Here is a 144,179-nt window from a genome sequence, read left to right on the forward strand (position 1 = left end):
TTATTATTGAAATGGCCTAAAGTGATATTTTGCTTTTTAAAATATGTGGCAATTTCCCTTCGTGGCTAACAGTTAACGAACCAGACTAGGATCCATGAGGATGTGGGTTTGATCCCTGGCTTTGCTCAGTGGGTTAAGGATCTGGCATTGCCATGAGCTGTGGTGTAGGTCGCAGATGTGGCTCAGATCCCATGTTGCTGTGGCTGTGGTGTAGGCCAGCAGCTATAGCTCCAATCTGACCCCTAGCCTGGGAACTTCCATGTGCCACGAGTGTGGCCCTAGAAAAATAAGCAAAAAAATAATAAAAATAAATTCTAAAAATATATGTGGTAGGAGTTCCTGTCGTGGCTCAGTGGTTAACGAATCTGACTAGGAACCATGAGGTTGTGGGTTCGATCCCTGGCCTTGCTCACTGGGTTAAGGATCCAGCATTGCTGTGAGCTGTGGTGTAGGTCGCAGATGTGGCTCAGATCCCATGTTGCTGCAGCTCTGGCGTAGGCCGGTGGCTACAGCTCTGATTAGACCCCTAGCCTGGGAACCTCCATACGCCGCAGGAGTGGCCCTGCAAAAGGCAAAAAGACAAAAAGAAAAAAAGAAAAAAAATATATATATATATGTGGTATACTTTAGGACTTCCCTGATGGTGCCACAGGTTAAGGATCTGGCATTGTCACAACAGCAGCTTGGGTTCTTCTGAGGTGTCTGAGCACTCCTGGCTCCCCTCCCTACCTTTCCTGAGGTGACCCTGAGATCAGAAGTCTGGGGAAAGGGGTGCAGTGGACGGCTGTGTGCAGCCTTGACTTATTTTGCCCATTGCGCCCAGGCCCTGACCGGCTCATTCTGTCTGGTCTGCATTTAACACAGGACTTCTATGCAACTTAACACAGGACTTCAGCACAGGTCAGGGGGAGAGCAATGGGCCTGGGTAGCACTGGGCACCCCCTTTTCTTGCAGCAGCTGTGTCCTTCCCCAGGGTAAGGGGAGGAGATGCTGAGGAGGTGCTTGGGTCCTGAACACCAGAAACCACCAGCTCACAGGGTGGACTTCTCCTGGGGCCCTGGGTGCATTTTCCAAGAATTCTGGGGTCCTCTAGAAGGCCTTTTCTTACACCTTCTGTCTAAATCCCACCTCACAACTAGAGAAAGCTAAATCACCTGCTTCTCTCTTTTCCTTTTTTTTTTCCCCCCCAATTTCAGCACAGTTGCTAATATATCCTAATTCAGTGGCCTTTTTTTTCTGGCACTGATTATTCCAGAAAGGGCTTCCACTCTCAAGGAAATTTCTTAATCTCTTACCTGCACTGCTTCAGTCTTTCTCCTTATACCCCTCCCCTTTTTGGTGCATAAAAGTGAGATTTTTAGGATTAGAAGATAGAAATTCTCCTCACCCTCTCCCCCACACCACCCTCACTAGAATGTGTGCGGGCAAAGCTTAGCAGATGTTGGGCCCCCTGTCTGAGTATGGATACAGTGTAAGTGTCAGGTCCCACCAAGCCCCACCAGCCACATGGGTCATCTTCATGGGACAACAGCCCTTCTCACCCAGCAGCGCTGAATGAGCTCTGAGCACAGCCAGCCGTGGGCATAGTTCTGTCTTCCATCTGAGAAAGAGTGTAGGGAGAAAGGGAGGCCCGGAGGGGTGAGAACTCTGATGGCTCCAGGACATCCAGAATGTGCGGGACATTAGGTTCACAGCAAGATTTCAGAACAGCAAACACAGCATAAGCTGATACCTTCTGTGTGCAATTCCACCTTCTCCATGACCTTCATCAGCCAGGCGAATTGCGAGCGGACATGGCTAAGTCTCTCTCTCTCTCTCTGTTTCCACATCTACCAGCTAGGATAATGGGGCCAGTACCTCAAAGCATTTAAGAGGATTACACATGAAAAATGTGTATCACCCTGGGCGGAGTCTGGTGAGTAAGCATCCACATTCTACCCATCACTCCCTTTTCCCTCCTTCTGCATGTGGCTTCCTTTTCTCCTCATCAGGCTTGATGACATCCAGGTCTAAAAAGCAAAACTGGGGCATTTATTATAAGTATGTTCTCAGAGTTCCCTTTGTGGCTCAGCGGTTAATGAAACTGACTAGGACACAGGAGGATGCAGGTTTGTTCCCTGGCCTTGCTCAGTGGGTTAAGGATCCAGCATTGCCATGAGCTGTGGTGTAGGTTGCAGATGCGCCTTGGATCCCATGTTGCTCTGGCTGTGGTGTAGGCCAGCAGCTCTAGTTCCGATTTGACCTCTAGCCTGGGAACCTCTGCATATAGTGGGTGCGGCCCTAAGATAGCAGGAAAAAAAAAAAAGTATGTTTTCAACCCTTATTAGAAGAGATCTTTTCCCCTAATATTTATGTAAAGCAGTGGGATCAAAGCTGACAGTGACTCTGAGCCATATCCCAGAGCAAGGCAGCAGCAGGCCTGCCTGCATCCCCACTTGTCTGTGTGTATTTCCTGGAGCAGGGCTCCTTTTAGCTAATCAGAGATAACAGGTGCATCCTCACACCACAGTTTTCTTTCTGCTAGTCAACCTTTTAAAAAATCCATTGTGTTGAATCATTTGCCCAAAACTTAAGGCATTAGCTCATAATCTTTTACTGGGCTTACCCTGAAACCCATTCCCAGGCCTGACACTTCAAAAGACAAATGATTTCATTTGGGTCTGTCTTCAGAGAGAGAATTATATCACCCTGTGACAGGGGTTGAAGCCCAAGAAGTATTACTGTTTAAAAATAAAAGGTTTGGAAGTCATATAAGTACCTGACAATAGCATCAGTGTGAATGACCTATATAAGCAGAAAAACAAGTTTGTCTAGGAAAGAGTTTTCTGGATAATTCCCACAAAGAACTAGATCTTCTGCCCTTCTTCATTTTTGAAGTTAGTGTTCCTAATGATTAATAGTCAACATGAGACAAGAGAGAATCTGATTTAAAAAAAAAATGTATGCCTGGGAAGTATAGAACTTTCTGCGGTGATAGAAAAATACTCTATCCTTAATGTCCAACAAGGCAGCCTCCAGCCGTGTGTGTGGTCAGGGAGCACCTGACATGGGCCCCTTGTGACTGAAGAACTGAACATTTAATTTCATCCAGCTGTGACCAGTGGCTACAGAACTGGATGTTTTCTGAGTGAAGAATATTTTGTTTTGTTTTGTTTGTTTGTTTTTTCCTTTTGTCTTTGTTTTTAAGGAAGACAGTAGCAACAAAATTTGGGGATAGAAAAAAAAACAGTTTTCTGGGAGTTCTATTGGTGGCTTAGCAGTTAATGATCCTGACTAGGATCCATGAGGATGCGGGTTCATTCCCTGGCCTTACTCGGTGGGTTAGGGATCTGGTGTTGCTGTGAGCTGTGGTGTAGGTCGCAGATGTGGCTCGGATCCCAAGTTCTGTGGCTGGTGCTTGGCTGGAAGCTATAGCTCTGATTTGACCCCTAGCCTGGGGAACTCCTATATGCGGTGGATGTGCAACCTGCTCCCTCAAAAAACAGCAAAAAAGAAAAAAACCAATTTTCCCACAGAGAAAATCCCAGCAGTGCTGTCAATTTTTTCAAAACTTAGTTTTTCCTGTTTGACTTAGGGAGGTCAGTTTTAAACGAATATCTTATTCATTTACAATTAAGAAACCATTAACTAATATACGAGATTCTAATTAATATATTTAAATTTAAAGGTAACACTGTTTTTCACTGACTCAGCACTTGCTGAATTCCACAAGACTAAGTTTCTTGCTTTTATTTCACATCTCCTCCGCATTTTCACTACAAGCATGGATTTTCATTGATTTTTGCTTAAGTACATTTTCTTTTAAACTGTGAATTCAGTAGAATGCTTATGAAATTCTCAAGTGAACTCCACAATTTCTATTCCTTCCAGAATATTTTTCCTTGCAATTGGTATCATTCTCACTAATATCAGTCAATTAACAGTGAGCCTCAAACCTTGTGATCTATGATGTTTTGAACCACCATATAGGATAAAGTACTCATGAAAAAATACGTATTTGTATATATATATGAAGTATGCATATACATGGACTGCCTAGGTCTAATCCACAACCTCAGTCTCCTTGAACAATCTCCAGAACAGAAAACATTTTCTGGTTTTCTGAGATGCATGAATAGCAAAGAGGTGTCTCATGAAGCATTACGGGTCTTTGGCCAATTCTCCTTAACAGGGTTGCTCCACCTGCATCTGTACCTGCCCACCTCATCAGTCCTCAGGCTTCATCCTCCATCCTCATGACTACAAGATGCTACCTGGCCTGACCACTCCCTTGAAAATTCTGCTCCCATGACCTCCCTTATTTACTCATCTCCTCCTGGGATGACCATTCTTCTCCTTGATGACGTTGTGCATATTCATTTCCTTTTTTTTTTTAATGGCCAACCTGTGACCTGTGGAAATTCCTAGGCTAGGGGTCGAATAGGAGCTGCACCTTCAGGCCTACACCACAGCCACAACAACAGCTGGTCCCAAGCTGGGTCTGCAACCTATGCTGCAGCTCACGGCAACACAGGATCCTTAACCCACTGAGCAAGGCCAGGGATCAAACCCACATCCTCATGGACCCTATGTTGGCTTCTTAACCTGCTGAGCCCCAGTGAGAACTCTGTGCTTATTCTTACCTCTTGGCATTTTAGACTTTCTCTTCATTCTAGCTTATGAAGTTCCTCCCCAGGTGTACCCTGCTGGCACATTAACTATTCAGATTTTAAACCAAAGAGCACCCCTCTGTGAAGTGTCCTTGATCCCCTGCCTGACACTTTCTCTCCATCCCAAGTCATGCTGCATCATTACTCCCTGTCATTGTGGTTGTTGTACTGTTCACTCTCAGAAATGATCATAACGGTAAATTTGCCTCCTCTTTGCTGACTACGTCTCCCCAGTGCTGTTTGCCATGTTGACCACAGAAACACCACACTTAGCACTAAAGTGACCAGTAATGGGTGCCCAGAAATTATCTGATTAAATTAAGATGCATTAAAGTGTAACTGATATTTAAGGCTCATCCACTATAATTGATATTTTCCATATTAATTTCTCAGCTATGTGCTGCTTATCACATGAACTGAACCTCTCGCTGACATTCTAGGTGGTATGTGTGGGGAGAGGGATGGAAGGAATCGTGGCACACAGACCCTTCCTGGAATGTGCCATCAGGACCTCCAGCCTCCTCACTGTTGAATAAGCAAGCACCACATCTAGGCACTTATGATTTACAGGTTTAAACGTTTTTCAGGTTCAACAGCACTTATTATTAAAAATGCAGAACCCCTTCCAAGGAGATTTTTCTCAAGTATGTGTTAAGCTCTGGAAAGCAGATGATGAAGAAGGTGAGACCTGCTTCCTGTTCTCATCAAGCCTACATTTTAGCCTCATTTGCTCCTCATTGAGAATAACAGATATAAATTGAGTTTTTAAAAATTGTGGGGAAAGGGGGCAAGGTAAGAGAGCACTTGCAAAAGACTAATTTTGCCCATTTCACTATTTTGTCTAAAATTGGCCTTGTAGAACATAAAATATGCGTAAAGACTGTGCCAAAGTAAATGGCTTATATAGCGAGCTTTTCTAAGAGAGTATTATGGCTCACTCTGTCAATTTTATTGTAAAAATGTCTGCTTCCAGTACATTTCAGAGACAAATCTTGAGCAAGCAGTGTAATGAGAAGGGCATTTTGATCTATAATATCTTATCATTCTATAGATCTGTAAGATCTATAATTACACTCCCGAGGTTTCAGCCATTTCACACTTCTCATGTTGAGCCTGTTAGGAGTCAGATTGATTCAAGGGGGTGTGTAATCTCTCTTCTCAGGGTTTCTACATGAGACTATTTTTCTTAAAAACTGTAGAGCTGTGCAAACTGTAACTCTAAATGAAACACTGAAATAGCTTTCCCTACTTTTTAACATTAAATACTCGAGGTAGAGCTGAAGTACTGAAAGATAATTCCTCGATTATTCCCTTGCCACACAACAAACTTTTTTCTTTTGCAGATTTTGAGTTTTGAATTTATTTTAAAAGGTTTAACTGTGTTTAAGATAGATGTCTCTTAGTCACAACCTGAATTGATCTAGAAAGTCTGAAAGCTAGGATGACATTTTCAGCTTAACACTGTTCTGCAAATATTCAATTAAATACAGAATGATACGTACGACCCTCAGTTGCTTGGGTGCAGTGTTTGGCCTCACACAGAATCCCCCATCTCAGCCTTGGTGCACCGTTTACAGGATGTTGGCGAACCTTTTTTCTGCGATACCTGGCTTCTAATTTGGACCCATTAGGGGAGTCCTAGTAGCCACTGAGCTGCTCCCCAGGAGATGTACCTCTCCTTGCACAAAGGAAAGGTGAAGGATGATGAAAATTCCCAGACCCTTTTACTTCCCATACAGCTCAATACCCTGTGTTCCTTCCCAAGGAAGCACCCTGGGCTCTTTCTGTAAACCCAGGGCTAATTCTCAGGAGTGATGTGATCTTCAGAGATGGTGAGTTTTTGTTTTTGTTTTTTTTTTCTTTTTGCCTTTCTTGAGCCACTCCCGTGACATATGGAGGTTCCCAGGCTAGGGGTCCCCTTGGAGCTGTAGTCACTGGCCTACGCCAGAGCCACAGCAATACAGGATCCAAGCCGTGTCTGCGATCCACACCACAGCTCATGGCAACACCAGATCCTTAACCCACTGAGCAAGGCCAGGGATGGAACTCGCAACCTCATGGTTCCTAGTCAGATTTGTTAACCACTGTGCCACGAAGGGAACTCCTGGAGATGGTGAGTTTTTAGGACACTTCTGCTCCCTATTTTGATCTGCTCATAATTGTAGGAAGCAGCACAAGATGGTGGGGGTGTGGAATTAACAGTATTTAAGATTAGAAGTTTTGAGGGTTTTCTTTTTGTCTTTTTAGGGCCGCACCCGCCGCATATAGAGGTTCCCAGTCTAGGGGTCAAATCGGAGCTGCAGCTGCCGGCCTAAGCCACAGCAACAGCAACACGGGATCCAAGCCGCATCTGTGACCTACACCACAGCTCACAGCAATGCCAGATCTTTAACCCACTGAGTGAGGCCAGGGATCAAACCCACATCTTCATGGATCCCAGTCAGGCTCATTAACCACTGAGCCACAAAAGGAACTCCAAGATTGAATGGTTTAGTTCAGAATTCCTGTCCTATCCCTTTCAACTCCAGCTTTAATTCATTTAATCTTTTTGAGCTTCTATTTCATTGATAATGGAGATACCGAGGATTGTTCTAAGTCCTTTATCTAAGAGAATACACCCAAATATTCTGTAAACACAACACACTGTAGGACCATAAATGATTTCATCCTCAAATCTGTTTAGAATGAGGCAAGGTAGAAAGAAAGAAAAAAGACATGCACCCCAATATTCATAGTAGCACTGTTTATAATAGCCAAGACATGGAAACAACCTAAAGGTCCATCACCAGAGGAATGAATAAAGAAGATAAAAATATATACACAATGGAATTTTACTCAGCCATAAAAAAGAATGAAAACAATGCCATTTGCAGCAACATGGATGGACCTAGAGATTATTATACTAAATGACGTAAGTCAGAAAGGGAAAGACAAATATCATATCATATCACTTATGTGTGGAATCTAAAAAAATGATACAAATGAACTTATTTACAAATCAGAAACAGACCCACAGACATAGAAAACAAACATATGATTACCAAAGGGGAAAGGGAGATGGGATAGGGGTAAATTGGAAGTATGAGATTAACAGACACACACTGCTATGTATAAAATAGATAAACAACAAGGATTTACTGTGTAGCACAGGAAACTATACTCAATATCATGTAATAAGCTCTAATGGAAAAGAATAAATAGACAGATACACACATACATAGGTATAACCGAATCACTTTGTTGTACACCTGAAACTAACACCATGTTGTAAATCAACTATACTTCAATTTAAAAAAAAAGAAAGGGAAAAGAAAAATAAGGAAGGGAAAAATATCTTGCACTACTTATTGTTTCCACTCTGATTAGTATACCTAGGAGTTTGAAAGGTGAAAACTACTGGATGGTTTGTGGACAAATTTCCCAAGTGTCCACAGACAAATTTTAAAAACATTCTATAACCATTAACATGAAGAACAGAACACATTATTTTTCTCTCTTTAGCTCTCCACGAACTAAAAGTCTACGTACAGTATTTCACAATTATATTGGGTATGACCAAAATGAATTCTTATTTTTCTCCCTCTGAAGAAGGAAAATGATTAGAATGAGATGATACTGACAGAAAATGGATTTATTTTAGTTTTAAATACAACCGATTTAGGAAACCACAATGTTTCCTAGTGTCTCTTTCTAGAAGATTTCTCTTGATCCCCAAAAGTCACTTCAGAATATGTTTCCTGGTTATTTTCTCACCATAGCTTGCAGGTCCCTCAGTGCCCATCCTTAATTTTATCTCCCATATTCACCGTAACATGGTATTTTGTTCACTGGTGTGTTATTTTCTGTCAGCCATGGCTGATTACTGCTAAAACTCTATCATGTGAACTGCATTAGAATGAGTACCTTGAACAACAACAAATTTTAAGAAAAATGCATGTGTTTTTTCTTCCATACTCTTTTAAAGAGCCTTTTAGGCGTTCCCGTTGTGGGGCAGCAGAAACGAATCCTACTAGTATCCATGAGGATGCGGGTTCGATCCCTGGCCTTGCTCAGTGGGTTCAGGATTGCTGTGAGCTGTGGTGTAGGTAGCAAATTGGCTCAGATCCCACATTGCTGTGGCTCTGGTGTAGGCCAGTGGCTAGGCTCTGATTCGACCCCTAGCCTGAACTTCCATATGCTCCTGGTGTGGCCCTAAAAAGCAACTGTTTCAGAGAAGACCAACTTGAATTGGGCACAGAGACTAACTAGGAGGAGCTGTGCTCTGCCGGGTGCTCAGGCTGACACAGGAGCATAGAACCAAGATCATGAAACTCCAGGACCTGACGCAGTTCTGCAGGAAACTGCAGCAGACTGCAGGTCTGCTAAGTCATGCTATGCTCAGTGGGCAAGGCTATAGATTTGAAACATTAACAATAAGGAGTTTAAAGCATTGCTAGGAAAGAAGGAGCATTTCCAGCTGAGCCTACCTCCATATCCAGGCCCCCTTAGGGGAGAGGAGGCAGCAGACTCCTAGGACAAGCAGGATGCTGGGTGGAAGTTGACTGAAGTTTAGGAAACTGGATGATGAGAAGAGAGGAGTCTGGGAGTTGGGTGAGGGCCACACTGTGAGAGGTCTAGAGAGTCAAAGTAAGAGAGATCACGGAGTTCTCATTGTGGCTCAGCAGAAACGAACCCGAATAGCATTCATGAGGACACAGGTTTGATCCCTGGCCTTGCTCAGTGACTTAATAATCCAGCATTGCCGTGAGCTGCAGTGTAGGTCAAAGGTGTGGCTTGGATCCCACGTTGCTGTGGCTGTGGTGTAGGCTGGTAGCCATAGCTTGATTTGACCCCTGGCCTGGGAACTTCCATGTGCCATGGGTGCAGCCCTTAAAATAAAAGTAAGGGACATCCCAGGCCCCAGGCAAGGGGTTATCCAAGGAGGCTTGGGGTGGGGGGCTGAAGACATATGCCCATCTACTCATGGTGAAGATGAGCCCTCACAAGATCAGGAGCCAAGGCAGAGAAATTTGCTTCTGAACACAGGACAGAAATCTGTTTTTACAGACTTAGTCTGGAATGAAGATCCTTAATAATCAAAAATGAGTTAAAATTGAGATCATTTCATTTGGAGCTAGAACAATCTTTGGAAGATGCTACCTACAGTTGCAAGTTTCTTTATCTCCTGGAGCATAATCTGATTCGTTTTAGTTTCTGTTTGTTCTTCTTTCTCATCAGCTACAATGAAATCAGGGTAGGGGTAGAGTTCCCAGGAGCAGTAACTGTTCCCTGAGGGCAGGACAGTGAGCAGGGTCTCACTCTTTGGAAGAACACAGCTCATCGAGGCCCTCAAGGAGAAGAGCAGTGCTTTGCAGAGCCTCTCTGGGTCCTGAGTCTTCGTCCTTCTCCAGCCTGAGGTCAGAGAGGTGAATTGTCCCTCCTTTGGGGACAGCCCTGCCTTCCCCACTTCAGGAGTCTCTCCTGGGATGATCCCTGGGCTTGGGTCCCTGAGAGGCTGCTCTGGGCTGATCCCTGAGGGTACCAAGTGTTCTTCCTAGCATTTGCCAGTGGCCTCTGTGCAGGTACTTGTTAGGGCAGCTGGGCTGGGAGGATGTGACCCACAGGAATAAGTCATTTAGTGGAGCCCATGAGGTGGCATCATTCAGTCGAGTTTGTTAGGATCACATCTAGATGGCCCTCAGGAAAACTGCTAGAAAATGGTAAGTGTAGGTCTCCAGAAATGGGCCTGGAGGGAGCAGATACTAGAGGAAGGAAAGGCTTAGGAATTTATAGAGACAATGACAGAGGGACACAGGATAAGACAAGGCCTGGGTGGATCAACAGGGAGACAATAGATGAAGTCATTTAAGGGAGCTCTGGGCCAGTGCTGGTTCCTAACATATCCAGGCCACATGCTTCTTGTACAGAATGAAGATGCTCTAGAAACCAGCATGTTTTGGGATTTTTTGTTTGTTTGTTTTCAAGGAAATGCCTCTTTATTGGTGCTGGAGCTGTTCTTGAGGGAGTCAGACCAAGGGACCCTCACTGGGACCCTTGCCCTCAGTTTTTTTTTCTAATATTTTTTCTAGGTTTTTTCAGTTTTAAAGTTTTATTAAAGCATCGTTGATTTACAATGTTGTGATAATTTCTTCTGTGCAACTATGTGATTCAGTTATACATGCAAAAAACCAGGATGGGGCATTTCTGTCATGGGCACAGCAGGTTAAGAACCCAACTAGATCCATGAGGATGTGAGTTTGATCCCTGGTCTCACTCAGTGGGTTAAGGATCCAGCTTTGCTGTGAGCTGTGGTTAGGCTGCAAACACTGCTCAGATCTGGTGTTGCTGTGGCTGTAGTGTAGGCCGGCAGCTGTAGCTCCAATTTGACCCCTCACCTTGGAACTTCCCTATGCTGCAGAGGTGGCCCTAAAAGGCAAAAACAAATAAACAAACAAAAACCAAACACCCCAAACCTGCATGTTTTTATATTTACAGTATTTCTATCACTTTCTGAACAAGTATTGGCCTAGAAGCATTCTCAGTACCCTTTATTTCTGTGGAGTTTCCATGCATGCAGTGTTCCTTTTCCAGCAGCATCTGGAGAGAGTATACCCCTACCCCTAGCAGAGAAAGCAGAGCTGGGATTGAAAGGAAGCATCTCCAGTTATACAAAGTCAACTGGCCCTTTTATCCATCAAACAGGATAGGCTGGAGAATAAAGAGCCACTTCTTCCAGTGGTGACTCTGATCCATTCACATTTTTGTTTTAATTTTTTTAAATATTTTTAAAAGGTAGAACTATTGCAAAATACTAAAACACACCCATCAGCACATTTTGAAATAAGTTTATTTTATAAAACTGACTTTTAAAATGATTTTGAGGAAGTTCCCATTGTGGCTCAGTGGGTTATGAACCCAATCAGTAACCATGAGGACATGGGTTCAATCCCTGGCCTTGCTCAGTGGGTTAAGGATTTGGTGTTGCCATGAGCTGCAGTCTAGGTCACAGACACAACTTGGATCCTGCACTGCTGTGGCGTGGCTTAGGCCAGCAGCTGCAGCTCCAATTTGACCCCAAGCCTGGGAACTGCTATATACTGCAGGTGCAGCCCTAAAAAGACAAAAAAAAAAAAAAGATTCTTAAAATGAAGGAAATTTTCGTTAATGTGATGGCTGCCAATACGGCCCAGACTAATCTGCGATACAGGGGGAAACAGTTTCTAGCACATGTAACTCCCCGTGGTGCTAGGGAATTCCACCCCTCCCAGACACAGGCACAGATTTTCCAAATATCACAGCAAGGAATGGTGGACCCTGTGTTGGAATTCACTCAGTCTGACCCCAGAGTCTGCATTTTCACCTGCCTATTTGCTCTGCCTTCTAGCTCTTCCCCATTTGCTAGCTACTAAGAAAACATCTCGTCCAGATTTGACATTTTAGCATTCAAGTTACTCTTGGGTTACACAGGAGAGTTAGGGCCATATTCTCACACAACTGCTGCTAATACACCACAGGTTAAGAGTTAATGCCCTGGTGATCCTCACTAACCTTGTCCACCTGCAGCTCAGATTTACAGTCACATTTCCTGGCCCTCCATCCAAGAAGCCTGGATATTGAGGAGAGGGACAGCCCAGCGCTGACTTTCCGCGGAGCTCTGGCAGAGAGAGCCTTGTTCTAAAATGGGATCCAGCAGGACTTCTGACAACTGGAAACCCCAGGCAATCGCCAAGGAGATATCACAGAGGTATTTAGAAAGAGAAGCAATAAATAATCTTTCCTAAATATTGATGTTACCTGAAGCACATCCTGCTGATCTATATCCCACCAATGGAATTCCTTTGGGGCAAACATTTTCTTAAAATATTTTGAGTCATAGTTTAAATGGAGAATTTAACTCAGAGAATAATCCTTGAAGACCCAAGTCAAACAACAACAAAAAGAATACATGCTAACATAGCCAGAGAGAAATTTAGTGTGTGTGTATCAAAGATTTAACTGTAAGAAATCAATATTTTTCAGTTCAGAGGTGCTCTGGAATTTTAGATAGGCAGATTTTTTCAAGAGAACCTGGATATCACTGTGAGCTTCCTTCTGTAATGGGTAAGTATATTTATTTATTTCAAGGATTGAACAGCTATTGGCAATGTAATTCACTGACCATTTTTAATTATTATTATGGGATGTAAGGAGTAAAAAGATTGCCATAGTAAGTTTGCTTTGAGTTTGGAGGGGGGCACTTCCCTACAATAAATGTAAGCCTTTCCTGTATCTGAATTTTCCTTCTGTAGGGACTTTAGTAACATAGCAACTGCTGGAGAGCAGCATGAAGGCTCCCTGAGGTTCTCTTCCCATTGCTCAAGCAATTTATTTCTCTCATTATTTAAAAAAAATGATATTGAATTTGAAGTGCTGAAAGGAAGATAAGCTGTGCAGTTCAAACCATTAATACGGATATTAAAGAACAGAAAATAGAAGACAGAAGTGCAAACCCAAGTAAAAATTTTATTTGCACAATGGAGATCAAATCAGCTTCTTTTAAACATTTCTGTTTTATAGACCCAGCACTAAGGCTTTGTTCTGGTGTTTTCACAGCCCATTTTTCTCCTTTCAACCTCACAGCGACCTCCGGGCAAGTGCCCTGACCCTGGAGTTTTTTTCAAAATTTATCTCTTCCATAGCAACCAAAAGATTCCTCCACAAGCATTATATTTGTGTGTTAATGAGTTTAGAGAACCCACTAAAGAGGGTTTACCCACTCTGCAACCTTCTTTTGGATATCACTCCTTTAAGATCTTGTAGCACAACTGTTTTTATAACTTCGTATTCTCATGCAATATTAGCATGAGGAAAAAACTTGAATATGTGATATTAAAAAAGGTAAATATATGTACTGATAATGAACTTTAAGATGTGTTAGGGAATTGGGGATCCTTTATTAAGCTAAACCATTTTTGAATTGTCATTGTGCCAGTCAGGTTGGTTGGATATGGGTAATTTCTCACGGATCAACCTACAGACAATACCTGGTCCCATTTCCACCCTTTCCTTTCATAATCAAAGAATAGGAGGGACTTGCTTGTGATCATATGACTTACTGGGCATCAACCTGGGGACAAAGCCCAGTTGTGCCTTAGCCAGTGATTTGTCCACCACCCCACAAGATGGTGGGACACAGGACAAGTATCAGGAATGACTGAACAAGTCAAAGAAGATGGTCATTCATTCTTAAATTAGCACCACACTGAATACTGAAAATACTCCTTTGGTGTCTCTATGATACTTATTAAACTGGGTTTATACCCTAGTTCATATTACAAACTTACAATAATGTATAACCTGTGAGAGGCCTATATTATCTACCGTACGATAAAAAACTGAATGACTGGATCATGTCCATCTATTCTGCTCTAGCAAACTACCCTATCTTTTTACCCCTTCCGCCTTTACCCACTCTGCTTGAAACTTCACGAAAGTCTCTTCTCCAACTAAAATGAAATTACCACCACCTTTTAGTCTTTCCTTCACTCTTGAAGACCCAATCACTCATTATTTCAAAGAGAGGCCCATATTCATCAGAACCGAGCTATCACCTGGCCTCCATCCCAACAGGAGTGTCTGAAGGATCCAAGATTTTGTCCTATTTACCAGTTAGCAAACTACCCTAACTACTATTTATGGGTGCTGCTAGAAGACATGAGACTGCTGTACAGAAACAAAGAACTTTCTCTTCTCCTGGAAAAACAAACAAATAAACAAACAAACAAACCAGTGGCCAGAGCTTTATGTTGGTGTGAGTAGGTTCCTCATGAGCCCCATCATTCTCTTGGAACCATGCAAAGGATCCAGGGTGGATGCCTGGGCACTCTGTGGACTGCATTGCAGGAAGGAGCAGACACTGAACTTGGCGGAGTCATTGCTCTTACTATGAACATAAACAAGTCCGTTCTTTTTCTTGGGACCTTAGGATTGTCATCTTGCCTTGACTAATTCTGCACATCATATTTCAAGGTAAAAATGGAATAACAAATACATGGGACCTAATCAAACTTACAAGCTTTTGCACAGCATAGGAAACCATCAAATAAATAAACAAATGACAGCCTATGTAATGGGAAAAAAATAGTTGCAAATGATGCAACTGACAAGGGCTTAATCTCCAAAATATACAAACAACTCATATAACTCAAAACAACAACAAAAAACCCCAATCGAAAGATGGGGAGAAGACCTAAATAGACATTTCTTCAAAGAAGACATACAGATGGTCAATATAGGTGCATGAAAAGGTGCTCAACATCACTAATTATTAGAGAAATGAAAATCAAAACTGTACTGAGATACCACTTCACACTGGTCAGAATGACCATCATTAAATAGTCTACAAATAACAAATTCTGGATAGGATGTGGATAAAAGGGAATTCTCCTACACTGTGAGTGGGAATATAAATTGATGAAGCCACTATGAATAACAGTATGGAGGTTCCTCAGAAAACCAGAAATAGAATTATCATATGATCCAGCAATTCTACTCCTAGGCATATATCTGAATAAAACTATAATTCAAAAAGATACATGCAACCTTATGTTTATAGCAACACTTGGTTTACAATAGCCAAGACTTGGAAACAACCTAAATGTCCACCGACAGATGAATGTTAAGAAGATGTGGTACATATATACAAAGAATACCACTCAGCCATAAGAAAGAAAAAAATGATGTTATTCACAGCAACATGGGTGCAATGAGAGATGATCACAGTGTGTAAAGTAAGTCTGGAAGAGAAAGACAAATACTGTATGATATCACTTATATGTGGAATCTAAAACATGGCACAAATGAATCTATCTACAAAACAGAAATGGATTCACAGACCTAGAGAACAGAATTGTGGTTGCCAAGGGGGAGACGAGGGAAGTGGAATGGATGAGGAGTTTGGGGTTAGTAGAGGCAAACTGTTACATTTAGAATGGATAAACAAAACAATCCTACTGTTTAGCACAGGGAACTATATTCAATTTCCTGGGATAGCCCATGATGGAAAATAATACCAAAAAAGAATGTATATACATATATATGACTGAGTTACTTTGCTACACATCAGAAACTGGTAAAACATTATAATCTACTATACTCTAATTAAAAAATGGAATAATCTGGAGTTCCTGTCGTGGCTCAGTGTTTAACAAATCCAACTAGGAACCATGAGGTTGTGGGTTTGATCCCTGGCCTCGCTCAGTGGGTTAAGGATCTGCTGTTGCCGTGAGCTGTGGTGTAGGTCACAGACATGGCTTGGATCTGGCGTTGCTGTGGCTGTGGCATAGGCTGGCAGCTACAGCTCTGATTAGACCCCTAACCTGGGAACCTCTATATGCCTAGAAAAAGACAAAAAAAAAAAGGAATAATTTCATTTGACTTAGGTGTTAACTTCGGGAGAACTAATATCTTTATAGTATCAAGTCTTGATATCCAAGGTCAGGGATTTTTTTAATCTTTTATTTTACCCTTCAATGGCATTTTGAATATTTTTCATAGATATCTTGGAACATTTCCCATTAATTTTTTGTTTCATATATATATGTATATAAAATATTGGGGTTTGTTTTAGATTGCGCTGAGGGAGAGACTTCACTGAATTCCTTTTTTTTATTTTTGTCTTTTTTTTCTTGTCTTTTTAGGGCCACACCCTCAGCATATGGAGGTTCCCAGTCTAGGGGTCCAATTGGAGCTGTAACTGCTGGCCTACACCACAGCTACAGCAATGAGGGATCCGAGCCACATGTGCAACCTACACCACAGCCCATGGCAACACCTGATCCTTAACCCATTGAGTGAGGCCAGGGATTGAACTCGCATCCTCATGGATGCTACTTGGGTTAATTAACCACTGAGCCATACCGTGGACCTGGATTGTCCCCATCCCGCCCCCAGGACTTGTGGTGGCCATGGCCACTTGCTGCCCGGAGCTCAGGTTTCTGTGTGGTTGGCTCTTCCTGGAGCTCGGGCGGGTTGGGGGGTCGAAGATGGGCTGTGACCTCAAGGATTTGCAGTGGCTCTGGCCACACGAATGACGGTTTCTAGGAGGCAAGAATTTAAGCAAAGGCCACTTGGGCCTCGCCAAGGCACATGCCATGTGCGGGAACCCAGGAAGCTGAGCCCTGTGGAGGGCCCTGGACTTGGCTTTGACCCACTGTTAACGGGCCTGGGGCCTTGGAGCCTGAGCAGGAACTGGTCAAGGAAGGGCACTGAGGTGCCAGAGCTCACACGTGGGGCCAAGCCGAGGGCACAGCCCAGCTAGCGGAGAGTCTGCACTACAAAAGCAGGACTCCAAGCCCTTATACACCCCTCTTATGTCATTGGGTGGCCGCATACCTTCAACCCTACTGGACTCCTGACCACAGCTACACATGGATGTACCTGTGAGTTCAGCCACCCAGCCCCAGAGGAGCTGTCGGCTCCAGGGACACATCTGAGGGACAGGGACGGTGGGGCCACCTTCCTTGTCCCCAGCCTTTCAGTGTTTCACCATAAGTATGATGCATACTCTTGGTTATTGTCTGTAGATACACTTTATCAAATTAGGAAGTTTCCTTCTAGTCAGTGTTTCAAGAATGTTCCTTTGTCTGGTTTTGAAATTTTGAAGAGATGATAAATTTATTATTAGCTTCTGATTCTATAGTGATAACCATATGATATTTTTTTTTGATGTTCATGCTGTGACTTAAACTAGTAATTTTCTAATGTTAAAATATCCTTGCATTCCTGGATAGGAAGTCCTACCTTTTTAAATAGGTATTCATGGATTCAGCTTGTTAGTAATTTGTTTAGGATTTTTGTATCTCTGATCATGCATGAGATGAAATTATAATTATCCTTTATCAGAGTGACTTTTTTTAGGCTTTGAAAGGAAAGCCATATTGGTCTTACAATGAGTTGGGGATGTTTCTTTTACACATTTTGGGGGGATATATTTTCCACTGCTGCTGTAACAAGTTATCACAGATGTCGTGGCTTCAGACCATACAAATGTGTCTGTAATTTGTGTTCTCAGAGCTAAGTGCCAGGCACAGCTGTGCTCCTGTTGGAGGCTCCAGGGCCAGTCCATTTCCTGCCCCTGCCAACTTCGGAGGCACCCTCCTTCCAAGGCTTGTGGCCCCTTGCTCACCGCAGCCAGTGGTGCTGCCCCTTGGACCCTGCCTCATCAGAGCCGGGAAGGGTCTTTGTAGCCCTAAGCGATTGGACCTGGCCCCCAAAACGATCCGGGGTGCCTCCTGGTCTCGTGGCCATACCTTCATGGCCTCCATCCACAGCCTCCTGCTGGGCAAGGTGGCCCTCAGGGCTCAGGATGATCCTGGGCGTCTGTGGGGAGAGGCGGCTGGTCAGAAAACACCTTTCTTCTTGGAACCTCTAGGAGGATCCGCAGGTGAAGTTATCCCAATCTAAACTTTATGGGCATTTTAATTACTGGTTGTCTTTTACTATGAAATGTTCTACTCATATATGAGTAATTTTAAAATTATTTTCAACTTCTGTCTTTTCTAGTTTATTGATGACACTTTATTTTTTTATTATTTAGTTATTTTTTTGTCTTTTGTCTTTTTGTTGTTGTTGTTGCTGCTATTTCTTGGGCTGCTCCCGCGGCATATGGAGGTTCCCAGGCTAGAGGTTGAATCAGAGCTGCAGCCACCAGCCTACACCAGAGCCACAGCAACGCGGGATCCGAGCCGTGTCTGCAACCTACACCACAGCTCACGGCAACGCTGGATCCTTAACCCACTGAGCAAGGGCAGGGATCGAACCTGCAACCTCATGGTTCCTAGTCAGATTCGTTAACCACTGCGCCACGATGGGAACTCCTGATGACACTTTAATGTCCCAGCATCTGTAGTGATACTCTTTTTTTATCATCCCTCCTGTTTTTTGCCCTTTAACTTTTCAGGGAAAATACCAGACTTATTGAGGCATAATTTACATATATGCCTAAAAGGTTGTTAAGGCATTTAGTTACACTTTTACAAATCTGTGGCCATGTAACCCCTGCCCACTGCACCTGCACCAGCCGCAGGGGATCCCCTCCTGTCTGTGAGGCCTGTGCCCCCAACTCCACCAGCCTCATCCCTAATGATGCTTTTTCTGCCTTTTGGTTGAGGGTCTGTGTGTGCCCTTCCTGTCGGGACAGAAAGCTTTAGCCTCCTCTCTCTTGTAAAGTGATACAGCTCATTTTTAAAAACTTTTAAAGCATGTAATCCAGGGAACCACTGATTTATTTGGTCTAAATCTAGGGATTACTAAATGCTTTCTAGCTGTCATACCTGTCTTGTTTCCTTGTGGATTATCACTCCTTAGACTACTTTTCCCTCTACTGGTCTGAAAGTCACCTGCTTTCCCACACTTTCGTGGCTCTGCCCAAGTCTCGTGTGACCTGACCAGGACTCGATTCCCTGGCAGTGAACACAGAGCCTCGTCACGCCAGTCCTCTCTCCCAACTCCTGTGCCACTGGAGGCTTGAACTTTAGTTCCCTCTGTATTTCTAGCTCCACACATCATTTTCATGGTTCTACACGGCCGTGTAACCACTACCTCCTTCTGGTTTGCAGCTTGTTTCTTAAGCACGACTTACCCTATTGTGTACTCGGTGTTAGGGCCACGGGCCTGCCTTGGCCAGGCCCTTCCTCCCCCAGAACCTTCCCCTGAAGCTCTGGGAATATCCTGCCTTTCTATGGCCCCTGCACCTGCCCTCCACGTCCTCTGAAGCCTCATCCCCACTCCTGCCCTGCACTTGCCTTTCACACTGAGCCACTTCCCAGAGGTCAGGCTTCATCAGAAGCAGGCTGTGCCCCATGTCTGGTGTCTGGGCTGCCCCTGCCCATTCCTGCACCTGAAGTTACTTCGGTCCTTCAAGGCGTCCCCCTTTCCCCTCCCCGCTGTGCTTGGGGCCGAGTGGCAGCCCTGAGAGCGAGCTCTCCACATAACCTGCTCATCTTGTGTCTGTCCTGGCTGCTCCACCGGGCCTTTATCAGTTTGTGTCCTGGCCAGATGGGAAAGTTGGGCCTGAATGGAGTTCATCTTCAAAGGGGGGCTGTGACCACCTGTGGTGCTTGGACGCTGAAACTTTGTCTGTGAAAGAGCTCAGATTCAGAAGGTTCCATACAAAGGTTAATGGTTGGCAGTGAAAGGCAGTTGTTTCACATAGTTTATGGGTGGGGGGGTACTCTAACTTTATTTTGTTCCCAGGAAATTTATTAATTTAGGCATCAGTGGATAGCAGCTCGCTCTGTGATCTTGAGCCTGAATAGTGGAGAATAAAGTAGCTTCGAAGGAGAAGCTCAACTCTGAGCAGGCGGACCCCCCCACCCCCCCCCCTTTACTGGGCAGACGCTGTGCTGTTCACAGCACCTGGCAGGCCTGTTGGTGCAATTTCCCGACAGCATTTCCTCACTTTATGTCCCTGTGTCACATTTTGGAGACTATCACAATATTTCAAACTTTCTCATTATTTTCATTAGGCTGACTGATTGTGATCTTGGTGATGTTATTAGACGATCCATTATTGAAGGCTTGAGATGGTTAACATTTTATAGCAGATAAATATTTTTTAACTCAAGTATGTGTCTTGGTTTTTTTAGACGCAGTGCTACTGCCCACCCAGTAAAGGCTACACTGTGGTGTAAGGGTTGTCACTCACACCAGGACCCAGGAAATCCGTGTGACTCATTTCATTGTGATCCTCACCTTATCGGGTAGTCTGGACCCGAAACCCAAGCCCACACCATCTCTGAGGTCCACCTGTAGTGCAGCTATTTAAAAGTTTTTTCCTTTTCAGAGCAGCTCTTTTAGAATAAAGCCTTACGCGGAGGCCCCGGTCCACGAGATAACGGGTACATGGCACCCGTGCGCCTGGTGAGTCTCCCCACAGTGCACCAGGGTTCCTGAAGCCCGAGGTTGACACCCTTCAGCTCAGAGTCTCAGGCAGGCTCCACCATCCACTCACAGAGATGGGAATGCTCAAACATGCCAACAACCGGTCTGGCATTTCAAAGTAGCTTTATTGAGGTTCAGGATGGCACTTTATATACAGTTTGACAGGACAGGCCACAGAGAAGGCTACTTGCCACACACGTGAGCTTCGGGGATGTGGCTCCACAACAGATGCTCAGCACTGCAGCACTGGCCGGGCATGGGGGGCCAGGCTGCCCACCCCTGGGGATTGGCTGGCTCTCCTGCCCCCACCTTCTCGAAGCTGGGAGCTTCTCATCCTGAGAAGAAAGCAGAGCTTTTTCTATGATGCTGACAACTTACTTGACTGGAGTTTTAAAGGGCTAAGAGACATTTGTGAATTTCATTTGTAAAACTGGGGTTTAAAGTGTTGGCCCCGATAAACTGAGCTATGAAATGAAGATTTTTTTTTTTTTGTCTTTCTGCTATTTCTTGGGCCGCTCCCGCGGCATATGGAGGTTCCCAGGCTAGGGGTCAAATCGGAGCTGTAGCCACCGGCCTACGCCAGAGCCACAGCAACGCAGGATCTGAGCCGCGCCTGCAACCTACACCACAGCTCACGGCAACGCCGGATCGTTAACCCACTGAGCAAGGGCAGGGACCGAACCCACAACCTCATGGTTCCTAGTCGGATTCGTTAACCACTGCACCACGATGGGAACTCCCCGAAATGAAGATTTTATTTGCAACTTACACAGCTTCATGAGTGTTCACAACCTGACGTGGATTAAGTAAACATTCTGTTGTCTGAAAAATACTGGTAACATCCCTCTGTTTTTAAAATAATTCAAACAGATAATTGAACTAATTTTGATAAAATGTTGACAATTACAAAAGTTAAACATAGTTCAGTAAATATGTAGATACATTCATCAAGAATAACTATGTTTTATTTAGAATATTTAAGTACAAAAACTTACACCCCTAGACCATTAAGAAAGAAATTGTTCTGCAAATACTAAGGCACTGAATTCAAATATCCTTTAAGATATGAATCATCTAAATGTTTATATCTTTAATATTCAGATGTTCAGTTACTTTCATAAAATTGAATAATTAAAAATATTTTTTCTCCTGAAAGTTTTGAACGACGAAATAATGTTAATACATACTAATGCAAACTGTGCAAGAACACCCACTTTCAAAGGTACTTATTGCTAGAAAAAAGGTTTACATACCTGAATTTTTTGCTTTAAACATATTGTGTTTCATCACAACAGCATATCAACCACAATACTGAGCATGTAAGGTCAGCATATTATATCGTTTGATACAAAAGCTTAGGATCATGTTACTAATTGAGTAATTGCATCAAAAATTTTAAAGTTCTATAAAACTATTGAGAGGTTAGTTTCAGGTACATAAGACATTTTAAAACATATTCCCCAAAGTTTACCTTGAATATGTACACAGAAGGCTCATCCTGGAGTATATATGCAATTATACGGCCATAATATAAACGAGTCCTGTATTTTCAAAAGCACCAGCACTCTGCTCGAGGGACAATGCACAGCAAAGGGCCAGTAACTGGACAGCAGGAGAAATTATCTCGATTCATCACAAACCAACAACTTAAAAACTTCTAACAGTGAACACATAAATGATACCTTCCAATCTGGCTTATGTATTGACCTCATACTTAAAAGTATTTTTCCATAAGAGACAGCAACTGTAGCCATTTGCCAGATATAGAATAAACAATACAGCAAATAAACAAACAAAAAAAACCAGTAAGAAAATCAAAGCATTCTTCTAACATAGGTTTGCTTGTGATGACCTTCTGTGATCTGGAACCTTTTGTTTTACATAAAATTGGAGCTGAAAAGAGAAAAAAAACTTTTGATTGGTACAATTAAAAGAAGAGAGGAAATAAAAATCACTAGAATGAGTGGGTTTACAAAGCTTTTACACAAAGCAAATGTACATCTAGTATGCGCTAGGATAGCTAGCCATGGGACTCTGGAAAAGAAGAGCAATCAAACTTCCTTGAGGGTAAGTTTTTTTGAGCTCTCAAAATTCTCTGGGCTTAGCCCTGATTTTATAAGCAGCCCACACCTTGCTTTCTACAAGGTGACCGCCAATGGCCTTTCACATGTGGAGTAATGTTGGGGAGTCCAGGTCTAGCAGCGCTGGACCACGTGGGAGGAGGGAAAGGTCAAGGGCCCTCAGCTTCACCACCCACAGGAAAGAAGTCATAAATGATATGTATACAGTTGGCCCTCTGGATCTGAGGGTTGTTTAAGGATTCAACCCACTGCAGATTGAAAATACCTGGAAGAAAGTTTCAGAATTTCCAAAAGCAACTTGAAATTGCTGCTTGGCAACAATTTACCTGGCATTTGTGTTATATTAGGTATTATAAGTAACCTGGAGATGATTTACAGGAAAATGTGCATAGGGTCTATGCTGTGCTGTTTCATATGTGGGACTTGAGCATCTGTGGATTTTGGTATCTTTGGTGGGTCCTGGAGGATGGTTTTCTTTTGAAATTCGGTGTCTTCGTATTTTCCATAAATAACTGCATTTCCTTTGGGTATCAGGCACTGCTCAGGGCTCTGGGGGTGAATACATCCGCAGACCAAACAGAGACCCACTGGTTGGCGGAGTTTATGTTAAAAGATCGCACATGAGAATTCCTTCTTGCTTCTCCCCAAATCGTAAAGTCCCCCCAGTCCCTGTGGATTTCGTTTTAAGTAGCTGAAAAATGGAAAACTACCATGGGCAATGTATTCCCAGCTCTTTAAAGGTAACTTCCGATATTGTGAAAATACTGGTTTGAAAAAGGAGGTGACAAAGGAAACCTGAGGGCTGCCTGGGAGAGCCAGAGCTGCCCACGTGGCAGGCGGGGTGGACTGCAACTAAGACCCGTGAAGTGGCGATCTCAACAGAGCTTGCAGTCCGACAGGCAAGGTGATAAGGACATTAAGTGGGAGAGATAAAGTAAAAAAATATGAAGGGAAAAAAACTTTATTTTCTAAGACTTTGCTTACACTGCCTTTAACACGTACCCCAGACCTAGAAGCCTCGGGATCACCCTCTGCCTGCTAGCCAGGCCTCCCGCGGTCTACTCTCCCTCCTCTGCGTCTTTATGTCCGCCACTCATCTCACGGCCTCTGACATCAAAGCACAGGAATTCGAATCGATAGCCTCGTTCCCTTATTAAAATAAAAATTCTCACAAAATCATTATCAGTAGGATTTGTTAAAATAAACCTAAGAATCAGTTTCCTTTATCAAGTAAAAGTCTTTGATTCCCCAACAAAGCAAACAGCTTGTTGTGAAATCGACATAACTCGCGGTGCGTCCACAGTTCCTAGAAGCACTGGAGTGGCCTGTGTCCCAGGAAACGGACCCTTTCCCACTGGGAATGTTTTTCTCATTAATTCATTCACCTCCAATGTTAGATGTTCACAGAACCTGGGACGTGCTGGGGCCCTTCTAGCTGCTGGGGAAACAGCACAGAGGGACCAGGTATCAGCTCTTAAGGAGCTGAGTTTTTAGCTGCAGAAGGTTTAGACAGGAAGAAGGAAACAGGGTGAGAAGCACTGGCAAGATCAGCTGGGGGGGGGGGCTTACTTCTTTCGGTCCTTGTCCCTCCTGGGGTTGCCACCTGGGGCCCCGTAGGGCTGGTTCTGGTAAATCTCGGAGGTAGCTTTCTTCTTGGAGAAAGCGATGATTTCCTCCTCCAGGAGTCTTCTCTTTTCCTCAAGCTTCATCTTCTCCTCCTGGTGGACCCTCTTCAAGTGCTCAAATTTGGCCTGCAGCTATGAAGCAAGGTGCAGTCCCCCGTGAGGCCGCTGTGTGGCAGCACACGCCGGGCCTCCCGGCTCCACCACCAGCTGCCTTCAGAAAACCTACAGGATACAATCTACTGACTCTCAGCCATGCTCCAATGCGGAGTTGCTCTGCAAGTTTAATTTTAAGTGAGCTCAAGTGCAAAAAATGCAGGAACAAAACATAATAAAGACAGCCTCACACTAACCTCGGTTTTTAAAACATTGGACCTTTTTAAGAGTTTGTATTTTCTTGCTCTTACATTTTCCCCAAAAGGCCTCTTCAAATAAGGTTTCTAACATCTGCTTCTAATAAAAGTGAGGGAAACCAATTATAGAAGCAAGTTATCAAAAAAGAGAAGAAAGCCCTTATTTTCCAAATAAGTTTATTATCTCAGTGAAATAGCTGTTATTTACTGGTAAAACCTGTTTGAAAAGCAAGTGTCAACTGTCAATTTAAATCAAGAACCTTAAAAATTGTTTTTTTCCACAGTCATCTACCTTCTTGAAATCTAAACTAATTCAAAAAAATCCTAAATTCAGAGAAAGTTTTGTACATAAAAGTATAGCTGACCCTTCAACAGTGGCGGCGGGGGGGCTCGGGGCAGGAGCCCCCACTAGTTGACAATCCAAGTCTGATGGCTGACAGAGCAGCCCTGGGGGAAGCGCACATATAAATGGGCCAGGGCCATTCAAACCCATGTTGTTCACAGCTTGTCTACACTTGAGCTTTGTAGATGCATGAGGTGCCACGAGGGAGTGCGTCAGTCAGGACATCCACCACAGCGCTCTGGCCACCAGAGATGAGTGCACGCTAGAGGTGGCAGAATGTCCGGTCTAACTGCACATCCACAGGTATTCTCTGCTTTCAGTCCCCTGTCGTCTGGACTTTTTCAAAATAAAGATCAAAATTCAAATTACAAGATATATTAGTAGATTATTAATTTTACAGAACCACTTACTATATGGTTCATTTAAATAGCAAGTACTGTAAGGGTACTTAAAATAATAAATTGGTAAAAGTAAATTACAAAGAACTCCTCAGGGGCTCTTATACTGTCAGTTCACTTGTATTAACATTCCTGTCTTAGAAATTCCTTTCTGCAGCTCATCCTTTTTGACCCTCATCTTAACTGTGGCACTTTACTTAACAGCAGCCACTGCAGTTGGGTCTACAGAGAATAGCTTAACTCAAGTAAAACTGAAAGTGATGCTTGAAGATCCAGAAGCAAACAAACATATGGAGACTCACCGCTGATGGTTTTGTGCCAAGGGTGCCCAGAGGTCACCTGAGCCACCCAACTTCTCCAGGAAGCTGGACTTCAAACTCAAAAGGCTACTTAGCAACTTTGAGAGTCACCCGCTTCATGGCAAACAACAATGCCAACGACTCTCAAAATCCCCCAAAAATGCTTTCTCAGGCCACGGCTGAAACATCTCTGACTCCCGGTTAAGATATTAAAATACCTCTTAGTAACCCCTTGATAAACCCCTTCTAGTGGAGACACTTTGCTCAAAAAAGCAAAAATTTTTATAAGATTTCAGACTATGATTTTTTTTTTAAACCCCTTCTAGTGGAGACACTTTGCTCAAAAAAGCAAAAATTTTTATAAGATTTCAGACTATGATTTTTTTTTTTAATTGGGGCCACACCCACAGCATATGGAGGTTCCCAGGCTAGGGGTCAAATCAGAGCTGTTGCTGACGGCCTTCACCAAAGCCACGCGGGATCCATGCCATGTCTGTAACCTACACCACAGCTCACAACAACGCTAGATCCTTAACCCACTGAGTAAGGTCAGGGATCGAACCTGCGTCCTCAAGGATACTCGTCAGATTCGTTTCCGCTGAGCCAGGATGGGAATTCCGTGACTATGATTTATTATGACGTCTGCATCCATAGACCAAGTGTTAAAATAACTACTTTTAAAGAATGACTAGTCTTCGAAAGCATCTAGATTCAGTTGTTGGGATAAATCCCCAGGCTGAAGGATGCCCCCAAGAAATGCAGAGCCTGTCAAACCAGTGCACTTGCCTCTCTTTCAGCTTCTTTCAACACAGCTTCTTTCTCCTTCACACGCTGCACGAACACCTGCTTCATTTCTTCCTCTTTCCTCTGACGTTCACCGTAAAATTCGTGCCTTTTGGCTTCGTAGGTCTCCTGCAGACTGAAAAGCCATTTATTTGTGATACTCCCATTAGGAAGACAACAGACAAATTGTCTGGGCTGGGCTGGGCGTGTGACCATCAGGGCCATGGCTGTGCCCTTGGGAGCACCTGGCATAGGACAGCTCATGGGGACTCAGGTCTGTCAGGCCCCCCTCACCAAGCCCTCATTGCACCCCAGATGGATTCCTCTGTCCAGCTGTTGAGTCTGTGAATTCAGCCTGGGACTCCGACATCATTTCAGACCAGTCCTATTTTCATTTCTCCAGGTACCTGATCTCTGTGCTCTTCTGCCTTCTCGACCACAGTGCTTCCCTAAAGGGCTTCTAAGCTTCGAGTCCTGCTTACAGTTCGTTCTTCTTGCCACCCCTGCGATTTTCCCACCAAACACAGAGATCTCTTCATCCTTTTCCTCTGTTATAGATATTTAAAGGAGGAGGTCCCACCTCCTTTTTTTGTTTTTTGTTTTTTTGTCTTTTTGCCATTTCTTGGGCCACTCCCACGGCATATGGAGGTTCCAAGGTTAGGGGTTGAATTGGAGCTGTAGCTGCTGGCCTACACCACAGCCACAGCAACACGGGATCCGAGCCGTGTCTGCGACCTACACCACAGCTCACGGCAACGCCAGATCCCCAACCCACTGGGCAAGGCCAAGGATCGAACCTGCAATCTCATGGTTCTTAGTCGGATTCGTTAACCACTGAGCCATGGCGGAAACTCCGGTCCCACCTCCTTTAAATAAGCACTTAAACTTCACAATCTGGCCAAACAGACCCAAACACCCTAAGACATGCCACACATTTCCCACTCCAGGGCCACAGCCCACTTCCCGACCCAACTCCACCCACTAATCCTGTCCTTCAAGGCCAAGTTCAAATGCAGCTTCCCCTGGAAAGCCTTCTCCAGGGCTCCCAAGCACTTCTGTTGGCATTGACACCCTACCTGCCTCTGTTGTAACAACTCCCTTTTGTAACCCAGCTGCCTGGCAGAGCTCTCTAGACAGTTCTATTTCCTCATAAATGTTCATTCAGTGGTGCAAAGTGCAGGGAAGTAGAGCCAGCTTTAACCCAGCAGAGCGGGGGCAGTTCTGGAACTCCATGGCCAGCTGCCCCTGTCACCTGTGGCTTTTCAGAGGGATGACGGCCCTTCTCCTCAGAAACGCTGAGCCTCCATCTCCACTCCCTTGGAGAGTATCCCAGAGGTTTACCAGGGAAACACAGATGCCTTTCCTGCTGTCAGAGTTAGAAATTTCTATTGCTCTAAAGCAATACTTTATGGCTAAATACTTAAAATACGATGAAATTATGGAATCTTATTAATCTTAAATATCATAACCAGAGAAATGAATCTTTTATGCGTAGAACTGAAAGAGGAGGGAAGGGGTGGGCAAGGCCCTTAAAGGCACAACAGAGTGGTCAGGCTCAGGACAGCCGAAGGGTAAACCGCCAGGGGGCCCCGAGTCTCGCTCTCCACCAGGCAATCCACCAGCTCAAGACATACCCGAGGTCCAGCATGCAAGACCAAAAAGGGGGTGGGGCCCAAATCCTAGAAACCTATGCCCCTCGTCTACAACAGCCTATGAAATCACCCAGCCCACAAAACCTACCTCCCCATACCTAAGGGCCTCTCTCGCCTCTTGAGATGGCCCACATCCCGTCTACTGAACGTGCACCTCTGGGCTCTCGCCTTCTGAGAGTCCCACACTATGTCTCTCTCAACAAAACCACCTCTTACTTATCACTCTGTCTCATGGAATTCCTTCTGTGCCGAGACACAAAGTACCTGAGCTTCAGTAATTCCTGACGTCAGGTGAGCGGTTTTAATTAGCGGAGAGTAGGTTCAAGTTCCAGTCTGAGTTGTGCAGTTTCAAAATTGTATACATTTAAGGAAAAATATAGTAAGAAATGTTACACGATAGCTTTTATAGCTGACTGTGAGTGTGGGGTGCTCAGAGCATGGATTCTAGGATGGAATATCTTCCACATTGTCTTCGCAAGCAACGTTTACAAATGTAAAAATGCCTCTAATCTCAAGGAGTCATTTTACTTTTTTAAGGTTCTTTGTTTTTCTCTATTTTGGCCCTATTTTAAAGAGGCCTCTAAATCCAAACTACCTTCACTGTTTTCAGAAACCTCCCTACGTCTCACTGGTCCTACACTGGATAGAGAGCCTTTAGCCATAAACTTGGTTTAAATAATGTACTTAGATCAAATCTAAGTTTTAAAAAGATCTTATTAACTTTTTGACACAAGGACTTGAGCTGTTCAGAAGGAAAAATCAACCCACCTGATCAAGAGAAAAGTTACCTAACATTTGCTGCCTTGCTTGTTCAGGCAAGGGCTGGTCTGGGCTCTTGCTAATTTCTGCAGCACCATGAGGGACAAGCACAGACACTATTACAGGTAAGAAGACTAAAGCTCAGAGCCGGCGAGTCATCGTCACAAAGGGACAGAGTGAGAACAAGGCTGGGGTTGGAACCTGATCAGACTTGCTCCCAAGCCTGTACTCCTGACTCCCATGAATCCTGCTTACAGTGAGGTCTCAGCAGTAGGTAAAACCAGACACTCAACTGATCTTACCTTTTGTTCTCCATCCTTCACACACCTGCCTGCTATGCCAGGTAAACTTACAGAGCCAGCTGCGAGGCAGGAAACCTGCACTGTCTTTCAAAAGGTGGTAAAGAAACTCAGATCATCTGGAAGCAATGGCTTATATAGTGTTGACTATCGTGGATTTACTTACTTTGGGGATGAGAATGAAAACGGCTTTCTTGCTATACTACTCCTGTCTCTAGTATAAAAGCAGCTTGCTGCTGTGATATTTAATGCAGCACATTTACTACTCCAGCTGCAAAGATCACTGATTTAAAACAAAACTGAAAACCGGAGAGGAAGAAAACGACCCTCAGGTGCTTGTGTCCATCAGGAAAATGGCCGAGCTCCAGGCAAAGTTCTAAAAAGCCCGGAACAGTCCCCATTCCTACTGCAGACCAAGTGCAAAAGGCTAACTGTTTCCTGAGTTCCAAAAACCAAAGTTTATGACACAAAAATCATGCAAACACTTCAGTGACTGTGAAATACCACAAAAATCTCCCTTCCAAACTACAGGGCCTAGAGCACCTCAGTGATGGTAAATGAGACTGATGAGATTAATCTAAAATAACTTGGGGATTTAAGGTTTATAAAAGCATCTTCCATGTAGTTTAAATAATTGAAGATCAGCTAATTAAGACTACCAGCAAAGAATATATAAGGCCATAACCTGGACCTCAGGACACTAAACAGGACTCAGTAGTCACCCAGTGAAATGGAGATGCAGACACCTCAGGGCTGGCAGGACCACAGATGAGCCACAGGGAGGACCAGGGCACCCTGGCAGGCTCATGGGACCCCTTTTTTATTGGTATAATACTGAGGGGTGGACTTTACATGCCCAGCAAATTAGAGTGACTGTTGTTGCATACACTCCAAATTAAAAGGGATGGTTCCCAAGAACATAAGGTTTTGAAACCACAGTAGGTATAAACCTTCCTAAGACCTCTGGCCATGGAGAATGCTAGAAGCTTTATCAAATCATTTATTTGCAAATGAAAAAGCACCAAGAGAAGAGAAGGTGAGCCATGCCTGACCCAGTAAATCCCGCGAGAGGTGTCCTCCCTTGTCTGGAGAGTAGGCCAGGGAGGGCAGAGGACGTGCTGGTTCTGAGCCCAGCGTGTGGACAGAGGCCCCCAGGCTCAGAGCTGGAGCCCTGCCCCCAGCTCGTCCTCTGCAGGTGACCTGCAGCCTCAGCCCTGGCTACTCTGTACCCTCTCCCAGTTTCCCATTCTTCACCCTTTCAGTGGGCAGCTGCTGCCCAAACTGAAGAAATGCTGAAAAACGCCTGTTCTGACTGACTGCCCACCCCTCACTCTGCATTATTAAGCTGGTTGCCTCTGGAGTGCGACCTCCCCGGGGCAGGTATTCTGGTTAGACAACCGGTGAGGCTCATGCCCACCCCCAGCTGAGATCTGGACACACGTCCTAAGCTGGGCCTCTGGACACTCCTCCCTGGAAGGAGGACCAGAAATGGCTTCAGTTCATTCATTTCACTCCTAGCACAAGCATGAAACTGGTCTTTTCCCTCCGCGTCTGCAAGCCCTGGCCTACACCGTCTGTTTTGACTCGGATGGTGTGTTCACGGCTATTTTCGAAGAACAGGAAGCAGCTGGACTGTAGCAGCGGCTCTACATCCACAGCAAAGGCCTGGTCAGCTGACCTCTCCTTCATGCCACGCGCTCTCCACCTGGCTTCCCTGCTGGTTTCCTCCTTCCTCTACCCAAGTCTTCCTGTTAGGTGGGAGAGAGGATAGGGACTCTGACCCAGTGATTCTGAGCTGGCTCTGAGGCCAATGATGGCTACCAAAACTAGGAGGCCTGCCATCAAACAATGAAGATACATGCAGGTACCAGCTCTTCAAGCATCTCCCTATAAACTCTCTGCCTGCAAATAAGGTGTCCTCGCCCAGAACCCATCAGAGGATCCAAACGCTCCCCCTTCAGTACGCATGGTGCAGGGGGGTTGGGACAGGAAATTAGTAGGTGTGGGGCAAGAGACTAGTGGTCCCCAAACAGGTCCACGATACAGGAATATAAGGAGAGCCCCAACTGCAGCTGGTGCCAGTCCCTACCCAGGGCTGCCTGCAACCTGTGGAGTCAAAGTACAACTTGCTGTGCACTGCTGCCTGAAGCCTGAATGCCACCTCTGAGGCAACAGGCAGCATTTTTGGTTCGGGGTGACGGACCTGAAAGGCTCATTAAAAGAGCCCAGGTCAGAGCTATCACACTACAGTATGAATTCGAGGGGAAATTCCTGTCAACCTGGAAGCCCTCCCTTCCTGCGCTGATTGCTCCTACCAGGAGAGATGGCCTGCCTCCCTCCCTGTGGGGCAAGCCCACTGGCTCCATCCCTGTGCCACTACCGTGCTTCTGGGCTGTGCTTCCAAATCCCTGCAGGGTGCAGGCAAAGACCGAGTGAGACGGAGCCCAGCAGACGAACCTGACATTCTCAACCCCTTCTACCTGCTGCTTCTGCTGACACAATTTGAGCGACCCAAGGCTGTTTCCTTTCTTTACAGACATAGTTCTTTTTTTTTTGTCTTTTGAGGGCCCCACCCACGGCATATGGAGGTTCCCACACTAGGGGTCTAATCGGAGCTGTAGCCACGGGCCACAGCCCACGGCAATGCCGGGTCCTTAACCCACTGAGTGAGGCCAGGGATCGAACCCTCAACCTCATGGTTCCTAGTCAGATTCATTTCTGCTGCACCACGACGGGAACTCCCAGACATACTTCTCACTTCAGGCATTTCATCCATACTCAGTGTTCAATTAACCACCTCGTAGTGCCTGTGACTCTTAAGTTCAATCCTTTGGCCCAGTCCTCTCTTCTCTCCTCTGAGTTACAGACAGACTCGCAAAGACTGTCTGTAGCCTGGCAGCTTGTGATCTGACACTGTCATCTGGATGTTTCAGAGGAGACTCAAAGTGCCTGGGTCCCAAACCAAGCTATGCTCTTTGTCCTGCCCCACAGGACAGCTAGTTCTGCTCCAGAGCCACCCGCCAGGCCAGTGAGACCACTGGCCCAGGACATGAGAGGTCTTCTTCAGGCATCTTCTGTTCTTTACCTCATTATAGCTTAACAGTCCCTAAATTTTCCCAATTTCACCTTCTCAATGTCTCTTAAACATGCCGGGGTCTCTCTCTGTTGCTAGTACTTAGTCCATGCAATGCTCTCCCAACAGGTCTCTCCTAAGCAGTCTCTGCATATGCCTTGCTCTTTTTATTTTTTAATCTCTCAAAACAGTAATTGTGCTGTACACCTGAAATTAACACAACGTTGTAAAGCAACTATACTCAAAAATAAAACAAAACAAACCCACCTAGTTAGGTGCCAGACAGAAGCCTTCCCTCATTTTCCAGATTAAGTCAGGACATCTCCCCATTACATGCCACGTCCATGCACAGTGCACAACCATAACTGGTCATGTAGTTAGCTATTTGAGTTCGGCCTCCCTGACAAGAATGTAAACTACATGACAGCTAGGACTGTCTGACCTTCAGTTTTATTCAGCAGCACCTCACCCAGAGCACTGCAAAGGGCACTGCAAAGGGCAGACACTTTAAAGATACTTACAACTGTACACAGTCCTGTTCAGTGTTGATTCCCAAAGTGTCATCTCGGCCTCACCTTCCCCCCATCCTCACCTGGATATTTCATAATCGACTTAAATGTAACACATCCCAAACATCTCAATTACCAACCAACAACCCCTAAAATCTCCCCTTTCCCCAGCCTTGCTCCTCACATTAAACACACCACCATTTATTTACCCATTGTCTCAGGTCAAAAGCAGTGGCTGGAGCCATCTTGGTTCCTTCCCACCCACATCCAAACCATCCCAGTCCTATCAGGCTCACCTTCAAGCCTCATGTTCTAAATATGCTTCTCACCCCTGCAGCACGGCTGGAATGGACTGTGCCAGCCTCCTGCCTAGGTCTCCCCACCCCACTCCTGACCCCACCCCCACACAGGGCAACAGCGTCTCCTCCGACACCACCCCAAGCCCCACAAGGGCAGGGTCTTAGTACCCAGTGACCAGCAGGAAGTACCTCCTGATGGCTGAGTGGGAATCTTAATTAAAACACAGATTCTGGAGTTCTTGTCGTGGCTCAGCAGAAATGAATCTGACTGGCCTCCACAAGACTGTGGCTTCGATCCCTGGCCTCGCCCCTAGGTTAAGAATCCGGCGTTGCCATGAGGTCTGGTGTAAGTCGAAGACAAGGCTCAGATCTGGCGTTGCTGTGACTATGGTGTAGGCCGGCGGCTGTAGCTGATTGGACTCATAGCCTGGGAACCTCCATATTCAGTGGGTGCGGCCCTAAAAAAAAAAGGACAAAAAAAGAAACAAAATGCAGATTCATAGGCCCCATCTCCAGAAATTCTGAACTAGCATTTCGTAACTTTCCATGGTGACTGCTGACGGCTCTCTTTGAGTCCCTCTTCTCAGAGGCCCTAAGAGGGCCACCTGCTATTACTCAGGGTCTGGGTCTCCTCCATGCACAGAGGTCCCAGAACACCCCAGACGTGGAAGGAGGAGAAGCAACACCTCCTCCGGGAAACACGAAGGATGGGGATGCTGGACAATTCCCTTCATTAAAATCATCACTTCACCAGAATGGCGGCAACCAGATGCACAGCTGGACCTGGGCCTGGTGAAGAGGGGACTCTGAATTTACCAATAAAGTGAGAGCTAATCACCAGTACCAATGTACTCTGTAGAACTGAATAATTAAAAGTCTAGCCTCCATCTGTAATAAATCTTCCCAAAGACCACGAGCAGCAGCAGTGGGCCCAGGGCTCCCGCTCCTGCGGGGTCTGCTCTGGTGCAGACAGGACACCCAGAAAGGGCTCGAATATACAGAAGGAACCCTTGGTCTTGTGACAGATTTAAAGCAGTATTGGTCCTGAGCAAAATCGTTATGAAATGCAGCATCAAAACACATTTGTTACAGTATTTTAAGGATTATGTTTACTTTTTTTTTTTGGTTTTTTTTAAGGCCATACCCTTCGGCATATGGAAGTTCCCAGGTTAGGGGTTGAATTGGAGCTGTAGTCCGGCCTACACCAAGCCACAGCGACTCCGTGTCTGCGACCTACACCACAGCTCACGGCAACGCTGGATCATTAACCCACTGAGAGAGGCCAGGGATCAAACCCATATCCTCATGGATACTAGTTGGGTTTGTTACTGCTGAACCATGATGGTTCACATATATTAACCCAAAAAAAAAAAAAACCAAAAACCCTCAGGTATGTGGCAGCATATAAAATGACCAAGCAAGTTTATAACAACGCTTCACGCTCCAATCACTGAGCAAATTACAATTCTTGTAACTTTATGAATATTTTAAGAAAGTCTAGTCTCTGTCTCCCCACAAGTTCTCTCGTGCCTCCTTTATAAGATGCTTTCCTTAGTCTTTCTCAAACTGTCATTAGGATGAAAAACAACAGTTTTATTTAGTGTGACTTAGATTCCAACTTACTTTTGCAATGGTCAGTACACTTGCAACCAGAGAGCGTTTTTCTTCGGTTACTCACTTCTGCCCTGTCTTCTTCCTGCCACCCGCCCAGCTTCCTGAGTTGGAGGAGGAACTGGAGACCCTCCAAGAGCAGGAAGCTTCCAGGGGTGGAGAAGCAGGGCTCAACACCCTCGCTGGTGGGCTGCTCACCTGCGCGGCTTACTCTCTGGGCCCATGTCGGCGAAGCCCATCTCCTCCAGCCGGCAGCGCCTGTACAGCTCATAGTGCCGCGTGTGGGTCTGGTCTCGCAGGTCCTCCATGTTCGTGCAGATGAGCATCTCCCGGAGCTTGACAAAGTCACAGTGGTTTTCATTTTCCACTAGCCAGAAAGCAGAGAACAGCAGTGCCCATGTTCTGTTGTTTCACATAGGGACCCAAGGAAGCAATGCTTGTATTACACACACTGAATTACAGGCAGTGCTGATGAGCAGACCAGGAGGCTTGCTTACATTTAGCAGCCAAGGATCAACAGGAAGTAGGAAAGAAATGCAGTCTATTCTGCACCATATGCTCCAGTTACTTCACTCATATTTTGTTAGTTTACAGGCCTTCCCCAGGACATGTCACACAGCACTTTAAAAAAGTATGTAACATGATTTCACAAACATGTCCAGGTGTAAAGCCTGCACACTCCAGAACATCATCTAGGCCTGCTCTAACGTCAGTCCTGTCACACAATGCCATATCTGTGACTGTGGGTCAGCATGCTACTGTGAGCAAGAGTCTGAGGTGCAATTATTACCTTTATGTTTTCCAGACATTAAAAATCTTAAGTTTTATCAATATTTTTCATTAACTACAAAATGTGTCTCTGAAAAAAGCAGCACAGTGGGAGCTCCCTGGTGGTCTAGTGGTTGGGACTCATCACTTTCACCACTATGGCCTGGGTTTAACCCCTGGTCTGGGAGCTGAGATCCCATATCAAGCCGATGCACGCTGCAGCCAAAAACATAAATAAATAAAATTTAAAAGCAGCGCTGGGAGGCCAGTGCCTGTGGGGGTACTCTCCATTCCCCACTGGTTGGCATCATGAGCAAATGAGCCAGACAATACTAATTACTTACTCGTTACAAAGCTAGGTAAGTTCTAAAATTTTTTAGTTGGCTGACTGGTTTGTTTGGGAAATAGCTGGCAATACTGTGATGAGTAAAAATATATAAACTTACAAGGTGGTTTACTGTGCCCAGAATTATCTAGTCATAGTTTATGTGCTATGTTTAAATGGTTCTGTTCACACTCAGATTTAATTCAAAGTACCCGATGGGTGCTTCCTGCCTCCTCAATGTCTTGGTCACCTGGGAGGGGGCAGAGAAGCTCTGCCTGGCCTCAACGGAGTGGGTTGAAACAGAATCTGGCCAGCCCTTCTGACAGTGGGTGGGAACCCAAACAAGCAGCACTGAAAGAACGCATGCGAACCAGAGGCGCCTCTCTGGTCTCAGCACACATCCTTCCTGCTCTGTCTCCCTTACCTTGCACGACGCCCCAAGGGTACTGGCGCGCTTTGACCATCTTATTGCCCACTTTCACCTCGTCCATACTTCCAACCACGGCAAATGGCAATTGTCCCTGGAAAAGGGCCAGGATACTGATCACATCTCATACCAATGAAAACAGAGTGAGAAAATGTATTAAGTAACCAATTTACTAAAGTCAAATGATCTGCTATCCTCAGCTTTTAAAACCTGCCCTGTACTTATAGTTTCCAAAGGAGACAGGTTGGGGGATGGGGGGATGGGCTGGGGGTTTGGGATGGAAAGGCTGTAAAATTGGGTTGTGATGATTGTTGTACAACTATAAATATAAAATTCACAAAGTGAAAAAAAAAAACAAAAAAACCCTGCCCAATAGAGAAAGTTATTTACTGAGCATGCCCCACATGTGTGCTTTTTTGGGGGGTAGGGGGGCTGCACCTATGGCATGGGGAAGTTCCTGGGCCAGGGGACTGGACCCAAGCCACTGAAGTGACAGAGCCAGTCCTTAACCTGCTCAGCCACAAGGGAACTCCATCCCCACGTGTTCTCATTTTACTATAAGAACAAAAAAACAGAATTCTAGCACAAGTATTATTTCCCTCAATACTATCTTTATGCTAAAAGTCAAAGATAGTGTTGAGGAAACCACATACACACTATATAACTAAAGTATATATCTATATTTAGTGTATGTGTACACATTTAATACTAATATAAAATAATGAAGTCCCAAACTAAGCTAAATACAACAAATGTCTCTGAAATTTAGAGGACTGATAGAGCACCATGGAAGACAGAAGACACCCAAACTGGGGATGGACAGGACAGAGCAGGAAGAACCAGCACAGTGAGGCGATACTGAACAAGACACAGCAGTTGGACCTCATGGCAATGAGGAGACTGTCCTGCCCAAAGCCAAGGATTACGTAGGGGAAAAGTCTAATGTAAAAAGTATCATATTTAATATTTAATAATTGACAATATTTAGTCTCTTAATTGTACCTCTCTGAAAACGTATTCCAGGTGGGCCCCCAAAATAAATTAGATCTAAATACAATTTAACATGTAGGAATTTATAGCACTTCATTTATATTAGTCAACTTTTTATATACTTAAAGTTTCTTTCTTTCCTTGCTTTTTTTTTTTTTTTTTTTTTTTTGCTTTTTAGGGCCGCATCCGTAGCATATGGAGGTTCCCAGGTTAATCGGAGCTGTAGCCACTGGCCTACGCCACAGCCACAGCAACGCCAGATCTGGGCCATGTCTGCGACCTACATCACAGCTCATGGCAATGCCAGATCCTTAACCTGCTGAGCGAGGCCAGGAATTGAACCTGCGACCTCATGGTTCCTAGTCAGATTTGTTTCCGCTGCACCACGATGGGAACTCCTATATAAAGTATCTTAATATGAACAAAGTAGGAAAGAAATAGAAAAGCAAAAGGGGAGTAAAACAAAAGGGGGGGGGGGGAATGGAACAAACAGGTACTGCTTGTCACCATGCCAGGCAGTGAGCAAAGCTGTATCCTCATGACCACCTGTACAACAGGTATTACTGGCCCAAGTCTGCGGCTAAGGCAACAGTCTCAGGGGAGGTTAATAACTCCCATAAGAACATACGGTTAAGACTGTCTGACTCCAAAACCCATGATCCTTCAAAGTGTGACCAAGTATATAAGAAATTTGGTAGCCTGAATAAAGTAACACAATCATATATAAAATATATATATTAAAATATATTTTATGCTCTAAATTCTTCTCATCTTTTTTTTTTTTTTTTCATTTTTTTAGGGCCGCACCCAAGGCATATGAAAGTTGCCGGTTAAATTGGAGCTGTAGCCGCTAGCCTACACCAATGACACAGCAATGCCAGATCCGGGCCACATCTGTGACCTACACCACAGCTCATGGCAACTCCAGATCCTAAACCCACTGAGTAAGGCCAGGGATTGAACCCACTAGTCATGGATACTAGTCGGGTTCTTAACCTGCTGAGCCACAAAGGGAAGGCCTTCTAATGTTCTTAAAGACAGGACAGAAAGGCATCTTTCTCAGGTTCTACCAAAGGTGACTCCCAGTCTCACAAATATATCACTTTATTTAGGTGAAACTAGAGAGGAAAGGAAAAAATGCTCAAAAATACATCCTCATTATACTTTTCCAGCTCTAAAAAACATTTTCTATATTGATGTTTTCAACATTCACCTTGTTTTCGAAAATACAAGTGAAAATCCATTAGTAGCAATGTTACTTACAAATTCCTGTTTTTCATATGTAAAACAATATTCAACTAGCAGCTTACATTCATGGAAGCATTGATTTTGGCAATAGTTTCATCATCTGTTGGGAACTGGTATATCTGAACACCATTGCTGACCAGTTCACTCATGAGCTTGATCTTAAACTTCTGTAATTCGGTTTTAGAAATGGCATCTGCTTTGGCAATCACTGGTATAATGTTCACCTATAGAAGATAAAGAAAAACAAAATCTCTACTCATGACACATTACATGCTGCCAGGGCCACTTTCGTCCCATAACAACAGCAGAGGCTGGTCACAGCAGAGGCCCACAGCCTGCGAGCCCTGAATTCTCTCCCTCCTAGCCCTTTACGCCCAACCTAGAATCACTGGCTTCATTCTTACCAGATGCACCTATGCAACCACCCCTACAAATGCTGGCCTTACAACAACTGCTTTTGGAATTCTTAAAATTCAAATTTCATTTGAATTTAGGTTTAGAAATCTCATGTTTTTGTCTTTCCTCTCAAAGTCTCTTACAATTCCATCATACACAAAATAAGTAAAATGTAAGTTGTGAGCTGAAATCTTCTGCATAATTCACTAAGGATTTTTTATTTCTTAATAAGCTAAAGCACTAAGTAATCAGGGTGACTGATTCCAGCAGAACTATGAACCAGGCGAAGCTGCTCCTTCTGCCTCTCATTTAAGCAGGCCCCTTTGCCGAGCAAATTCACCTGGTCTGCCCTCCGCTGTCATACTCTTACCCAGACGCCAGAAGAAGAAAAGGTCAGGAATGCCAACAAAAAATGTTCATAACTCCAAGGAATAACTTCCTCAGCATTATTTAAAAGTCCTCTCACTGGCCAGAGAGGAAGAGACCTGGGGTCAAGAGGACAGACTGACCTGCAAAGCTGGTTCTTTTTTTTTTTTTTTTTGTCTTTTTCTAGGGCCACACCAGCGGCATATGGAGGTTCCCAAACTAGGGGTCTAATCATAACTGTAGCCACTGGCCTAGGCCACAGCCACAGCAATGCCAGATCCAAGCCATGTCTGCAACCTACACCACAGCTCACGGCAACGCCCACTGAGCAGAGCCAGGGATCAAACACAAAACCTTATGGTTCCTAGTTGGATTCCTTAACCACTATGCCACGCAGGGAACTCTAGCAAAGCTAGTTCTGTAGATTAATGTCCCCACCAAAGGCTGATGTCTCCACAAATTCAGGGGTTTGCAGGGTTTTAGGGTTTTGGTTATCTCTTTTTGAACAACTTCAGGATAGGCAGTCATGTGTGTCAAGAGGGTGAGACAGCAATATAAATTTCAGAATGAAAGTGGAAAAGTAAAAAATCATAATTCCTATTCCATTCTTTTTTTTTATTTCCCCAATACAATTTTTTTTCTACTGTTACAGCATGGTGACCCAGTTACACATACATGTACACATTCTATTTTCTCACATTATCATGCTCCATCATAAGTGACTAGACATAGTTCCCAGTGTTACATAGCAGGATCTCATTGCTAATCCATTCCAACGGCAATAGTTTGCATCCATTAACCCCAAGCTCCTAATCCACCCCACTCCTTCCCCCTCCCCCTTGACAACCACAGGTCTATTCTCCAAGTCCATGAGTTCTTTTCTATGGAAAGGTTCCTTTGTACCATATCTTAGATTCCAGATATAAGTGATACCATACGGTATTTGTCTTTCTTTCTGAATGACTTCACTCAGTATGACAGTCTCTAGTTTCACCCATGTTGCTGCAAATGGCATTATGTCATTCTTTTTATGGCTGAGTAGTATTCCATTGTGTATATATACCACATCTTCCTAATCCAATCCTCTGTTGATAGACATTTGGGTTGTTTCCATGTCTTGGCTATTGTGAGTAGTGCTGCAATGAACATGCGGGTGCATGTGTCTCTTTTAAGTAGAGTTTTGTCCGGATAGATGCCCAAGAGTGGGATTGCTGGGTCATATGGTAGTTCTATGTACAGATTTCTAAGGTACCTCCATGCTGTTCTCCATAGTGATTGTACCAGTTTACATCCCCACCAACAGTGCAGGAGGGTTCCCTTTTCTCCACACCCCCTCCAGCATTCGTTATTTGTGGACTTATTAATGATGGGCATTCTAACTGGTGTGAGGTGGTATCTCATAGTAGTTTTGATTTGCATTTCTCTAATAATCAGGGATGTTGAGCATTTTTTCATGTGTTTGTTGGCCATCTGTATATCTTCCTTGGAGAAATGTCTATTCAGGTCTTTTGCCCACTTTTCAATTGGATTGTTGGCTTTTTTGCTGTTGAGTTGTATAAGTTGCTTGTATATTCTAGAGATTAAGCCCTTGTCAGTTGCATCGTTTGAAACTATTTTCTCCCATTCTTTTTGTTTTCTTTTTGGTTTCCTTTGGTGTGCAAAAGCTTGTCAGTTTGATTAGGTCCCACTGGTTTATTTTTGCTTTTATTTCTGTTGCTTTGGGAGACTGACCTGAGAAAATATTCATAAGGTTGATATCAAAGAATGTTTTGCCTATGTTCTCTTCTAAGAGTTTCATGGTGTCTTGTCTTATATTTAAGTCTTTAAGCCGTTTTGAGTTTATTATCATGCATGGTGTGAGGGTGTGTTCTAGTTTATTTGATGTGCATGCAGCTGTCCAGGTTCCTCAGCAATACCTGCTGAAAAGACTGTCTTTTTCCCATTTTATGTTCTTGCCTCCTTTGTCAAAGATTAACTGACCATAGGTGTCTGGGTTTATTTCTGGGTTCTCTATTCTGTTCCATTAGTCAGTATGTCTGTTTTGGTACCATTACCACACTGTCTTGATGACTGTGGCCTTGCAATATTGCCTGAAGTCTGGGAGAGTTATGCTTCCCACTTGCTTTTTGTTCCTCAGGATTGTTCTGGCAATTCTGGATCTTTTGTGGTTCCATATAAATTTTTGGATTGTTTGTTCTAGTTCTGTGAAAAATGTCATGGGTAATTTGATAGGGATTGCATTGAATCTGTAGATTGCTTTGGGTAGTATGGCCATTTTTACAATATTAATTTTTCCAACCCAGGAGCATGGAGTATCTTTCCATTTCTTTACATCTTCTTTAATTTCCTTGATTAATGTTTTATAGTCCTTTACCTCCTTGGTCAGGTGTGTTCCCACATATTTGATTCTTTTGGGTGCAATTTTAAAAATTATTGTATTTTTGTATTCCTTTTCTAATATTTCATTGTTGGTATACAGAAATGCGACTAATTTCTGAATGTTAATCTTATGTCCTGCTACTTTGCTGAATTTGTTGATCAGTTCAAGCAGTTTTGGGGTTGAGTCCTTAGGGTTTTCTATATATAGTATCATGTCATCTGCATACAGTAACAGTTTTACCTCTTCTCTTCCTATTTGGATGCCTTTTATTTCTTTTGTTTCTATTCCATTCTTAAATGTCTTCTCTAATTTCACACTGATTTACTGTGTTCATCTGGATTAGTGTTAAATATGTTCCAAAGAAGATAGGGATTTTTCTGACCACCCATGAAATAAACTTTCCAGCAACTGTGGGTAAACATGTTTCAAGTTAAATGAGTGAAAGTACATAAAAATTTGATGCCAAGTTCTTGATTTCAATCTCATTTCCTTAGATATTTCAATAAACATGAAGGTAATAACTTATCATTGATTCCACCATCAACAGCAGAAGCAGGTGATATAAGTGCCTGATGTTAAAAGCTTTTTGATTATAGGGTAAGTGCCTGACACTGATCTCTGATTGCTGAGGCATCTATTTCAGAGACATCCATCTCTAATAACACACTGCAGCTGTAGAACACAGCTACCAGCTGCCATCGGGTACTGAACCAGGCAGCCCCACCCCCAAGGAGCCCCTTCCCACACCTCAGTTCCCACTCTGCTGCTTTAACTTCACCAACAAGGAGGGTGCCTGAGAACCCCAGATGCCCATGCCAGCACCTCGAGACAGGCACCCCTCCCACCCCCCTGCATGTGCCACAGTCCTTGAGGACAATCCCCATTCCTCAAGGTCCCTGATGCTTGTTGCTGAGTTGCATCTGGCAGAGGGCGAGTGAGTGGCTCGCCATGGTAAGTGCAGGCATGGAGCCAAGCACATCACCGTCAATGGTCTGACAGCGCAGCCCAGATCAAATGCAGGGCCCCACCTGCACAGGTGAGGAATTCTCCCACACCCACCCCTTGAGGTAGGTACTCTCCAGGTTTTTAATTTCAGAAATGAGGAAACTGAAGCTCAGAGTTCCTGAATTCATAAATAGCGCCTTCCTTGAGTTTATATATAGCTCATTGGCTCAGAAATTAAAAAAAAACGGTTTCTGGATACAGTTCAAATTAAAACATAATTCACTATAAATATGATGAAGCATTAGAACTTAATCTTCATCAAGGAACTTCTCAACAGCGTCGCAAAGTTAAATTAGTGTCAAATAAATTCTGTATTTAAAAAAACGAAAACGATTATTCATAGCCTGGCATGGAGTTGAATCACCACAAAAGGACTAAAATTTTAGGTTACTGCTTTTTCCTTTGCATCTCATCTCCCAAATCAAATTTCTCTGGAAAATAGCCTAAAGTTAAAACTTGCCAAATTTTTTAAATGCACAGAATAAAAGTTATGATATGTGTACATATCATAAGACATTTTAAGAATGCAAAATGAATACTGAAGCATGACAGTGGGTCCTTTCCAAGCCCACCTTGCTGTCAAGGCTCTTCATGGTCAGGAGGTCAAGGGTCTTCAGGGAGTGGCCCGTGGGTGAGATGAAGTAGAGACACACATGGATGCGGGAGTCATGATAATTAAAGAGAGAGCGCTGGATCTTCAGTTCCTCCTGGAGATAGGCCTCGAACTGAGCGTCTATGTAGTCCACAATTGGCTGGTAACTGGAAACAAAATTATTTGAATATTTAATATGATACCTTCGCAAGGCATTTGTATAAATTTAAAGTTTGAGATCCGTATTTTCAACAGGGAGCGACAGTGGATACCTATGCTAAACAGATAACTTCAGGAATAAAACAAATGATACAGAACATGCGGGTACAAAGGCAATACTTTGAAACTGTCGGGGCATCCTGGGCTTTAAATCATTTTATATGACTAACTATACACAGACTCCCTTTCACACTCATTCATGCACTGGATCCCTGCTGGCACGGTTCCTGTACTTCCCAGACTGCTCAAGGAGGGGACGCGTCTAATTGTAGCCAAACTGGACATGGCATATTATTCTACCAAGAAAAGTCATGAGTATCAACAACTAAGATATTGGAGTCAAATTCCATGACTTCCTGCTTCTTAGATGATTCCTGTGCTTCATAAGGCCTCAGGCGCACTAATAATGCTGTGAGGAGGGCAGGCACACCAGGTGGAAGGGTCTACCTGGGGTGCAGAATAATTTTACTCTAATTTACTTACAAGCAAAGGAAGGCTCACCACACCCACTGTGCTGTGTGCTGGATGCTCCCCCTGCCTGGTGTCACTGCCCCCAAGGGCCACTTCAGGCTACCCATCCCTCAAGATGCAGTCACATCTCAGCGTTCTACAGGGCCCGATGCTAACTCTAGTTTAAGGACGGTTGGTGAGCTGTCCACTTCGTTCAGAATGCTAAATCACTGCCACACGAACGTCAACTTTCTATGCTTACTAATTCTCATCAGGCAAAGCTAGGTTTCCAAGGGAGAAAAGCAACCAACAGATCACATTCCCTAGACACCTTTACAGTTATCTCTGTAGCCCCCAAATGGAACAGTAACCATGCAGCCGAGGTTCTAATAAATGTGCACTTGGTGGAACAGGCGGCCCTGCTGGGACTTAAGGATCATTACCTCCTTCCTGCAAATTCACAGAATCCCTGTCATCCCCACACGAGAGGAGCTCTGCCAAGAGACTGCCTCCCCACACCGGGCTGAGGTCTGTGCCTTCAGTGTGAGAATGAGCAGGAAGTAAACCTGTGGCTCCTCCCCTCTCCCCAGGGATCTGGGGGAAGGTTGCCCTGGTACTAAATGAAGTCAGGAAAATAAATAGAGGGAAAACCAGCCTCAAGAACTTTTAGGTACAGGGCCAGCCCTCACATGCATCCATGGTCCAGGTTCCCATGGCCTCTGACTCTGAGAAGCTTAAGCCATGAAACTGGGATCCTGAGTAGTAACACCCAGAAGGACCTGACGTAAGCAAATCCAAATCTATTTAAAGTTTCTCCGCAATAATTTTTCAAAGACCATGAGAACAAGGACAAAAAAAAAAAAAAAAAACCAAGCACATCAGGGGTTAAAAGCACAATGAATGAGAACTAAAGGAAAATACAAACATCAGTACAACAAATACAAAATTTCAGTGTACTGGAATTATAAGATATAGTTACAAAATAGAGACAAAAGAAATAGAAATAAAAGGCAAACTTGAATACATGTGCTGGGAATAGTAAAGAAACAAAAAGTGAATAATCTTACAGATATGAAGATGAACCACACAGGATGTGAATTTGAAAACTATAATAACCCAAATGAAAAACTCATGGATTAGTTTAAGTGTACTGGATACAGCTAAAGAGAGACTTAGTATAATGGAGGATAAATCAAGACTAATTATGGAGTTCCTGCTGTGGCACACTGGGTTAAGAACCCGACTACAGAGGCTCAGGTCACTGCAGAGGTGTGGGTTCGATCCCCAGCCCAGGGCAATGACATAAAGGTTCTGGCATTACCATAGTTGCAGTGTAGGTCACAGCTGCAGCTCTGATGCAATTCCTGGCCTGAAAACTTCCAAATGCCATGTGTGTGGCCATTTAAAAAAAAAAAAAAACAACAACCAATTACCTAGAAAACTATAGGCAAAAAAAAAAAAAAAAGATAAATCTACACAAGAAAGATTAAGAGACATGGAAGACATAATGAGAAAGGCTACCATACATTTCATCAAAGTTTCAGAGGGAAAGGGGCAAAAACAGATTTGAAGAGATGATGTCTCAGATTTTTTTAAAAAACTGATGATGCTATTCAGACTCAAGAAGTCAAAGAGGAGTTCCTGTCATGGCACAGTGGTTAACGAATCCGATAAGGAACCATGAGGTTGTGGGTTCGATCCCTGGCCTTGTTCAGTGGGCTGATGATCCAGCGTTGCCGTGAGCTGCGGTGTAGGTTGCAGACGCAGCTTGGATCCCACGTTGCTGTGGCTCTGGTATAGGACGGGGGCTATGACTCCAATTGGACCCCTAGCCTGGGAATCTCCATATGCTGCAAAAGCGGCCCTAGAAAAGGCAAAAAGACAAAAAAAAAAAAGTCAAAGAAATCACAAGCAGGATAAATTATAAATAAATGAAAACCCAGATATATCATGGGTAAAATCAGAGAACAAAAGCAAAGATCTTAAAAGCACTTAAGGGGAGACAGACCAACAACTGCCTTCTCAGCAGTAAAAATAGAAGCCAGGAATGGAATGGTATCTTCAGTGAGAAGAGAAAAACGGCTGCCCACCAATAACTGCATACCCAACTAAAATTTAAAGTATGAGAATAAAAGAGAAAACTTTGGCTGAGAGGGGTGGTAAATATTACCCACAAAAAACAATAATAATAATGTCTTGTGTGGTTACAGAAAAAGAAACTAAGGGTAAGTCAGTGGTAGGGACTGTAATGTGATTAAGTTTAACTGTTCAAAATCCCATTTTTTTTGTCTATTTGTATCATCAGGGACAAGTACAAATATTAATTCACCTTAAACTCTGATTAGGTTAGATATTATGTTTTATAATTTCTAGAGCAGTAACAACCTCAGGAATAGAAATGAAGGGAGTTCCCATCGTGGCTCAGTGGTTAACGAATCCAACTGGGAACCATGAGGTTGCAGGTTCGACCTCTGGCCCTGCTCAGTGGGTTAAGGATCTAGTGTTGCTGTGAGCTGTGGTGTAGGTTGCAGACGCGGCTCAGATCCCACATTGCTGTGGTTCTGACGTACGCCAGTGGCTGCAGCTCTGATTAGACCCCAAGCCTGGGAACCTCTGCATGCCGCGGGTACAGCCCTAGAAAAGGTAAAAAGACAAAAAAAAAGAATAGAAATTAAGCAAGAAAGGAAAAAGAAATATGGAACTGGCAGGACAAGCAGAAAACACAAAATAAGATGGTAAATTTGAAACCTAAAATATCAGAACTATATTAGCAGTGAATGGACTAAGTGCACAATTAAAAGATAAGTGTTGTCAGAGTGAATTTTAAAAAAGAAAACCCTAGTCTAATCAGAAGCACAAGAAGGCCCAAAAGGGGACTGAAGGAACAGAACACACCTCCAGAAGAAAGCGAGTCTGCAACACGAGAAGCTTCACGGGAGGAAAAGGTCACTACATTATGGTAAAACTGTCTATTCTTCAGGATGAAATAAAAGTATAAATTAAAAATTAACTGAAATTGGAAATACTCTATATTAAAACTTGTGGGATGCAGCTAAAGCCATACTTAGAGAATAATTTAAAATCAATGCATAAGGCTAAGAATCAACGAGAAATTGGAGCAAATCAGATAAAAACCCAAAGAAGGGTAATTATAGACATAAAAGCAGAAATTAATAAAATAAGAAAAACAAGAAACATAAAATTGAGAGGATCAACAAAGCCAAAATTTGAAAAGGCCAGGTAAACTGACTTTGCTTTGTTGAGACAGACGGAGGGAAAAAGAAACAAGCACAAATAGCCAGCATCAGGAGAGAAACATCGGAGAGAAACAGACAAAAAAAAAAAAACATAAGGAGAGAGGAGGCATCAGTACAGAAGACTAAGACAGTAAAAACACATTAGGAGGACATGATCAACATCCTTAAGCAAACGTATTGGGAATCTGGATGAAACCGATACCTGGAAAAGTGTAACTATCAAAACTGTCTCAAAAACACCTCTAACCTGCCCTATTAACCATTAAAGAAGATTAATCAGTCACTCAAAATCTTCTCAGGAAACTCCAGGCCCAGGGGGTTATATTGGCAAGATTCACAAATCATTCCAGAGAAAAAAATAACTCTAATCTTACATAATTTTCTTCTCCCAGAAAACAGAGTAAAAAACTCCCTGAACTCATTTTAGAAAGCTAACATAACTGTGATTTTTTTTTTAAGATAGTACAAGAGAAAATATAGGTTGAAAACGTCACGTATAGACAAAAGATGCGAAAAATACCAAGAGGAAAAAAAAAAAAATCAGATACCAGCATAACATAAAAACAATCCTAGGCGTTCCCATCGTGGTGCAGTGGTTAACAAATCCGACTAGGAACCATGAGGCTGCGGGTTCAATCCCTGCACTTGCTCAGTGGGTTAAGGATCCGGTGTTGCTGTGAGCTGTGGTGCAGGTTGCAGATGCAGCTCAGATCCCATGTTGCTGTGGCTGTGGTGTAGGCCAGCGTCTACAGCTCCGATTAGACCCCTACCCTGGGAACCTCCATATGCCTTGGGAAGCGGTCCTAGAAAAGGCAAAAAAAAAAAAAATCCTAAATGGTATTCAAGATTCAAAGTTAATTTACAGATAAAAAGTCAGTTATTGTAATTCATCTTATTAAAGAAGAGACATTCAATCATTTTTACATACTTTACAATGCAAAAAAAACCCTGATCATAATATCTATCCCTGATTTTTAAAAAAGCAACTCTTATTAGTAAAATAACTTCCTCATTCTAACTGAAAAAAGGCAAGCACCATAGCATACGGCAAAAAGAAAGCTTTCCCTGTGGAACCAGGATAGGGTAAAGATGCCCCAGCCCCACTGAGCCCAGCAGGGATGCTGTCCATCCCACCAGCACAGTCAAGGAACTGAAATGAAAGAAGGGAAATAAAGGCCACTGTCTGCAGCCGTGACAGAAGAGCAAGGACTGGATCTACTGACAACCCAGACAAATTACATGAAAAGGGGGTTTCAGGCGTTAAAAACTGTGACCACCGGGAGGGAAATGAATGAGGGGAGTCTAGGAAGTCCCCAGCCTACTGTCTACTGCCCTGGATACCAGTTTCTGGGGCAGAGCACAAAGAAGGGCACAAAGCCTGGCAGACACATTGAGTGAGGAGACAGATAGGAGCTCAGGGAGGTCAAGGCGCTTAGACCTGGAGGGAGGGTGCTGGGGAGAGGAAGCTGCGCCTGCCCCATGAGGAAGCACTGAGAGGTGACCAAGGTGCGGGGGCCCATGAAGAAAGGGCCCAAGACCACAGACACTTCCCATACAACAGTCATGTTGCTGGTGGTTAAAACACATTTGTCAAAATTAACTGAATTGCAGATTTTTAAAAAAACCAATGCATTTGATTTATTCTACGTAAAACAGACATCAATAAAATTTATTTTAAAAGAAAGAAACGGAATACCTGTTGTGGCTCAGCAGGTTACAAATTAATACCCATCAGGATGTGGGTTTGATCCCTGGCCTCCCTCAGTGGCTTAAGGATCCAGTGTTGCTGTGAGCTATGGTGTAGGTCACAGATGTGGATCCCATGTGGCTGTGGCTGTGGTGTAGGCTGGCAGCTGCAGCTCTGATTTGACCCCTAGATGGAACTTCTATATGCTGCAGGTGCAGCCCTAAAAAACATGAAAAAGAAAAAAAAAAGAAAGAAACAAAAGTACTAGAAAGGAATAATGTGCTATTATTTGCAGATTATACCATTACATACATAGAAAACCTAAATAAATTTAGTCTTGGCCCCTGACATCTCTCTGGGTGACTTGTGGTTTCCTCTGGCTCTTTCCCTACCATCACTGCCAAAACGCCTGTCTCGGAGACAGGATTAAGACGGTGGAATAGAAGGACTGGAGCTCAACTTCTCTCCTAAAAACAACAAAATTCACAACTAAAGGCTGAGCAATCTCCACCCAAATGGACCGGAAACCTTAAAAAAGATACCCTACTCCAAAAGAAAAAGAGGAGGCCACAGCAAGAGGTAGGAGGGGTGATGTCACGATATAAACAACCCCATACCTCCTGGGTGGGAAGCCTCACAGACTGGAAACTAACTGGTTCACAGAGACTCACCTACAGGAGTGAGAGTTCTGAGCCCCACATCAAACCCTCACCTGCGGGGACCTTTCTCCCGGCACTGGAAGAAAGTGCCTGGAGCATCTGGCATTGAAGGCCAGTGGGGCTTTCTCCCGGCACTGCCTTTCTCCCGGCACTGCCTTTCTCCCGGCACTGGGAGAAAGATCCCCTGGAGCATCTGGCAGTGAAGGCCAGTGGGGCTTGTGCGCAGGAGTGCCACAGGACTGGGGAAAACGGAGACCCCATTCTGAAAAGGCACACACAGACTTTCACGTGCACTGGGTCCCAAGGCAAAGCAAGGTCTCCATAGGAATCTGGGTCAAACCTGATTGCAGTTCTTGGAGGACATCCTGGGAAAACAGGGGTGAATGTGGCTTGTTGTGAGGGAAGGACATTGAAGGCAACGCTCTCTGGAATATTCAGCAGCCAAGGCCTTTCTCTGGAAGTGGCCATTTGGGGAACATCTGGCCCCACCCTTCAGCACTGAGAAGCCCCAGGGCAAACAACAACCCAGGTGGGATCACAGCCCTGCCCCTCAGTCAACAGGCTACCTAAAGACCCCTCAGGCACACAGCTGCCTCTAATCCCATCCAGAGACTAAGCCCCACCCACCAGAGGGATTAGAATCAGCTCCACCTACCAGTGGGCAGGCATCAGCCCCTCCCATCAGGAAGTCTACAGCAAGCCCCCACACTGACTTCAGCCACAAGGGGGGCAGACACCAGAAGTGAGAGAGGCTACAACTCTATTATATGTAAAAAGGTCACCACACCATAAACCTATAAAAATGAAAAGACAGAGAACTATAACTCAGATGAGGGAGAAAGGAAAAACCCCAGAAAATCAGCTAAGCCATGAGGAGATTCTCAGCCTCCAGGAAAAAGACTTTAGACTGTTGATGCTGAAGATGATGCAAGACATTGGAAATAAACTGCAGGCAAAGATGGGTAACTTGCAGGAAACACTGAGCAAAGAGACACAAGATGTAAAACTTAAACAAGAAGAGATGCAAGATACAATCACTGAAATAAAAAGTTCACTAGAGGCAGCTAACAGCAGAATACAGGAGGCAGAAGAACAAAGAAGCGGGGTGGAGGACAGATTAGTGGAAATTACAGATGCAGAACAGAAGAGAGAAAAAAGATTGAAAACAAATGAAGAGAGTCTCAGAGGACTCTGGGACAACGTGAAATGCAACAACATCCATATTATAGGAAGCACAACGAGGACCCTATAAAATAAACCCAAGGAGGAACACCCCGAGACACATATTCATCAAACTGACCAAAATTAAGGACAAAGAGAAAATCTTGAAAGCAGCTAGGGAAAAGAAACAAATAACGTACAAGGGAACCCCAATAAGGTTATCGGCAGATTTTTCAGCTGAAACTCTGCAGGCCAGAAGGGAGTGGCATGATCTGCTTCACATGATGAAAGGGAAAAACCTCCAACCAAGATGACTTTACCCAGCAAGGCTCTCATTTAGATTTGAAGGAGAAATCAAAACCTTCACAGATAAGCAAAAACTGAGAGAATTCAGCAACACTAAACCAGCCTTACAACAAATACTAAAGGAACTTCTCTAGGCAGAAAAGAACAAGAGAAGAAGAAAACAAAAAGAGCAAGAAAAACAAATCCAAAGCAATTCATAAAGTGGCAATAAGAACGTATATATCAATAATTACCTTAAATGTGAATGGACTAAATGCCCCAACCAAAAGACATAGACTGGCTGGATGGATACAAAAACAAGACCCATATATATGCTGTCTCTAAGAGACACACTTCACTTCTAGGGACACATACAAATTGAAAGTGAGAGGATGGAAGAAAAGATTTCATGCAAATGGGGATCAAAAGAAAGCTAGGGCAGCAATACTCAGACAAAATACTTTAAAATGAAGAATGTTTTAAGGGACAAAGAAGGACATTAAATAATGATCAAAGGATCCATCCAAGATGAAGATATAACAATTTTAAATATCTACGCACCCAACATAGGTTCACCACAATATATAAGGCAACTGCTAAAAACCTTAAAATGACCAATCAACAATAACACAATAATAGTGGGGGATTTTAATACCCCACTTACAGCAATGGACAGATCAACCAGACAGAAAATCAATAAGGAAACACAGGCCCTGAAGGATGCATTAAACCAGATGGACTTCATAGATATTTATAGGACATTCCATCCAAAAGCAACAGAAGACACATTCTTCTCAAGTGCACATGGAACATTCTCTAAGATTGATCACATCCTTGGCTACAAATCCAACCTCGGTAACTTTAAGAAAATTGAAATCATATCAAGCATCTTTTCCGACCACAACGCTATACGACTAGAAATCAACAAGAAAAAATCTGCAAAAAACACAAACACGTGGAGACTCAACAACATTCTACTAAACAATCAATGGATCACTGAAGAAATCAAAGAGGAAATTAAAAAATACCTAGAAGCAAATGACAACAAAGATAGGACACTCCAAAATCTATGGGATGAAGCAAAAGCTGTTCTAAGAGGAAAGTTTATAGCAATACAAGCCCACCTCAGGAGACAAGAAAAAGCCCAAATAAACAAGCTAACTTTACACTGAATGCAGCTCGAGAGAGAAGAACAGACAAGACCTAAAGTGAGTAGAAGGAAAGAAATCATAAAGATCAGAGCAGAAATCAATGAAAAGAAACAAAACCATAGAAAAGATCAATAAAACGAAAAGCTGGTTCTTTGAAAAGATCAACAAAATTGATAAACCCTCAGCCAGACTTATCAAGCAAAAAAGAGAGAGGACTCAAATCAATAAAATTAGAAATGAAAAAGGAGAAGTAACAACAGACGTCACAGAAATACAAAGGATCATAAGATACTACTATATGCAACTATACGCCAATAAAATGGAAAGCCTAGAAGAAATGGACAATTTCTTAGAAAAGTATGATCTTCCAAGACTAAACCAAGATGAAATAGAAATGATGAATGGACCAATCACAAGAACTGAAATTGAAACTGTGATTAAAAAACTTCCAACAAACAAAAGTCCAGGACCAGATGGCTTCACAGGTGAATTCTACCAAACATTTAGAGAAGAGCTAACACCAATCCTTCTGAAACTATTTCAAAAAATTGCAGAGGAAGGGATACTCCCAAACTCATTCTATGAGGCCACCATCACCCTGATACCAAAACAGGACAGAGATTCCCCAAAAAAAGAAAACTTCAGGCCTATTTCACTGATGAACATCAATGCTAAAATCCTCAACAAAATACTAGCAAACCACATCCAACAATACATTAAAAGGATTGCACATCATGATCAAGTGGGATTTATCCCAGAGATGCAAGGGTTCTTCAATATCCACAAATCCATCAGTGTGATACACCACATTAACAGACTGAAGAATAAAAACCATATGATCCTCTCAATAGATGTGGAACAAGCCTTTGACAAAATCCAACACCCATTTTTGATAAAAACCTTTCAGAAAGTGGGCACAGAAAGAATCTACCTCAACATAATAAAGGCCATATATAACAAACCCACACCAAACATCATTCTCAGTGGTGAAAAGTTGAAAGAATTCTCGCCGAGATCAGGAACAAGACAAGGATGTCCGCTCTCGCCACTACTCTTCAACATAGTTTTGGAAATCCTAACTACAGCAATCAGAGAAGTAAAAGAAATAAAAGGAATCCAAATTGGAAAGGAAGAAGTAAAACTATCACTATTTGCATCTCTAGGTACTATTATACCTAGAGAATCCTAAAGACTCTACCAGAAAACTGTTAGAGCTCATCCACGAATTTGGCAAAGTCGCAGGATACAAAACTAATACACAGAAATTGATGGCATTTCTATACACTAACAATGAAAGAGCAGAAAAAGAAATTAGGGAAGCAATCCCGTTTACCATTGCATCCAAAAAGAGCCAATTATGCAACATATTTTCCCTCCAAAGCAAACCAAGACTAGGAAACTACCTCTAATAATGAAAATATATAAGCTTCAAAGAGGAAAAAAGAATAAAAGTCATCACTAAAGCAAGTCAATTTACTTTTTTCATAATTTAAATTTCATATTGAATTTATAATCAAACTTTATAAAACCATAGGAGAAATAACGACAAAAATAGTGACATAACATAACATAAAAATAAAAATTTCATTATCAACCTTTCCTGCCATGCTTAATAAGGTACCTAGCTGATTTGGTTATAATCTTACCAAAAAATTCATGCATTGTGGATGATTTGGTCATTATACATTTGCCATGTAGGCCCTGTATTTTTCCCCTCAATAAGACAAGTCCTGCTTGAAAATTAGTAAAAATCACTTAATATACACTGATATGTCATCATCAGGAAATAATTAAAACTATTTTTGCTGAAATATACATTTTAAAAATGTGATTCAAGTAATTTTAAAGAAATCAGACAATTGGATAGAAAAATGTGCATTTATTAACAAGAATAAATATTGCTTAATTATTATAAACATTAAAGTCTAGGAGAAAAGGCCTGGATTTCCACAGTACACAAATCAAATCACAGCACACAGGGCAACAAGGCAATATCTTAAAATGAGAAAAACCTGTTTTATTACAAGAGAAAACATGTACCTCTCTTCTTTGTTTATTTGGTCCCCAAATCCCACCGTATTCACAATTGTCAGTTTCAATCGAACGTTACTTTCCTGGAGATCATATGTCTGAGCTTTAAGTCTAACATGTGGGTAAAAATGGGAGGATTCATGGTCTTCAAAATTCGTATTAAACAATGTGTCAATCAGCGTTGATTTTCCGATTCCAGACTCCCCTGAAAGAAATGCAGGCACATCTTCACAGGTGCACAGAATGGATAAGGAAAAACAGAGGATAAATTCTTACGCTGGTTTCACGGATTCCAAATATTTCAAAGGCCCGCTCATCCCTAAAAGAAATAAAGGCTAGAGCTGGTCCACTGAGTCACTAGCAGAGCAAAAAATGAGTCATGTATGCTAAGTTGCTCAGAACTGTGAAGAAAGCACTGAAATGTTGAGAGAACAAACAAAAAGTTTAAAGCAGTACAGCTAGAAAAACCAAAACAGACAGAATTTAAGTAATGGGAAAAAACTAACTGCGATCATGCTCTCAAGTTGTTAATGTTACACTGCCAATGATAAGAAGGAAGTGAGCACCAGAACATGAAGGGATGATCTGGGGGACTTGGGGGGCTTGGCACTTACCCACACAGAGGATGTTAAAGCAGAAGCCCTGCTGGATTGATCGATTGACCAGCTGATCAGGCAAGCTCTCAAAACCAACATGACCAGACATGGTTAAAGAACGAGTGTTTTCTTTTTTTTGCTAAAGGAAAATAAAAACAATGACAACTTTTTTTAAGTTTCATTAAAACAGGATATGGGCACCTTAGAAAGGATACATATGATTTATCAAAGAATCCACAGATTTTTTTTTGATGATTATACTTCGCACAAGATACAACTGATTAAGTAAGTTTGTAAAAAACTTGTGTCCAGACCCTCAAAAAACAGATTTTTGTATTATTTCCTATGATGAGGGTCTAGCACTATTTATAACATTAAAATATTTGATTTCCCAAAACAAGAAAATAGCCAAGTAAACTATGACATAATCATTCACAAAAGGGAGTGTGTGAAAGTCATTAAAGATGCTTATGATAAATTTTTAATAACTTCAATGCTCACATTAAAATGTCAAGTGAAAGGAGTAACAAATTACAGACATAGATGCAGCTCCCAATAATGACAGAGTCACACTCACCTCCGTGCTAATAGCAATTACAATCACTTCTTTCAAATCATTGCAAGCAAAGGCAGAAAGACACTGGGAGGAACAGGACTTTGGAGGGAAGGAAAGCAGGGGATGAGGGAGACACATATCTCTTAGCTTTTCCTGATAGCAGACCCAATCACTGCTGGACAAAGAAGACAGTGGAGACAAGAGGAGGCCAAACAGCTGAAAAAAATTGAAAGGGGAAATTCCAGAAAGGAATGAGTCCAAAATTTGTACACATAGCCCTCACATTTTTGGCTATGTGCTGAGCTGCACACATAAAAGGGGAAATGGGAGTTGGAAGGAGCCATGTGGGGCCAGCCTAGGAGCTTGAATTTTAAACCTGTAAGTTAAAGGGGCTCAGTAAATACATGAAAACCACTTCCACTGAAAACCTATATGGGCCACACTTTAGGAATAAGGATCATATCCCAGGAAGAGAAAATATTCTGCAGTACCAAGGGCACAACTGAAATAGACCTGCCATAACAAAGAGCATTGTGACCAGCCAGTGACTTAACTGCCTGCTAGAACAAAAGCCAACACTCCTCAGAAGAAGATAGAATCCAGCACCTCTACAATATAGTATTCACAGTATCTACTATACCATCAAAATATTACATAGGAAGAAGAAAAAAAATGTGATTCATAGTCAAGAGAAAAAACAGTCAACAGAATGAGAACAAGATCCACAAATGAACCAGATGTTGAGCTAGCTGATGAGAACTTTAAAATAACTCTAAGGGAGTTACTGCTGTAGCTCAGCGGAAATGAATCTGACTAGTACCCAATGAGGATGCGGGTTCAATCCCTGGCCTCACTCCGTGGGCTGGGGATCCAGTGTTGCCATGAGCTGTGGTGTAGGTAACTGACACGGCTCGAATGCCACATTGCTATGGCTGTGGCACAGGCTGTAGCTTCAATTTGACCCCTAACCTGCAAAACTTTCATATGCTGCATGTGCAGTCCTAAAAAGCAAAAAATAAATAAAATAAAATAACTGATAAATACATTAAAAAAGAAAAATATGTTCTTTTTCTACAAGAAAAAGAGATACATATAATGAGTGATGTGACGGAATTATAAGAGATACATGAAAGTGCTCAACAACAACAAAAGGCCACAAATGGAATTCCTAGAATGGGAAAATGCAACATCAGAAATAAAAAAGCTAGGCACAGGAGTTCCCGTTGTGGCTCAATGGTTAACGAACCCGACTAGTATCCATGGGGTCACAGGTTCCATCCCTGGCCTTGCTCAGTGGGTTAAGGATCCAGCATTGCTGTGAGCTGTGGTGTAGGTCACAGGATGCGGCTTGGATCTGGCATTGCTATGGCTGTGGTGTATGCCAGCAGCTGTAGCTGTGATTTGACCCCTAGCCTGGGAACCTCCATATGCCTCAGGTACGGCCCTAAAAAGAAAAAAAAGGTAGGCACAACATTGTAAATCAACTATAATTTTTTAAAATATAAAAAAAAAATAAAAAAGCTAGTGATAGTATTAATAGCAGATCGAACAATGAAAGGAAGATTTGTTTAATATCATTATCCATGCTAAATATCTTGATTTAACCAAGCTGAAAATCTCTCATAGATGAGATAAAACTATAACAGGGTCTCAAAAAATCGGGCACAAAATTAAACAGTCTAAAACACCTGTAATCAGAATGCCTAATGGGAAAGAGACAGGAGCCGAGGGGGTGGGGAATGAAATGGCTAAATAACAGTGACTCAAAATGTTCCAACCTTCTCAACAACAACTCACAGATCCAAGAATTTCAACCAACTAGAAACAAAAAATCCAAAGGAACCCACAGCCTGGTACATAAGAGCAAACCACTTAAAAGTCACGATAAAGAAAAACTTTATGAGCAAGCAGGTGTGGGGAGACATATTACAGACAAGTGAAACATAAAATGACCACAGGTTTCTCATAAGAAACAATGCAAACCAAAAGACAAAAGAAAAATATCAGTAAAATGTGAAAAGAAAAAAAAAAAAAGACAACCCAGAATTCTATATCCTACGAAAATATCCTTCATAAGTGAAGCAAAATGAAGACCTCTTCAGACAGCAAAATCTGAGAGACCTCATTGCAAGCAGAGCTACACTTCAAGAAATGTTCAAAGTTCTCCAGGAGAAAGGAAAACGACAATGGATGGAAACTCAGACAAAAAGGACGAAGACTGTCAGAAAGGTAAAAATGTGGGCAAACATAAGAGAATTTTTTCTTGTTTTACTTCCTTGAAAATATAAGTGGACTGTTTAAAGCAATAACAACAACGCTTACAAGATGTACTACACAGGCAGAGGCAGAATGTGTGACAGTGACAGCACAAAAGATGGGAGGGGTGGAGTTACACTGCCGTAAGATTGCAACATTATACAGGAAGTACTACAAAACTGTTTGAAGGCAGTGAGTAATAAGTTAAAGCTGACGTCAATCACTATTAAAAAAAAAAAAAGACCAAAGGGGTTTATTGTAAGCCAATAGTGGAGATAAAACACAATCATAAAAATATTAATCCAAAAGGAGTCAGGAAAAGAGAAACGAAAGAGTAAGTGCAACAAATAGAAAACAAGTGTCCAGTTGGTAGACTTATACCAGCTCTATCTGTAATTAAATAGAAGTGGTCTAAGCAAGCAGTGTCCAACAGGACTTTCCATGATGATAGCAACAGGTACCACCAGCCACATGCAAACACTGAGCACCTGGATGTGACACAAGCAACTGAAGAAGGAACTTTCAAATTCTATTTAATTAACCAGTTTAAAAGTTTTAACAGCCACATGTGGCTAGTGGCCAACATAGTGGACAGTGCAGGTCTAAACTTTTCAATTAAAAGGAAACTGTCAGATTGAATAAAAGAGAAAGACCCGACTATATGCTGTCAATATAGTGACTGATAAGCTGATTAGGAAATTCATATGAGAAGGCATATGATTTAGAAGAGCTAAAATAACTGTACAGAAGAGCAAGCTGAAGGATGTACACTCCCTAATCTACAGCCACAACCACCAAGGAGTGTGACATTGTGACAATCTTTATTTGTCTACTTCATCAAAATTAAAAACTGGTAATCATCAGAGTTCCTGCCATGGCTCAGCAGGTTAAAAACCCGACATAGTGTCTGTGAGGACATGGGTTTGATCCCTGGCCTCACTCAGTGGGTTAAGGATCTGGTGTTGCCTTGACCTGTGGTGTAGGTCGCAGACGCAGCTCAGATCCTGCATTGCTGTGGATGTGGTGTAGACCAGCACCTGCAGCTCCAATTTGTCTCCCAGCCTGGGAATTTCCATACGTCGTGTGCGCACCCCTAAACAAAAAAAAAGTCTGCAAGGTGATAAAATAAGGATGGAATAGACTACTATTACCAATGAGAGAAAAAAAAAATGATGGCAATCTGGTGGCCATATTACCATTTATCAAAACTGTAGGACCTTAGCATGGGTGGAAGAAGAGAAAAAACTTGAGACTTACAGAACTAAAGGGAACTATCTGATCTTATGGATGACCCATGCTCATATTTGCAATTTTCATTTTTTTAAAAATCGACAACTCACCTTGTTTCACCAAGTTAAATTTACTCCATCTTTTAAAATACAACCTTTAAATGAAATAAAGCCATTTGCAGCAACACGGATGGACCCAGAGATTATCATACTAAGTAAGTCAGAGAAAGACAAACATCATGTGACATCACTTACATGTGGAATCTTAAAAAAGGATACAGATGAACTCGTTTGCGGAACGGAAACAGAATCACAGATTTTGAAGGCAAACTTACAGTTACCAAAGGGGACAAGTGGGGGTGGGGAGATGGACAGGAGGTTTGGGACTGGCACATGCACAAGGTCTATGGAATGACTGGCCAACAGGTACCTGCTGTGGGGCAGGGGGAACTCTACCCAATATTCTGTGATCATCTATGTGGGAAAAGAAACTGAAAGAGAGGAGTTCCTGTCATGGCTCAACGGAAACAAATCTGACTAGCATCCATGAGGACAAACGTTCGATCCCTGGCCTTGCTCAATGGGTTAAGGATCCAGCGTTGCTGTGGTTGTGGTGTAGGCTGGCAGCTGTGGCTCCAAATTGACCCTTAGCCTGGGAACCTCCATATGCTGCAAGTGCGGCCCTGACAAAAAAAACAAGAATCTGAAAGAGAATGGAGGTGTGGACATGTATAACTGCATCACTTTGTTGTACAACAGAAATTATCACAACCTTGTAAATCAACTACACTTCAGTAAAACTTCAAAAAAAATTCTTAAATAAAATTTAAAAATTAATATAACTTTTAATATGAAAAGACATCTCTCCTGGCTCCTCCCACCGCAGTCCAGGCACACTTAGAAGGCCCTCGCAAGTATTCAGGTCTGACCTGAATACTCAGGATGGCATCTGACAGTACCCCCTTGCCATCACCACAGCTGCAAGTTCTCATGACTAGAGCAGGGCCAGGCTTCTCCTGAGGGCTGTGGCGGCAGCTGGAGCCCGAATCTGCTTAACCCCAGCAAGGGCAGAGACACTGGACACGCAACAATTATCCAATTCATCACCAATGTGTAATCTGAATCAACATCAACGTTAATTCACATTTAAGGTAAGCACCGATAAAAGTCTGTTGGGTCTCTCAGCAGTTATTTTGAAACCACAGAGGCATCCAGAGTACCAGGTGGATCTACTTAAAGGATATACTCACTTTCTGCTCATTGTCAGATACTGATGAGGACATACAAGCTGTGTTTGTCGCCAGGTGAGACTGATAGAGCTGAAAAAGAAAAAAAAGAAAACAGACATTACTCAGAAAAAAAAAAAAAAACCTATATTTAAGTAATATATTTTCACTAAAAAGGAATTCCAATATTGTCATTATCACCAAGTTTTGACTTGCAATGTACACAAATGACTCACATTTAAAACTGTAGTTTTTCTGCTGGAAGGATATCTGCATAGGTAATATGTAACATATGAGCCACATTATTACACTTAACCACACACAGAAAACTGTAAAAAAGAAAAAATAGTACACTCCCATTTACATACAGGAGGACAAAGAACAATACTTTTAAGACTTTATAAAATTAAAAGGAGAGAATAAGCTATTTCACTATAAAAAATACTCCAGAAGCCAAGAAGGAGCTCAAAATTAGGTATATTCCTCTCCAGGAAGCCAGAGGAAATAGCAATGTTAATGCTCCAATTTCAGTAGAGCTGGGAGAGCAGGGATTTTAAAATCTGAACAAGCCTCTTAGTTCCCAATTAACAGAGAATTATTACCTACAGACCCCTATCTGTCACCAGGCGAGCCACAAAGGACATACCCTCCTGGGATCCTCAGAGCAGATCTGAGCTACATGGATTCCACTCCCACAGCCTGCACCAGAAAATCAGGATTTTCTAAGGTGGGAAGTCACCGTAAACCATACAAGCCAGGAAGCTACAGGCACAGGTCCACCCTGACTGCAAAGCTGGTGTTCCCTCTGCTGCACCAAGTGCAGACCACGTACAAGAAGGGGAGAAGGAGGTACCCAAGGTGCCTCAGTGGCACCACTGTTCTGCTCTGGAGTGGGGCACAAGATAGTGTGGAAATGGAAGCAACACTGGGAGTTCCTGTTGTGGCTCAGTGCTAAAGAACCCAACTAGTATCCATGAGGATGCAGGTTCGATCCCTGGCCTCACTCAGTGGGTTAAGATCTGACATTGCCGTGAGCTGTGGTGTAGGTCACACACATGGCTCGGATCCAGCGTTGCTGTGGCTGTGGTGAAGGCCAGCAGCTATAGCTCCAATTCGACCCCTAGCCTGGGAACTTCCATATGCTACATGTGCAGTCCTAAAAAGACTAAATAGATAAAATAAAAAAGCAACGATGGAATTTTCTCGTAGTGCAGCAGGTTAATGATCCAGCTTTGTCGCTGTTGCAGCCTGGGTTGCTGCTGTGGCTCAGGTTTGATCCCTAGTCTGGGAATTTCTACATGCCATGGTGCCACCAAATAAAAATAAAAAATAAAAAAGTAATATTAACATCGATGTAGTAAGAAAAAAATGGAGAGAACACAGCAGGAGGAGTTCCCATTGTGGAGTAGCAGAAACAAATCCAACTAGGACCCATGAGGACACAAGTTTGATCCCTGGCCTTGCTCAGGGGGTTAAGGATCCAGAGTTGCCATGAGCTGTGGTGTAGGTTGCAGACTTGGCTTGGATCTGGAGTTGCTGTGGCTGTGGTGTAGACTTGCAGCTGCAGCTCTGATTCTACCCCTAGCCTGGGAACCTCCACACACTGTGGCTTCGGCCCTAAAAAGCAAAAAAAAAAAAAAAAAGAAAGAAAGAAACGAAGAAGAAAGCAGGATAAGCAAGCTCGCACCCACGGTTCCCAGGAGCTGCACAGTGCTCTGCGCTGGGGGCAGGATGCCCACTGACCCTATGAATGGGCAGCCTCTGCCTCTTGTCCACATCCACCATAAATGATCCATGCTCTGCAGTAGGTGTTTTCTTCCCTCTCTCTACCCAGGAGACTGTTCGACCAGTGGGCACGCTACCTCCCTCCCCAGGCCAGCACTCTGCTCTGTGAACACACAACAGGCTGAGGCTGTCTTGGCCAAAGTGGGCCCTAGTCTCTAATTACAATGATCACATGTGGGATGAAGGAGAAGGGGGGGGCACCTCCAACCACCCCTCTCCCCACATGCTGGGACTGAGAATGTAACTCCCCCCAAACACACACACACACACACACACACACACACACACACGCACACACACACACACACACACACACGGGACAAGTCACAAGTACGCTCTACAGAGGGCTGAGAACCCCCTTCCTCTGGGCCAGCTTTTGAAGGACACACAGTGAGCCCAAAGCCTGCACAGCCAGCTGAGCACACTGCTTGACCTGAAAGCTCTGGCGTCTGGGAAGCAGCCCCCGAAGAGCACACAGCCAAGGCCCAGGGAGGGGCGGCTGGCTCAGCCCTGGCTGCGCTCTGACAGGTGGAAAAGGTACACAGTGCTGCAAAGCCCACCAGAACTGGCCCAGTTTGGTGTGGCTCTAACTGCACAATCAGCTCCCTGCCCACCCGTCACTGGGTCACGTGGGCAACATGGGCCACAGAGTGTGTCCCTCCCCTGAGACGAACTGTGGTGTTGCTGACACGCAAGAGAAGGGGAGGCAGCACTGCCCTGGGCCCGGGAGGAGCAAGCAGCATCAGATGGGGTGGCGAGGTGGTGGTTAATGTAGAAAAAAAATCCCTGAGCACCAGAAGGGAGTCAGCATTCAGGGAGTCAAGAGTCTGTTGGAAACAAAGGGCTTACTGTCTCCTGCTGCAAAGCTAGAAAGAGGCAAAGAGCACTGCAGAGGTGGCAGAGCAGCAGGCAAAGCCTGGAGGGCCCTGGGGTCAGTCTTGCCATAAAGGACACAAGGCACAAGGGAAGCTGCCAGCCCAGAGCCCTGAGCAAGCCGCTGGGAAGGAACCAGAAAGAGCAGACCCTCCCTGCCATGTTGCAATTACAGACTTTCAAGAAAATTAATCTTGAAGTTCTTGCTGCAGTGCCTCAGGTCACTGTAGAGGTGCAGTTTTATCCCCTGCCCAGAGCGGTGGGCTAAGGATCTGGCGTTGTTGTAGCTGTGGTGTAGGTCACAGCTGCAGCTTGGATTCAACCCCTGGTCTGGAAGCTTCATATGCCAGGGGTGTGGCCATAAAAAATTAATCTTTAAAAAAATGACAGTAAGAAAGCAGTTTGGGGGTTAGTTTATATAATGGATTGCTCAGCTAGATTTTTGTGAAATGCTATGTGGGAAGCAGTTTCATTGATAAGTAAAATTCACTTGGAAAAAATTAAAATACATTCCTCATTAAGCTTTGACTAATGAAACTGAGGTTACATTTCTGTCATTTATGTAAGTTCATATCAAATATCCACTTTTGTTAATTCAATTCCTGTGTTTCTTTTTTTTTTTTTCTTTTCAGGGTCGCACCTGAGGCACATGGAGGTCCCCCCAGGCTAAGGGTCCAGTCGGAGCTATAGCTGCTGGCCTACACCACAGCCACAGCATGCAGGATCCAAGCTGTGTCTGTGACCTACGCCACAGCTCACGGCAACGCCAGATCCTTAACCCACTGAGCGAGGCCAGGGATTGAACCCAAGTACTCATGGATACTAGTCAGGCTCATTAACTGCTGAACCACAATGGAAACGCCCCATTTCCTGTGTTTCTGAACACTGCCCAAAAGCCTACTTAAAAATCTCTGTGGATAACTTGATCAGGAAATACAAATGAGTCACATGGAAGTATTATGAATAGCGCTTTTTAATATTTTCCACTGGTGCCACCTGACTAGTCAGACTTCCAAAACAGGTTTTAGAATGAAGTGTTAATAAATTAACAAGACATTATCAAATGTAAATAATAAGGGGAAAGGAGGTGACCCAGTCCCTCTAGTGGCAACCCTAAATTTAAAGAAATCTAAGAGTTCCCGTCGTGGCTCAGTGGTAACAAAACCGACTGGTATCCATGAGGACATGAGTTTGATCCCTGGCCTTGCTCAGTGGTTTAAGGATGCAGAGTTGCCACAAGCTGCGGTGTACATAGGTCATAGATGCGGCTCCGATATGGTGTTGCTGTGGCTGTGGTATAGGCTGGCAGCTACAGCTTCGATTCAACCCCTAGCCTGGGAACTTCCATGTGCTCTGGGTGTGGCCCCCCAAAGGCAAAAAAATAAATAAATCCGGAAAAGGAATTCCAGTATGTGCAAATCCTGTGCTGGGAATGGTTTCAGGAGGAAAAGACACAGCTCTTGAGCTTAAGACCTTATCTTGGAGAAACACAAGCTCCTAAGAGGCAATCAGTTCTCGTTCCAGGGCACAAAGAAGACTGACAAAGTCACCATTTATGCTTGATGACAGTCCGTAGCTTTTACTTTAAATGCCACTGTACATGCACAAACACACATATATTTAAAGCTGTGCACCTACATCCTAGAAAGAAAACACATATTCAGCACCTGTAACTGCCGGCAAAGTCTAACGTTTTTAAAGCTGTGCTTTATACAAAATCACAGAAAACAGTGCCAGAACACTGGGGTAGGCTGTCCACCTTCCTCAACACTGCAGTTTGGGGGGCATGGCAGCACAACAGAGGAGGCACACAACCTGTCCTGGGGGTCCCCTAGAGACAGGCTGGGGATGACCGTTTTCCTAGCAGGGACTCTTTCCTGACAAGACCTGAGATTTCCTGACAGCTCTTCAGAGGCTCCTGGAAACAGTCCTGGAAACAGTCTTGTGATTGCCTCTGAGCCTCTCTCCGGACAGAACAATGAGCCCTGGAGGAAAACGGTCACCACTTGGTTTACAATAGCTTCATTTTAACTTTGCTTTCCCACAGCTTTTATCTTTGTAAAGCTAATCCAAGAAATAGAACCAAAGTTTTCAAATTGTCCTTCAGTGCTTCTTAGAGTTCCTTAGTCCAAAAAAAAAAGTAAGAGAGAAAAGAATAAAAAATTTCATTTTGACTATAGTCAAAACAGTCATCTGGACCTATTTTATGGGTCTTGAGGTCAGGGTACTTTGGCTTAAAACAATACTTTGAAAGAGTCCACAGATTCATTATTTAAAATCATTTTATTAAATCCTCAGCTTAAGTAAGCCTTAAAATAAAGTTAATATGCTGATCTAAAAATTTTCCTAAAAACCAGTAGTAAAATGACCTTATTCAAATTATGCAGAGGATGATTCTAGAAGAAGATACTAATTACAACCAGGGGGAAAAAAAGGACTGAAATCAGCAAGACAAGGAGCTGCCCGGTATCTCCGGGGCCGCTTAGGGCAGGCCAATGCCCACCAAAATCACACTTCAATTTTGCCATCATCTCCAAAATCACAAAAGGTCATCAAGACAGGGAAATTCTTTTTTTTTTTTTTTTTGCCATTTCTTTGGGCCGCTCCCACGGCATATGGAGGTTCCCAGGCTAGGGGTCGAATCAGAGCCATAGCCACCGGCCTATGCCAGAGCCACAGCAACGCAGGATCCGAGCCATGTCTGCAACCTACACCACAGCTCACGGCAACGCCGGATCCTTAACCCACTGAGCAAGGGCAGGGACTGAACCCGCAACCCCATGGTTCCCAGTCAGACCCGCCAACCACTGCGCCACGACGGGAACTCCGAGACAGGGAAATTCTTGATAGTAATTCATATGAGGAGGGATTTTAAGTTCAAAAAAACCCTTATAGTAATATGTATGTAGCTGCTTAAAATAAAGATGCAGTTTTATTTTAAAACTACTCCCTCCCATCAGAAAAGCAGTCTCTTATGTTTATTACAGGAAAAAAATATCACTTTGAATTGTGTACCCTTAATAACACTACGTGAACAATCCCTCTGTGGAGGCCAAAGGAGTGTGCAGAGGTCCCTTCAATAAGAAATCTCCTCGGCTACACAGAAGGCCAACAGACTCCAGGGTCCTCAGGACGGGACCCTAGGTCACTCTCTTCCCAGGCAGCCCGAGCCAGGGACCGAGCACAGTGGGGGTGTCAGGGTCCCAGCCCATGTGCCCCACGGAGGCTGCCCTGACAGATACCAGGCCAGCCCAGACTCAGCCAGACCCGCACAGCCTCTGGGGCTCTCTCTGCAGGAATCCAGAAATCTGAAGCTCATTCCTTCCAAGGCATCACCACCTGCAGCTGGGGCTGCAGCCGCACCTCTCCAGCCCTGCTTCCACCCCCACCCTCCCAGTCAATCTCTAACACTCTTCAGCATCAGCTTCCCAGAGGATCCACACACACCCCCCGCCACCCCCCAAGCAAGGCTCAATGTGTACGTCTGGTAGTTTCCTCATGATAAATCCCTCGAATGTAATTCCCATTCAGAGTAAAAATAAAGTGTCCATTTCATTACACAGTCATCAATACAGAGTGTATTAAAATTTTTTTTTTTTTTGCTTTCTAGGGCCGCACCTGCGCCTGGGAACACATGGAAATTCCCAGGTTAGAGGTTGAATCGGAGCTACAGCTGCTGGTCTACACCACAGCCACAACATCTGCGAGATCCGAGCTATGTCTGTGACCTACACCACAGCTCACAGCAACACTGGATCCCTGACCCACACTGAGAAAGGCCAGGGATCAAACCCACATCCTCGTGGATTCTAGTGGGATTCTTTTCCGCTGTGCCAAGAAGGGAACTCCAGGGTGTTAACAATTTTGAAGTGTCAATTTGCTAGGCAAAAAGTGAAATCTTAAGTTGATTTCTGGTATTTTGAACTTTTTTTCAGGTTACTGGCCTTTTAAGCATATAGTATATTTTCATACATCCCCAAGTGCCTATCAGGGTATATTCTTTTTTTTTTCTCTGATTAACAAGAGCTGTTGCATATAACTCTATGCTTGCTATGTGTATTACAAATGTCTTTTCCTGATTTGTCACTGATATTCTTGATTTTTGTAGAGTTTAATCTAGCAATCTTTTCTGTTAAGGTTTCTTCCTTAAATGCAATGTTCAGAAAAATCTTTCCACCTCAAGTTTTTTTTTTTAATGAATCTAAATTTTTTCCAAGTTCTTTTTATGGTTTCACGCCCTACACAGTTTTCACGCCTTCTAAAATTACTTTCTAGTTCCGTGTGAGTTAAGGAAATCTTACTTTTACCCCACATCAGGCACAGCAAAGTATATTCAAACATCTATAGTCTGTGTCATGGAGACGAATCTCCCAAGGGAAAAGCTAGGATCCATGAATGGACGGACTAGAGAGGCAGATTTGACACAACAAAGAGAAACTCCTGAAGGCCTAACAAGAGTGAGGTAGCTACCAGGGAAGGGCTCGGTGCTGGCTGGGCAAACTGTGGAGCTAATTCCTGCCCTGATCTAAGGTCACTTTCAACTCAGACAGTATGACCAAATCCCTGTGAGCAAGCGATGAGGAAAAAGAATGTGAGGTGATGGAGAATAAAGAATGAGTCATGGAAACTGCAAGTGTAGACAAGGTGGATTAGAGAAGACACTGCAAAACTGTACCGCCTTCAAGTGGGGAGGCTTATTTAAAAGAAAAGTAAGCAGGGTGAATTTCTGAGAGAGGGAGCTTGTCCCAGGCAAGCTTGGTGATAAATAAGTCAATTAAATTTGAGAGGTCAGGAGTTCCCACTGTGGTGCTGTGTCTCTGCAGCGCTGGGATGAAGGTTGGGACCCTGGCAGGTTCGATCCCCAGTCCAACACAGTGGGTTAAGGATCCAGGGTTGTGCTAGGATCTGATCCCAGGCCTGGGAACTCCATATGCCACGGGTGGCCAAAAAAAAAAAAGGCCAATAAAGAATGTCTGTGTGCAACCTCACTAATAAAATAAATTTTTAAAAATTGACAAGTCATTTATTTAGGAAAGGGAAACTCATTAAAAGTAAAAGGTTAAAATCGACGAGGAGCATTTGGGGAAGAAAAGATGACTGTGAAATGAGTGTGAGGTCTGTGGACACATGTTGCTTTTCACTTATTCCACAATTATACACAGTATTTACTGGAAGGCCTACATTTTCCAGGACCCCAGGCACTGAGGCTCAGAGGCAAATAAGTCTTATCTTTGCAATCTAAATTCGAGCAGTCAGAGAGTGCACTGCCAAAAAGAGGCTCAAGCTGAGACTTGAAGGAAATTTCCTAGCAAACAAGAAGAGGAGACAGAGAAGTCCAATGTGTGCAAAACCACACATGCACACTTGGTGGGGCTGGAAGCAGTACAAGCTTGCCTAAGGAGGCCAAAGTTTAAGTACAAGGGAGACAGCAGGAGAGGTGAGGCTGGAAAAGGCCCCTGGGCATTCACTCTGCTGGAGAACAAGGCCAGGAGCACCTCCAAGAGTCTCAGACCAATAGATGTCACTGCTTGGCGGGAAAGAAAATGTGACTTTAAGTTTCCTCTGGGCCCCTGGATTCCTCAAGGAGCGTCCAGCTAATCACTCGCATCTTCAGCGTATAATTAATCTGGGGTAATTTTTACATCATTATTGAAAACAAATACAGTGGTAGTTCCCATATCTCTTAAAGTGTCCACTGCTTCCAGAAGACATGTATCCTTCTACACTGATAAGCACTGAAAACCCAGTCCAACTCACTAAGCCAGTTAGGTTTACTTTTCAGACTGAACAGTTTATACCATGTTACTGGTAAAAGTTTAGAAGTTAACATCCCAATTTTGTAAGTCAGAGAAAGACAAATCTTCAAAAGGAAGGATAAAGTTACATATACTATGAGTCTATATTGAAATACTGGCTATGGGAAATATTTTTACAAAAATTAGAAGCAATAATCACAAAAATTAAGAGAAATTACATGTGACATTAATTGGCAGAAAAGAATGTAAGACTTTATTGGCACCATGGTTACAAGTAAGAATTATTTATACATATAAGTGAGTATATAGACAGTTTGGTTCTTGAGGGAGTAAAGTAAATATTTCCTCTTCTTCTTGATATCCACTGTTACCACTTATGTGAATTTAACAAAGACTAAAGTAGAAAAAGAGAGGATGTCTTCCTAAAATTTCTATAAAAATGCATTTATTCAACAAATATGTATTGAGTGCCTACTATATTCCAAGACCTGCCCTAGGCACTGGTGCTGAATAACTTAACAAAATAGAAAAAAACAAAAAAAACAAAAAACAGCCATTTTGGAGCTTCCATTCTAGTTAGGGGAAGACGGGCAAAAAATCAAAGTAAAGACTGCTCTGATGAGATGGTAAAGAATAATAAATGCAGTCAAGAAAAATAAGGAGTTTCGTTGTGGCTCAATGGGTTAAGGATCTGGCATTGCCATTGCTGTGGCAGGAGTTCGATCCCTGGCCTGGGAACTTTCGCATGCCATGGGGGCAGCCAAAAAAGAAAAAAAAAAAAGAAAGAAAGAAAGTGAAGGCAGGGACGAGGGATGGGACTAGGAAATGAGTAGGAGGCATGGGTGAGGGGCACCACTGCGAACAGGGTGGTTGGGGAAGGTGACAGTTTGGCAAAGACCAGAAGGAGCAGAGGGAACAGAGCAGGAGAAGCAGCTGAAGGAAGAGCATTCCAGGCAGAGGGAATGGAAGCTGCAAAGGTCCTGAGGCAGGCATGTACTTTTGTTCTCAAGGCAGCAAACAGGCTGAGCGGAGGGAGGCAGAGTGGTGTCAGACCGTGCAGAGTTCTTGGGGCTTACTGTGAGCATTTGGCTTGAAAGGGTTTAGCATAAAGGGACATGCACTATCTTTGTATTGAAGGGTTCACTACAGCTCCTGTGCCGAGAGGAGACTGGAGGATGGCAAGGCAGAAGCAAGGAGATGAGTTACGAGGCTACTGCATTAATCCAGGAAGGAGATGGTGGCAGCATGTCAGCGGTGAGGGAGATAAGATGCAGTCATTCTACCTCCGAGGGTGAGCCAAGAGAGACTACTGAGGTTCAGTGTAGAATGTGGGACGATGTGGAGAATGGTTCCCAAGTCTTGGGCTTAAGCAACAGGGAGGGGAGGAGGGAGCCTCCATTTGCTGGAAGTGGAGAGATAGTAGAAGGAGGGGATTAGGGAAGGTCAGTCTTCTTTGGAATATGTTAAATTAGAAATTCTTGTTGGGCACTCAAGGGAAAGTCCTGAGTAGGCAGCTGGATACACAGGTCAAGATGGAGAGATACTCAGGCTGGAAGTAACAAGTGTGAGGTCATCAATTACAGTGAGTGTTCAATGCTGTGGCCGAGTTGACTCACCCAGGGAGTGGAGGTCCTTAGGAAAGAGAAGGGATCCCAGAACTGAGCCCTGGGGGGACTCCAACATTTACAGGTTGGGGACTAAGGAGCAACCAGGCCAAGAGACTGAGACGGAACAGCCAAAGAGGGCACAGAAAGTCCAGTGAAGTGTGGCATCCTGGAAGGCAGGTCTTGAAGAAAGCATTTAGGGGTAGCGAGTACCATTCCCATTCCTGGACCCACAGTGTGTAGCTGCTTTCAGGACACAGTGTAGAGCTGCAGTTGTAAAGGAGACCATACGGCTAACAAAGCTGAAGATGTTTGCTCTTTGCCCCTTTAAACAAAGCATTTGTCAGCCCTCAACCTAGAAGGATGACAGGGTGCGTGAACATGGAATGTGAGCTGCAACCTTGTGGCAGCATCAAGCCCTCTCGAGTCCAGTGGTCACAGCGCGAAGGCAGACCACCCAGCACTGTGTTCCTCTATCACGTCCAGCTGTGAGGACGCGAGTGGAGTCGGTGCAGTTTGGCTGATGTGGGTGTGGGCCTGCCAGGAAAAAGTGATGAAGCAAGCAAGGTGGCCAGGACTTGCACATGACAAGGATGGACAAAGCTAGGTGCCGAGGGACTAGAGGGCATGGAGGGTGTGAGGAAAGGGAAAAGGCACCAAGACCAAGGAACCATAGGCCTGGGGGCACCTGATGGGGTGAAAAGGAGGGAGGGCCTGTGGTCAGGAGGAATTCGGAAACTGAGATGACAGGGGGGCCTTGTTGGGCAAGGCGTCCCTACTAGAAGGAGAGGCTAAAGTCCAGGGAGAACAGGACACTGAAGGAGGGAGGGCAAAAGCTGAAGGCAGGATGCCGAAACCGCCCAGCAATGACACAGACCTAATGTTAGAGACCCAGGAAGCCCCAAAGCAGGAAGCGTTTCAGAGGTGATAGGAGAGAGATGACATGCACATGCTGTCAAAGCTAAGGACATTTCAGGATGAAAGGAGGTGAATGACAGGGTGGCAAAGAGAAGGAATCTGAGCAACTACCACCCTTGCGGCTCCGTGCTGCAAGGGTGCCCATAAAAGACAGGAAGCTTTCAAACAGTCCCCACAGGCCGCCCCCCACCCTCTGTCCCACACAGAGGTTCCTCCCCTCAAGAGTCAGGAGAAAGCAAAGTGTACTAAATGCTGCGAGGGGGAGGGAGGGCCGAAATCCAGAACAGGCTGGGAGGGAAGGGCGGGGGGGGGGGGGGGGGAGTAGATTCAATAAGAGGCAAATCGGCTCAGTGGAGACAGAATAGTCTTTTGCCTGAAGAACTGGACCCCCATATGCAAAAAACCTGAACCTTTCCACACATACAAAAATTAACTCAAAATGTATCGTAGAGCTGAAACTTCTAGAAAAAAAGGTATAAAATCTTTGTGGCCTCAGGTTAAGCAAATATTTCTTAGCTACAACACCAAAAGCATGATCCACAAGAGAAAAATGATAAATTGAACCTAATAAACTAAAAAAGTCTGCTCTTCTGTAGTGTAGATTGCAGATGTGGCTTGGATCTGGCGTTGCTGTGGCTCTGGTGTAGGCCAGTGGCTACAGCTCCGATTAGACCCCTAGCCTGGGAACCTCCATATGCCATGGGTGCAGCCCTAGAAAAGACAAAAAAAAAAAAAGGAAGGGAAAAAAGTCTGCTCTTCAAAACACACTGTCAAGAGAATGAAAAAAAAAGATACATACTTAGATAAAAGATCTGTAAATCATTTATCTCATAAAAGACTTATTAATATCTACACAGTTTTTAAAACTTATACAACTCAAAGGACAATAGCTCAATTTTAAAAATGGGAAAAGATTGGAATAGATTGTTCATCAAAGATACAGGGATGACAAAAACTCACCTGACACGATGCTCAACATCATAAGTCATTAGACAAATGCAAATTAAAACACAAGATATCACTACATACCTACCAGAATGACCTTTTTTTTTTTAATTGACTATACTGGAAAAAATGCAGAGCAAGGGTTGGTGGGAATATAAATTGGTACAAATGTTTTAGAAAACAGTTTGGCAGTTTCTCAAGTTAAAACACACTTACCATACCCACTCACCAATATGACTCCTAGATACCAACCCTAGTAAAATGAAAACTAATATTCAAATAAAAACCTGTATGTAAATGTCTATAGTAACTTTATTTCAAACTGTTAAAAACTGGAAACAGCCCAAATAATCTTCAACTGGAAAATGGATGACAAAACTAAATTGTGGCATATCCATTCAAAGGAATACTACTTGGCAATAAAGAGGAGCATGCAACAACTTGGATGAACTTCCCAGGCAGTGCTCTGAGCTCAAGAAGCAGCTCAAAGGCTATGGCAATCCCATATATGTGATGCTCTGGTAAACACCAAGCAATTGGGGCAGAAAGGTGATCAGTGATGTCAGAGATTAGGAGGAAGACTACCAAAAACCACGGAGGAAGGTGAAGTGGAGGGTGATGGAACTGTTCCACATTTTTCTTTGTGGTTGTGGTTACATAACTGTATTCATTCATCAAAACTCACGGAACTTTATACTAAAAAGAGTAAATTTCATTGTACATAAATTATAGCTTAATAAAAAGGTTAAATATTTTTCGACTACAAGTAAATAGTCAATATATGGGAAAAAGAAGCTAACAAAAACTTGGAAGACAAACTATTAAGACAATACATGTATGATCATTTGTGAGAAGCAATAAAAAAAGAAAATATACAGTGAAGTATGCAAATACAAAATGAGATTAGAACATTTTCTCCAACTGTTTAAATTATAGTTCGGTATTAGTTTCTTTAGGCTCTCAGAGATATACGGAAACTGTAAATTATCATTCTTCCCACACAACAGAATCTCTGTTACTATATGACAAGCAGCCTATCTTTTCCCAAAACAGAGTGTCCCCAGAAACTGTCTCAATGACCCATGTCACGAGAGAGAAGAGTGAACATGACATCAGTGTAAGTGTATGGCTTAAGAAGGCTGCTGACACTATTCACAATAGCCAGGACATGGAAACAACCCAAATGTCTATCAACAGATGATTGGATTTGGAAGATGTGGTATATATACACAATGGAATACTACTCAGCCACAAAAAAGAATGACATAATGCCATCTGCAGCAACATGGATGGAGCTAGAGAATCTCATCCTGAGTGAAATGAGCCAGAAAGACAAAGACAAATACCATATGATATCACTTATAACTGGAATCTAATATCCAGCACAAACGAACATCTCCACAGAAAAGAAAATCATGGACTTGGAGAATAGACTTGTGGCTGCCTGACAGGAGAGGGAGGGAGTAGGAGGGATTGGGAGCTTGGGGTTATCAGATACAACTTAGATTTACACTGAGATCCTGCTGAGTAGCATTGAGAACTATGTCTAGATACTCAAATTGCAACAGAACAAAGGGTGGGGGAAAAAATGTATACATGTAAGAGTAACTTGATCCCCATGCTGTACAGCACGAAAAAAAATAAATAAATAAATAAATAAAATTTACAATGTTCAAAAAAAAGGAAGGCTGCTGAAATTAACTGCTTCTGGTGGCAAGAGATACAAATGTCTGAAGCACTACATACCTGCCAAAGCCATGTGCCAGGGCCTAGAGCAAGGAGGTATCATCACAACATCAGCAAAACAACAGTGTCTATTCAACACATTTTGAGAAGGTTAACCCTCACCCACCCAAATGGAGATAAAAGCCCTGGGCTGGAAGGGTTAGGAGCACAAGTGTGAAAAATGAAAGTCAGGCACCTGCCCCAGTGCACCCATGTTAGCACAGGTGGCACTGAGTCACCCCAGTGGTGTCACCTGCCCCAGTGCACGCACATCAGCACAGGCAGCATTCAGCCACCCCAGTGGTATTCCACACAAAAATACACCTAGAATACTTATTACCAGACCAATAAAAAAGTAAAGATATGTCTAAGGAAGTTAATAATGGTTAAAGTTCCCTTGAGTTTTAAAAAAATATACATTAAATTTTAAAGCTATTTTTTGCCTTTTTTTTCAAGAGCTGTACCTGTGGCATATAGAGGTTCCCAGGCTTAGGAAGGGGTCAAATCTGAGCTACAGCTGCCGGCCCACACCATAGCCACAGCCACAGCAATGTCAGATCCGAGCCGCATCTGCGACCTACGCCACAGCTCACGGCAAACCCGGATCCTTAACCCACTGAGCGAGGCCAGGGATTGAACCCGCAACCTCACAGTTACTAGTCTGATTCGTTTCTGCTGCGCCACAATGGGAACTCCCTAAAGCTATTTTTTTTCATGCTTGGTAAATATAATTGAAAGGCAACTCATATTTAATGTTGAGTATATAGACCAAGCTGCGATGATAAAGTATTTTTTTTCTACTAATCTACGGCCATCTTTACCTTTACTACTCAGCTCAATATTGAGCTACTGCAAAATGGCTTCAGTCTTTATATATTTATTTATTTATTTATTTATTTTTTGATGGCCCCACCTGCAGCACATGGAAATTCCTGGACTAGGGGTCGAATCAGAGCTGCTGACCTATGCCACAGCAACACCAGATCCAAGCAGCATCTGGGACTCATACCACAGCCTGGGGCAACGCTGGATCCCACTGAGCAAGGCCAGGGATCGAACCTGCATCCTCATGGTTCCCCACAATGGGAATTCCAACTCTTTATATAATTTAAAGCTTGTACAAATCACAATCTCACATATAGGTTGTATTTTCCAAGAGTTTATTTTAGTAGGCTTCTTGGATTTAGAATAGTTTCCATGGAAACAGTATTATAGTTAAGGTTCTGAGTAGGTTCACACATGGCTTATTTAACCCATAACATATAGACTATTTACAGTCTTAGACTAAGATTTCACATTCACCATGGCTGACTAAGAAGAAAGCACACTTGTTGCCCTATTCCTGGAAGGAATAACTCTGGATCATGTATTCTCAATGGGGGCACCCCCCTCACCATCACAAAGATGGTAGAAATTGGTTCTTGGGGGACCAAAAAAATTAAGTTTATGGACCTTGAAAGTTCAACCAACCCTATCTGAAAATTCTTAGTATTTTCAGAATTACTATTGTAATTAGTATTAGTATCAGTATTGGAATTGGTACTGAATTTCTCTCATTAGGAAGAACTTAATTGAATCCACTTAAGACTAGTTAAATCTATTAACTGTATTTGATTTAGATTTAATTTCTTCTCCAGAAAGGTCAATCATGAAAAGAGGTAGAGAAATGCTACTCCAGGTAAACCCTGAAACAGATCATGTTCGCATGGAACATTTCCCACCTCCCTCTGTAGCCGCCCCGCCCGTCCTGCACGCCAGTCTCTTCACCCTAAATCAACTGCCCACCTGCACTCACTTCTAATCCAACTCCTTTCTCCAGTCACAAGACCTCACCAGGTGTTGGGCATCTGACTAACTTGCCCAGGGCTAGTTGTACTTTCACAAGAGAAGGCGGTGGGGACAACTCAAAGTCTCTGCTTCTGAAGCCCTGAATCACTACCCTGCACACTGAGCATACTAGCTACCCATTTGCCATGAGGACAATTTCCCACCCACATATTCAGGACAGCCCTAATTAACAACTGTCTCAAAACAAAGCTCCTTTATAATAAACACAGCTTTTTAAATTTTGAAACTCATTTAAGCAATTCTGGCTTAATTAATAGCTCAAAGAAATATTCCAGCTAGGGTACACACTCGAATAAGGGAAAATACCCCTCTCTATGCATGACTTACATGTGTCCATGAAGAAACTAGGGTACAGACCATCACAACACATTCAGGGTATTGAGCCATCTACTCTCCACCTTGTATTTCACTACCTATGACCTCTTTCTGCACACATCACAGGGTCTCAGGAGAACGAGTATACCTCCCTGTCTCCATAAACACGGCCCAAATAAGAGGAGAGGATAGACTTAATCTGGTTCTTCAGAGGAGAGGGAAAAGGAGGCCACAGAAGATGCCCTGCAGTTCTCCCCGCAGTTCTCCCCCCTCATCTTTGGTAGCCCCGTGGCTGTGTGACGTTAGGCTGCCTGAAACTGGCTTGGAGGGGCTGGGGAACCCATCATTCCCGGCAAGGCACTTCAGGGCCAGACCATCTTCCTGGTCCTTCCTCATACCCACACCTCAAACAGAAATGGCCTCTTCTCCTTTCCCCCAACCTTAACTCTTTCTTATTCCTCACTATGTATGTTTTATTTTTTCAACATTCGGCATTATTTTAATTCCTACTTCAACTGTATTACTTAGGTCTGATATCCCAGAAGACAACCCTATTCCTCCTACATAATTTCTACTTTTGGAAATACCGAAACACATCCTTCGCAAACTAAATGATTACCAAGCAACCTCTACTACACTGCCACATGCTGGTGTTTACATCTGATGCAGGTGAAGCTGTGAGAATACTTAAGATTGTTTAACCAGAAGAAGATTCTAGATAGCCGTCAACAGAACAGAATTCAGCTGTGAGGGTGGATCTTTATCCCCTCCTATCAGAGGCTCCGCAGCCTTAGCTGCCCAGGCTCGGGGGCACAGCTGCCACTTTCCTGACTTCAGTCTCCTCCCCTGACTGAGCAAGGCCACGGATCCAGTGTTGCTGCAGCTGTGGCATAGGTCGAAGCTGTGGCTCAGATTTGATCCTGGCTTGGAAACTTCCATATGCTGTGGGTATGACCAAAAAAAAAAAGTGAAGGGCCAATAAATATTCTTGAGGAAATCTTTTCTGTTGTAAAATATAAACATTTAAAACATCTTCTTCCTCTTTCCCCACACACCAAAATAAATAAAGAAAAATCAATACAAACAGTTACAGTCTGGAACCATGTCAGGATCAAAATCAGTCTGGGAAAATCTCAAGGTCATTCGAACATAAACCCAAACTAACAGTTCCTGGCTGCCTTTAAGAACTTATAATTTATGCATGTTAACAAGAATAAAACGAACCAAGGTAAACATATCTTCCACATAAAAAATAATTAACACCTCAAAGATCTATAATCATGGCTATAACGGATACATAGAATGTTACAGGTTGGTTTTTCTGAAGACAGACCATTTAATTGGGGGGGATGCAAGGTTCACTTAAATTTAATTGATGCAAAAAATTAAGTAACAATACAAAATGTAAATCAGGAGGTATTGCAAGGAAACACATGACTAGATGGCAAACCAGCAAGTGGTGTAACAGAGTGTCACAGGTTAAAACCCTCTGGGAAAGCTTCAGAGGAGGTGGGACAGAAACCTGGTCTTTCATTATCTTATGATGATTACAGGACCTGGACCAGTGGGAAGGGGTGTCTCTCCAGATGAGAAAGACAAAGGCACTGAAGTGGTAATTAACTCCAGAATAGGAAAGAGAACAATTAAAAATCACAGGTTCAAGATAGAAAGTATAACAAATGAAGGATGCTTCTAAGATACAAAAATTATCTTCACTTAATAACTAAGAAAGAAACAAGGCACAACACTGTAAATCAACTATACTTAAAAAACAGAAGAGTTCAGACATATTACAGTTGAAAAGGAAATGACAAAAGCAGACAGAAATTGGAAAGACTTGGGCACCATTTAAAAGCTTTGGTAAGGATAGTCTGAAGAAGTGGAAAATTATGAGTGTGCTTCTCAGGAGACAGGAAAAGGTAGTCAACATCATTTCAAGATCCACTATCATAGTCAGCAATAAATAATGATACAGTCAAGATCTCTAAAACATAAACCTTATGCAGTTACTAATAGGGGACATGCTGGAGACAATGGCAGACACAACATGGCCAAAAGCAGATCGCATCATTACTAGCCGTGATTCCTTGAGCATATGCTAAATCCCTATGAGTCTCTCTTTTTTTTTTTTTTGTCTTTTGTCTTTTTAGGGCTGCACCAGAGGCATATGGAGGTTCCCGGGCTAGGGGTCGAACCGGAGCTGTAGCCACCGGCCTACGCCAGAGCCAGAGCAACACAGGATCTGAGCCACATCTTCGACCTACACCACAGCTCATGGTAACACCGGATCCTTAACCCACTGAGCAAGGCCAGGGATTGAAGCTGCAACCTCATGATTCCTAGTCAGATTAATTTCTGCTGCGCCATGACAGGAACTCCCCCTCTGAGTCTTTAAAAAAAACAAACAAAAAATAATTTTTAAAGGTTACTTTCTGTTTACAGTTACTATAAAATATTGGCTATATTCCCTGTGTTGTACAATACCTCCTTGAGTCTTAATGTCCTCTTCTATGAAAAAAAAAAAAAAAGATCTGAAAACCCATTAAGAATTTGAGAGAGACTGAACACAGAGTTCTTTAAAAAATAAAAATAAATGAAAATGAAAATGCACATACCAAAATCTGCAGGACACAGCTAAAGCCATGCTGAGAGGAAAATTCATAACATCAAGTGCATTAATTAGAAAGGAGGAAAAGTCTCAAATCAGTAATCTAAGATCTCCCCTCAAGAACTTAGAAAAAGATGAGCTAAACAAACCAGAAGCAAGCAAAGCAAAGGAAATAAAGATCAGTTATACTGAAAATAGAAAAATAATAGAGAAAACCCAATGAAACACAGAAATAGTTCTTTGAAAAGATCAATGAAATTGACCAACTTCTAGCAAGACTGATGGAGAAAAGGCAGGAAATGCAAATTACCAGACACCAGGAATGAAACAAGGACTATCACTACAGACAGTGAAGACATCAAACAGACAATGAGAATATTATGAATAACTCTATGCACAAAGATTTGACAACTTGGAAGGAAAACATCACAAAACCACATACCACCACAACTCACCCAATGTGAAATAACATGACTAGTCAGACAACCATTAAGGAATTTAAATTTGTAAGTTTAAAACTCTCAAAAAATAAATTTCCAGGCCCAGGTGGTTTCCCCCAGAATCCTACCAAACATTTAAAGAACACCAAATTCTACACAATCTTTTCCAGAAAACAGAAGAGATGGGGGCACTTCCCGATTTGTTATATGAAACTAATGCTACTGTGATATCAAAGCATAAAAAACCTACAGACCAATATCTTTCTTGAACCTGATAAAAAGCATCTACAAAACAACAACAAAAACCTATTGCTGCAATGATAGAAAGACTGGATTCTTTCCCCCAAACAAGGCAAGGATGTCTTCTCTTACCACCTCTTACTCAAATAACGCTAGAAATCCTAATCAGCAAAAAATGGCAGGAAAGAAATAAAGAAAAGACATACAAATTGGAAAGGAAGAAATAAAACTGTACCTATGTCTAGATGACATAACTCTCCATGTAGAAAAACTCAAGAAATATACCAGTAATACCAACTCCTAAAATAAATTAATTCAGCAAGGTTAAAGGACACAAAATAAACACACAAAACTCAACTGCATTTCTTTTTATTTATTTATTTATTTATTTTTGTCTTTTTGTCTTTTCTAGGACCGATCCCGTGGCATATGGAGGTTCCCAGGCTAGGGGTCGAATCGGAGCTGTAGCTGCCGCCTATGCCAGAGCCACAGCAATGGGGGATCCGAGCCATATCTGCAACCTACACCACAGCTCACAGCAACGCTGGATCCTTAACCCACTGAGCAAGGCCAGGGATTGAACCCGAAACCTCAAGGTTCCTAGCCAGATTCGTTAACCACTGAGCCATGATGGGAACTCAACTCCATTTCTATATGTTAATAATGGAAATGTGGACAATGAAATTAAAAACACAATACCATTTACAGTTGCTAAAAAAAGAAATAAGTGTAAATCTAACAAAACAAACACAGGACTTTGCGTGCTGAAAACTATATAATGCTGATAAAAGAAATCAAAGAAAACATAAAGCATGGAGAGAAATACCATGTGCATTAGTTGGAAGACTCAACCTGGTAGAGATATCAATTCTCCCTAAATTGATACACAGAGTTAATGTAATATCTATCAAAATTCCAGGAAAATTCTTTGTAGATAGAGACAAGACTATTTTAAAATTTTCAGAGTTCCTGTCGTGGCACAGTGGTTAACAAATCCAACCAGGAACCATGAGGTTGCGGGTTCGGTCCCTGCCCTTGCTCAGTGGGTTAATGATCTGGCGTTGCCGTGACCTGTGGTGTAGGTTGCAGACGCGGCTCGGATCCTGCGTTGCTGTGGCTCTGGCGTAGGCCGGTGGCTGCAGCTCTGATTCAGCCCCTAGCCTGGGAACCTCCATATGCCGCAGGAGCGGCCCAAGAAATAGCAAAAAGACAAAAAAAAAAATTTTTAAATTTTCAATGAAAAGCAAAGAAAACGGAATAAGCCAAAATTTTTTGAAATATAAGAATAAAGTGCAAGGAATCAGTCTATTTATTTCAAGACATTATATGGCTAAAGAAATCAAGACTGTGCTAATAGAGAACTCAGAGAGAGAGTTGCACAAATACACTCAACTGATTTTTTTTTTTTGCTATTTCTTGGGCCGCTCCTGCGGCATATGGAGGTTCCCAGGCTAGGGGCTGAATCAGAGCTGCAGCCACCAGCCTACGCCAGAGCCACAGCAATGCAGGATCCGAGCCACGTCTGCAACCCACACCACAGCTCACGGCAACGCCGGATCGTTAACCCACTGAGCAAGGGCAGGGACCGAACCCGCAACCTCATGGTTCCTAGTCGGATTCGTTAACCACTGCACCACGACAGGAACTCCCACTCAACTGATTTTTGACAAAAGTAGAAAAGCAACTTACTAGAGGACAGACAGTCTTTTTAACAACTATTAGAGCATCCAGGTACCAAAAATGACCGTTGACCTAAGTCTCTCACCTTACACAAAAGGTAACTCAAAGTGGGTCAAGGGCTTGGATGTAAAAGAAACTATAAAACATTTAGGAAAATATAAGAGAAAACCTTTGGTACTCATAAGTTAGGCAAAGCGTTCATAGATAAAATGGATTTTATCAAAACTAAAAAACATTTGCTTTGCAAAAGATTCTTTAAAAGGATGAAAAAACAAAACAGAGAAAACATTTGAAAACCATGTATCAAAGACCAGTATCTAGAATACATATTTTAAAAGCCTCTAAAAAGAGATAAAAAAATCCAATTAGAAAATGGGCAGGGTGTTCCCTTCGTGGCTCAGTGGTTAACGCACCTGACTAGGAATGATGAGGACAAGGGTTCAATCCCTGGCCTCACTCAGTGGGTTGAGGATCCTGAGTTGCTGTGGCTATGCTACAGGCCAGCAGATGTAGCTTGGATTCAACCCCTAGCTTGGGAACTTCCACATGCCACAGGTTTGAAAAAAAAAAAGAAAGAAAATGGGCAAAAGAAATGAAGCGTTATTTCACTGAAGAGAATATACAGATGGCAAATAAACACATAAAAAATGATGCTGAACATTGTAGCCATTAGAAAAATGCAAGCTAAAACTAATATAAGCATTACATACCTATCAGAATGTCTACATAGAAAAACAGGACCACCAAGTGCGTGAGGATGTGAAGAGAATGATCGCTCACTCACTGCTGGTGGGAATAAGAAATGGTACAGAAATCTGCAAGACAGTTCAGCAGTTTCTTTTTTTTTTCTTTTGTCCTTTTAGGGCCGCACCCGCAGCATATGGAGGTTCCTAGGCTAGGGGTCTAACCCGAGCTGGTGCTGCTGGCCTATGCCACAGCCACAGCAAGGCAGGATCCTAGTCATGTCTGTGACCTACATCACAGCTCATGGCAATGCCAGATCCTTAACCCACTGAGCGAGACCAGGGATTGAACCCACAACCTCGTGGTTCCTAGTCGGATTCGTTTCTGCTGCACCACAATGGGAACTCCCAGCAGTTTCTTATGAAACTAAATATGCAACTGCCATTTGAATTCCAGAGAATGGAAGACTTGGGTTTTCCTTATGCTACATAATTGTTACCATACAGGGCTGTTTATAGCAACTTTACTCATAGTAGCCCAACAATAGAAGCAAAGGAGGTGTCCTTCAAAGTGTAATACTACTCAGCAATTAAAAGGAACAATCTAATGATAACTCCAACAACCTGAATGAATCTCCAGAGAATGCTGCTGAATGAAAAACATCCATTCTCAAAAGGTTACATACAGGGTGATTCCATTACCTAACAGACTTAAAGTGACAAAATTACAGAAATGACAGATTGGTGGTGGTCAGGGGTTAAGGAGGAGGTAGAGGAAAATGAAGTGGCTACAACTGAGCAAGGGAGGGGTCTCCTGGTGGTGGAAAGTTCTCTTCACAGAGTCAGCATCCATGTTCTGGTTGTGGTCTTTACTATGATTTTGCATCATTATGCATCATGGGTAAAGGATAGAGGAGAATTCCATTATTTCTCACAATTGCACGTGACTCTACAATTATTTCAAATTTAAAGGTAGCCTTACTGCAAAATAAACACAGCAACTGACAAGAAATGCAACAGGAATTAGATGATTAAATTCCTGTCAGCCCAAATTTAACTCTGAATAAAGTTCACTCTGAACCAAGATTTATAAAACACATTTTCCTCGCCCACACGTGCACACAGCAACTCTAACAAGGCAGTCCAGACAGAAAAGCTGAGACTTCTCTAAACACAGGACAGACAGGAAAAAGACCTAGGCTGAATCAGGAGGAAAATCCCTCTCTAGGCTCCATGAGAGAAACCGGCTCTGGGATTTTGAACACATCACCCAACCTCTCAGGTTCCTAGAAGCTAAACTTCTGGTCTAGGAGATTGCTTAAACCAGCAGTTTTCCAACTTTTTGGTCTCAGGCCGTAAAGAGCTTTTCTTTACACAGAATACAACCATGAGAGTTACAGCATCATAAGTTAAAATAAAACTTTCAAAATACACAGCCCTCAGAGTGGTGCGGTCCTTCCACAGCGCGTGGCATCTGGAAAACTCCATGCACTGCCATGAACGTAACTGGCTTACTCTGAAGCGGCACTGCCATGCCAGCCCCGGGCTAACTCTGAAACGAGGTCAGCGTACAAAGGAACGTAAAAGGTAGAGGACGCCGAACGAATTACTCACACGTGCTCTCTTAACGCACAAGGGCGCCAGGCGGGAAAAAAACGCTCCAATCCCAAGGAGGTCCACACCCGCTCTAACCGGGGCCAGGGAGGCCCAGCCCAGCGCGCAGGGTCAGGGGTCCACCCTGCTCTCGTGCGGGACCGTTACAGAAACCGTCCTCCTTGCAGACTCAACTTCGGGGACGAAGGGAAGCCCCGCAAAGCCCCGGCCGCCGAAAGCCGGGAGGGGCCGGCGGGAGGGAGCGGTTCTGCCCCGCCGAGGCAGCCAGACCGCGGGCCAAGACAAGAGGGCGGGGGTCCAGGGGTGGGTGGGGTAGGCTTGGCGGACTCACCAGGTGCCGCGCCACCTCGGAGGCCATGGTCCGGGCGGGGCTGGGCGGGCGGAGGGCCAGGGAGACGCGGCGGCAGCTCCCGGCGGAGCTAGGCGGCCGGCGGCAGAGGGGCGCTAGGGGCGGGGCGGGAGGGGCCGGGAGGGGCGGGGTTCAGCGGCCCCAGTGACGCGAGGAGCTGACCAGATGGCGCGGGGGTGGGGCGAGGGGTGGGGCGAGGGGCGGGGCCTTGGGGGCGGGGAGGGGATGGTCGAAACGGGTCTAGTGGCCTCAGGGACTCGAGGGGCAAGGCCGGATGGCGCGGGGGGCGGGGCGAGGAGCGGGGCCAGGGAGGGAGAGGCGGGACGGGGATGGCCGCAGACTGGTCCAGCGGCCTCAGTGATGCGGGGGGGCCGGGCGGGATGGCGCAGGGGACCGGGGAAAGGGGCGGAGCCCGGGATGGAGGGAGGAGAGGGGTCCAGTGGCTTCAGTGACGCGAGGGGCTGGGCGGGGTCCAGGAGGTGAGGGGAGGGGACCCGAGGGGAGAGGTCCAGTGGCCTCAGTGGGCTGGGGGCCGGGGCAGGTCACACGCACGCGAAGTGGGCCTGTTACAGAAGAGCCCGGACATTTTAGAAGTCGACCAGTCAGTGCAGAGGAGGAGATGGAGCACACTCAGGACCTGAGGAAAAAGACCCGCAAAAATGCCGCCACGGTTCCTCATCGCCGAGGCAGGGCTTGAGCACAGATTGCGGCCCGCGCGGGGACCGGAAGTGGGCGGGGTCACGGCGTGTTCCCTGGAAGGAACGGTCACTAAAACCCGCTCGGGAACCGGAAGCGGGTGGGCCGTGGCATGTGGGACTAGAGCACCGATCCCGGCCTCTTGGGGACGGACCGGGGCGGGGCCCGTCGGACTTGAGAGGTGGCCCGCGGGGACGGCCGGAAGTGGGCGGGGCCGGCAGGCGGAGGCGTGCCCGCGGGCGCGGCCTGGGGGCGGTGGCAGCTAGTCTGCCGCTGCGGGGCGCGCGAGGATTCTCAGGAGCAGCGGGCCGAGTTGGTGGTGAGCAGGCCAGGTACTCAGGCGGGGATGGAGAGCCCGGCGGAGTGCGGACCCCCGGCCCCGCAAGCCGAGCTGGAGCAACCCGTCGGAGGCGCCCTGGGCGGGACTCCCGAACTGCGCGCGGGCGCCCGCGGCCGTCTCAGGGAGCCGGGGTACGTGGATACCGACCCTTCGGACCCGGCGGACGGCATCCCGAGCGCGCCCCTCGGGAGGCGGCCCCGCGGGGGCCCCGCGGAGGAAGGCGGGAGGCCCGAGACGCCGAGTGATGCGCCCCTTGGGCCGCGGCCGGGCCGCCCGGCGCCCCGGGACCCGGCGGCGGGCGGCTCCCCGCAGCTGCGGCGCGGCCCGGGGGGCGCGGACGGCGGGACCGAGGAGGAGAGCGCGGGCGCGCTGACGCTGGACCCTCTAGAGCACGCGTGGATGCTGTCGGCCGCCGACGGTCGCTGGGACAGCCTGGAGGGGCTGCTGGCCTGTGAGCCCGGCCTGCTGGCCAAGCGCGACTTCATCACCGGCTTTACCTGCCTGCACTGGGCGGCCAAGCACGGCCGGCAGGAGCTGCTGGCCCTGCTAGTGCGCTTCGCGGGCCAGCACCGGCTGCCGGTGAACATCAACGCGCGCACGAGCTGTGGCTACACCGCACTGCACTTGGCGGCCATGCACGGGCACGTGGAGGTGGTGAAGCTGCTGGTGGGGGCCTACGACGCGGACGTAGACGTGCGCGACTACAGCGGCAGGAAGGCCTCGCAGTACCTGAGCCCGAGTACCGCCGAGGAGATCCGGACCCTGGTGGGCGCCCTGGACGAGGACGATGGCGAGAGCAACGTGGGCAGCGGGGGAGGGCGCTGGAGGCTCTCGAAGGTGCTGCCATCGCACCTCATCTCCGGCAGGCTCTCCCACGCCCTGGAGGACAGCGGGGACCATCACCACCACCACCACCACCACCACCACCACCACCTGGCTGAGGGACCGGCTGTGGGCAAAGCAAAGGAGCCAAGTCGCAAAGCCTCAGGCAGCACTAGTGGGCGGATGAAGCCCAGACTTAACAAAATCCGTTTCCGAACCCAGATCATCCACACCACACCCTCTTTCAGAGACCCGGAGCAGCCCCTGGAGGAAGGGGAGGACATAGAGGAGGACCGGTCTCTCAAAGGCCACTCATCCTCATTCAAATTGAGGCCCAAGTCCAATGTATTTGGGTAAAAAGAATTTCTTTTAGAAAATTTTAAGGCTTGTTTGTCGTCAGGAATACGATACCGGGTATAGACAAGGAATTGAGACCAGAAAAGTCTTAGGCTTAACGCTGCATTCTTACTTGGGTTAGAAAAGATGGGCAGGAATTTTCCTTAGCAGTGGGACTGCGGTGGATTTCCAAGTGATTCCTCAAACCTTGACACCAGCCTCTTCTCCCATACCACCCCTCTCTCCTGGAGTCCCTGTTTCTGAGGACTAGAAATGCATCTAAGTCAAGGGCACAGAATGGATTGAGGGTTCCTTTGATTTAAACATTGCTGGATACCTTGCAAAGTAAGGAGTATTGCGCCTCTCTGTAACTGTTTTTTAAAATGGTTACTTTTCCAAGAGCAACAAGAAATGCAAATTGTAATGAAACTGATAGTATTTGTGTGTACAAAACTACATACTGCCCTGTGTTTTTACTAATTGCGTTTGTCTTTGAGATACTACTGAAGGTCAGGTACGAGTTGAAATGCACAAATACTAATTAGAGAATAATGTGAATACAGTTAGGAATCCTGTTGGTACGCTGCTTGTGTTGTAAATAGCGCTCCATTCTTTTTCAAAAGCAAGTTCAGCTTTAATCACTGAACTAAAGAAACAGTCAACATTTATTTTGAGTTAATCTGTTGTGCGGTTTCCTCTTAACTCTAATACCACTGCACTCAGTATTAAGGTACATTATTAATAACTACACACGTTTTTATTTAAAGAAAACACTTTTAACAACCTATGGTACTTTTAAGTAAATATTGCCTCTGGTTCTAATTCTCACTAACTTGTTTTGCTCTTCTAAAAGTCTAAATTTTTCGTCTGAGTTTTTATTCTGGGGATCATATAACCCCAGTCTCTACTTGACCCTATTTGAAGGTGCTTAGTGTTGAATTGCCTACAGAAACTGTTTCTAGTTTAGATGGCTAGCAAAAATTGGCATAAATGTTAGTCTGTGCTTCTATGAAGTAATTATCCAGTCAACTTAATGATTCTTATGTAAGGTACACCTTTTATTTTACTAATAAAACACGTTCATGGTTTCTATACTTTGTAGAAATGTTTTGCAAATATTTAAAATAATGAATCCTTGGAGTTCCTGCCGTGGCATGGTACAGTGTGTTATGAATCCAACTGCAGTAGCTCTGGTCCCTGCAGAGGTACAGGTTCCATCCCCTGCCTGGCGCAGTGGGTTAAAGGATCCTGAATTGTGGCAGCTGCGGCTCAATTCAATCCCTGGCCCAGGAATTTAACATGTGCTACAGGTCTGGCCATAAAAAAGAAAAAGAAAAGAAAATACTGACTCCTTTCAGTTTTCCAGCATCTCCTTGAATCTATTCAAGACATAGAGTGAAGTCATTGAAAGCTGGATAGTAAATCTACCCAGTTCATAGCACTTTATAAAAGAAAAGAGGTGAGACTATTTCTATATTTAAATGCTACTGGCTATTGAATCCCTTCATATATAAATGAAAAAATATCGGTCATTAAAATTAAAGACTTGTTTAAGTGTGTTTCCTAATTATATTTCACTCAAATATGTTAGGGTAAATATCTTTAGAGTTATTAAAGATATTAATTTTAACTCACAAACACATTAAATTTGCTTGTCAGAAGATTCAAAACAACTTGTGGGACACCGGTTCCAAAAGTCCTTCTCCCTTCATATTTTTGGTCTCATAGTTGCAGAAACAGACATCCTGTAGCCTAAAGAGACGGTGGAGTGATGTAACAGTTGTGAAGAATGAATGAACCAGTACATGAATTGCACAGAGCTGCAGTGTTTAGAGAATTCTTAAATCTTTAATTCTCCAAGTCAGAGAAATTTGTAACACATTTGTCACACCTCTAGAGAACATTTAACTATGTTTAAAGACTGATTAAAGCAGTCATGTAAAACAGATAAAGTATTGCCCATTTTTGTGTCCTTTTGTTTTAGGATTGTGTAAGTGGGCTCTGTACGTTTGAGAAGCACTTTTTTTTAATCCACACATGTGGGTGAAAACAATCTAATTTTGTATAAATTAAAAATCAATTCCTTGGAGGTGAAAAGTAGTAATTTGTTCTAAATCATATACATGTTATCTGCATCTAGTGCAGAATAAGCTATAACTTCTCACTGAGGAGTCTTACATTTCGTGGACTTAATGAAGCTGAAGTGAACCATGAAAACCCTTCAGAACCACCAGCATTATTCTCCTAAATGTGTGTGCTAGTAACTAATTGCACAAAATCTATAATGTGGTCAATCTTTAAAGACTGAGTCAGTATTTCACTTGCTTTTCACACTAAAGATTTTAACTTTTCTGATAAAATATACTTTAAAATGCCAAAAATCACTCCTGATGGAGAACTACTAGCATTTCTTGTCACAATGTGCTTGTGTACATACGATAAGTTTGGCTTTTTCTGCTGCTTAACCCTCCATTCCTCTTATTTTTCAGTTTCCAAATTGAGATTATAAAAAGCAAATATTGTGTGTAATTTGACATTTGTGGAGCTGTGCCTACTATGAATGGAAATAATACACATCAGTTACTCAGATGCCTGTTGATGTGACACCGTGGTTAGAAAACCCAAGTGTTTCTCACAGGTGCCCTGGAAACTAAGGAATTTGTCAGCACTTTCTTAACTTTTATGGTGTATAAAGTGCAGCTAGCTTATAAAACTTGAAACTCTGGTACTATTTTATTCATGCCTGAAATTTTGGAGTCCAGGATGCCTTCTCTCTTATTTTTCAAACAAGTGAAACTTTGGGATTTTAGAATGTAAAATTTGTCAAGTTTGTTTTGTCAAAATAAAAGGTCACACTAGATTTTTCCTGTGAATTGTCTCAATCTCTATAGTCCTTTATATTTTAGCCTGGAAGGGGTTTTACATTTCACACAGTGCTTTTTGAAGTGTCCATCTATTTTGATCCCTTTCTATCCCTTAACACCCCTTGGCTGGATAGCCCTAATTTACAGATAGGAAATGAAGGTTAATGCAGTTCAAGCTCACACAAATGGCAGTAAGATCTCAAGATTCAGTGCTTTTCCACAACATTGTCTTTTCTGCACTTTGAATTGCCAAATTCTGGCAAAGCTACTGTAGTGGGGCATCCGTGGTGGAGGAACTAGCTTTGGGGAGGTTCCTCTCCCATTACATTAAAAAAAAACAAAAAACAAAAAAAAACAGCTCTGTTTGCATGCATAAACCCTCCCTTCCCCGGCTGCATCTTAAGAAAGACGGGAATGCCTTTTTCCGTTTTCTTCAGTAGCTGTCAAGTGTTGGACATCAATGAATTCCTTTCCTCCTCAAGCCTGCTTTTGATACTTGTCTTAAATTCAGATAGCAAAGCGACACGGGAACCCCTGAGGTGACTGTCCTCCACTGCTTCCTCAAGGAAGACCCTCCAGGACTGCTGCCCAGCCTTTTGTTGTTGCTGTTGATTTACAACTTCTAGCAATAACTAAATCGAGGTTCTGTTTCCGGAATGACTTGTTAGAAGGATGTATCTCAAGAGGATTCATCAAGGAATCCACTTGAAGGTATCTTAGTAATTTTTCCTAGTGAAAGAACATTTTTTGTTTTGCGAAACAGATGGTGTTTTTAGACTTTCTTATAAGTTAATCCTAAAAGCAGGTTCTCTGGGAATTTGCTGCAAACTATTGTTCTTTCAATGGTGAGTCGGTTTTCATGAGATACGAGTAGAGGGCTTGATGATGAACTTGTTTTTCAAGACATGGCAGTAGTGTTGATTTGGTGATGGCCACTATCCGATTTATTTCCTCTGAAGAACAGTGCTTTCATGTTACCAAAACTTTTTCTCCTTAATCTTCTCTTTAAATGTCCATTTTAAAAAATAAAAATTAATTAAAAATTGATGCCAATTTTGTCTCCCCTGTAAAGTTAATAGAGTGTCTATTTTTCCATAGTTATGGGGGGGATATATGACATGTTGAAGGTATACAGGGTTTTGTTTTCATGGAAAATGCTAAAGAAATATTTTACAGTGTTGCATTAGTGACTACTTTCAACAATATGCGTTCATTCCAACTGTATAAAAGTAAGAATTTCCTACAATGGGCTACACTGCCAGCCAAGCATTTGATCTGTAGCCCAGCCCAAAGAACAATCCATTCCAATCCTGGAGGTAAAATCGGCTTTATTTGGATTTTACTTTGTAAGCAATTTAAGAGATTTTCAACAGCAAATTTGATTATAAGAAAGTTTTACGTTATAGCTTATTCAAGAACATAATCCCCAGGAGGATCTACTTTAACTAGCTTTAAATAGTCTGAGGGGAGTTCCTGTCGTGGCCACAGTGGAAATGAATCCAACTAGGAACAATGAGGTTGTAGGTTCAATCCCTGGCCTCACTCAGTGGGTTAAGGATCCAGGATTGCTATGAGCTGTGGTATCAGTCGAAGATGCAGCTCAGCTCAGATCTGGTGTTGCTGTGACTGTGGCCTAAGCTGGCAGTTGCAGCTCTGATTTGACCCCTAGCCTGGGAACTTCCATATGCTGCAGGTGCAGCCCTAAAAAAGACAAAAGATGAAAAAAAAAAATCTGAGGATTATCATGCATACAAATGACTAGTCTGTGAAACCCCAAAGGACAAAAGAATAGGGAGATGAAATTTAAGCTAGAGAACTCTCTAATAATCATTTTAAACATGCCATGGACTGTCACATAAGTAGAACACTCAGCCTTTGGAAATAATTGGTCAGAGATTACATGAGCACCTGAGAAGGTAAAACAGATCATTTTAAAGCACCCTCGTGACTGATCCTTTACTGAGAAACAATGCCCTCAGCTGTCTATGCTGACCAAAGTTTTAGCTCAAATTTGGCTGATTTAGAATGAAGTCAGTTAGGAGTTCCCACTGTGCTGGTTAAGGATCCACCTGGGGAAATTCCACATGTTCTGGGTGCATGGGGGTGGGGCAGAATGAAGTAAGTTAAACAGTGAAGTAGGATCATTTAAGTTGTTTTTTTCTATTTCGGTCACCCCAAGGCATATGGAGTTCCAGGGCCAGGGATCAGATCCATCTAAGCTGAAGCCGTGGCAAAGGCGAGTCCTTAACCCACTGTTCCGGGCTGCGATCGAACCTGCACCCCAGGGCTCCCAAGATACTGAGATCCCATTGCCCCACAGCAGAACTCCTGTTGTTTCTTTATTTTTTATTTTTGTTTTTGCTTTTTAGGGCATATGGAAGTTCCCAGGCTAGGGGGTCAAATAGGAGCTGCAGCTGCAATGCCAGATCTGAGCCTTTTCTGCAACCTACACCACAGCTCATGCCAAAGCTGGATCCTTACCCACTGAGCAAGGCCAGGGATTGAACACAAGTCCTCATGGATCCCAGTCAGGTTCATTACTGCTGAGCCATGACGGAAACTCCTCCTGTTGTTTTTTTAAACCAAACTTTATGCTGCTTTCATCAAAGAACCTGGAAGTGCCTATTAGAATATTCTTCTGGGTCTCTAGAACTTTGAGTTAAATACTCTAGAAATATCGTTGAGCATCCTTGAGATTTGTCCAGAAGTTTCCAACATCAATGAATGTGATCTTGGAGTTTTGTCTTAATCATTCAGGCTCCTAAAACAGACCACCATGGCTAATAAACAACAGAAATTTATTTCCCACAGTTATGAAGGCTGGGAGGGCAAGATCATGGCGCCTGCAGATTTGGGGTCTAGTGAAGGCCTGCTTCCTGGTGCACAGACAGCTGCTCCCTATGTCCTCATGTCAGGGTCTCTGTGGAATCTCTGAGGACGTTAATCCTGGCATGAGGGTGGAGCCCTCCAAAAGGGACCACCTCCTGACACCATCATGTGGGGTCTGGGTTTTAACATGAATTCTGGGAGACATGAACATTTAGATCATAACAAGTTGGCATCCACAAAGCAGCTTCTTGGTTGCAGTCAGCAGCTCAACTGCTACGGCTTCATGCTGAGTCTGCCCTGAGGGGATTAAACCTGGCTGAGGGTGTTCTTTGGCTGTGTAGAACAGTTAATGCGCCCAGGAAGCTTATTGGGTATGCCAGGCAAGGTTTTAAGCACTTTATAAAAAATAAGCAGTTTGATTCTCCCACCTCCCTTCTCCCTCCACTCTAGCATCTCTGTTTCATTGATGAGGAGGCAGCAATGGTAGAAACTGGCTGCTTGTCTGAGTTCACAAAGCCAGTTGGCAGCAGAGCCTGACCTTGAACTCAGGAAACCGCCCAAGCCATGTGGGAACCACTAGCTGTGCCATTTCTCTAGGAACACAAGAGGCAGGGCTACCACCTAGTGACGCAGAGAAGATGCAGAGAATGTAGGGTCCCTGTGTAAGAGACCAGACAAACCGCAAAGAAGCATTAATGAGAAGGAGAGACAGACTTGTACACCCGAATATTGTTTCTGCACAGGAATAAGAGCAGAACTGGGTTTTAGGAATCTGATTTTTCTCATCTCACCTAGGATAAAATTCATTTTGGTTGGGAAAGAACATCTCCTTAGCTCAGAATGCCCACATTACTAAAAGTTGTAAGGTGTGTTTATGTTTCTTGTTTGAGGCTTACCTTCCCTCTCCCCAACCTCCACCCACTTGTGAACACTTGAGCCTTCGTGGAAGGGCTGGTCGAGGGCTGATCCTGGGATTACAGGTGAACCTGGAAGAAAACCAGCAACATAGCATCATTTTCCTTACCTTAACTGTGTGAATTTGTAACCATTCCAATTCAAGCTCTGGGTAAACACAATGATAAATATAAACTAAGATTGTCTGGGATGCTTTAAGAACAGCACATGCAACAAACTAAAATCCTTAAGTTCTTCTAATTCAAATATTAATGAGAGTTTATACTTCTTGGAGATCTTTAGATTTTGTTGAAGATTCCCTGGGTATTGAATTCTGAATTTTGGAAACTCATTTGGGAACAGGCAGAAGCTTACTTTTGGTCTTTGACAAAGGGTGATATTTGAATGTTTTCAAGAATAGGATCTTTAAGAATATTGGCTCATTGTTTGAAAACTGCTCTTAAAATGAGCCACTTTCTAAAACTTTGATACCCATGTAACTATGCATGAACCTCAAATGAATAAAAATGCTTTGCTTTAATGTATTGACTATTTTTTCTTTTGTCTCTTTAGGGCCATACATACCTGCAGCATATGGAGGTTCCCAGGCTAGGGGTTGAATTGAAGCTATAGCCACTGGCCTACACCACAGCCACAGCAATGCAGGATCTGAGCTGCATCTACTAACCTACACCACAGCTCACAGCAATACCACATCTTTAACCCACTGAACAAGGCCAGGGATCGAACCTAAATCCTCATGGATCCTAGTCAGGTTCATTAACTGCTGAGCCACAATGGGAACTCCTATATTAACTTTTTTTTTTTTTTACAGAATAAAATACATATATTCAAACACAATTACATTCACACAGATTATTATATCATGGATCTTAAGAAAGATATTAAGTGACTCCCTCTGGAGAAGTGGAATGGAAAATATGCTGAGACAAATAGGAAATTTATTCTCTACTTTATCCCATTTTGTATGGCTTTCATCTTTACTATTTAGTATTATCTATTACATTTCAATTTTTCTTTAAAAATTAGCATTATATTAAAATTGCTTATATTATGCAACTAAAATTTATAAAGAAAGTCTTATATACCATTAAATATTTTATATAGCATAATAAAAAGAATAACTTAACTGGTAAGAATAACAAAAATTATACACCCTCTGTAAATAAGTAAAATATAAAATGCATAAATTAGTTAAAAAACAGTGTAACTATATAAATATGTCCTCATGACTTGTTACATCTTATTGATGATTCAATATAGGCACTACACCATTCTAGGTGATGTGATAAACAAGACATTATAGACCTTACATTGTACCATGGAGAGAAATGGTTATTAATAATACAATCATAGAATTGTATTATATAATTGTACAGTTGCATTAATTAATTATAATTACCATAAATTCTTTGACAGAGGGGAAATCAGAATCAGTTCTAAGAAGACTTCAGCTTTCCAAGAATGATGTCAAATGACCCCCCTTCATGGTGTATTATGCACTTATTTACTATAAGATATATCTCATTTCTAGAGATTCCTTGTTTGTGTATCAATTGTAGATTTTTGGTTTGCAGATATTCTGAAGTTTTGATATGAGTCTATATGTATATGAGATTAAGTTGTTGTTCTCTTAATTGCAAGTTCATCTCCAGTGTCCTGCATTTGTACCCACCTCTTCTCAGGATTTCTGATTTTGGTGGTATAACTGTGCATGGATGATTTCGTATCTTTACTGTATATATACCTTTACTGGTGACCCTTGTCATTTGTGGAATTTTTGTTCCCTGTTGCTGTCTTTTCTTTTCTGCCTAGAGAAGTTCCTTTAGTATTTGTTGTAAGGCTGGTTTAGTGTTGCTGAATTCTCTCAGTTTTTGCTTCTCTGTGAAGGTTTTGATTTCTCCTTCAAATCTAAATGAGAGCCTTGCTGGGTAAAGTCATCCTGGTTGGAGGTTTTTCCCTTTCATCATGTGAAGCAGATCATGCCACTCCCTTCTGGCCTGCAGAGTTTCAGCTGAAAAATCTGCCGATAACCTTATTGGGGTTCCCTTGTACGTTATTTGTTTCTTTTCCCTAGCTGCTTTCAAGATTTTCTCTTTGTCCTTAATTTTGGTCAGTTTGATGAATATGTGTCTCGGGGTGTTCCTCCTTGGGTTTATTTTATAGGGTCCTCGTTGTGCTTCCTGGATTTGAGTGAGGGGTTCCTCACTCAAATGTTAGCGAAGTGTTCGGCTCTTATCTCTTGGATTATTTTTTCTGTCCCCTTCTCTCTCTCTCCTCCTTCTGGCACCCCTATAATATGGATGTTGTTGCATTTCACGTTGTCCCAGAGTCCTCTGAGACTCTCTTCATTTGTTTTCAATCTTTTTTCTCTCTTCTGTTCTGCATCTGTAATTTCCACTAATCTGTCCTCCACCCCGCTTCTTTGTTCTTCTGCCTCCTGTATTCTGCTGTTAGCTGCCTCTAGTGAACTTTTTATTTCAGTGATTGTATCTTGCATCTCTTCTTGTTTAAGTTTTACATCTTGTGTCTCTTTGCTCAGTGTTTCCTGCAAGTTACCCATCTTTGCCTGCAGTTTATTTCCAATGTCTTGCATCATCTTCAGCATCAACAGTCTAAAGTCTTTTTCCTGGAGGCTGAGAATCTCCTCATGGCTTAGCTGATTTTCTGGGGTTTTTCCTTTCTCCCTCATCTGAGTTATAGTTCTCTGTCTTTTCATTTTTATAGGTTTATGGTGTGGTGACCTTTTTACATATAATAGAGTTGTAGCCTCTCTCACTTCTGGTGTCTGCCCCCCTTGTGGCTGAAGTCAGTGTGGGGGCTTGCTGTAGACTTCCTGATGGGAGGGGCTGATGCCTGCCCACTGGTAGGTGGAGCTGATTCTAATCCCTCTGGTGGGTGGGGCTTAGTCTCTGGATGGGATTAGAGGCAGCTGTGTGCCTGAGGGGTCTTTAGGTAGCCTGTTGACTGAGGGGCGGGGCTGTGATCCCACCTGGGTTGTTGTTTGCCCTGGGGCTTCTCAGTGCTGAAGGGTGGGGCCAGATGTTCCCCAAATGGCCACTTCCAGAGAAAGGCCTTGGCTGCTGAATATTCCCGAGAGCTTTGTTTTTTTTCTTTTATTTATTTATTTATTTATTTATTTTTTAAATTTTCCCACTGTACAGCAAGGGGGTCAGGTTATCCTTACATGTATACATTACAATTACATTTTTCCCCCAGCCTTTCTTCTGTTGCAACATGAGTATCTAGACAAAGTTCTCAATGCTATTCAGCAGGATCTCCTTGTAAATCTATTCTAAATTGTGTCTGATAAGCCCAAGCTCCCGATCCCTCCCATTCCCTCCCCCTCCCATCAGGCAGCCACAAGTCTCTTCTCCAAGTCCATGATTTTCTTTTCTAAGGAGATGTTCATTTGTGCTGGATATTAGATTCCAGTTATAAGTGATATCATATGGTATTTGTCTTTGTCTTTCTGGCTCATTTCACTCAGGATGAGATTCTCTAGCTCCATCCATGTTGCTGCAAATGGTATTATGTCATTCTTTTTTGTGGCTGAGTAGTATTCCATTGTGTATATAGACCACCTCTTCCGAATCCAATCCTCTGTCGATGGACATTTGGGTTGTTTCCATGTCTTGGCTATTGTGAATAGTGCTGCAATGAACATGCGGGTGCACGTGTCTCTTTTAAGTAGAGTTTTGTCCGGATAGATGCCCAAGAGTGGGATTGCGGGGTCATATGGAAGTTCTATGGATAGATTTCTAAGGTATCTCCAAACTGTTCTCCATAGTGGCTGTACCAGTTGACATTCCCACCAACAGTGTAGGAGGGTTCCCTTTTCTCCACAGCCCCTCCAGCACTTGTTATTTGTGGATTTATTAATGATGGCCATTCTGACTGGTGTGAGGTGATATCTCATAGCAGTTTTGATTTGCATTTCTCTTATAACCAGCGATGTTGAGCATTTTTTCATGTGTTTGTTGGCCATCTGGATATCTTCTTTGGAGAAATGTCTATTCAGGTCTTTTGCCCATTTTTCCATTGATTGATTGGCTTTTTTGCTGTTGGGTTGTATAAGTTGTTTATATATTCTAGAGATTAAGCCCTTGTTGGTTGCATCATTTGAAACTATTTTCTCCCATTCTGTAAGTTGTCTTTTTGTTTTCTTTTGGGTTTCCTTTGCTGTGCAAAAGCTTTTCAGTTTGATGAGGTCCCATGGGTTTATTTTTGCTCTAATTTCTATTGCTTTGGGAGACTGACCTGAGAAAATATTCATGATGTTGATGTCAGAGAGTGTTTTGCCTATGTTTTCTTCTAGGAGTTTGATGGTGTCCTGCCGAGAGCTTTGCTTTCAATGTCCTTCCCTCACAACAAGCTACATTCACCCCTGTTTTCCCAGGATGTCCTCCAAGAACTGCAATCAGGTTTGACCCAGATTCCTATGGAGACCTTGCTTTGCCCTGGGACCCAGTGCACGTGAAAGTCCGTGTGTGCCTTTTCAGAATGGGGTCTCCGTTTTCCCCAGTCCTGTGGCACTCCTGCGCACAAGCCCCACTGGCCTTCACTGCCAGATGCTCCAGGGGATCTTTCTCCCAGTGCCGGGAGAAAGGCAGTGCCGGGAGAAAGGCAGTGCCGGGAGAAAGCCCCACTGGCCTTCAATGCCAGATGCTCCAGGCACTTTCTTCCAGTGCCGGGAGAAAGGTCCCCGCAGGTGAGGGTTTGATGTGGGGCTCAGAACTCTCACTCCTGTAGGTGAGTCTCTGTGAACCAGTTAGTTTCCAGTCTGTGAGGCTTCCCACCCAGGAGGTATGGGGTTGTTTATATCGTGACATCACCCCTCCTACCTCTTGCTGTGGCCTCCTCTTTTTCTTTTGGAGTAGGGTATCTTTTTTAAGGTTTCCGGTCCATTTGGGTGGAGATTGCTCAGCCTTTAGTTGTGAATTTTGTTGTTTTTAGGAGAGAAGTTGAGCTCCAGTCCTTCTATTCTGCCATCTTAATCCTCTCTATGTATTAACTATTTTTATATTTAAAAAAAAAAATGCATGCTCCTGGATTGCTAGAAGCAGATAGGGTAAACAGTAAAAACTAATTTCCCACCCTTTTTGCATCCTCAGCATAACTCCAGTTAACAGTTCCTCCTATACTTGTGGATATTTGACTTTTCTTTAGTTCAGGCTGGGCCCTGATTTAAAATAATTTATCCGCCTTTTGTGCTGAGTTACACCTAAGGCAGATTTGGAAGAAGTTTGAAAAGGCTGGTGTTGGGTTTCCAGCTCTTGGGCACCGGTGTGGAGGCATGAACCCCAGGCAGGGCTTCCAGCCTCATCTCCCACACATGCTGCCCCACAGGGCGCCTTCCCGGCTGGGCAGGTAGGGGGCTCACTTTGCTGTCTCTGCCTTGAAGCCCCCCAACTCTGGCCAGTGGACAGTGTTTGCCCTAGCATGTCTCTGTCTCAGGGGCCCATGGTTTTCTGGGCCCTGTGTGTTCTCAAAAGCAGATGCTCGCCCAGCACTCCTTGTTTAAATACCAAGAAAGTATAACCGAGCGGGACCCTGGGAGGCCTTCCTGGAGTAGAACCCACTCATGTCTTTTGCCTGCCTTTTTATCCATAGAAAAACTTTAGACAAATAACCGATTTACTCAGAGAAGTGAAAAAAAATTACAGAGAAGAAAGAAACAGTAATAATTCAGCCATTCAGCAAAGTCAAGGACCTTCAGTTCTTTAAAGATGATAGATAATATTCTGAGCCGTGTCCTTGGAGCTGTTTTGCAGATGTGATGCCCCCACCAGGAGGAAGAAGTCAACTGGATGCTGCCCACAAGTATGTAGAACCCAGACCAGGTAGAACCAGAAGGTTGATGACTCTGACACCCAATGACCTCACCAGGAAAGTCTCCACGAGCTAACCACGCACCCTGCTCCTCAAACACTCTAAGACTCCTCACTACTAGCTCCAAAGGGGCACAGTCCTTGAGGCACTAGACTGCTGTGTCCCCTCTTTGCCTGGCAATTAAAGCTACTTTTTCTGTTTCTTCCAACTCTGTCTCCATGTTTCTATTTGGCACCGGAAGTAGTCGAGATTTTAGCAACAGAAGGAATGGCTCTTCTTGCCACCTGGCCTCCCACAGGGTGTATTTTGCACACAACTTTCGGATCCTCAAAAAGGGGATGCATCTGGAGCTCTCCTTCTCAAACCTAGAGTGGCACTGGGGGATGCTTCCAAAAGGTGAGTCTGGTGTCTCTGTTGGACAGTGTTATTCATTTAAAAGGTATCCCCTCTCTGATATCTTCCTCAGTGTCTTACCCATTGCATGTTCCTGGGAAAGTTCTTTACAGGAGAGGTAACAGCTTAAACATTAATCGCCACTAGGAACACCTGCATTCCTTCATCAAAAACTGGGTACCACCTTCAAAGCCAAAGGAATCTTCTGGAAAAACTCCACAGCAAGTTTGGCAAATTTGGTGGTGAGGGGAGAGAAGGGAGGGAGGACATAGGAGAGCCTGAGGTGAGGTCTGGATAGCAGAGGGATGCTCACAAGGACCCCAAGGAGGGGCTGGATGGGGATCTTCTCCTGTGTCATCTTTGTGCCCATTTAATTCTATAAAAGTATGATGGTCACCCTTCTGCACACTGTAGGGTCAGGCATCCCTGTGAGTCTGGGGCTGCTGGTGACACTCTGCACCCCCTGCCTTGAAAGCTGCTGAAGTCAGAGCATTCAAAGGAGATCTTGGGAGCATGTATGGGGGTCTGGGACTGAGATAAAAATAAGGCCAGGGTTCAGCCCAGCATACAGAATAGTTTTGCTGGAACCTCCCCTCAGAGATGCTGCAGGGAGGGTTAGTGAGAGAGAAACACAGAGAGCAGGCAGAGCATCTCAGAATGCTCTGAATGCCAGGCCCAGAGGTTAACCCAAAGACCAGGGACAGTGGCGTGATTCAGGTTCCATCTCACAGAATCAATTGCTTGTTTTATTCTGACAACATTCTGGGTCATGGTGTAGGCGTTCAGCCCGCGTTGCCCACTGTGCATCAAAGCTGTCTGCAAACCTTCTGGGCTGTTCCTGGAGGTCTGTTCCTCCTTCCTCCCCCATGGGAATAATATACAGTCTGGACTGTGTGACCCTGATGAGGGGAGAGGCGCCACTGTCTCATGCTTGTACACAGGAGTCTGTTTACTCAGACACAAAAAGACCTGCCTGGGAGTTCCCGTCGTGGCTCAGTGGTTAACGAATCCGACTAGGAACCATGAGGTTGCGGGTTTGATCCCAGACCTTGCTCAGTGGGTTAAGGATCCAGCATTGCTGTGAGCTATGGTTATAGGTCGAAGACGCTGTTCGGATCCTGCGTTGCTGTGGCTCTGGCGTAGGCTGGTGGCTACAGCTCCGATTAGACCCCTAGCCTGGGAACCTCCACGTGCGGCTCAAGAAAAGGCAAAAAGACCAAAAATAAATAAATAAATAAATAAATAAATAAATAAATAAATAAATAAATAAAATAAAGTAATAGACATGTAACAAGTGGAGTTAAAGTATGAGGTCCTTTCTCCTCCTTTCTCACCAAATCAGACTGTGTCCTCTTCTAGAATCATAAAAACGCACAGGGGGGATATATACCACATTTTATCTGATTATTATCTCTGGAGAAAATGAGAATGAGATGGAGAAATTTAATTACATCAGTGGTGTTTTTGTTTCTTCAAAACAAAGTCAGAATTAGGAGTTCCTGCTGTGGCACAATGGTTTAGGGATTTGCCGTTGTCACTGCAGTTGCCAGGGTCGCTGCTGTGGCACAGGTTCATTACTTGGCCTGGGAACATGGCATGGGTGTGACCAAGAAGAAGAAAATCAGAATCAAACATAGCAAGATGTTTAAATATGATAAAGGCAGGTAATAGGTAGACACTTGTTTACTGTATGTTTCTGTATGTTTGGAACAGTGCATAAATTTAAAAAGAACAAAAAAAGACAGGCCTTCTGTGGTCCTCTATGTCTCGGCTCTTCTGTTCTCCCTTACTGTACTGCTTATCTGACCTTGTTCATGATAAAATCTCAGAAATAAAGTGTGTCTGTCCCTGACCTGGCAAAATGGCACTGAAGAGGCCAGGCAGGTGTGCACAGCGGCGGGCTGGTCTGCAGGTGGGTCAACCCAACCTCAACTCCCCCCAGGCTCACAGCCACGCCTCTCAGGCCCTCAAATTTGGGAATTTTTACTCAGACTGGCTTCCCAGCTGCTGCTCATACATTGGGGAGATCAAAGCGGGGTGTGGTCTACTCTGTGGTTGGTCCGCAGGCTGGTGGGGCTTCCTCTGGGACCAGGGCCTTGGCGTGTCCTTGGCCTCTGGGGGCTGGAGTGGTGGGCAGTATGGGTCCTGGTGTGGACTTGGGCTGGGGCAGTGACTTATAAAAATCCCCGAATTTTCTTTTTTTCTTTTCTTTTTTTTTTTGTCTTTTTAGGGCCTCACCCACAGTATATGGAGGTTCCCAGGCTAGGGGTCACAGCCACAGCAACGCCAGATCCGAGCCTCGTCTGCGACTACCCCACAGCCTATGGCATCGCCAGATCCTTAACCCACTGAGCAAAGCCATAGATGGGACCTGCATCCTCATGGATGCCAGTCAGATTCCTTTCTGCTGTGCCATGATGGGAACTCCCCCCAAAAACCCAAACTTCCATACGGTGGTTTGTAAAATACATACAGAATGCACACAGATCCCTGTATACAATGATTTCGCATAAACTAATCACAGCTGTGTGCCCAGACAAGCTCCAAAGCCTTCCAAGCTCTACCCAACCCTCTCACACCCCCTTCAAGTCACTGCCTTCTCACAAGGGTGACACTCCTGACTTTGGATGCTAAGGCCACAGATTCCTTTGGATTGTCATATACTTTTTTTAAGTAGAATTATATGGTATGCACTCCTCATGCCTGAATTTTTTGCTCTACAGTTTTTGTAAGATCCATCCCTGTTGTCACTTATGGCTGTGGACTGCTTATTCTCATTGCAGCTTATTCTCATTGCTGTGTGGTTGTGTGACTGCAACACAGTGTGGCTTGTCTGTTGATGCTGGATGAGCAATTGTTTGGGGCATTGAGAGCCATGCTGCGGTGAGGGCTCTAGGCAAAGGCTTGCTGGCTGAGGTCAGCTGTGGGGCCTGATTCCTTGACTCACCATCTTCCAGGTGGTACAGAGGGTGGCCTCATGGTCCTCAGTTTGATGGTTTTCTGGGAGGGTCTTCAAAGCCCAGCCCGCAGCTGGCTCCCCTGACACATGAAGGCGCTGGGGACGGTGGCGGATCCCATTCTCCTGTTTTCTGTCAAATGCAATGATCACTAACCATTAAAAAGGAGTGGTACCCATTTTTCCCAATGTCATCCTCCCTCATTTATATCCTCATTTCTATTCTCATGTGTTCTAGGTGGATGCATTTTTCTGCTAAACTCATCCTTGTCTCTCCAAAGCTGTCTGCTTCTTTTATATCTTTTCCTTTTCAGGTGTTTCACCAACATGATGATGTGCTAATTTTCAAAGCAGCACATCTCAGGTAATATATTTAATTTACTCTTAAACAGTAGATTTTTTTTTTTTAACTTAAAAAAATGTTTTGGAGTTCCCACTGTGGCACAGTGGTTTAAGGATCTGGTGTTCCTGGGGCTGTGGCATAGGTCAGCTATGGTTTGGATTTGACCCCTGGTCTGGGAACTTTCATATGGTGTGGGTGTGGCTGATAAAGAAAAAACAAATTTAAGTGAGATTATTACTTCTTTCCTTCTAGAGTAATCTTGTATTCTTGGCAAGCAAATTGTTAATCACTTAATTATGGTTCCAGCTAAATATAAATACTATAGAATAGCCGCTAGCATATACAAACATTACTTGCCCTAAAGTAGTTTTTTAAATAAATTATATTGATTTTTTTATTTTTCTGAACCTTCTTTCTTTCTTTCTTTTTATATTCTTAGGGCTGTACCCACGGCATAGGGAGGTTCCCAGGCTAGGGGTGGAATTGGAGCTATAGCCACCAGCCTACACCACAGCCACAGCAACACAAGACCTGAGCTCCATCTGCCACCTACAGCACAGCTCACAGCAACACTGGATCCTTTAACCCACTGATCAAGGCCTGGGATCAAACCCGCATCCTCACAGATACCAGTCAGGTTTTTTTCTGCTGTGCCACAACAGAAACTCCAGAGGACTTATTTTTAAATCTCAATCCCATTTAGTACTAATTTGAGTGGTTAGGATGAAAATACTTGTATAGCGTGTATGTGTATATATAGTTTGCTGATATTTATTCATTGAAAGTTCCTCTGAGCAGCCATGTGTTTCCCCCGTAGAGGAAATGACGCTGGAGACATTCCAGGCTCTGCCCTTGAGGAGCCCAGTCAGAAGTGAAACAGAACATGCCTCCAAGTAGCTGCATCCAAGGACAAAACGAGTAAGAAAAACATCCCTGTGGGTGATGCGGACAAGGTGATATCAAGGTTTGGAAGGTGGGATTGTTTCCAGCTGTGGGGTCAGGGAGGACTTGTCGGGATAACAGCTAAGGCTGTATAAGGATGGAACCTTCTGAGAGTCAACACTTGACATATGTGTGCTGGAAATTCCCGAAGAGTGTCGTTACTTGAAGGCTGTGTGAACTGTTGACTTGTGGGTGGTCTGGCTTGCAGAGACTGTGTTGTCCAGTTCCTGCGAAACAGCAGAGGTGAGGGACAGGCATGGGGCTGCTGAGTCACAGCTCAACCCTCTTGCCTCCACTTAGATTATTTTCTATGGTTTGCATGAATTATACTTTCTTTTAATGGAGTCTTTTGAAAAGAGAGGTTATGTGTAGTCCCCACTCTTTTTAGGAAATAAGCTAAGGATATAGGTAAGTTTAATGACAACGTCGTAAGTTTAATGATAACATCTGGCATAGCTTGCCACACCCTAAATTTGGGAAATCCTTGATGCCTTTTGACTTGTGTCCAAAGCCTCACCATTACTCATATGAGGTTTGAAAATCAAGTGCTCAGGGAGCTCCCGTCATGACTCAGCAGAAATGAACGGGACTAGGAACCATGAGGACGCAGGTTCAATTCCTGGCCTTGCTCAGTGGGTTAAGGATCTGGTGTTGCCATGAGCTGTGGTGTAGACCTCAGACGCGGCTCAGATCTGGTATTGCTATAGCTGTGGTGTAGGCCAGCAGCTGTGGCTCCGATTCGACCCCTAGCCTGGGAACTTCCATATGCTACAGGTGCAGCCCTAAAAAAAATATCAAGTGCTCAGGAAAGAAGCTACAGTCCTTTAAGGCATCTCGGATCATTTTTGCATAAAGAATATGTCTGGTCTTTGTCCTGGGTTCCTGGCGTCAACCTCAAAAATCCCAATGGATTTCCTGAGTGATAGAATCTCTGTGATGCTAATGGGGTGACTCCTAGTGGGTCCAGGTAGCTTCAGGATGGGAGCTTGTCACCCTGTGATTAGGGGATTGGGACCTTGAACCCCCTGGTCTTTGGGGAGCGAATTAGGGCTGGAATTTGGATACATTACATGAACAGTGATTTTGTCAACCATGCCCACATAGTGAAATTCCACTAAAAGCTCTAGACGGATAGCCAGGCTTCCTGTTCGGTGTGCAGGGAAGGGGGAGGGCACAGAAACTCTGCATTTGGGACCCACCCAGATTTGCCCTACATGTGCATGTCCTCTAAAATATAACTGCCCTCCTAAGTATTCCACTTTTCCTGTGTTCTGTTAGTTCTAGAGAATCATCAAACTGGATGGGTCATGGGAACCCCAAGTGTGTTTGGCCTGGGTCCCTTCCCCCCAAGGCTTGTCTGAAGTAGGGGAAGCCTGTGGGGGACCCCACCTTCAACCTATAGGGCACGTGTTCACTCCAATTGGCTGGTACAGGCGCTGGGCCTCAGCCAGGCGATTATCTGGTCAGTAGCTGATGATGAGATAAAATACACAATTACCACTTTAGATTTCTTTCCTTTCAGATTCCTCTGGGCTCCAAAACCTTGCTTTTTTTTGTTTTTTAATGCCCTCACATGGAAGTTGCCCAGGCCAACTGCAGCTGTGGCAACACAGGATATTTAACCCACCACACCAGCCTGGGGATCGAACTCACACCTCTGCAGTGACCCGAGCTGCTGCAATTGGAGTCTTAAGCCACTGTGCCATAGTGGGAACTCCCTCCAAAATCTTAATATGTTGGCGTAAACTTATTGTTCCCTTTTACTCTGAGCATGCTCAAGGAAAGGGTCCTGGCAGGAAACAGAAGACACATGGAGCTGAGTTTTTTTGAAAGACTTTTGAATGAAGGAACAATTTTGAAAAGAATGACAGGAATGAGGGAGCCAGCAGGGACAGCTGAGGCCAGAGAAGCTGTACCACCATCGGCCCGTGGGAAGGCACTGCCCCATAAAGACAGGCCTCTGCTGAGCCAGCCCTGTTCTCCCTCCTCCAACGGCCTCAGCAGTGAAGAGCAATGAAGGCAAGACTGAAAGGGAAGCTTGGCTAGAGAATGAGTCTGGGGGGAAGCGGACAACTTGGAGCACAGACAGAGGGCACAGGACTTGACCTAAGGCACAGCTGGGTTCAGGACTGTGGCAAACTGGCTGATTTTTCAGAGTCAGTGGGCATGTATTTCTCATGTAGCAGAGAGTTGATTCTATTTAATTCCCTTAAAAATTTAGTTTGTAAAGTTCCTGCCACAGCCCAGTGGGGTAAGGATCTGGTGTTGTCTCTGTGGTGGTACAGGTTCGATCCCAGGCCTGGCACAGTGGGTTGAAGATCCGATGTTGCTACAGCTGTGGCTCAGATTTGATCCCTGGCCCAGGAAGTTCCCTGGGCCATGAGTGTGGCCAAAAAAAAAAAAAAAAAATTCTAGTTGTGTAGCAGATCTCATATGAATGCCATTATACAAGAGAAACATGGACTGACAGTGGTTTCACTTGCTATTTGTCATTTTTTTCCAGGAAGCCTTTGATGAGTTGTCTGCATTATATGTTGTGTGTTCCCTGCTGTATTTCCCCCATGATATGGTCACTTGGTGTTATCTGCCTGTTTTCCTAGTTATGGTGAGCCTTTTCAGAACATGGATTTTTCTCACATTCCTTTCTGAATAGTCAGCAGAAAAATAAGCCACTCTAAGGCAAAGAAGTTAATTTCAAAATAATTAAACAAAACCTTCATAAATAAAATGTATAATAATTGAAATTAAAACAAAAAATAAACTCAGTGGACAGCCCTATACCACTAGACATCTCAGAAGAGGAGAAATCAACTGGTAGACCCATTTCAAGTAATTATCTAGAATGTAGCTCAGAGTGACAGCCTTTTATTTTGGCGTAAAAAAGATGTTAAGACACATAAAGACAGGATGACATCAAAGATACGTGAATTTAGGATTCCAGTAAGACAGAAAACAGAGAAAGAAGAAGCAAATTTAAAGAAATAATGGAGGGAAATTTTCCCCAACTGATGAAAAATACCCATCCTAGACTGGGAAGTCCAACAAACTACAAACAGAATAAATGAATAGAAACACAGGCCTAAAGACATGAACCAAAGAACACCAAGCTAAGGAAGACATTAAAATAAACCAGAGAGGGAGTTCCCGGCATGTCACAGCAGAAACAAATACGCCTAGAAACCATGAGGTTGCAGGTTCAATCCCTGGCCTTGCTCAGTGGGTTAAGGATCCAGCATGGCCATGAGCTGTGGGGAGGTCACAGATGCGGCTCAGATCCCACATTGCTGTGGCTGTGGCGTAGACCTGCAGCTATAGCTCCAATTAGACCCCTAGCCTGGGAACCTCCATATGCGCAGGTACGGCTCTAAAAAGACAAAAGAAAACAAAACAAAACAAAAAACCACCAGAGAGGAGTTCCCATTGTGGCTCAGCAGAAACAAATCCAACTAATATCCATGAGGATTCAGGTTTGATCCCTGGTCTCTCTCAGTGGGTAGGGGATCCGGCATTGCTGTGGCTGTGGTGTAGGCTGGCATCTACAGCTGCGATTTGACCTCTAGCCTGGGAACCTCCATATGCAGCAGGTGTGGCCCTAAAAAGACAAATAAATAAATAAAACTAGAGAGAAAAGACAAATTATCTCCGGAAAATGGGTGATTAGGCTGAGAGCTAATCCCTTATAGCAGCAATAGAAGGTGGGCGATGGTGGCTAAGGGCACAGACCAGACCTGCAGTAACTGTCAGCTGTAAGATGAGGCTAAGAGGTCTTCCAAGACTGAGTACAAAATAAAGATATTTTGGGACCAAAAAAAGAGAGAGAGAGATAGAAATTACCTCCAACATAATTGCTCATTAAAGCACTATATTCAGGAGTTCCTGATGTGGCTCAGCAGTAACGAATGCCACTACTATCCATGAGGATGCAGATTCCATCCCTGGACTGGCTCAGTGGGGTAAGGATCCAGCGTTTCCATGAGCTCTGGTGTGGGTCGCATACACAGCTCGGATCCTGCGTTGCTATAGCTGTGGTCTAGGCTGGCAGCTACAGCTCCGATTCAACCCCTAGTCTGGGAACTTCCATATGCTGCGAGTGTGGCCCTAAAAAGCAAAAAAAAAAAAAAAAGGAAGGAGAATATTGAGTACATAGTGCAATAATAAGTCACTTGGTGTTAAAAATTAAGAGAGAACTAACGTGCGATGGACTTTGATCAGCACCCTGAGAGGGAAAATGACCAATGTTCACTATAATACTAGTTCTTTGTAAATAACATGAGGTCTAAACTGCAAATGAGTACCCATGAGGAAATAAAAACTAGTGTCCGTCCACCTTAGGAACCTAAGAAATAAATGGAAAATTTTATTCGAGCCAAACTTGAGGATTATAACTGATGAAGAGCATCTCAATGGGCTCTAAGAACTCTTTTACCTCTTAGAAGTCTGGGCACAGTGATAGAAATTTTCTGAGACATGGGGCTGTCTATCAAGTGACATATTATTGACAGTTTACATAATCCAGATCTAAGTGGCATCCTAGTGAGTCATGTGACATCTTGCAAGATCACAAAGGAATGTTATCTTTAAGGAGTTGTTGATGCTGGAAGAATGCTGCTCTTTATGGTTGAGCAGGTATTCCTGCCAATGGGGAGGTTTGGTCAATGCAAAACGCAGATACCCCTGCACAGGAGGAGAGAGGAGGTCAAAGGGTAGAGAAGAATTTTTACGTTTAAATTTGTCTTGTCTTGCCATAAAATATGAATTTTATTTCACACCGGTAAACAGTGAGGATCACCTCTTTCTCATTAAGAATTTCATTGCTAGTTTCCAGCATGGCTCAGTAGTTAACAAACCCGACTAGGATCCATGAGGTAGTGGGTTCGATCCCTGGCCTTGCTCAATGGGTTAGGATCTGGTGTTGCCGTGAGCTGTGGTGTAGGTCATAGACTCAGCTCAGATCCCTGCATTGCTGAGACTGTGGCGTAGGCTGGCACCTGTAGCTCTGATTCGACTCCTAGCGTGGGAACCTCCATGTGCTGAAGGTGAGGCCCTAAAAAGCAAAAAAAAAAAAAAAAATCCATTGCTCATATGCATGTTGAAAAATAATTCTAACTTGTCACAATTGGATGAAACAAATTTCGAAAGTCATGCAGCCTCTTACATCCCTACACTCAAGGCAGTTTGATGCTTTTCCTTTCCAACCCTTTCCTATGTCCACAAATATATTCTGTATAATTATCCTTTTCTTTTTTCCTTTTTAGGGGTGCACTTTCAGCATATGAAAATTCCCAGGCTAGGGGTCGAATAGGAGCTGCAGCTGCCGGCCTACACCACAGCCACAGCAACACGAGATCCAAGCCTCGTCTTCGACCTCCACCACAGCTCATGGCAAAGCTGAGTCCTTAACCCACTAAGCAAGGCCAAGAATAGAACCTGCATCTTCATGGATCCTAGTTGGGTTTATTACCGCTGAGCCAACAGGAACTTCCTATAATTATACTTTTAATGAAAGTCAAATTAGGGAGCTCTCTTGTGGCACAGTGGGTTAAGGATCTGGTGTTGTCACATCAGTGGCTTGGGTTGTTGCTGTGGCTCGGGTTTGATCCTTGGCCTGGGGAATTTCCACATGTCATGGGCGCCGCCAAAAGAAAAAAAAAAAATTATACATGTTGTACAACTTGCATTTTTCAAAGTACAAAATACAGAATTTGTTTCACCTAAGATGTTCTTGGAAAGCTTTTCTTGTTTCATTTTTCCATGTTTTTTCCATTATTCCTTTTCTTAACTAACCTTCATTGATGGATATCACCTGTGTACCTCCCTTTTGACTGTAAATTTTCAACAGCTTAAAATAGGAAAAAAAAAAATCCATTGCTGACATGTCCACTTATTTTGTCATCTTCCAGGACAACACATTGGCTTTGGTGAGAGCCTACACGTTAATGCCAATTTATGGAGAATCCTGAAACTGATGTTTTATCCTGACACTTTCTGCAAATTGCAAAAAGAACAGTTCTTGAATGTTTGTGATCTAGTTCTTTAATCCACTTTATGCACCTTCAGTGTTTAGCAGAAGCAAGATAACTACTTGCCATATGGTATTTTATTTGTTTTGTTGTTGTTTTGGGTTTTTGTTTTTTTTTTTTGCTTTTTTTTTAGGGCCACACCCACGGCATATGAGGTTCCCAGGCTAGGGGTCCAATCAGAGCTACAGTTGCCAGCCTACACCACAGCCATAGCAATGCCAGATCCAAGCCACATCTTCAAACTACACCACAGCTTATGGCAACGCCGGATCCTTAATCCACTGAGCGAGGCCAGGGATCGAACCTGCGATGTCATGGTTCCTAGTTGTATTTATTTCTGCTGCACTACCACAGGAACTCCTGCCGTATGGTATTTTCATCATTTACTTTTCAGCGACCTTGTCAAACGATAGGTAAGGATGTTTTGCCCACAACTCAGCAAGGGGGCCACAGGGTACATCCTGAGAGGGAGCTGGTTCTGGACAGGACTGTTTGATCATGTCTGAGCTCAGGAGGAAGCGAGGATTGAGGAGACCTGGAGGAAAGGCAGCTGGTAAGGAAGCCAGAGTTCACCTTCTGAGGTGGCTGCCCACTGGATGTCATGTCCTTCACTGGCACTAGTTTGCAAACACTGATGAGACCCGCTCTCTGCTTCTCTGCAAAGGGATACAGAGAAACACAGAACCAAACCACAGTTATCGCAAATCTGGTGATAGTTTAGAATTCTTACAGTTTTTTATTTCACTGAGAAGAGTGTGCCAGGGTACAGTTTTTCTGTTAACAATCATCATTCATCAGCATAATACACCTCCTGATAGAATACACTAAAAGAACCCCCACATTTCTATGAAATCTCTGCCAAGAATTCATGACCTGAATGGAGTAATTAGGAAACAGCTGACAACCCAAATGGAGGGACTTTCTGCAATATGCAGACATGTGTTCTTCAAAACTGTGGAGATCAAGGAGCTCCTGCCGTGGTTCAGTGGTTAACAAACCTGACTAGCATCCATGAGGACGTGGGTTCGATCCCTGGCCTCACTCAGTGGGTTAAGGATCTGGTATTGCCGTGAGCTGTGTGTGGTGTAGGTTGCAGGCAAGGCTCGGACCCCATGTTGCTGTGGCTGTGGCTGTGGTATAGCTCCGATTTGACTTCTAGCCTGGGAACCTCCATATGGTGCAAGTGTAGCCCTAAAAAAAAAATATATATATGGAGATGGAAGAAAACAATGACCGAGAGCCAGTCCAGATAAAAGGGACACTGGATAAATATGGTAGCTTTCTTTTTGCCTTAAAGGACGTTATTAAGATAATTGGCCCTTCTGAATAAGGTCTGTAGGTGATGATGGTACTGTGATGCTGATTTCCTGGTTTTGATCATTGTTGTGTGGTATGTAAGAGAAGGTTCTTTGCTTCTGGCAAGTACACACTAACTATCTAGACTAAAGAGCATCATGTCCACAGCTCACTCTTGATGATTCAGGGAAAAAAAGCAAGAGAGAGAAAGAGCAAATGTGACGAAATGTTAATATTTGAAGAATCAGGTCAGACATTACATGGAAATTTTTCATTTTTTTTACATTTTTACATTTTTACATTTTTTTAAAAAAGGTAACAGAACATAACTATCATGTGAGAGTTAAGATAAAGCATTTCAAATATTCGTAGCACTCACTAGCAGCAAGTCAAGTCCATTTAAAGAAAGGGGAAGGCGCTGGGTTTCTCTCTGAAAACATGAGACTTAATCTTCCCTGAAATTTCCATTTCTATGTCCCACAAAAGCAAACTCAAGTTCTAAATTCCCCACTAGGTGTGCATGCCATGTGTTTGGACTGTGCATTTTGTTATTGCTTTTCCTGAACCTGCTTTTGAAGGCAATTCTGGAGCACGGCTGAGCCACCTGCCAAAGGTAAAGGTGTTGGGACTGGGCCTCTGTGCAGCTTCTCCCATGGACTAGCTCAAAATTCTGCCCAGTTAGACTTCACTTTCACTGCTGTGTTAACAAAATCAATTCCTGGAGTTTCTGCTGTGCCAAAGTGGGCTAAGGATGCAGCACTGTCTCTGTGGCGGCTCAGGTCTCTGCTGAGGCACAGGTTGGATTCCTGACCTGGTGCAGTGGGTTAAGGATCCAGCATTGCTGCAGCTGTGGTATAGGGTGGCTGTGGCTTGGATTCAGTACCTGGCCCAGGAGCTGCCATACGCTGCAAGGGGTGGCCAAGAAAGGAAGAAAGAAAAAAGAAAAAAAAATCAATTATCGATTCCCCATGTACTATTTAATAGGTTTGCACAGTAATGAAAAAAATGTTTTAAGGGATCTCAGTAACAGGGCTTCCTTCATTTAAGTCTCTTTTGGATTCTTTAACTTTGTTAACTTCATTTTTGAATTGAAATTAAAAAACGTTATTTGATGTATATATAACATTGTGTAAATTTAAGCTGTGTAAATTGTAGGGATAATTAGCACCTCTGTCATGTTACATAATTTTCTTTTTAGTAGCTGGAATCATTAAGTTTTTAGTAAGATTAATGGTTATAATAAATGACTATTGTCTTTTAGATTCCTTTAATGGCTCATTTATGAGGGCTTGGTCTCAGCTACTGGGATTGGTTCTCCTAAAAACTACTCCCCTGTTACAAAAACAGTTCAAATGCCTAGAAAGTTGCATTGTTGAGATGACTTTCTTGTGAGACTCCCTGTTTCTTCTGCCAGCTCCCTGGAGATGATGTTTCCTGAAATAATTTGAGGTTGGAGATTCTTTCCTACCTCCAAATGTTTCTCCAGAGTCCTGGGCAGGTGTCAGTGAAACTGTGATCTGCTTCAGAAACCACATGAGGGAAGTGGTTGTGATGGAAACATTCTGACCTGCCTTTTACAGCAGCTCATTAATTCAGGTTTTCTCATGGCATTCCATTAAGAGTGAGAGAGAACCAGGGACTTCCTGCTCCTGAATGGACTGGGAATCTTCTTTTTATCTGCCTTCTATTATTTTTTTTTTCTCTCTCTTTTCTGAAAGAACGCATTAAGCATAATGGAGGACTCACAGGAATACTTAGGAATGATATGATTCCTTTTGTTTTCAAAGCCCGAATCTCCTTTGATATTTTGTTTTCAAAGCCCGAATCTTTCCTCACGATAGCTCTGAACAGTAGGCACGTTGCAGGATCGATTTTCCAAAAGCACAGAAACTCCAGCCAGGGCAGAGCCGATTCCTGACTGAGGTCCAGGGGGAACTTGTCTCCACAAGGAGTCCTCACCGCCTCAGCTCCTGGGGCCGGCTTCCCGCTGCTCCTCACATCCAGTCCGGGCAGCCCTTCCTGGGGGGAGGTTCAGATTCCTGGTCTATTTCCCTCCTCTAGGACTGCTGTTTACTGAGCAGTCATTCCAAATCCTCAGGCCTGGACACTGAAGCATGTTTTTCTAAATCAGGCCCAGGTGTAGCAGGAAGGATTGAGTCAGACCGCTGGGCACCCCTCCAGCCCCCAGCTTCTGCTTCCAAAGCAGCCTGACAGTCCTCTGATCTTCTGAGACTCAGAGGCTGTTACTTTTACACGGGGTTTACCTAAGGCTAGCAGTAGCAGATAAATCTCTGAGAATGACCTTAAAAATAAGATGGGGAAGAAAGGAAATACTCGGGATGTCTAAGAAGTATATATCTGGAAATAATGACTTCTAAACATGGGTTCAGCTGGGTATACACCCAACAGAATGGAAAGCAGAGTCTTGAACAGATATTTGCACACCAGTGTTTCTGGTGTTATTCACCAGTCAAAAGGTGGACGCGACCTGAGTGATACACATGGATGAGTTGATAAACAGGATGCAGTGGGATATTATTCAGCCTAAAAGGGAGTGAAGTTCTGACACCCTCTACTATATGGATTAATCTTGAAGACATCACTCCAAGTTAAAAAAGTCTCAAAAGACACAAAAGGGCAATTGTGTGATGCTACTCATGTGAGGTCCCACAAGGAGTCAAGTTCATAGAGACAGAGAGTAGGGTCATGAGAGCCAGGATCTAGGGGAGGGACTCGGGAGTCAGTGTTTAATGGAGACAGTTTCAGTTTTGCAAGATGAAAAGATTCTGGATATGGGTGGTGGTGATAGTCGCCTAACAATGGAATATAATTAATGCCACTGAACTGTTCATCTAAAAATGGCTAAAATGGTGTGTTCTATGCTATGTGTATTTACCACATTAAAAAATATGAATTGGCGAGCAAAGGAATGACGGTCAGGTAAATGATAGAGACAAGCTTGACATTTCTCAAATAATTTTTATTTTCCTTTGGTTATTACCTGAAATACGTTTGCGGGGTGTTTGTTTGTTTTGCTTTTTAGGGCCTTACCTGTGGCATGTGGAGGTTCCCAGGGTAGGGGTCCAATCAGAGCTACAGCTACTGGCCTACACAACAGCCACAGCTGCATCAGATCTGAGCCACATCTGTGACCTACACCACAGCTCATGGCAATGCTGGATCCTTAACCCACTGAGCGAGGCCAGGGATCAAACCTGCCTCCTCATGGATACTGGTCAGATTCCTTGCTTTGAGCCACAACAAGAACTCCCTGGAATACATTTTTAAAAGATATTAGGATTAATACAAGGGACTGAGTCATGGCCACTTAATGAGTGGTTCAGGATATTTCAGCCAAATTTTGCAGCTACATTCCAGCTGTGCTTTGGCAGCTGCATGTTTGCAGCAGGCAGGCGTGCTTCATATAAGTGGGAACTGAAGGCTCTTGTCTGCCCAGTGACACTTCACAGAGCTTCCAGGGGGATCTGCTAATATTGTTGGTGAAGTTCAGAAGGCAAGAGCTTCCCACACTAAGCCCCAAGAATCCCAAAGGCTGTCCTCAGGTATTTTTCTTTCTTCTGGGCAGACTGCCTCACTTCTAGTTTTGCTTTTTCCTAACTCTGCTTTTAGGGATCATCCTCGTTTTTCTTTCAAAGCATCTCGTGGAGTGATGACAGCCACCTAACTAACCCACATTTACTAGTCGCCTGCCATGGACCATAGCGCTGTCTCCCGTGTGTTCTAGTCAGTACAAGACAAGGCTTTTGGTCTCAGGGACTTACAACCCAGAGAGGGAGGAAGGTCACAGGCACACGGAAAGACAGACACAGTATCAGTGCTGAAGGCGAAGGGTGTGTGTATGAACGCATGGCGTGGAGAAGGGACGCGTCAAAGGGGCGGATCCTCATCACCTGCCAGGTGGGAGGAGGAAAGGGCAGGCTGGCAGCAGGACAGTAGAGGGCATATGCTCCAGGGCTGGAACCTGCATCTCATTTGGGGAGACAAGGATGAATACACTTTGGCTAGAGCATACTGTGTGCTGCCCAGAAGCAGATGAGCTCGGAGAGAGGAAATGTTGTCTGGAGATTGTGGGTCCCGAGAACTAAGACACCAGCTTGTAGGGTGGTTTTTTTGTTACGCTCATTAGCTTTTCCTTTTGAAAAAATGTCAAAAATGTGGAGACGTATTTGAACCCAATGTGCCCACAAGCCAAGTGCCACGGCTGTTGGCATTTTGGGCAAATCTTCTTTCACCTGGTTCCCAACCCACTGCCCATCTCATGTTATCGCAAATCAAACCCAGGCCTTAGAAGTGGAGTCCATAACTGTTGCTGAAATGTCTAAAACTGCTCCTGGTGACTTTTTCATATGAATTTTGAAATCTAAATGCCAGTTTTCTACAAATGGCAAAAATAAAGGAACTTTCTGTGCTGCTAGGTTGCTCATCGCCAGGCTGTGTGAAGGCGAGGTTTGTGGACGTGTGTAATTTGAAATTCTTGATCCTCTGTGGAATGTTTAGATTTTAACATTTTTACTAAAAATCAAGATTAATAAGGTATGTTTGTGTTTCCAAAGGGTAAGTGTGCACGTGCATATACACGATCACAATACTGTCGTTATCCCTAAAATACTGGCAATAATTCCTTGAAATCATTGAATGCTCAGAGTGCTCAGATTCCTCCAATTTTCTATTTCTAAATAGTTTTTTTAGATTAGGCTCATGCTTTTGAATTGGTTATTATGTCTCTTCAATTTTTAGGTTTCCTCAGTTACCCATCAACATCTTGTTTTTAAAATACATTTTCTAGGGTGTTCCCTTTGTGGCTCAGTGGTTAATAATCATGACTATGATCCACGAGGATGTGGGTTCTATCCCTGACCTCACTCAGTGGGTTAAGGATCTGACATTGCCCTGAACTGTGGTGTAGGTCACAGATGTGGCTCAGACCCTGTGTTGCTGTGGCTGTGGCATAGGCCGGCCCCTAGCCTAGGAACCTCTACATGCCATGGGTGCGCCCCTAAAAAGACAAAAATTTTTTGAAAAATACATTTTCTATTTATTTGTTGAAGAAACTGGGCCATTTTTTTCTGTGAAGCTCCCACAGTTGAGATTTTTTTGAACGGCTTCCCCACATGATCTTTTGTCTCCGTATTTCCTGAACACATATTCACGTCATATCTAAGACTGGGTCGTGTTCGGGCTCCGTTTTGGCAGGAACATTTTATCAGCAGACCCACAATAGCTGTTGTTTCTTGAGAGTGTGAGTGTTGTTTGTACGTAGTGGGTGTGGAAGATTGGTGCCCAGATCCATTATCTCATTTGTAGCTCAAAACGTTGAACTTCTCATTCTGTACCCCTTCTTCAGTTATTCGCTGGTTTACTTCTCTAAGGGAAACTTCTCGTCAACTCTTTGGTTACCCCAAGGTACCGTTCATATAGGAGAAGGGTACATGCCTGGGTTTGCCCCTTTGTTGCAAGTTTTGCAAGTTTTCCAAATGAAAACATGGTTTCCCAGCTCCTTCCAGAGGCGACCAGGAATCTGCACACAGACATGAGCTCCGAGCTTTCACATGCTTACTGGGCTCTGCAGTTATTGTTAATACTCTAATTTTCATATTATGAGCCAACTTAAGAAGGTCTTCCTGACCTTTGATTGGCTCTCACATTGGCTAATAATTCCATGGCTCTAGCCATCTTCATTATTCTTTTTCTAATATGACAGTGTCTTCCCCATAACTGAAATTGGAGAAGGTGGTCTGGTTTTTTTAGTGGGAAATGCTACAGGGACCTCCAGGGTGCTCCCTGCTATGGGGCTTACTGTTGCCTCTAGGTCTTTCAGAGGAAAGTGCTAGAGAACTCTATTTTTTTTAGAGCCTGCAGCACATGGAGGTTCCCAGGCTAGGGATCAAATCGGAGCTATAGCTGCTGGCCTATGCCACAGCCACAGCAACAGGGATCCAAGCTGTGTCTGTGATCCACACCATAGCTCATAGCAATGCCGGATCCTTAACCCACTGAGCAAGGCCAGGGATGAAACTTGCATCCTCATGGATCCTGTCGGGTTTGTTTACGCTGTGTCACAACGGGATCTCCGATCATTTTTTCTTCAACTCTCAGAACTCAAAAGTTCTTGTTTCCTCATTGTTTTCCAATATTCAAGAGGTGACTGGCCCACTCTGTGAGACTGATTTTTTTCAGACCTTGTCTATGCTGCAAAGCCACTGGCATTTTCTCTTTAAAGTAGAAAGTAAAAGTCAGTTAACACTGGGCCGGGCCCCTTCCCAGCAGAGGCCCTGCTCCAGGAGCACTTTGCTCTGTGCTGGCTGGGGGAAGGTGAGGGCCAGGCTGGTCCCTCTCAGAATAAGGTCCACTCAGTATGCGATCCCAGCAGGACGCAGGTGGCCGCTGAGTCTCAGACACCTCATCTCCAAGTCTCAGCCTCATTCCTTGTCTTCAACCTGTCCCACCTGCTGTGTAGACTCTTGGTTTGGATTACCAAATAGAGCAGCCCAAATCAGAACCCTGTTTCCTTAACTTTGATTTGAAGGACGTCTGAATTTTAGACGATATAATTAAGTAAGACACTTGAGGAGTTCTCCTGTAGTGCAGCAGCTTAAGGAGCCCGTGTTGTCATAGCAGCATCTCGGGTCACTGCTGTGATAGGGGTTCAGTCCCTGACCCGGGAAGTTCCACAAGCTGTGGGCATGGCCAAAAAAAAATTAAGTCAGAAACTTGAACCCACAGATTAGCCATAGCTTCACTAAAACTGAGTCAACAGACATCATACCCCCCGTGCAAAGCACTAGAAAGCTTTTGGCCCCTTTTATACATATCCCTGTTGTAAAAAAATGGAACCTAATCTAAACAAGCCTATAGAACTAACTACTCCTTATAGGAAGTGGCAGGGATGGTGAAACAATTTAAATGATACTGCAGCATGTCACCAGTCAACGCAGGATGTGGAAAACTCCAGAGGACAAAGGACCAGGTACTTCCCAAACTAATGGTGTAAAAAAGGAGGGAAAGAATATTTACAAAAGAGCCTTAAGGGACAAATTCACCAAATACACTATGTGGACTTTGAATCCTGATTCCACTGGAGCAATTGTAAGAATAGGTTTTTAAGACAATAAGTTCAGTATGAAAAAAGTCATTGTTAATTTTGTTACATATAGTAATGGTATAAAGGGTATGTTTCTTTAAAATACCTTATCAGTTACAGATGCATACTGTATTAAAAAATACATAACTGGAGTTCCCGTCGTGGCGCAGTGGTTAACGAATCCGACTAGGAACCATGAGGTTGCGGGTTCGGTCCCTGCCCCTGCTCAGTGGGTTAACGATCCAGCGTTGCCGTGAGCTGTGGTGTAGGTTGCAGACGCGGCTCGGATCCCGTGTTGCTGTGGCTCTGGCGTAGGCCAGTGGCTACAGCTCCGACTGGACCCCTAGCCTGGGAACCTCCATATGCCGCGGGAGCGGCCCAAGAAATAGCAAAAAGACAAAAAAAAAAGAAAAAAGAAAACGTTTTTTAAAGCATTAAAAAACAGTAAAAATGAAAAAGTGAGAGAGGGAGAGGGTTAGGGTTAGATCTTGGTGAGAGACAGGCAGGACTTGTACACTGGTTCTATCGGCGAGGTGGTAAGAATTGATGAATTTGGGGTGTATCTGGGGAGCAGAGACCTATTTTCTAGAGGTATTAGGAAAAGGGTGTGGCTCGAGTGTCACCTGAACAAAGATGTTGGAGCCCCAAGCCCTCAGCCACTGCAGCCATCCCACCTATGCTTCCTGGGGCCTCAGGATGGAGAACAGCAGGATGCTGGGCACACAGCTGAGGTGCCCATCACAGGAATGACTTCAGGGAGCCCAGACTCCTACGTCTTCTCATGCATAGAAATGCGCTAAATTCATGAACTTGAGATGCCTAGTTTTCTTTAATTAACAGTAATCTTTAGATGTTCTGACTACCTGGTTTTGTTGCAGAACCTTGACCTCCCTGACCTCTTGGGGACAGTCCCTCAGAGCTCTCTGAGAAGCTGTCTCCCAGGATTGGGTCCTCAGAGTAAAACACAGTTCTCAACTTTTATTGATTGATTGATTGATTTTTGTCTTTTTAGGGCTGCACCTACAGCATACGGAAGTTCCCAGGCTAGGGTTGAATAGGCGCTACAGCTGCTGGTCTACACCACAGCCACAGCAACCCGGGATCTGGGCTGCATCTGTGACCTACACCACAGCTCACGGCAACGCTGGATCCTTAACCCACTGAGCGAGGCCAGGGACCGAACCTGCGTCCTCCTGGATACTAGTCAGGTTCATTTGCTGAGCCACAACAGGAACTCCCGTTCTCAACTTTTAGATGTTTTTTTCCCCGTTGATGGGGGAATTAATCACGATGCCTTGGGTTTTGGCTGTGGCGGCTAGGATGGCCACAAACTTGTGGAGAAGAAAACTGGGAGATGAAAGAGAGAGGCAGAGCTCAGAAGTTCAGTTGTGGCCACGCAGAGTCTGAGATGGGACTAGGAATCTCAGCTCCGAGGGGACACCCAGCCCTGGACCTCAGGGGAGGTAGATCTTTAATGCCCATCAGCCAATAGATGGCATAAATAGTAGGGGACTGAATAAGGTCACTAGAAGAGCGAACATGGTTAAAGAAAAATAGTTCGTGTTAGAGCTGGAATTTTCCAGAATCTAGGATGAGTACCAGGAAATCTGAGGCAGAAAAAGAAGTCTGGCTTTTACAGTAACCACATTCAAGCCACAGGAACTGTGAATTGGCTGGTGTCTCTTCACCCGGAGGAGCAAAGGGAATTCTGTCGTCAGGAGGTCACAGCCTGGAACTGGAATGGAAGCCTGTGACCAGCCCTCCACTTTCCAGAGAAGTGGTGCTATCAGCCAAACCTGGACCTTGTTTCCTACCTGCTTCCCTGGCTGCTTGTCAGCATTTGATTTCCAGATGACAGGACCCTGTCCCTTGCCAAACCCTTGTCACTTAAAACAAAGAAGAGGAAGTCAGCAGAACTGCTCTGGTCAAACTGTCTTGGGGAACTTTTCCCTGGTTCTTTGCCCCTGCTGGTTCCCACCCCCAGGGAGGGCGATGCAGTGCTCACCAAGCAACTTTTGTTTGCTTCCCGACTGTGTGGCCCCAAAGGACAAAGCCATATTCACAAGCCAATGGGACTCAAAATGTCAGTGCAAATGGCAGCAGTGAGGTTACTGTGGGGTCTGTTGGCAAAGCTCTCCCTGGAGCTATCCCTGCCTGGCTGTGAATTTCCTTCCCTTTCAACTGTCTCAGGCTTGGCTGCCAAAAGCGCAGGATCACCCTTCCCAGGTAAAGGACTTTAGAGAAGGGTTGTAGGAGGGAGGTGGGGCTCACACTGCAAAGCCTCAGCAACTTAATCGGTAATTTCAGTTGCTTTTGGAGCAGCAGCTTGTCTGTGAATTGCCCAGGAGGGAACCTGGCCCCTCCTGGCCAAATCTCTGATGGACGACAGCTGAAAGTCACCCTTTCAGCCAGAGGTTAGGTTCTCTGTGTAAAGCCATTCGTGACACCGTGCCTCATTAAGATAAAGCCAAGTCCTCCCAAGTTTATATCTGAAAGGAGACTTTCTAGGTGAGGGGGATGAGGATGTGTTACCGGAGGCAAGGGGAAAACTGAAGGTGGTCCTGTAATTGTGCAGAGAGAAGATGCCTGATATGCAGATGGAAACAGAGACTAGAGGCCACGTGCCTGGGGGGCTGCACTCGGAACCACTTTCTAGGTCCTAGGAATTTCCCCATGAGGCTGCCTCGGGTTTCCTGGTCTACATGACTCTCATTATGATCAAGTCCTTTTCTCCCCCTTAAGCTGCCGTAGGTAGATTTCTGTTACTTAGAATCAAAAAAGTCCTTGAGCCTGCTAAGACAGTGGGTATTGGCTGGCATTTCTGAGGCTGCAGGTGCCCTAGTGCTGGCAACGATGGGAAGAAGAGGAGACACTGGACTCGGAATAGGCCAGGTGTGCAAGAGGCCCTATGGACCTGCTGGGGACAGTCAGCAGCTTCAAACCTCTAGTCTCTGCTCTTAACACAACCTTTCTGTATCATGGCTGTAGCGGGAACTCCTCCACCACAACACAGTGCTGCTCAATATTGAAGCAAATGAGGAGAGCCAGGGAACCTTGTTGAAATGCCAATTCTGGCTCAGGTGTGATGGTGGGGTTACACCCCTAACTCCTGACTGCACCCAGGTGACCTAAGAGTGGAGTAACCAGGCCAGGTAACTTGGGCCTGGACCCACAACTCCCCGGTGAGAGCTAATCGGCTTCTGCTGCTTCACTTAGAACAGTGCTCATTACCTGCAACCTTCAGCCCATAAATAAGGTAAGACACAGTGCTGTTTATCAAAAATGAAATCCTTACAGGTTTTGTTGAGGACTGGGAAATAAACATCTGACTACCTGAGCATTAAAAAAAAGAAAGAAAAGAAAAGAAAAGGAGGCATTCCCGTAGTGGCTCAGTGGAAATGAATCTGACTAGGAACCATGAGGTTACAGGTTCAATCCCTGGCCTTGCTCAGTAGGCTAAGGATCCGGTGTTGCCATGAGCTGTGGTGTAGGTCACAGATGCAGCTCGGATCTGGCGTTGATGTGACTGTAGTGTAGGCAGGCAGCAACAGCTCCGATTTGATGCCTAGCCTGGGAACCTCCATATGCCATGAGTGCAGCCCTAAAAAAGATGAAAAGACAAAAAAAAAAGAGTTTCTTATAAGCTAGGAACAAAAACCTTGGAAATGGCTTAGAAAGCAGGAATAATTTAATCATCCTCTTGCTTCTGCAGAAGAGTCATAATGGTAAACATTAACTGTAGGATGAGGTTGATATTTTGACCAATGATTTCAACACTGGGACCAGAAATATGATTTGAAAGATAAAGTCATTTCAGGTAAATTAGAAGCACCCTTTGGATATCCTGCTCCAGGCATGGCCCAGACCTAGACCTGGTGATGGCTAATGACCAGCTCTGGGGGCGTCTTGCAGGACCCCCTGCCACTCAAATGCCAAACATGTTTGTTCAGCAGAACAGGGACCCTCCCATGTTCTTTCTCTGTATTTTCACAGACAGAACGTCATACAAGTGTGCAGAGTGATGTCCAACTTGAAATCAACCTTCCTGTCTGTCAACTTGAAATCTTATTTTTTTAATGATTTTTATTTTTTCCATTATAGCTGGTTTACAGTGTTTTTTCAATTTTCTACTGTACAGCAAAGTGACCCAGTCACACAAACATACATACATTCTTTTTTCTCACATTATCCTCCATCCCGCTTCACTATAAATGACTAGATACAGTTCCAAGTGCTATACGGCAGGATCTTATTGCTAATCCATTCCAAAGGCAATATTAACTCCAGATTCCCAGTCCATCCCACTCCCTCCCCCTCTCCCTTGGCAACCACAAGTCTATTCTCCATGTCCATGAGTTTCTTTTCTATGGAAAGGTCATTTGTGCCATATATTAGTTTCCAGATATAAGTGATAGCACATGGTATTTGTCTTTCTCTTGCTGACTTACTTCACTTAGGATAAGAATCTCTAGTTCCATCCATGTTGCTGCAAATGGTTATCATTTGATTCTTTTTATGGCTGAGTAGTATTCCATGTGTATATATACCACATCTTAATCCATTCATCTGTCAATGGACATTGCAGTTGTTTCCATGTCTTGGCTAGTAATGGCATCTTATTAATGGGGAGGAGGAACCCAGTCTCAGAAGGGAATCGAGGTGACTTGGACCTACAAAGTCACGCATACCTGTTTGTCATTAGTCACTGACATGGAAGTCTCACCCAGGTTCACAACTTTGAAATGAGCTTGAATCCGAATTCATATTATATGAGCTTTTTTCCTGAATAAAATGCTTTCAGTTTCTAACAAATCAGTCAGAATCACAACATTCTCCCCTTATTCAAACATATCACTCTGATATAGATATCAGGTTCTTTTAGAACCATGTTGAGACATAGTGAAACCACCTTATTAAAGCTGTTCAAAGACTGCAGGTGACCGCAGTTATGTCCCAAGGAAATTAGATAAAGTCAGATAAGCGTGAATAACAACAACCCAGTGGCCTTGGCTCCATTTCAGAGCCAATGTTGACGAGGATCAGAGCCCTGTCCTCCCATCAGGGACGCTTCGGGTTATCCTTGGATGGCTCTGTGGTCAGACTTTCCACTGGATGGACAGAGGGAGGGGCTTTGAGTGGGAGAGAGGAGGGATATTAGGGGAGGATAGACACTGACCCTGTGGCACGGCTTGAGTGTGAAGAAAGTTTCATTTGGCAGACAAAATGTGCCAGCCCATGGCTCAGGGCTAGAGAAGAGATCAGCAGAGGCTCCAGATGAGGTGAGGGGGCTGTCATGGGGGACAGGGGGCCAGGACATCTGAATGAGGGTACCCAGAAGGACAACAAATACGTCTGAGGGGCACTGATATTCTAGGCAAGGCACTTAAGCATAGTCCCAGCCACAGCCCAGTTAGGAGAACTGGGATCAAGCGGGGGCTGAGTCCCAGGTGCAAGCAGAGGGACAGACCAGGGCACGGACGGGGTGAGCAGTGGGGCTTAGCTCTCATCTCAGGTCAGGACTGGTCCCAGGAAGTGAAAGGCAGGAAGGCCTGAGCCTCCAAGGGGAGAAAGCTGTCCCTAGAGGTGGCTGCAGGACGAGGGGTCAACTGGCCAGAGTGCTGGTTCTGGTTCTGCTGCCAAGCAACGTTCTACCAGGTTCTCTTCTGAAAGGACTGCAGCTCCGGGCTCCTCACTGGCCCCCAGCCCCTGGACACAGAGAACATGGGAGCCAATGTCTGCCTTCCCTCCTTCCAGACGTACCCTGGATTCCTGCATCTACAATTTCAGCCGTGGCTTTGCCCTCTTCTTGGGACTTCAGTACACCAGTCGGTGGTTATTAGGCTGGTTTTTCTGCTGAAATCCATAGGTTTATGAAAAATAGGGAAAGGGAGTTCCTCTCATGGCTCAGTGGTAACAAATCCGATTAGGATCCATGAAGATGTGGTTCAATCCCCAGCCTTGCCCAGTGGGTTCAGGATCTGGTGTTGCCATGATCTGTGGTGTAGGTTGCAGACATAGCTCAGATCCTGCATTGCTGTGGCTGTGGTGTAGGCTGGTGGCTACAGCTCCGATTCAACCCATAGCCTGGAAACTTCCATATGCTGCAGGTGACGCTCTAAAAAGACAAAAAATAAAAATAAAAAATAGAAAAGTAGAGAATGGCCTGGGCACCACAGAAATGTATTTCCTGCTCACATGAGCAGCCCAGGTCATGCCAGGTGGGCTGATGACTGCCTGTTCCATGCAGTACCCCAGGGATCCAGGTTGGCGGACACTCTGCCATCTTCTTGCTCATTCTGTTGATGCCCTGGTGGAGGGGAGGAACTTGAGGGAGCAGGATAAAAAGGCTTTAAGGGCGAGGAGTGGAGTGACATGCTTTTGCTTACACTCCATGATCACGAGGAAGGCTGGGTGCCAGGCACGTGCTGAGCCCGGGTGGTGCCCCTCAGTGCTTTCTCGCTCTCTTCAGGATACATACTTGGATGCTCCAGAATGGGGACTAAGCCTGTCCAAGGTCAAACTCACTAAGTCCCCAGGATAGCTTGTTCTGCCCCTCCATTCCTCCCTCTTCAGTGTCCACTCCAGGGTCAGGTTGGGTGGTGGCTGTGAGCACATGCCACTTGAATCTCCTCTTCGGGAATATGATTGACAGCAGCCCTGCAGCTGAAGACCCTTCCAGGGCATCTGTGTGTTTGTGCTGAGCCCACGGCAGTCCTTCCTTCAGGCCCAGGGCTCCCCATCGCCCTGGTGGAAGCTGCTTGCTGAGTTTGCCTCTCCTCCGTCCTTCCTTTTCCATCAACCCCAGGATCACTCTGCTCTGTGCAAAGCTCTTGCACCCCTTCCTTTTGGGTGTTTCCCCATGAATCTCTAACTTCAGTCTGTTACATGTCTGCATTTTTTAGTGTTGTCCTCTTTTCCACACCCACTGCCACTGCCCCAGTTCAGGCACATCGCCTATCCCCTGAATTGGCAGAAGCTCCTGGTGGCCTCCCAGTCTCTAGGCCCTTCTTTACAAACAGAGCGTCTACTCTGATACATAGCCCGTTTCCACATGCAGATATTAACATGTCTCTTTTCTCAGAGGACTTCAGTTGTTCCCACCTGACATCCATGAAGTCCACCTAAATCTCTTAGAAGCCAGTTCAAAATCCTTCATAGGAGTTCCCGTCATGGCTTAGCGGAAAACGAATCTGACTAGTATCCATGAGGACGCAGGTTCGATCCCTGGCCTTGCTCAGTGGGTTAAGGATCCAGCATTGCTGTGAGCTGTGGTGTAGGTCGCAGATACATCTCAGGTCCCATGTTGCTGTGGCTGTGGGAACTTCCCTTAGCCTGGGAACTTCCACATGCCACAAGTGTAGCCCTAAAAAAGCAAAAAAAAAAAACAAAAAAACAAAAAACCTTCACAATCTCTCCTCAGCCCCTCCTCCCAATGCCCTTCCCACTCCAAGGACACTTCCTCCCCTGAGCCATACTGTTCCCCTTGGTCTGGGCCCCTCTCTCACCTGGAATGGCTTCCTCCCATTTCTCATTCTATTAAAGTCTTACTCATTCATGACAGCCTGGTTCAAAACCCCTTCTGATCCTCAAAGACCTGTTTCCCCTCATCGGGGGCCTCACTGCACTTCACACAGATCTCTCACCTCGTGCCTCTTGAGTGCAAGTCTGTCTCCACTAGAGAAGGAGCCTGAAGACAAGGGTGGTATTTCATTCATTCACTCATTCATTCAGTATCTACTGTGCCCCAGGTCTTGTCCTGAGTGTTGGGGATAAATCATGACGGATAAAAACATCTCTTTTTGGAGTTCTCTCTGTGGCTCAGCAGTTAATGAACCTGACTAGGATCCATGAGGATGGGGGTTCGATACCTGGCCTCACTCAGTGGGTTAAGGATCCCCCACTGCTGGGAGCTGTGGTGTAGGTCACAGACACAGCTCAGATCCTGCGTTGCTGTGGCTGTGGTGTAGGCCAGCAGCCCCAGCTCTGATTTGATCCCTAGCCTGGGAACCTCCATATGCCATGGGTGTGGCCCTAAAAAAGAAAAAAAAAAAAAATCCTTTTTTCCAAGGAGGTCCATCCTAGTTTAGGCCCAGGGTTGAGTGGTACTCTTGCACATATAAAGTGCCTTACTGTTGATTCCTGAAAAGGAATTCGTTATTTAAAACAGCCTATTGACCAAATACATTGCTAACAGCAGTGCTAAAACTCACATCTCTTTTGAGAGGAAAAAAAATGGAATTATGACTTGGAATGTCTGCAGAAATTGCATAACTACACCAATGGAAGTGAAATGAGCCAAGAAACCTTGAGACAAAAGCTACGAAGTTTGATCTAAATGAAAGGAAATGGCCTCTGCATTGATGCTAACAAGAGCCCACGTATTGACAAAGAGACCAAGCTTGTCCAGGAACCATTTCCAGTTGGCTTTGGGGCAAATACTCTTGCGACATTGAGATACTGCCCTAGGGTCACTGGGCAGCAGCCAAACTGAAGCACAGTCATGGACCCAGGCACACTGACCCTGAGATCTGGGAGGAGCACGTGGTGAAAAAGACCCCCCCCCCAAATCCCCTAGACGAGCCTTCATTCTCTTCTGCTTGGATGCTTCCTGTCTTCTTGCTGGGAAGGCCTCATTACGTCTATTCCTGTTCTTCTTTTTCTTTTTTGGCTGTGCCCATGTGGAAGTTCCCGGGCCAGGGATTAAACCGATACTACGGCAGTGACAGCACCGAATCCTTAACCCCTAGGCCACCAGGGAATTCCCATCTATTCCTCTTCTAATACATCCTAGATTTTGCCCATTCTTCCTGCTGGGCAGGATCTCTGCTTCTAGCAAAATGGCTCTATTATGTTTCTGTAGAAATGATGCATGCATTTAGAAATTAAAACAATAGTGCAGAGAACATTTAAAATCACCCCAAACCCCACCACCCAGAAAGGGCCTCTAGGAATATTTAGGGGATATTCTTACAGAAAACTCTCAATAAATACTTAAACATAAGTAAAATAAAATAACGCAATCCTACCTTTAATTTTTAATTTTAACCTTATTTTAAAACTTTATCAAGTTCAGCATACATACAGAAAAGGGAAAATCAAAACTGTAAATGCAGCATGAAATGAATACATCTCTGTAACCCCCATTTAGTCAAGAAATAGAGTTGGCACCCCAAAGCTCCACTCCTGCTTCCCCCTGCATTCTCCTGATCACTAATCCCACCTTCCCCAGAGTATTGCTGTCCTGACATCCAACACCACAACTTAGTTTTGCCTTTTCCTTTTAAGTTTTCATAAAAGGAATCACTCAGTAGGTGTCACTTCACAGTCAGTTTCTTCAGCTCAGAATCATGTTTGTAAGATTCATCCACAGTGTTGCATCTGTAGTTCATTTTAATTGCTGTATAGTATTCTACTACAGTCCACAGTTTACATATTTATTTGATTTTTGGGGGACATTTGGGTATTTCAGTTTGGGGCTGTTATACATAACGCTGCCTTGGATACTCCTGCCCCCATTTAGGCCTGTGTGCACATAATTCTGTTAGATATTCCCAGGGGTGGAACTGTCAGATGGTGGAGACCGTATGTTCCACTTGAATCATCAAAGGCCAGTTTTCCAAGCATCAGTGGCATCAGTTTATCTTTTCAGACAGTGTATGAGAGTCCAGAACCCCCAGGCTTGCCTGCACTTGGCCTGGCCTGGTGATCTTTCCTCTTCATTTTGGCGCCTCTGGGAGTAGCGCAGGAACTCCCATGGTTATAATTTGCATTTTGCTGAAGACTAATGAGGTTGAGAGCCTTTCTGTTCATTCATTGCCTGTTTGGATATCTGTTACTAAGTACATGTACAAGTCTTTTGCCCAATTTTTCAGCTGGTTGTCTGCTTGTTTCTCATTAACGTGCTGGGATCGTGTTGCAAATAACTTTCTCACGCTGTGTGTGAAGTAGGTACCGTTCAGTCTCCTAATGTCATCTGCAGGAACGCTTTTTACTGTGTCAGTCTTTACTACACAGCACGAACATTCTATTTCAAACAATGTTGTACTTGAATTTAACAGGAAAGAAAAACTGAAGTAAAAGTGAAGGAATTGTTGAATTTCAGATAAATGTTTTCCTGACCATAAAAAAATATTTATTTCTAAAATAAACCTGTTAAAATTAAGGAGAAGGTTTATGATAAAGCATTAATAGGCAGCAGTTATTTTAAAATGTGTTTTAACCTCGTACAGTGTCTACTAACTTCTTGGTTTGAATAAGGAAATTAACTTCTCATATTTTCTTTCCTTCTCTCTCCCAACCTCCTGCATTGGCCAGCTTTACGCATTGAGATTTAATCTTATTCTGAAACCACACTTTCCACTGTGCGACCATCTTCATTCCTTGTTTACATGGACTCATCCTCTTTGCCAGTCATTTTACTATGGCTTCGCCCTCCCTTATTTTTTTGTTTTGATTCATCTCTTGGTTGGTAAGACTTCATTTTCAGCGATGTTTTTAAGTGCTATTTCCTCTGATGCTGGAGAATGCCTGCCACCTTCAAACCCGAAGAGACAAGGTGTACCCCTTGCAACTCTGTTTACTGGTGCAGGGAAGTGCCTGGCCTGGTGCCCTGCCAACTGGGTTCCCCAATCAGCAGCAGCAGCAGCCCACCCGAGCAGGTGCCTGCTGGCACTGCCTGCCTCTCTGACTGACCCAATCCAGGATCCACACAGGTTGCTGGTCCTTCCCCCTCTTCCACCGCCCCTCACCCCAGGGCACTTCACTTTCAAACCCCTGGATCTGTAGGACTCCAGAGTTCTAATGTTTGGTTCCTGTGGGAACGCCGAGTCCATGTCCGAGTCCGTCAGAGTGACCTCAGGCAGCTGGGGAAGATTAAATCTGCTTATCTGTCCTCGAGCATTGAGCATTGCCAAACAAACCAGTTTCTCAGTGTAAGTCCCTCACAGTCCTGCATCCATGTGGCCTGTGAAGTCTTCAACAGGCTGCAAAGACCATGGCCAGACTGTCACCCTTCCTGCCCTGGTCCCTGGCCCCCAATCCCCCCAACTCCCAATGCACGCCCCCCCAACCTCCCCACCAAGCGGCCCTGGATGCTGGGGAAAGTGTGGCTGGGCTCTTCCTCCACATCTTCAATGCCCTTTGAAGGGCCTTTCCCAGCATCCCCTCTCTGTGGATGCATTCCCTGCCCTTCCTGCCCACTGACTAAAGAGGTGACATTGCTGAGGGCAGCTGAACTGCGGTCTTAGGGAAGCCAGGGCCCCACCGTTGGGCGTGTGCAGGCATGTTGGACCTGCCACTGTGCAACTCCGTCGGGCACATTTCTACCAGCTCAGCATGGCAGAGAGGAGGCATTGGCTCCTCACTAAGCCCTGAGGTCACCTTTGTCAGAGCAGAAGCCTGGAGCTGATGTGACATGACAGGAAATTCCAGCTGAAGGAGGAGTCATAGGCCTTTCGGTGGAAAGAAAAGGAAGTTGGAGTTCCTGTCCTGGAACCATGGTGAAGAATCAGACCACAACAGGTCACTATGGAGGTGTGGGTTCGATCCCCAGCCCGGTGCTGTGGGTTAAGGGAGCTGGCATTGTCACAGCTGCAGCTCAGATTCAGTCCCTGATCTGGGAACTTCCACATGCTGTGGGTGCTGCCATAAAAATTTTAAAAAGAAAAAAAGAAAGAAAAGGCATTTTTCGTCCCCAAATAAGGAAGCAAACAATCTTGTACCAACAGGAGTGTGTACACTCTGCTTGGGAAAGCAAGGCACCTCAGCCTGCTCATCCGGTCTCTGCAGTGGTTGAATTCTATGAGCACTAGTCTCCCATCCACCAGCAGAGGTGATCTGTGGGGATCCCTGGATGGCCAGGTGCTTAGATAGTGTTGGGCTTTTCTTTGGCATCTATCTTCCTGTCATCTGTCCCTGTGAGATCCAAAGCTGGGAGGGAAAGGGCGATGTCTTTCAGAAGCCAGCATGTCAGCTCTGAGGCTTTCCAGGTCTGCTCTGCTCCTCCCTAAAGGGGCCCGGTCACACCCTCCTCATCAGGAGTCCCCCTGGCAGGCACCCCCTCTGGGCAGCTGCCCTGGCTCATCCCCCACTAGTGTTGCAGGTTGGCCTGGAGTCCCCGGATCTGGATGGGACCACAAATGCTGTCTCCCAGCTTTCAGACTGCACCTGTGCCCTGCCCAAGATCTCTCTGAATCTGGAGAGAAGGTCAGGCTTGTGCAGGTTTCCAGCTTTGGCTCCACAGTCTGCTCTTTCTCTGCATGACATGGCTCATCTTTCATCTCTGCCCTGAGGACAGCGCCCAAGAGTCAAGGCCCGTCCTCTCCCATCACCCTCCTCCTGGTATCACAGCCAACCGAATTCCGCCAGGATCAGCAGAATGTTTACTGAAAGTTTATGGGTCACAGGAAGTGCCTTTAAAAGCAAAGCACTCAAAATCCACATTGCTCTTGGAGCTGGTTCTCAGCCAGGATTTTTGCAGCTGGGCTCCCTGTCCTCCCTCCTGTTTTTCCTCCTTTTTCAGGATATCTCCCCACCCCCCACCCCTCCACCCCACAACATCCGAGCTCTCATGTGCCAAATCCTGACCCAGAAGTTTATCAAGTCATTTTCCCAAATAAACTCAGTTTCCTCCCAATTCAGAACTCCGGTGTCAACGGCTTAGATAAAGCAGTTTATTTTCTTACAAGAGCAATTTCCACACTATCGTATAATCATCCGTTTTTTGTGTGTCTCCCTCTAAAACCAGGCTGGACTCTCACTGAAGGCAGAGAGTACCTGGCCAGGGGACTGTATGCACCCAGTAAGTCCAGCTGCTGAGAGAGAGGACACAGGCACCTCAGGGGACATGCCCTGGAGTCCCAGGAGGCACCAGGCAGCCTGCTACTGGAGAACAGGGCTTGAGGAGGAGGGTTCAGTGTTGCCTAGCAATATCTCCTCACTCTCCTTTCACTCAGAACGTGTGGACCAGACAGTTCCTCCTGCAGGACTAGGTCTTTGATGCATCCCACCTAAAAATAGGTAAGATCTCGCCTTTCTCTCAGCTCAAAAGATACAACTTTTTTTAAAGGACCACCAAGGTGAAAAATATGAAAGATTGCAGATATTCACCCCGGACAATCTGCTTCATCAGGGGGTAAGAGTCAGAGGGCATTGGAAGGACATCCAAGAGGCCACAGCCTGTCTTCTGCTCCCTGAGGGACACGTCCAGTCGGCCAGCTGGTGTGGAGCGACCTGGATCAGAACAGAGGAATCTTCAGGATGTGACTGGAAGGTTCGTAGAAACTTCCTATGAACTTAAGTTCATGGAAAGTTTGCGTAGAAAATTTTACACGAGTCAAAGAGTCATAAGTAAGGCCCATGTCTCCCTGGGGCCGAAGAGCAGAGTAAGGACTTTTCTTTCCTTCGCTCCTTGCCTCCTGGCTCCCAAGGGAGGCTGGATCCAGGCTGCCGAGCAGGGCCGAAGGGGCTTCGCCGGCTAGTAGCTATTCTCAGGGTGGTGCCTGGATGGGCTGGGCACACCGTGGGACTCCGACCAAACCTGGAACTGTCCCATCATTCAACTCTTGGCCAGCATCTCTCAAGGGCACCTGGACACTCTGTCCTGTAAACCGGATCATTGCCCCAAGGGAAATACAAGGGCAGCATGTCATCAACACATCAATTTTTTCTGTGTGTTTCTGTTTAAAGGCTCTTTGAACAGCCACAGCTTCCCACACCTACCTGCCCTGTGCCTCGGAACCACCGTGCCTCGGAACCACCAGAGGGGCTTGCCAAAAACATTCCCAAGCCGTTTCCTGGAGACTCTGATTTAGCCTGGGGCGGGATCCAGGACCCCAGGCTCCTCTTCTGATCAGACAAGTTTAGGAAAACAGTGCTCTGGTGCAAGGGACATTCTTTGGAAAAGAGTAAGCACATTACTGTAAATAATGAGATGATGTCTTGAAAATAGTCCAAAATATTGTAATACTTTTGTGATTTCCTGTATGGGAAAAGGAGAAGGGGGATCCTGACAATGTGTCCAGCCATAATGTTGCTACATAAAAATACAGGACACCCCGTTCAAACTGAATTTCAGGTGAACAGTGACTAGTATTCTAGCCAAGTCTTCATGGGATGACTTGGTAGTTGAGCTGGAATTCAGACTTAGCTGGAGGCTCTGCGTGGCTATTGGCTAGATCTGCCCACTCACCTGGGAGAGGCTTGAGGATGCTGAGGGCATCTGCTGGGGCCAGTTGCCGATGCGAATGGGGAAGTTTGGTGGTCAGAGGGTGGTCAGTGGCCTCGTGTGACTGATGCTCTGGGGGCCATGCTGTGGTATGCTTCTCACTTTCATGGGTTGGGGGGAGGGCTAGGGTTCCCCTCCCTCTAACCTGTGATGTCGCAGGATCCTTAATCCCTTTCACACATGGGAAATGGGCATAAAGCTGTAACCTTGCCCGAATGGCAGAAGTGAGGAAACAGAAGAGCCTGGTCCCGCCTCACCGCCAAACCTGGGGCTGTGGGATCTGTGCCCTTGGACCCACTGTCAGCCTTGCCACCACCATGGACAGAAGAGGGTTCTCAGAGAGGAAAGGGGACTCTTCACTGTGGGTGGTCCCCACCCCGAGCCCCTTCAGGAATGTCTTCTGTTAGTGTTGACTGTGTGCCTGCTGTATGCTGGCCCAGGATGTGCGGGGTGTGAACAGAACCAGGGCCTGCTCGATGGAGCTACTGGTGGTGGGAGGAGTAGGTTCTATAACTTCTGTCAATTCCCCTCTCTCCGTGGAAGGCAGGACCCACTGGTCTGGCTCTTCTTCCCTGGATCTTTCTCAAGACTGTAGCTGCCTTGCCCAGCCAGGCCACCTCCTCCATGGATCACATCATGTCTTGTTGATTTCTGTTTCATCCCTTTTGCACCTGCCTCTAACCTGAGAATTCAGAGACCCATTTTGTCTGTGAGATGTCGGCCGCCACCCCCTCCCTGGGGGTGGCTGAGGAGGTCCCTGGGATCCACTGAAGACCTCAGAGTGGGCGTCATCCAGGGCAGAGGCCAGAGGGGGACAGGGCATATCTGGGAGGATTTTCTGCCCAGCCAGGAGACTGCCCATCCTTGGGGAGCTCTCCCACATTTTCCGGAACCTGAGACATCTTCCTGGTGGCAGTGGTCTTTCTGGTTCCCTCAAAAGGAAGGGGAGTGTCCTGTCCAAGCCGTGGTGTGTCCCTTTGCCTTTATAGAACTGGTCTTTCTTCACCCTCCTTCTCTCTGCCCTCACCGGGCATCAACAGAAAGCTGCTCTTGTTTTTGTTAGTGTAGCACTTAAAACATGACAATTGCCAGGATTATAATGAAGGAAAGGCAGATCACACCTCTGAGATTGTTTTGCACATGTCAGATGGAAAAATGTCTGGGGGTGGTGGTGATTACCTGCTGTTGGTAGAGCTGTGGGAGACAGGTATTCGTACACCTGTGGGTGAAGGTAAATTTGGAACACATCTTTGGAGGGCATTTTGGTAACACCTATGAAGATTAAAAATACGCACACCTTTTGACTCAGGTCCCTCCAGGGCGAAGTCACTGTACAGCAGAATCTAAAATATTTGTGGAGTTCCCGTTGTGGCTCAGTGGTTCACAAACCCGACTAGTATCCATAAGGACGTGGGTTTGATCCCTGGCCTTGCTCAGTGGGTTAAGGATCTGGCATTGCTGTGAGCTGTGATGTGGTTCGCAGAGGCAGCTGGGATCCCATGTTGCTGTGGCTGTGGTGTAGGCTGGCAGCAACAGCTCTGATTTGACTCTTAGCCTGGGAACTTCCATATGTCATGGGTGCGGCCCTAAAAAAAAAAAAAAAAGACAAAAGAGAAAAAAAATCCAGGAGTTCCCGTCGTGGCACAGTGGTTAACAAATCCGACTAGGAACCATGAGGTTGCGGGTTCGGTCCCTGCCCTTGCTCAGTAGGTTAATGATCCGGTGTTGCCATGAGCTGTGGTGTAGGTTGCAGACGCGGCTCGGATCCCATGTTGCTGTGGCTCTGGCGTAGGCCGGTGGCTACAGCTCCGATTGGACCCCTAGCCTGGGAATCTCCATATGCCGCGGGAGCGGCCCCATGAAATAGCAAAAAGACAAAAAAAAAATCCAAAGCATTATTTGAGTTCCCATTGTGGTGCAGTGGAAACAAATATGACTAGGAACCATGAGGTTGCAGGTTTGATCCCTGGCCTCTTACAGTGGGTTAACGATCTGGCTTTGCCGTGAGCTGTGGTGTAGGTCGAAAACTCGGCTTGGATCCTGTGTTGCTGTGGCTATGGTGTAGGCCGGTGGCTACAGCTCTGGTTGGACCCCTAGTCTGGGAACCTCCATATGCTGCGGGTGCGGCCCTAAAAAGCAGCAAAAAAAAAAAAAAATTGTACCAGCATATTTACTACAGCACTGGGTTTAACAGTAAACAAACCAGAAATGATAAACCTCAGTGTCTGTCAATGTGGAAGCAATTAGTGCGTGGTTTCTTTGCAACATTGAATTCCACACATCTATTAAAAGGAATGAGCTAGAAAGCTCCCCAAGATACCTTGCTTCTTTATGTACATTTGAATAATTCTTCCATCACTCTATCACAGTACTCTGGTCAAAGTGCTGGAGAAGAAGCAGCCGAGCCTAGAGCCTCCAGTGCAAACACCACCTGTCAGAGGAGGAGGCAGCGGGAGGCAGCAGGATCCTGGAGAAGTGTTGGCTGCCCTAGGGTGGGCTGTGCGTGGGGACAGACACCAGAGGGGAAGGAAAATCCAGGAAGGTTTAGAGAAACTTGGAAACTGTGTGAAAACAGGGAAGTGAGGAGGCAGATGGAGCTGGGTGAGGGAACTGTGAGATCCACTGTTACGTGGGAGAAACTTGAATACATAAAAGCCAAAGGGAAGGATTCAGCAGCAATGTGCTACTAAATTAGAAACCATAGGCACAAAGGTGTGTCTACACAGAGATCTGTGCAGTGTAATATAGGATGTGTATATTGATCCCATTTGTGTGAACGTTTAGAGGCTATTCACCATATACGTATATACATAAACCATTCTCTGGAACAACACATAATTACTAATATTGGAACCGCTGTTAATTATTAGTAGTGGTGACTATTATTATCTTTGGATAGAGCTGGTGGAGCAGAAGAGAGGTGTGGTTTTTCTTTTCATTTTATGCTTCTATACTCTCCTCTTCCTCAACCCAAATTCCTTGTTTTCAGGTGATTGATGTCATTTCAGTAGGAATGGAGGGCAATTCTAATGGAAAGGATCAGAGGAATCCAAACCAAAAGTAAAGTGTAAATAGCCCCCGGTCACCCCATCAGCTGTGTCGCAGAGACTGGGGGGGAATTTCAGGAACGTGGGCCATTCCTCCCGCTCCTGGATGCTGGCGTCACAGTGACTGCACACAGCCCGGCCTCCAAACAATCCGAGATTAGCTGCAGGGTGGGGTTACCAGGGGGCCTTCAGAAATACTGATGACCTGTTACCACCTGATCCTGCTGGCGACAGCATAATGGTGAGGCCAACCAGTACCAAAGGTCGGAGCAGAGAAAGGTTTATTGTAGGGCTGTGCAAGAGACCAGGGGCTTGTGCCCCGCCCCCCCAACCCTGAACTCCCCGAAGGGTTTTAGCAAAACCCTGTTAAAGGCCAGGTGTGTGTGAGGGGTCACATTGAGGCAGAATACTCAGGTCATCAGTGTAGGAGCCTGGGCTTCGATGCATTCTTTGACATGGCTATTGATTAACATTTGTGGCTTAGGGGCTCCAGGGAGTAACATCCCCCATGGGCCTTGTTTACTAAAGAGGGTGTACCTACACCCACATGGACATTAATTCCTAACCTCCTGTGACTCATTCTACTGGAAGAGAAGGGCAAAGGAACCGTGAGACTTAATGGGACATTTCCACTCCTAAAACCCCTATTGGACAAGGGCTGATATAGGTGACTGGGCAAGGCCAATGGGAGAAAACCACATCTTTCTGGACCCCATGTTGGCGCCCCTCATCTTTAAGGGATACAAACCCCTACAGGACAACAGAGCGCAGGTGGGCTATTCTCCTCCTGCTCCTACCTGCCCACCAGCTGTCCTGGGAGCTATTTGCTTTCCTGTAATAAAGACTTTGCTTGTGTGCTGTGTGTTCTCACAGTTCATTCTTCAGCTGCATGAACAAGAACTCGGATTCCGGTAACATCTTTCCGGCATCAGCATGAACGTGATCAGCTCGTACACAGTTCTCCGGTTGGTTGATGAAGCTCAATCTTTAGGTACCAGGAGGCCTGGGGGTGGGGGTGGGGGGTCTACGGGCTCAGGATCACCAAGCAGTTAATGTCTTTCCAGCTGGTGGTGGGTTTTAGCATCGAAAAACCTGGGAACTATGCACAAAGTACAATTCTGTGGGCACTTCAGGGAGGATCTTGTCCTGGAAAGGCCCCTTAGGGTCCTGCTCAGTTACAACCAGGTAAATACAGCCCATCCAGGGGCCCAGGCATCCCTATTTTGAATGGTGGTTCTCACCCAGACTGCAGGTCAGAACCACATAGAGAGTGGGAAGTATTAATGTCTGTGTCTGACTGCTCAGGTGTCCAGGACACAATACCACAGACTGGGTGGCTTATAAACAGAAATCTGTTTTCTTGTAACTCTGGAGGCTGGAGGCCCCGGATCAAGGTGTGGGCAGGCTGGGTTCCTTCTGTAACCTAGCTAGTGCCCTGTGAGGCTCCTGGGCACACAAGTCTTTCTGTGTCCCCCATTGCTTGTTTTTAGAGAATAAACTTCAGCCTCCAGGACCTTCTCTTGCTCTTCATCCACTGAATAGCCAGACTGAATCCCCTGAGGCCAGAGTGATGGAACGCTGGCGGGTGCTGGAGAGGATGCACCTGGGGAGTAACCTGGTCCCCGCCTTCAAAGAGCATGTTAGGGAAAAAGACTGATCTGAGGTCACAGGAATGGGGGAGGGCTGTGGGGAGGGTGTGGGAGGTGGGGTTTAGGGAGGCGTGAGGGGTGGGAGGGTGTTAGAGCTGCAGGCAGGGCTGAGGGCAGTCAGGTGGGTGCAGTGCATGGCCAGGACTGGAGGACCTGAGCCTGGAACTGGGCAGCAGGAAGGTCCAGGACCTGAGTCACCACACCCGAGGCCCAGGCAGCCACTGGGTCATGAGCTGGGAGTGGCCATTGAGACCTGAGAGAGCAAACACTGCTTCCAGAGCAGGGACCTGGTCACTCCTGTGTCATATTAAGCTGCTGGCCTTGAGCCCTTAATCAGTGACCGTCCTCCCCAAAGGATGGCATATTGAGCAATAAACTTGGCTTCCGGGCTGGCTGGCGTCTGGCTGGCGTCTGGCTGACGCAGCCGGGGCACCCCCAGGGCCTCCAACTCCTTTCCGTGCCCCGACCCCTGGGAACCGTTGCTGGGGGGTCGCATTCGGCCGTTTGACTCTGAGCAAAGACCACTCTGTGTTCTCTGTGTCTCTTAAGGAGTAAGTGTCAGGCCCACAGTGGGTTAAATTCAGTAACAGGTTCACGTCCCTGAAGTTAGTTATAGATGAAACTCCACATCTTTGTAATATTTTACTTTTGGGACTAGGTAACTATTCACATGAACGAACTTGTAAAGTTACAATTCTGGGAAAAGAAGGAAAAGCAAACGTTTCCTCTCTCCTCAGCCGTTCCTTCCATCTAATCACCTCAAGGAAACCACAGCTGGGCTTCTCCGGAGTCGGTGTTTCTGGATTCCTGTGGACATAACTTTTTCACAGACATGGCACGAGGCTACACTTGCCTCTGCCCGGGGCATTGTCACCATGACGTCCTGCGGCATTTCTGTATCAGTGCCCATAGTCTAGCCGGGCATCACTCCTCGGTGCAGCGGGTACGAGATCTGTTTAACCAGGTAATCGCTGATGAGCTTCCTAGGACCAAGGACATTACAATAATTAGGAATTTACCATGTAGTTTTATACTTCCAGAAGTAAAACTCTAGGATAATCATGGAAGAGAATGTGTGTGTTTCAGATTTGGCAGTTATCACCTGATTGCCTTGTGGAGGTCACACCAGGTCACATCAGGTCACATGCTGTGTGGCCCCCACACCCTCAGACACCCAACATGAGCTTTAATCTTATGGACCCCTCATTCTGTGCATGTCCTCTGCTCAGGCTGTGATCGAGGGGCAGCTGGAAGAGAGCGGCCTGGCCCCTGGGTGGCTGTGAGGGGCTGGCCAGCTGGCAGGATGTCTCCAGCCCCCCATCCCACCCCTCCAATCAGTGGGTCAGAAGCTTGTCAGGCTAGAGGCTTGCCAGGCTGAGGGCCTGGGTGCTGGGTTCTGGTTTGCTGGAAAGGGCTGTCTGTCTGTTGGCGGGAAGGATCCCCTTAGGGTCACAAAATGGGGAACGAGTTCCAAGGGTCAGGAGAGGACTGTGATGGAGGGAGGAGGGTGGGAGGGTGGTCATAGCTGCCGGCCCCCGGGGAAGCATGGGGAACATGGGAGAGCAGATCACATTGTGGAGGAAGGCCTAAACTGGGAGGGGAAATTTGGCGTTGAAAAAAATATCACAGAAGAGCAATTTTTAGAGGGGTTTGTGGTTAGTTTTGTGAATTTTGGAATTTCCTTGTCTCCCAGACCTTCATACTTAAAAAAAAAAAAAATCGGTTTCACCTCATTTAATCAGTACTTGTGAACTGGGTATCTGTCTCCAGGCTTTTGCAGTGTTGGGGGCACCCTGTGAGAGGGTTCCAGGGACCCCTGGACCACTGACCTCCAGAAGGTGGCAAGGAGGCCAATGGCTTCTTAGGTGAAAGTGAAGCATCAAGTTCAAATCTTACTTGAAAACCAGTTTCGGTGCTTAGATTTAAACCCATACAAGACCAAAAAAAAAAAAAAAAAAAAATTAGGGAGTTCCTGTCGTGGCACAGCAGAAACAAATCCAACTAGGAACCATGAGGTTGCGTGTTCGATCCCTGGCCTTGCTCAGTGGGTTAAGGATCTGGCGTTGCCATGAGTGTGGCGTAGGCCGCAGATGCGGCTTAGATTTGGCGTTGCTGTGGCTGTGGCATAGGCCGGCCTCTACAGCTCCGATTAGACCCCTAGTCTGGGAACTTCCATATGCCTCAGGTGCAGCCCTAAAAAGACAAACAAACAAACAAACAAAAAACCCATACAGCCAAGATAATGTGCAAAAAGAATGTCTTCATTTCTAATCCTCAACCTGCTTGTTTGAACAGGAAAGGGCTTGTACCTTAATGATGTCTCTGTAGTAAAAATTGCTCGTAAGCTCTTTGGGTTTTTACGGAAGACAGTTATCCTTAAGCGCAGCCTCCTTTCCTGATAGAAAGGGTGTTTGATTTGGGCAAGCAGACTGAGAGCCTGGCCAGGCTCGTCATCTGCCATTAGGGGTCTTGTTCAGTTAGCTGTTTGTACTGGTATGGGCTCCGACTCCTGATGTCATTTGGGTTACAGCCCAGCATTTTCTGCTTCATTGCTCACCAGTGTCCCACAGGGCTTCCTCCAGGTTGGTATCCCCACCTGGCTTTGGAACATAAGCTTTTCAGGCTCATCTCGTCATTGCCTTGCCCTCTGCTGGATCAGTCCCGTTGCCAAGAGCCCTGTTTCCACCTCTTGGAGAAGGGTGTTGGGGCTGGGTGTGGTCGCGGTGAGGCGGGTCCACACCGTTTCCGTCAGCAGAACAAGGACGCACATGTGTGCACAGTGACCTGTCCGCTTATACATCATATTTCCTTCTGTGAGTAAACCCCACGTGGTCGTGCTAATGCCTCTGGAATCAGGGTGTAGGTTCATTTCTTTTTCCAGCTCCCACCATCCTTAGCAGGATCCCTTGTTTATTCGACCCCAAATTCACCACCCACATTAGAGTGTCTGTGTCCCGCCAGCATCTAGTCACAGCAGTGTCTCAGGTCACTCAGGTGCCTCCAATGTGCTGAAAGCAAGTCTTGTTGGGTCTCTGCTCTGTCCTGTGGAATGAACCTGAACTAGCTTCCTCCTACTTAACACTAAGTCCATAGCTGCCTTTCCTTATTGATGTTTTGGGAACCTGTTTCCACCTTCTCCCATCTGGGGGCAGTTGGGAACAGCCCTGGGAGCTTAGAAAGGCCCAGAACGATGCCCAGGAGGCAGCAGGAGGGCAAGCTCGGCTGAGGAAATTGAGGCCTCTCACAGATCTCTGTCCAAGTGTCTCTGATATTTCTTTTCAAATCCACTTAGGACAAAACAAGTTAGAACTTAAATTTAAACTGTACATCTTTTTTATCATTAATTTTTATCTAAGAGTATAGTTGATTTACAATGTTGTGTTAGTTTCAGGTGTACAGCTAAGTGATTCAGTCATCCATATACACCTATTCATTCTTTTTCAGATGCTTTTCTTTCTCTTCCTTCCTTCCTTCCTTTCTTTGTCATTTTAGGGCTGCACGGGTGGCATACGGAGTTCCCAGGCTAGGGGTCAAATCAGAGCTGTAGCCACCAGCCTACACCACAGCCACAGCAACGTGGGATCCAAGCCGCGTCTGAAACCTACACCACAGCTCATGGCATCACTGGATCCTTAACCCACTGAGCGAGGCCAGGGATCAAACCCACATCCTCATGGATCCTAGTTGGGTCCATTAACCACTGAGCCACAGCAGGAACTCCCAGATGCTTTTCCCATATAGGTTGTTGTAGAATCTTGAGTAGAGTTCCCTGTGCTATGCTGGTTATCTATTTTATATATAGTAGTGGGTTTTGTTTGTTTGTTTGTTTTTGTTTTTGTTTTTGTTTTTTTGTCTTTTTGCCATTTCTAGGGCCACTCCCACGGCATGTGGAGGATCCCAGGCCAGGCGTCTAATTGGAGCTGTAGCTGCCGGCCCACGCCAGAGCCACAGCAATGCAGGATCCAAGCCGAATCTGCGACCCACACCACAGCTCACGGCAACGCCAGATCCTCAACCCACTGAGCGAGGCCAGGGATCAAACCCGCATCCTCATGGATCCTAGTCGGGTCCATTAACCACTCAGCCACAGCGGGAACTCCCAGATGCTTTTCCCATATAGGTTGTTATAGAATATTGAGTAGAGTTCCCTGTACTATGTTGGTTATCTATTTTATATATAGTAGTTGTTTATGTTAATCCCAAACTCCTAATTTATCTGTTCTCCCCAACTTTCCCCTTTGGTACCCATGAGTTTGTTTTCAAAGTCTGTGAGTCTTTCTGTTCTGTGAATAAGCTCACACGTATCTTTTGTTTTGCTTTGTTTTGTTTTGCTTTTTGGGGTTACATATGCAGCACATGGAAGTTCCCAGGCTAAGGGTCAAATTGGAGCTCTAGCTGCCTTCACCATAGCCACAGCCACAGCCACACCAGATTCCAGCCATGTCTGCGACTTATAGCACAGCTCTCATCAACGCTGGATCCTTAACCCACTGAGTGAGACCAGAGATGGAACCTGTGTCCTCATGGATATTAGTCAGGTTTGTTACCACTGAGCCACAGTGGAAACTCTTGCATTCTTTTTTTTTTTTTGATTCCACATATAGGAATTTGTCTTTCTCTGTCTGACTTACTTCACTTAGTATGATAATTTCTATGTCCATCCCTTTTCCTGCAAATGGCATTATTTCATTCTTTTTTATGCCTGAGTAGTATTTCATTCTGAGTAGTATTTCATTCTACATCTTCTTTATCCACTCCTCTGTCCATGGACATTTAGGTGCTTCCATGTCTTGGCTATTGTATACAGTGCTCCAATGAACATTGGGATGCATGCATCTTTTTGAATTATGCTTTTGTCTGATTATATGTTCAGGAGTGGGATCACTGAATCATACAGTAGCCCTATTTTTAGCTTTTTAAGGAACCTCCAGACTATTCTCCACAGTGGTTGCACCAACGTACATTCCTACCAACCGTGTAGGAGGGTTGCCTTTTCTCCACACCCTCTCCAGCATTTGTTATTTGTAGATTTGTTGATGGTCATTCTGACTAGTGTGAGGTGATACCTTATTGCACTTTTGATGTGCATTTCTCTAATAATTAGCAATGTTGAGCCCTTTTTTCATGTATTTTTTTGGCCATTTGTCTGTCTTCTTTGGAGAAATATCTGTTTAGGTCTTATGCCCATTTTTTTATTTCTTTTTTTAAAATAATGATCTGCCTGAGCTGTTTGTATATTTTGGAGATGAATCCCTTGTTAGTCGCATCGTCTGCAAATATTTTCTCCTGTTCTGTGGAATGTCTTTTTGTTTTTGTGCAAAAGCTTTTAAGTTTAATTGGTGCCATTTGCTTACTTTTGTTTTTATTTTCATTACTCTAGGAAGTGGGTCCCCCAAAATATTGCTACAATTTATGTCAGTGTTCTGCCTAAGTTTTCCTCTAGGAGTTTTATAGGGTCTGGTCTTTAATCCATTTTGAGTTTGCTTTTGTGTATGGTGTGAAGAGAAGGTTCTAATTCCATTCTTTTAAACTGTACGCCTTATCTTGCAGTGCTGACCTTGGGGAAGGCCAGCAGGAAGTAATTCACGATGAGATTTTTAAATAGCTGCAGCATATTTTCAATACCTGCTTCTCATTAGCAGTGACAAAATCCAGCCACACCTTGGACTCCTGAAATGGCCATTTCCCTCTCCTACACTCTGGTTCAGTAAACTCTTAAAGTTCCTTCCTTCCAAAAGCGACCTCTCCCCTCCTCACCCCCTCTGCTTCTAAAAGTGTGTTCTAGTCTTACAGGGAAATTTGATCCATGTGGGTTGGATTGTCTACACTTAGCTCATAAAAACTGCTCTTTGGTAAGTTATTCCACAGCCAAGTGTCTCTGGACAACAATAAAATGTTTTTCCAAGAAAAAGGGATAGCTGAGCTCCCAATATTAGTATCTGTACTCTCTCTGCCTTACCTAAAATTGCGTTCAATTTAACCAGTATTTATGAAATTCCCTAATGTGTGTTGGGATGTACTAGGTACAAAGATAGGGGCCATCTAGCTCCCAGGAGGCAGGAGTTACCTGTCTAACACAGGAAGAGAAATGTGCTGATGATAATACTCTTATGGAGTCTGGGCGTGGTCCTGGCACAAGGGACAGAGGAAGTTCAGAGTCACTGGAAGCTGAGTGACGACCTTGAGAGACTGGCTGCTGTGAGGCCAGGCCCTCCTCCCAATTCAGGAGGGGCCGCAGCAACCCCTTCCCTCCCAGGATGGGGGCAGCTTTGCCAACCACCCCAGTTTTTTCCCTCACCCTCCTCCCTCCGAGCACAGACAGCTATGGGGGGAGGTGGGGGATGGGAATGGGGGGGAAGATTCTGAACAGGCCTTTCTGATTGTCCCCTCCCAGCCATGGCTTTGATCCCTGCTTCTCATACCAGAGCAGGGTACCTCCCCAGGGCCGGCAGCATCTGGTTTTGCAGGTTTTGCTGTACTCCGCACAGTCAGCTCGGCCCTGCCGCGAGGCAAGTTCTTTACCAAAGACAGACCAAAGGCCTGAGGTCTTCCCTAGTAAAACTCAGAACTCAAGTATTTACAGCCTTTCTGCCAGAAACCCAGCAGATGTGTTTAAAGAAAAACAGACCTACATTCCAGCAAGGAACCAGCCCCAGTCAGTTCCTGACGACTGGGAAGACATTTCCCTTAGCATAACAATGGTGGTATCGGCTTAAACTTCGGTCCTGACAGCAATCACTGCTGTGGCATAAAGCCCAGCTGAACTGCTCCAGGCAGCCTGGGCCTGCGGGCTGGTCTGCAGGCTCTGCAGATGGAGCTGGATGGAAGCAGGAACGCTCAGGGTGACCTAATGCTTGGCAGGACTGCTGTGCCTCAGGCAGAGGCCAGTCTAGGTCTGCAGCTGGCCAGCCTCTCGGAGCACTTTGCAAGTCCTGCCAGCCGTGGAGTGGGACCTCCTCAGGCTCTGGCTTCTGCCTCTTCTGCCCTTGGTGGGAGGGAGAGTGGAGCTGGGGACTGCAGAGCCAGAAAGGAAATCTGTGCAGTGAACCGAGTCTTTGTGGGTGTCCTGGGGAACACAGCCTCAATTCTGAAACTAAGTCTCCCTAAAACCTAGTTCTCTTACTGCCTGTAAGCTTGCTCTCTCTATTGTGAACTGGGGGGCAGATTTGCCAACCGCTCCTGGTTTTTTCCCTCACCCTCCTCCCTCCTTCCTGCACAAACAGCAACGGGGGTGGGGGAGGTGGGGGGATGGGAGCATGGGGGGATTCTGAACAGGCCTTTCTGCGCAGAGACATGAAGAACCTGAACCTCAGCGAGTCCAGACACAGGGTGAGTGATTCTAATTTAAAACCGTGGGTTCAAGTCCCAATCTGTGTTTAGGCTAGATTCAGGCCGTTAATACTGTCAGTTTCAGTTTGATCCCTGGGCTTGCTCAGTGAGTTAAGGATCAGTGTTGCCATGAGCCGTAGTGTATCTCTGATGTGGCTTGGGTCTGTCATTACTGTGGATGTGACCCCTCGTCTGGGAACCTCCATATGCCGTAGGTGCAGCCCTTAAAAAAAGCAAAAAAAAAAAAATGTGTTCATGTCATCTTTATCATAATCTGATGTTCCCCCTTTCCTCTTTGGGGGCAGCATTTCAGAGCTCTCTGAAATAACACTGCCTGGGCTGTAGTTAAGGATAAAACAAAAGAATGTCACTGTCATCTGTGAACGCAGCCACCTCTAAGCGTGAGAGCCAGTGAGTCCTGCAGCCTGTTTTCACTAGTCCTGGCCCTGACAGTGGAGGTGCACATCAAAGGAAGGATTTCAGGGAGCCCAGGCCTCTTTTGTTCCTGCTCCCTGCCCTCTGTTGCAAAGACTCCTGTGTATCCTAGCTCTTCCCTCATTGCCTTGGAGCAGTTCCTTGGGGCTATCTGAGATGCTGTCTCCTGGGCTTAAGTTCTAATTTTGTCCAAATAAAACTTAACTCTCAACTCTCAGGTTGTGCATTTTTTAAGTCGACACCATCCAGAACTTTATTTCCTTTCTTGTCCCCTCTGAACTTGACCCTGTGCTCTCTGAACACTAATCAGCCAGAGTGAGACAATCAAGCTTGCTGGACACAGGCAGGTTTGTTTGGAGGTTGTGTGTCCAGGACAAGGTGAGCTCACAGCTAGGAAGCACCGCAGATATACTACCTCCTCTGGATTAAGAGATGTCACAAGGGAGTTCCCGTCGTGGCGCAGTGGTTAACGAATCCGACTAGGAACCATGAGGTTGCGGGTTCGGTCCCTGCCCTTGCTCAGTGGGTTGACGATC

General features: G+C 44.7%; 2 protein-coding genes across 6 annotated transcripts; one reads left to right on the top strand and one right to left on the bottom strand.

The window, feature by feature from the left end:
- Positions 1-21,286: 21,286 nt before the first annotated feature.
- On the bottom strand, positions 21,287-83,361 carry SEPTIN10 (septin 10). Of its 5 annotated transcripts, none has more exons than XM_047781244.1 (11): positions 83,256-83,360; positions 59,915-59,983; positions 54,642-54,762; positions 54,037-54,232; positions 43,108-43,294; positions 38,451-38,612; positions 36,148-36,244; positions 34,829-34,997; positions 26,432-26,564; positions 24,200-24,387; positions 21,287-22,442 (listed from the first exon to the last, which is right to left on the bottom strand). In XM_047781244.1, the coding sequence occupies exons 1-11, from the start codon at positions 83,280-83,282 to the stop codon at positions 22,427-22,429; spliced, it is 1,365 nt and encodes a 454-aa protein (XP_047637200.1). In that variant the 5' UTR covers positions 83,283-83,360; the 3' UTR covers positions 21,287-22,426. The 5 variants fall into 5 exon arrangements, with proteins under 5 accessions (XP_047637200.1, XP_047637201.1, XP_047637202.1 ...); XM_047781245.1 differs by lacking the exon at positions 83,256-83,360 and adding an exon at positions 82,925-83,163; XM_047781248.1 differs by lacking the exon at positions 21,287-22,442 and adding an exon at positions 22,475-23,779 and having other exon boundaries at positions 83,256-83,361.
- Positions 83,362-84,242: 881 nt separating this feature from the next.
- SOWAHC (sosondowah ankyrin repeat domain family member C) lies at positions 84,243-86,561 on the top strand. The gene has a single exon (XM_047781249.1). It carries the CDS (start codon positions 84,316-84,318, stop codon positions 85,486-85,488), a length of 1,173 nt encoding a protein of 390 aa, XP_047637205.1. The 5' UTR covers positions 84,243-84,315; the 3' UTR covers positions 85,489-86,561.
- Positions 86,562-144,179: the final 57,618 nt, after the last annotated feature.

This window comes from Phacochoerus africanus, chromosome 5 (genome assembly GCF_016906955.1).
Source record: "Phacochoerus africanus isolate WHEZ1 chromosome 5, ROS_Pafr_v1, whole genome shotgun sequence".
Taxonomy (NCBI): Eukaryota; Metazoa; Chordata; class Mammalia; order Artiodactyla; family Suidae; genus Phacochoerus; species Phacochoerus africanus.

Excerpts from the sequence above, each read along its gene's own strand:
- SEPTIN10 (XM_047781248.1), bottom strand. The coding sequence starts at position 83,282 with ATGGCCTCCGAGGTGGCGCGGCACCTG. Across the intron at positions 54,763-59,914 it reads TATCTGACAATGAGCAGAAA|CAAAAAAAAGAAAACACTCG; the intron begins GTGAGTATATCC and ends ATTTTCCTTTAG. Across the intron at positions 54,233-54,641 it reads CTTTAACATCCTCTGTGTGG|GGGAGTCTGGAATCGGAAAA; the intron begins GTAAGTGCCAAG and ends CATTTCTTTCAG.
- SOWAHC (XM_047781249.1), top strand. The coding sequence starts at position 84,316 with ATGGAGAGCCCGGCGGAGTGCGGACCCCCGGCCCCGCAAGCCGAGCTG.